General features: G+C 42.3%; 10 non-coding genes and 3 pseudogenes across 10 annotated transcripts; 7 read left to right on the plus strand and 6 right to left on the minus strand.

Moving 5' to 3' along the window:
* Positions 1–13,241: 13,241 nt before the first annotated feature.
* Positions 13,242–36,525, minus strand: LOC145362341 (Ig heavy chain Mem5-like; annotated as a pseudogene).
* A 5,911-nt stretch (positions 36,526–42,436) lies between these two features.
* On the minus strand, positions 42,437–86,638 carry LOC145362342 (Ig heavy chain Mem5-like; annotated as a pseudogene).
* Positions 86,639–88,305: 1,667 nt separating this feature from the next.
* LOC145362343 (Ig heavy chain V region pseudogene) lies at positions 88,306–88,865 on the minus strand (annotated as a pseudogene).
* A 19,240-nt stretch (positions 88,866–108,105) lies between these two features.
* trnaq-cug (transfer RNA glutamine (anticodon CUG)) lies at positions 108,106–108,177 on the minus strand. Its single transcript has one exon. It is a non-coding gene; the product is annotated as a tRNA-Gln (tRNA).
* A 1,062-nt stretch (positions 108,178–109,239) lies between these two features.
* Positions 109,240–109,310, plus strand: trnag-gcc (transfer RNA glycine (anticodon GCC)). Its single transcript has one exon. It is a non-coding gene; the product is annotated as a tRNA-Gly (tRNA).
* A 414-nt stretch (positions 109,311–109,724) lies between these two features.
* Positions 109,725–109,798, plus strand: trnan-guu (transfer RNA asparagine (anticodon GUU)). The gene has a single exon. It is a non-coding gene; the product is annotated as a tRNA-Asn (tRNA).
* Positions 109,799–111,592: 1,794 nt separating this feature from the next.
* trnan-guu (transfer RNA asparagine (anticodon GUU)) lies at positions 111,593–111,666 on the plus strand. Its single transcript has one exon. It is a non-coding gene; the product is annotated as a tRNA-Asn (tRNA).
* Positions 111,667–112,229: 563 nt separating this feature from the next.
* trnae-uuc (transfer RNA glutamic acid (anticodon UUC)) lies at positions 112,230–112,301 on the plus strand. The gene has a single exon. It is a non-coding gene; the product is annotated as a tRNA-Glu (tRNA).
* Positions 112,302–112,721: 420 nt separating this feature from the next.
* On the plus strand, positions 112,722–112,794 carry trnav-cac (transfer RNA valine (anticodon CAC)). The gene has a single exon. It is a non-coding gene; the product is annotated as a tRNA-Val (tRNA).
* A 4,151-nt stretch (positions 112,795–116,945) lies between these two features.
* trnaf-gaa (transfer RNA phenylalanine (anticodon GAA)) lies at positions 116,946–117,018 on the plus strand. The gene has a single exon. It is a non-coding gene; the product is annotated as a tRNA-Phe (tRNA).
* Positions 117,019–119,427: 2,409 nt separating this feature from the next.
* On the minus strand, positions 119,428–119,499 carry trnaq-cug (transfer RNA glutamine (anticodon CUG)). The gene has a single exon. It is a non-coding gene; the product is annotated as a tRNA-Gln (tRNA).
* Positions 119,500–121,593: 2,094 nt separating this feature from the next.
* Positions 121,594–121,664, plus strand: trnav-gac (transfer RNA valine (anticodon GAC)). Its single transcript has one exon. It is a non-coding gene; the product is annotated as a tRNA-Val (tRNA).
* Positions 121,665–130,727: 9,063 nt separating this feature from the next.
* On the minus strand, positions 130,728–130,799 carry trnac-gca (transfer RNA cysteine (anticodon GCA)). Its single transcript has one exon. It is a non-coding gene; the product is annotated as a tRNA-Cys (tRNA).
* Positions 130,800–136,618: the final 5,819 nt, after the last annotated feature.

Raw genomic sequence — 136,618 nt, forward strand, 5'->3', positions numbered from 1 at the left:
GAAACATTACTCGAGTGACAGAAATTCACACATTGAAATAGGCAGAAACACGGGCACAGGTTGAGAGTGGCATTAATAAATATACACAGACTTCACCCAATAATAGTCATATATCCACAATGTCTGAAGAATAAATTATACAAATTATCCACAATGTCTGAAGAATAAATTATACACACAGACGCACAACTACACAAATCACCAAACACAGGCAAATGAATCCCTCATACACACAGATTAACTCAGGACCAAAGATTAATGCAGCTCAGGAAGTGTTCACACACAGACACACACAGACACACAGACACACAGACACACACACACACACACACACACACGCACACACACACAATCTTAAATATAAACGGAAGGTAAATGATGAAAGTAAAATTTAAGTGTGAATTTGAATGGACATACACACCGATAACTATCCCAATTCTCAAAACACTGCCAAACACGTTGAGAAACTGAATTAAGCTCATGATTTACTAAACATTTCCACCGTAAATAAGCAAAGATTAGAAATTGCATCCCAGATCTTAAACAGCAGCATTCACAGTTTACAGATCAGTCACCATCTGTGGAAACAATCATTGACAGGGGAATGTTCCTCCATATCAGTCAGAACATTCATCAATAAGGGTTAGTGGCAAATAGTTCAAAATGAACTGATTCTGAAGAAAATATCTTCAGTGCTTTCTGACATGGACTCTCCAAGGAATACCAATAAGGATCAGGTGTGAAAATAGTTATGGAGATCTGTTACTGAGTGCCCTGAATTTAACAGGAGATATATATTGAAAATTAAACATGAGAATGAATGAACAGTTTATGAAGGAGAACAGGGAAAAGAAAACAGTGACATTCCCTGGATAAATAAAGTAATCTAATTCCATTTCCTGGTCTCTGTCCCTCAGACCCCACCGACCCCATCTGGATTGAAGGCAATGAGGATGATAACGGCAACATCTGGACAACCGCTTCCACATTCATCGTCCTGTTCTTCCTGAGCATTTTCTACAGCACTGCCGTCACTCTGATGAAGGTGAGATGATTCAATTCACTCACATTTCAAACTGGCAGAATGGATTTGAAAAATCTCTCAATGTTTCACTGATTAAAAACATTAACGTCCCGCATCAGAAACATCTGCTTCAAAATTGTCTCTTTATTTTACAGATCAAATGATGAATTTTGGACGCTGCAGATTTCCCTCAGCTGATTATAAAGATCTGTGTATGGCTCCAATACAATATCTGCTCTCGGTGAATCTATCAGTAAATTTCTCTCAGTTTATCATTCTGGATCTGTAACTGAGGCAACATTAGACATTATTTCAGTTTTCAGTGTGAAAAGTACGAGTTTTTTTTGTTATAATGTTATTGTGGTTAATAGTTTTCCCCCTAGTTTAAATTTCATGTATAAATAATTTCTCATTCCTTATTCACGTTTGTTAATTCCTCTTTCTATTAAGGATCTGTATTCTCTTTCTGGTGTATGTAACAGATGTACAAATATTGACGGATTCTCTGTACATGTCTCCTGTTCTCAATGTGAACCTCGATCGCTATGTTCACTTTCCTAACTTAAAAAAAACAATTTCGCTGTAAATTTTCTCTGAATTTTTAAATAAATTTTGAATAAAAATTTAACCATCCCTGTCTTGGCTTAATTCCGTTCTCTTGAACCCATCAACTCCGCTCCATTTTCCTATTACACGGTTTCCCCCCCTTTCCCAGACAGGCATGTCCCCCCCAGCCATGGGTTGGATGTGGTTAAACTCAGGACCCTTTAGAGACAGAGTCACTGTGCCACCCAGTGACCCACCCGTGTAAAGACACCTTCATCTCTGCCTTTTTCTGATCAAATCCAGAGACAGAATGAGTGAAGAATGAGGAGAACCTCAGTGAATTCACTCATAAACTGGTCTGTCATGGAGTTTAGAAGGATGAGGGGGGATGTTTAAGAGACGTATAAGATAATGAAAGGGATAGACAGGGTAGAGGGAGAGAGATTCTTCCCGCTTAGAAGGGACAGCAGTACGAGAGGGCACAACCTCCAGATAAGGGGCGGAGGTGTGCAGTTCACATCAGAGTTGAGGAGGAACTTCTTCACTCAAAGGCTGGTGAATCTCTGGAATTCTCTGCCCATTGAAGTGGCGGAAGCTGCCTCGCTAGATATATTTAAGTCACGGGTAGATAGGTTTCTGGTAGACAGGGGAATTAAGGGTTCTGGGGAGAAAGTGGGAAAGTGGAACTGATCCACTTCAGATCAGCCATAATCTTATTGAATGGCGGGGCAGGCTCGAAGGGCTAGACGGCCTACCCCTGCTCCTATTTCTCATGTTTCTTTCCTATGTCCTTATGGAGGACCAGCAGCATTTAAACTGCCCTTAACCTTGTTTGATTCCCCTTAGTCTGCCAGAAATGAGAAATGAATTTGCTCCGAATCTTCACTCCAGGGCATGAAGAAAGATTGTGTTTCATGTGTTCAAGCAGGCACTAACTGACCGAACGTAAGGCAGAATGTAAAATCAGTGGACTGGATGCAGGAGGAAAACACAAGAATAGTTCCAGAGATCAGAAACTTCAGTGACGGATATATTTTGGAGAGTTTGGGACTAATTTCCTTGACAGAAAGTTGCTGATGTGACTTTAATGGGGCATTCAAAATCCTGAGGGGTCTTGACAGAGTAGATAGAGAGAAACTTTCAATGGCAGAAGGATTTTGACACAGAGGGCACGGGTTGAAGTAAATTGGTGAAGGAAACATGGAGACATCACGAAAAAACATTTTCAGACAGTGAGACGCATTTTGGCATCATGAGTGTTCCACATACAGCATGACTTGTATCTATAAATTCTCATCTTGAACATTTCAATTGAAATTTCAAGGCGAGCAGAGCCTTTTGAGCAGAATGGTCCAGATTCCCATCCCCTTTAATGTGAACAAGTTATTTCTGATTTCCCTACAGAGGTTGTCTATTAAACAATGACTGAACACAGGGGGTGAATGTGAGAAGCTGAAGTTTCCAGTTGAAGAGGTTCGCAGTGTCTCTGAGCAGCTGAACTGGGGAAGCCTTTGGGCAGAGACTGCGCTGCTGCTATTTCCCTTCCTGACCACCGGGCGTCGCTGTAACATGCCCGGGCGCTGCTCCGCCCAGTGTCAGCCCTTGTCCACTCCTGCCCCGCCGCTGCTCGTTGGCGGAACATCCGGGGCCTGCAGAGAGGCGGAGCCAGCCGCCATATTGCCGTGACGTCACCATCAGCCCCTCCCCCCGTCGAGGAAAAAGCGACGGTTCAGAAATGTAGAAAGTGAGAGAAAATCCCACCCGGAAATCCCGCCCGGAGCGGAATTAAAATTAAATAAAATACATATTTTTATAAAGAGGCGGGTGGCGGAACCGCGCATGTGCTGTAGTATTTTCCCAGAGCGCACCGCGCGGGTGTGATTGACAAACAGACGGAATAAAAAAAATAAACGATTTTACCGAATGGAGAAGGAACCGAAAGTCTGACGGGTGAGGATGTGAATAATAATCATCAAGATTCAAAATATTTAAAGATTAAAATATAACAGCCTGGGCGAATGTGCAGGAGGGGAATTCCCCCAGAGTGCAGCGCGCGGGACGCCGTCTCCCCTGGCAACGCAACATGGCCGCTGGCCGTCTCCCTTGACAACGCAAGATGTACGCCGGCCGTCTCCCCTGGCAACGCAAGATGGCCGCCGGCGGTGAGTGATTGTGGCGCAGGCGCAGTGAGGTCTGCCTGCAGCCCATTGTCCAGATTGCCCCCCAGTGGATGTGGTGGGGATGGTGCAGCAGATGGAGCAACAATCCCAGTTTCAATGGGGGGAGAGAAGCTGCAATGCTGCTCCCTGTTGTTCACTCCTCTCCCCAGTCTCAGCATTGCAGAGTGTTTAAACAAGAGGGTGCATTGTCACAGCAGCAGGGTCTCCACGTCCTTCCGGTAGTAAGGTGACCAGAACTGGGCGCAGTGCTCCAAATGCAGTCTGAACAACGTTCTGTACAACTGCAGGATTAGACCCCAGCTCTTACACGATATACCCCTTCCTATAAAGGCTAGCATTACGTAAGCTTTCTTTGCAACCTTCTCCACCTGTGTTGCCACCTTCAGAGACTTGAGCACTTGCAGCCCCGGGTCCCTCTGCATTTCCATACTCTTAACTGGTCTACCCTTTATCATGTAACTCCCCTCTACATTATTCCTTCCAAAATGCATCACCTCGCATTTAACAGGATCAATATATATCTTGAGAAATTTGCCTACCTCGGAATTACTCTCGCAGAGATATTACCACGATGCCACTGTCACCCTTTCAACATTGATAGAGTCCTTACAGCAGAGAAGAAGGCCGTTTTGAAGCGTCATGTGTGCGTTGGCCCTCTAAAGAAGCAATTCATCCAATAACACTCTGTACCCCACAGTCTCGCATTTAGTTCATTTTCAGACAATTATCCAATCCCATTTTGAAACCATTAATTGGCTCTGCCTGCACCACACTCTCAAACAGCACATTCCAGGTCTGGATCACTCACTGTCTGAAAGTGTTTTTTTCGTGATGTCTCCATGTTTCTTCCACCAATTTACTTCAACCCGTGCCCTCTGTGTCAAAATCCTTCTGCCATTGAAAGTTTCTCTCTATCTACTCTGTCAAGACCCCTCAGGATTTTGAATGCCTCATTAAAGTCACATCAGCAACTTTCTGTCAAGGAAATTAGTCCCAAACTCTCCAAAATATATTCGCCACTGAAGTTTCTGATCTCTGGAACTATTCTTGTGTTTTCCTCCTGCATCCAGTCCACTGATTTTACATTCTGCCTTACGTTCGGTCAGTTAGTGCCTGCTTGAACACATGAAACACAATCTTTCTTCATGCCCTGGAGTGAAGATTCGGAGCAAATTCATTTCTCATTTCTGGCAGACTAAGGGGAATCAAACAAGGTTAAGGGCAGTTTAAATGCTGCTGGTCCTCCATAAGGACATAGGAAAGAAACATGAGAAATAGGAGCAGGAGTAGGCCATCTAGCCCTTCGAGCCTGCCCCGTCATTCAATAAGATCATGGCTGATCTGAAGTGGATCAGTTCCACTTTCCCGCTTTCTCCCCATAACCCTTAATTCCCTTGTCTGTCAAAATCTACCCGTGTCTTAAATATATTCAACGAGGTAGCCTCCACCACTTCAATGGGCAGAGAATTCCAGAGATTCACCACCCCTTTGAGTGAAGAAGTTCCTCCTCAACTCTGATCTAAAGTGCACCTCTCCCCCCCCACCCCCCCGCCTTATCTTGAGGCTGTGCTCTCTAGTCCTGCTATCCTTTCTCAGCGGGAAGAATCTCTCTCCCTCTACCCTATCCATCCCTTTCATTATCTTATACGTCTCTATAACATCCCCCCTCATCCTTCCAAACTCCATGACAGACCAGTTTATGAGTGAATTCACCGAGGTTCTCCTCATTCTTCTCTCATTCTGTCTCTGGATTTGATCAGAAAAAGGCAGAGATGAAGGTGTCTTTACACGGGTGGGTCACTGGGTGGCACAGTGACTCTGTCTCTAAAGGGTCCTGAGTTCAACCACATCCCACCCATGACTGGGGGGGACATGCCTGTCTGGGAAAGTGGGGGGAACCGTGTCTTAGGGAAATGGAGTGGAGTTGATGGGTTTGGGAGAACGGAATTCAGCCAAGACAGGGATGGTTAAATTTTTATTCAAAATTTATTTAAAAATTCAGAGAATATTTTACAGCGAAATTGTTTTTTTTAAAGTTAGGAAAGTGAACATAGCGATCGAGGTTCACATTGAGAACAGGAGACATGTACAGAGAATCCGTCAATATTTGTACATCTGTTACATACACCAGAAAGAGAAAACAGATCCTTAATAGAAAGAGGAATTAACAAACGTGAATAAGGAATGAGAAATTATTTATACATGAAATTTAAACTAGGGGGGAAACTATTAACCACAATAACATTATAACAAAAAAACTCGTACTTTTCACACTGAAAACTGAAATAATGTCTAATGTTGCCTCAGTTACAGATCCAGAATGATAAACGGAGAGAAATTTACTCATAGATTCACCGAGAGCAGATATTGTATTGGAGCCATACACAGATCTTTATAATCAGCTGAGGGAAATCTGCAGCGTCCAAAATTCAACCCATCATTTGATCTGTAAAATAAAGAGACAATATTGAAGCAGATGTTTCTGATGCGGGACATTAATGTTTCTAATCAGTGAAACATTGAGAGATTTTTCAAATCCATTCTGCCAGTTTGAAATGTGAGGGAATTGAATCATCTCACCTTCATCAGAGTGACGGCAGTGCTGTAGAAAATGCTCAGGAAGAACAGGACGATGAATGTGGAAGCGGTTGTCCAGATGTTGCTGTTATCATCCTCACTGTCTTCAATCCAGATGCGGTCGGTGGGGTCTGAGGGACAGAGACCAGGAAATGGAATTAGATTACTTTATTTATCCAGGGAATCTCATTGTTTTCTTTTCCCTGTTCTCCTTCATAAACTGTTCATTCATTCTCATGTCTAATTTTCAATGTATATCTCCTGTTAAATTCAGGACACTCAGTAACAGATCTCCATAACTATTTTCACACCTGATCCTTATTGGTATTCCTTGGAGAGTCCGTGTCAGAAAGCACTGAAGGTGTTTTCTTGAGAATCAGTTCATTTTGAACTATTTGCCACGAACTCTTGTTGAAGAATGTTCTGACTGATATAGAGGAACATTCCCCTGTCAATGATTGTTTCCACAGATGGTGACTGATCTGTAAACTGTGAATGCTGCTGTTTAAGGTCTGGGATGCAATTTCTAATCTTTGCTTCTTTACGGTGGAGATGTTTAGTAAATCATGAGCTTAATTCAGTTTCTCAACGTGTTTGGCGGTGTTTTGAGAATTGGGATAGTTATCGGTGTGTATGTCCATTCAAATTCACACTTCAATTTTACATTCACCATTTACCTGCCGTTTATATTTAAGATTGTGTGTGTGTGTGTGTGTGTGTGTGTGTGTGTGTGTGTGTGTGTGTGTGAACACTTCCTGAGCTGCATTAATCTTTGGTCCTGAGTTAATCTGTGTGTATGAGGGATTCATTTGCCTGTGTTTGTTGATTTGTGTAGTTGTGTGTCTGTGTGTATAATTTATTCTTCAGACATTGTGGATAATTTGTATAATGTATTCTTCAGACATTGTGGATATATGACTATTATTGTGTGTAGTCTCTGTATATTTATTAATGCCACTCTTAACCTGTGCCCGTGTTTCTGCCTATTTCAATGTGTGAATTTCTGTCACTCGAGTAATGTTTCCTTCCCTTTCTGTGTTTGTCTGTTTGTGTGTGTATCTGTTAACATGTTAGTGCATGTAAATCCGCGTTGATAGTTATTTATAACAATGTGTCAGCATATACCTGTGTTTCCATGTGTAGTACTGTGTCCCGTGGTGTTCTGTTCTGTGTGAGCATGTGAATGTTTGCATCCATATGTTTGTGTGAAAATATTTTGCTCTCTGTTTATCTATATGCAGTGTGTTAAAATTGTTACATGTATTTTCCTGTATAAGTGATAATGTGTATAACATTGTGGGTCTCTATATCTGCAATCATTTCAGCGTGAACATGTGAGAATATGCATTTGTTTGACTGTATGTATCTGTTTGTGTATGTTTTGGACCTGCATGCATGTTATCTGTCCGCATTGTGTGTACACATGTATGTGTTTGTGTTTGGGCCTGTGTACCTAGTCACGTATGTTTAGGTAAGTGTGTACTTGTGTGTTTGTATGTGGTTCTGCGTGCGTTTGTACATATTTGATAATTTGTGTGCATGTTTTGTTTTGTGCCTTCTTGTACAAGTACGTGTCTGTGTGTGCGGGTGTGGGTGTATGCCCCCTTGTGCATGCATGTGTGTGTGTGCGTGTGTGTGTGTGTGTGTTTGTGTGTGTGTGCATGGTGCGTGTGGGACAGAGAGAGCGAAAGAGAAAAGGAGAGAGAGTGTTTGTGAATGCATGTATTTTTGTTTGTATACGTGTGGTCCATTAGTGTATTTGTGGGAGCGTACTTGTTTGAGTTCGTTTGTGCGTATATTGTGTGTTCTTCTGATCCGTGAATGTACATTTTTATTTATGAATGTATCTGTGTTTTTGTTGTGTATGTATTTGTGTGTATTGTGTATTTGTGAGATTCTGTGTCTGTATTTGAATGTGCCTGTCTATATTTCTGTGTGTGGGAGTACGTGTATGCGTTTGTGTGTGTATATTAACATTCTGTATTCGTGTGCATATGTATGAGTATGTGTATTTGTGCAATTGTGTCCACGTGTCTGTGTGTGCGTGTGTGTGTGTGAGTGTGTAGTGTGTCTGTATGTGTGAGTGTGTAGTGTGTGTAAGTATGTGTGTGTGAGTGTGTGTGTGTGAGTGTGTGAGTGTGTGTGTGTAGTGTGTGTAGTGTGTGAATGTGTGAGTGTGTGTAGTGTGTGTGTGTGTGTGTGTGAGTGTGGGTGTGTACGCCTATGTATGTATGTATAATTGTGACAGTTGTGTGCAGTATTATCAGTGTGTGTATTTTTTTAACTGTTGCTCCAAGTTTCACCGACAATAGTGAACTGAATATGATCCAGACAACCCGAATAATGGAACATATTTTCAATGTTTTGCTGTAGAAATGTATTTTATGTGAGGGGCACGGTGATATCAGGAGAGAGAATGAAATAATTCATTGATGTATCTCAGAGACCTCAGGGACAGAACAGTTAAAACCCGGGGAGGAATCTATGACTTGTTTAAATTTGTATTCTGGGAAATCAATGCCAGCACATGGTTAACAGGAACAAGAGTGTTGAGACATTTTAAAATTATGTTGCATTAGTATATATATATTTCAATGATTAAGATAATGATACTTCAAAATCTGTCGCAAGTAAACCGGAAACTAATTTGTACTGTTAGCAACTGGGTCCTTATAGTAGAGGACTGTTCCCTTCCAAACACGGGGGAGGGAGGAGAGTGAGCTCAGAGTTTCCCTCTCTCTACCCAGTGATGCAATGTCCCTGATGGTTCTAACCACTGAGGAGGTGGAGGTGAGTGGATTAAATAATGACATTCCTTCTCTTTTCATTGAGGAAGTTTTGGCACATGGATTAGCTACTGCTCCTCCCCTCTCTCTGCTGGGTTAGTGGGAATCCAGGATGTTAACAATTTCACTCTCCCTCAATCCGATGGGGGGAATATTTCTCCATGTTTTTTTGTGTGAGCCTCATTTCAGATCCCAGTGGGTGCGGTGCAGCAGCTTAAAGAGGTGGTCAATGAGAGAAGCAGGGACACAGAGATCTGAATGTTGTGTTTGTGTGTCAGACATGTTAAAAATGTCGGATTTTTTTCCCCCTCAGCGGGAGGAAAGTCAGTGAAGATATTTTGCAGAATCCTGTAATGAATGTGCTCTATTCTATCCCTGACCCAGTGTCTATCTCCGCTGGGAGCACTGGTTCAACAATGTTGGGTCCGAGACATGAAAATATCTGACTCAAAATCAAAGATATGGAAGTAAAACTGAAAAACAACCAATTAAACAATTGGGCATTTCATTGATCGTTAGAGGAAAATGTTTTTATTCTTTTTATTGTAGTTTTTAATGGAAGTGAGTGACTCTCATTGACATGAATTAACCGTGTCCATCAGTGCAAGGGAAATGTTCACAAAACTGGGTTTACCGCTGGATTTGTCAACTGTTCTGTTGATGATCTTCAAGGGGATGGCTTCATGTCCCACCACACAGGAGTAAGAAGCGCCGCTGGACCATTCCTCTGCTGCAATGGATAACAGGCTGTACATGAAGAAGGAGCTATCGCCGTTCTCCGACACCACCTCGGTGTTCCTGTAGTTGCCGGGATTCACCGGCTTGTCGTTGATGGTCCACTTGACGAAGATCTCTCGGGGGGAGAAACCTCTCACTAAGCAGCTGAGGGAGACGAAACTCTGAGCGGAGACGTCTTCCGCCGAGGGCAGGAGGACAGAGACGACCGGTTCCCGTGGATTTGGATCTGCAGAAAATGTACAATAAATGTCAATAAACTGGAGAATTCTGGAGACAATGAAACCACTGGTTAGATATCAGGAAAATGTGCTTCGCTTCTGATTTTAACTGTTCCCAGTTTTGATTTGCAGCTTGGAGGAGAGGTGAACACAATTGTTTTCTCAAATAACTCAGGGGGGGCGGAGTGGAAAGATTCAGAAAGTTTACAGCACAGAATCAGGCTATTCGGCCCAACTGATCTACTTTTGCTTTTTGGTTTTCTGGTTTTTGATGCTCCACATCAGGCTCCTCCCTTCTTCTTCGATCTAAACCCAATAACATCGCCTTCAGTTCACTTTTCACTCATCAACACATCAAACTCCCCATAAACATATCAATCGGCCCAGAGTCGTTTAGTTCAGGGGAGAACAATAATGCACTGAATACTAAATATTGACGAGGACACTTTCACTGGAGATAGACACAGTGATGCATTTACATAGAAACATAGAACATTACAGCACAGTACAGGCCCTTCAGCCCTCAATGCTGTGCCGAGCTATGTCCGAACCCAAGATCAGTCTATCCCACTCCCTATCATTCTGGTGTGCTCCATGTGCCTATCCAATAACCGCTTGAAAGTTCCGAAAGTGTCCGACTCCACGATCACAGCAGGCAGTGCATTCCACACCCCAACCACTCTCTGAGTGAAGAATCTACCTCGGACATCCCTCCATATCTCCCACCATGAACCTTATAGTTATACCCCTTTGTAACAGCAACATCCACCCAAGGAAATAGTCCCTGAACATCCACTCTATCAATCCCCCTCACCATCTTATAAACCTCTATTTAGTCGTCTGTCATCCTCCTCTGCTCCAAAGAGAAAAGCCCCAGCTCCCTCAACCTTTCCTCATAAGACCTACCCTCCAAACCAGTCAGCATCCTGGTAAATCTCCTCTGCACTCCACTGTCGCAGCAGGCAGTGTGTCACTCTCTCCAATGCTTCCACATCCTTCTTATAGTGAGGTGACCAGAACTGAACACAATATTCCAAATGTGGTCTCACCAAGGCCCTGCACAGTTGCAGCATAACCCCACGGCTCTTAACCTCAAACCCCCTGTTAATAAACACTAACACTGTTTAAGCCTTCTTCACGGCTCTATCCACTTGAGTGGCAACCTTCAGAGATCTGTGGATATGAACCCCAAGATCTCCCTGTTCCTCCACATTGCTCAGAACCCTGTCGTTGACCCTACATTTATTGTTTCAATCTCTCAGCTCACCTGTTTCCTTGTGGATAGATGTTCTTAGAGGAGTCGGCAGATCCTGATGGCTCACCACGCACTCAAACACAGCCGCACTCAGCCAGGCTTGTGTGGAGATGCTTAATTTGCTGATCACGCTGTCACGATCCGCTCCGGGCTTTTTGGCAATCTCTGATTTCAAATACTTCCTGTCTCGGATCCAGGACACGTTAACGCCATCAGGAGGATTAGAAATGATGCAGGTTAAGGTCGCGGTCGCCTCCAGTAAGACCTGTTCTATTGGTGGTGGCTGGATCTTCACTGTGGTATCAAGGCACTGGGGAGGATCTGTGAATGAGGAATGGAAATGAACCCTAGTTCCCCTTCAGAAGCAGGACAGCAGTCTTCAGCCTGAAGGAGACAAAGTCGCCTTCAATATATCAATCTCTAACTATCGCCTTTCACCTTCCATGGCGAATGGGAAACCAGCTTGCTCTATGGAATTATTCCCCGTATTAAATATTGGAGCAGCGATAACATTTCCATGAATCAGGAATGGCGAATTCCCAAACAAACACACCATCCTGAACTCAGGGAAAAAGTACTGACCGTTGGTTTATAAATAGGGTGGATGCACTTCCTAATATTTTACCCCTGTGCTGTGACCTGTGAAACAGTCTCACACCTACTGTCTCTCCAAATTTTACCAGCTGTCTCAGGAACAAGCTGACATCAAGGCCACCCCACTCACTATATTACTTCAAACCGAAAGGGGGCACTCTTTTAAGGGGAGGCAGTGGCATATGGTGTTGTCAATGGACTTATAACCTCGGGCTAAGACTCTGGGGACACAGATTCGAATCCCACCATTGCAATTGTGAAATTTGAATTGTGTAAAAATCTATAATTAAAAGTTGAAATGGTTCTCATGAAGCTATTGCTGTAAAACCCCTCCTAGTTCACAAATGCTCCTTAGCAAAATCAACCTGCTGTCTTTATCTGGCCTGGCATGCATGTGACTCCAGATTCACAGCAACGTGAGTGACACTTAAGTGCCCTCAGGTTTGGGAAATAAATGCACATCTCAGGACGGGATAACAAAAAATTGTTTTTCTGATGAAATTCTGAATGAGATATTGTCCTAATGCAGCAAACTACATGACAATAACTTACAAGTTATTCTATGCTTTGTACCAACTTTAATAGATCCCTAATTCTGATTAACAGAATGATATATGTTGTCCTCTGTTTGAGTCTCTTACCCTGGGATGCGCTGATGTCCAGACGCTGAGTGTGCCCTTGGTGAGTGACCTGGCAGGTATAGACCGCTTTGCTGAACCATTCCCCAGCGGAGACTGTCAGCCGACTGCTGGCCGAGAAGTTCCCGTTCACTTCACAGGGGGTAGAGGTGACAATTCCTGAATGCGTGGGTTTCCCATTCTTCAGCCAACTCACTTCCATTGACCCTGGCTGGAAATCGATGATTGAACAGACGATGATTGCGAATTTCCTGTTTGAGATGTCTTTACTGGAACTCACGGTGATGATAACAGTTGGATGGATCACAATCGGAGGGCCTTCAGAATAAAAAAACAGATCAGTCATTTCCTGCAGAAGATGTGGATCAATTAAACTTTTGTCAACAGCGGGTTGTAAAGGCGTGGAATGCCCTGCCTGCAGCAGTTGTGGACGCGCCAACTTTCAGGGCGTTCAAATGGTCAGTGGATAGGCATATGGATAACATTGGAATAGTTTATGTTAGAGGGTCATTAGATTTGTTCCACTGGTCGGCGCAACATCGAGGGCCGAAGGGCCTGTACTGTGCTGGAATGTTCTATGTTCAATGTTCTAACTCATTTGCAGTTAATAGGCACTAACTGGACTAATCCAGAGGGCAGGATTATGCACACCTGTTTAAATGAGTTATAACCAAGGCCCCACATGTTAACCACAGTGTTTCTGTTTTACACAAGCTCCACAACACTTACATTGCATTTCAACGCTCTTGACTGTGTTGATGTGTCGAACCTCACAGTCAATTCTGGGACATTCTCCCGCTGAGTCGCTGATGGTTAACTGGCTGCTCAGGGTGTAGGTTCCCTTCGTGTTTCTCACTGATGGGTAAGTCTTAAACCCACTGGGGACCGTTTGCCCATTTTTCTTCCAGGTCAGTTTGGAAACATCTGGAGAGTAATCCATCGCCAAACATCCGAAGGTGATGGAGCCGTCGGAGTTCTGTTGCTGACAGGGGGAGACCAGGCCGTAGAGATTGGGCGCAGATGGTGTCGCTGGGAAAGAATAGCCAATTGAACAAGTTAGACTCTTGCGTTTATTAAGTCAACAAACATATTGTTACAAATAGGTTTCTATATTAGATATAGCTCTTGGTGTTAAATGGATGAAGGGATATGGGTAGTAGGTGTGATCAGGATAGTGATGAGCTCTGACCAAAGTGAATGGCGGAGTAGGCTCCAAGGGCCGATTGGCCAACTCCAGCTTCTATTTTCTATGTTTCTATCTCGAACATTGATTAGAATTATGAACTTATCCCTAATATTTCCCGATTAAATCTTTCATTCGCCTTTAAGATGATGTTACTTCTATCATTTGGGAATTGTCATCTCTGTAGAAACTCATATCCCTGTCTCCACTTCTATCAAATTAGGAAGAAAAAAAACACATTCTGTTAGTCTCACAATGACATGTCATTCATTGCATAAACAGAGAACAGGAAAAATTTTCTCCATTATTGCAGCAACTATTTATTTCTCAAACAACAGCAGTGTGTGACAAACCGCTGTTTATTTCTCAAACAACAACACTTTATGATGAAGAAGTTCTCCCTCCATTCAGACTATCCACTCACCTGATGAGGGAGCTCCAACAGCTTGTGATTGCAAATAAACCTGTTGGACTTTAACCTGGTGTTGTGAGAATCCTTACTGTGCCCACACCAACCTCACTCCGGCATCTCCACACTAGTTTTGGAAATTGCCTGGTTTCAAACTGATTGGTGCCCCTTCCTCTCTCCAACTCACTGCCTCTCACTCCACAAAACGGAGATTAGTGACTTTGTTTCAAAAATACCTCCGGAATGAATACTTACTGAATGACCAGGGAACTCTAAATGTGATTATAAATTCAAATAAATCCAACAGTGACCAATTGAAGGATCATACGTTAATAGCAGGAGTTTCCCATTCGGTTCCTGAAGTCTCCTCCATCATTCACTGAGATTACAGATGAGCTGATTGTGCTGCTAGCTCTATTCTGAACCCCCTCACTCCGCCCATCCATCACCCGCTCTCTGCCCATTTCCCCCAGCTCTTTGCCCTTTCCCCTGGCTCTCTGCCTTTCACGGTGGCTCTTTTCCCCTTTTATCCAGCTCTCTGTATTTCCACCTGGTTCTGTACACTTCCCTCCAGCTCTGTGCCCTCTCTCCCGGCTCTCTGTTCTTTCCCTCAGCTCCCTACGCTTTCCCTCAGCTGTCTGCCCTCTGTCCCTGCTCCCTCCCCTCTTTCTCCTTTCCCCCAGCTCTCTGACCTTTCCCCCTGACTCTCCTGCCCTTTCCCCTGGGCTCTCTGCTCTTTCCCTCGGCTCTCTGGCCTTTCTCCTGCCCCCTGCCCTTTTCCGTGCCTCCCTGCCCTTTTTCCTGGTTCTCTCCCTTTTCCCTGGTCTTTCTGCCCTTTCCCCCATCTCTCTGCCCTTTCTTTCAGCTCTCTCCCCTTTCACGGGTCTGTCTGCCCTTTCCCCTGCTCCCTGTCCTTTCCCCTCTCTCTCCGCCCTTTCCCGTGGCTTTCCACCCTGGTCCCCGGCTGTGTGTCCTGTTCCCCGCCTCTCTGCTGTTTCCCCCGGCTCTCTGCCCACCCCCCACCCCGGCTCTCTGCCTTTTCCCCCGCCTCCTGTTCTCCCCTGACTCTTTGTCATTGTCCCTCTCCCCGAGCCCCCAGCGATTCCCTCCAGCTCTCTGCACTCCCAGGGCAGCTCCCACCTTTGAACACCAAACTGCCACTTGAGATCTTTCTTCTCTCTCGTTGCAGACCCTCCCCACACAGATTCAGTGAGTGTGAGTGAGAGAATGTGAGTGTGTGAGGGTGAGTGATTAGATGAGTCAGAGTGGATGAGTGATGTGTGGGTAAGTGAGGGTGAGTGAGTGAAGTTCTTTGAGTGAGGATGAGTGATTGAGGGTGAGTAAGTGTGGGTGAGGGTGAGAGAGCGTGAATAAATGAGGGTAGGTGAGTTAAGGTGGCTGAATGTGAGTGAAGGTGGCTGGATGAGTGTAGGTAAGCAAGATTGAAAGAATAAGGGAGGGTGAGTGAGGATGTGTGAAGGTTAGCGGAGGTGGGTGAGTGAAAGTGAGTGAGATTGAGTGAATGAGGGTGAGGGAGTGAATGTAACTAAAAGGATAGTAGGAGGAGAGGTAATAAGCCGTGGATAACGAAGGAGGTGAAGGAAAGTCTTAAACTAAAAGCGGAGGAATTTAGAGTAGCTAAGAGTAGTGGGCGAGAACAGGATTGGGAGAGGTTTAAATGTCAACAAAGATTGACAAAGAAGTTGATAAAGGAGGGTAGGAGAAACTATGAAGCTGGGCTAGCGCTTAATATAAAAAAGGATAGCAAGAGTTTTTATAAAAATATAAAAAGGAAGAGGCTGGCTAGGGTGAACTTTGGTCCTTTAGAGGATGAGAAAGGGGACCTAGTGGTAGGGGATGGGGATATGGCTAAGGTATTGAATAACTTTTTTGTTTCTGTCTTCACGGAGGAGGACGTGAATAATTTGCCGGGTGTTAGCGATGGAAAGGTGGTAGGACTGGAGGGTCTCAATGACATTACTGTTACTAAAGAGGCGGTGCTCGACAGACTGGAGGGGGCTGATTGTGGACAAGTCCCCAGGACCGGATGGAATGCATCCGAGGGTTCTGAAAGAAATGGCGGAGGTGATAGTGGATGCCTTGGTGGTTATTTTCCAGACGTCGCTGGATTCTGGGGAAGTGTCGGATGATTGGAAAACGGCTAATGTTACGCCGTTGTTTAAGAAGGGTGCCAGGCAAAAGGCGGGGAATTAGAGGCCGTTTAGTTTAACGTCTGTGGTAGGTAAAATGTTAGAATCTGTCATTAAGGAGGAAATTGCGAGGCATCTTGAAGGGAATTGCTTGATAGAGCAGACGCAGCACGGTTTCATTAAAGGGAAGTCGTGTCTGACAAATTTACTGGAGTTCTATGAGGATGTGTCTAGGGCGGTGGATAGAGGAGAGCCGGTGGATGTGGTCTTTCTAGATTTTTAGAAGGCGTTTGACAAAGTACCTCACAAGAGGTTATTGCAGAAGGTCGAGGGACATGGAGTTGGGGGTAGGGTGTTAGCGTGGATAGAGGATTGGTTGTCAAATAGGAGGCAGAGAGTGGGGGTCAACGGGTGCTATTCGGATTGGCGGATGGTGACTAGTGGAGTGCCCCAGGGGTCGGTGCTGGGGCCTCAGCTTTTTACCATTTATATAGATGATCTGGAGGAGGGAACCGAGTGTAGGGTGTCGAAATTTGCTGCTGACACCAAGATTGGGGGAACGGCAAATTGTGCGGAGGGTGTGGAGAGTCTACAGAAGGATCTAGATAGGCTGGGCGAGTGGGCCAGGAAATGGCAAATGGAATTTAATGTTGGCAAGTGCGAGGTGGTCCACTTTGGTCGGAAGAATGGTAGGAAGGACTATTACTTACGGGGCGAAAAACTACAGCAGGCGACGGTGCAGAGGGACCTCGGGGTCCTTGTGCATGAGTCGCAAAAACCCAGCCTGCAGGTGCAGCAGGTGGTCAGGAAGGCGAATGGGATGCTGGCCTTCATAGCGAAGGGGATTGAATATAAAAGTAGGGGGGTCTTGCTGCAGCTGTATAGGGCATTGGTGAGGCCGCAGCTGGAGTACTGTGTGCAGTTTTGGGCGCCGCACCTGCGCAAAGATATTTTGGCCTTGGAGGGAGTGCAGAGGAGGTTTACTAGGCTGCTACCGGAGTTGAGGGGGTTGAGCTATGAGGAGAGGCTGAATAAACTGGGCTTGTACTCGTTAGAGTTTAGAAGAATGAGGGGAGATCTCATTGAGACGTATAAGATGATGAATGGGATGGATAGGATAGAGGTGGAAAGACTCTTCCCGCTCAAAAAAGACAGTAGGACTAGGGGGCACAGCCTCAAGATAAAAGGGGGGTGGTTTAGAACGGAGTTGAGGAGGAACTTCTTCACTCAAAGGGTGGTGAATCTCTGGAATTCTCTGCCCGTTGAAGTGGTGGAGGCTGCCTCGCTAAATATTTTTAAGACGCGGGTTGATGGGTTTTTGATAAGAGAGGGGATTAAGGGTTATGGGGAGAGGGCGGGAAAGTGGAACTGAGCAGCGACAGATCAGCCATGATCTTATTGAATGGCGGGGCATGCTCGAAGGGCTAGATGGCCTACTCCTGCTCCTACTTCTTATGTTCTTATGAGAGTGAGTGAGTCAAGGTGGTGTGTGAGAGTGTGTGAGGGAGAATGAATGTGGATGGGTGGGAGAGTGAGGGTGAGTGAGTGAAGGTGTTTGAGTGAGGATGAGTGATTGAGGATTTGTGAATTAGGGTAGTGAAGTTGAGTGATGATGAGTATGTGAGGGTGTGTGAGTGAATGTATGTGCGTGAGTTTGAGTGAGTTTGAATGGGTGACCGGGCGTAATTCAGAGCGAGACAGAGAGAGGGTCATTGAGCTTGAGTCTGTGGGGGTGGGTAGGTGAGTGAGTGTGAGTGAGAGTGAGTGAGTGTGGATGAGTGAGGGTTTGTAAGTGAAGTGAGTGAGTGAGTGATAGTGAATGGGGTGAGTGAGTGAGGGTGAGTGAGACTGAGTGAGTGAGGGTGGATTCGTGGGATGAGTGAGTGAGGGTGAGTGAGACTAGGTGAGTGAGTGTGGATTAGTGGGATGAGTGAATGAAGGTGTATGAATGTTGGTGACTGACTGAGGGTCTAAGTCAGTGAGTGAGGTTTAGTGAGTGAGGTTGAGTGAGTGATGGTGTATGAGTGTGGGTGGCTGAGTGACAGTCAGTTAATGAAGGCGCGTGAGGGTGAGTGCACGTGAGTGAGTGAATGTGGGTGCGTGACTGAGGGTGAGAAAGTCAGTGAATGTGAGTGAGTCAGTGAGGGTGTGAGAATGAGAGAGTTAGGATGTGTGATTGAGGGTGAACGAGTGAGGTTGAATGCGTGTTTGTGGGTGAGTGAGTGAGGATGGATGAGAGTGAGTGAGCGAATATGAGTGAGTGATTGTGAGTGAGTGTGTGTGTGTGAGGGTGACTGACTCAGGGTGAATCAGGATCAGTGAGTTTCTGAGGGCGAGTGCGTGAGGGCGAGTGCGTGAGGGCGAGTGCGTGAGGGTGAGTGCGTGTGAGGGTGAGGGTGTGTGAGACTGAGTGTGTGAGGGTGAATGTGTGTGAGGGTGAGTGTGTGTGAGGGTGAGTGTGTGTGAGGGTGAATGAGTGAGCAAGGGTGAGTGAGTGAGGACGAGTGAGTAAACGTGAATGAGAATGCGTGAGTGAGGGTGAGTGATTGTGGTTGAGTGAGTGAGGGTGAGTGAATGAGGGAGAGTGAGTATGAAAATGTGTCAGCGAGAGAAGGAAGGTAAGATAAGGTGAGTGAGTGAAGTTGTTTGAGTGAGGATGAGAGATTGAGGGTGAGTGAGTGAGGGTGAATGAGTGAGAGTGTGTCAGTGAGGGAAGGTGGGTAAGTGAGGGTGAGTGAGTGAAGTTCTTTGAGTGAGGATGAGAGATTGAGGGTGAGTGAGTGAGGGTGAGTGAGTGAGAGTGTGTCAGTGAGGGAAGGTGGGTAAGTGAGGGTGAGTGAGTGAAGTTGTTTGAGTGAGGATGAGAGATAGAGGGTGAGTGAGTGAGTGTGGGTGAGGGTGAGAGAGTCAGTGAGCCACCTCCTCCTCTCCCTCTCCATCGATCTTTTCCCGATTCTCTCCATTGATCAGCTTTCAGTAACAGGGCTGTGTAAAGTCAGGAATCAGTGTAGATCACCGGGCAGCTGCTTTAATGTCGGGGCCTTTCTTTCAGAAACACGGATCAGTGAACAAATAGACAGACTGAGGGAGCTGGAAGGGAAGCTTCCAGCAAAACTAGGGTCACACAGGAATCAAACACCAAGTTTACACCAGTATTGGGAAGCCAGGCGGACTTAGTCTCAGCCAGATCCCTTCTTATTGATTGTGTCTTTGTGTCCGGTGTGTCACTGGCCAGTGACCAGTGGTGTGCCGCAGGGCTCGGTACTGGGACCTCTCCTCTTTGTAGTCTACATAAATGACTTAGAAGAGGGCGTAGGTGGTGTGATCAGCAAGTTTGCTGATGACACCAAGATGGCAGGGTTGGCGGGTACGGAACTGGATTGTCAGGTGATACAACAGGATATAGATAGGTTGGTGCAGTGGGCAGATAGGTGGCAGATGGCATTTAATCCTGACAAATGCGAGGTGATGCATTTTGGACGGAATAATGCAGAGAGGAGCTATGTGATAAAAGGTAGGCCGATTAGGAGTATAGACGTACAGAGGGACCTGGGAGTGCAGGTTCACAAATCCATGAAGGTTGCGTCACAAGTGGAGAACGTTGTTAGGAAGGCTTATGGGATGTTAGCCTTTATAGGAAGGGGCTTAGAGTATAAAAGCTGCCGTCTAATGCTTCAGTTATACAGAACGTTGGTTCGACCGCATTTGGAGTACTGCGTCCAGTTCTGGTCGCCTTATTACCGGAAGGACGTGGAGTCTCTGGAAAGGGTGCAGAGGAGGTTTACCAGGATGTTGCCTGGCATGGGGGGACTGGGTTACGAGGAGAGATTGAAGAGACTGGGGCTATTCTCCTTGGAAAGACGGAGATTGAGAGGGGACATGATAGAGGTATATAAGATACTGAAGGGAATAGATAGAGTTAATAGTGAGAGACTGCTCCCTAGACTGGGTACGAACACGAGAGGTCATCACTTAAGGGTGAGGGGGGGGAGGTATAATTTGGAGGTAAGAGGAAAGTTCTTTACGCAGAGAGTTGTGGGGGTCTGGAATGCGCTACCGAGTAGGGTGGTGGAGGCAGGAACGTTGGACTCGTTTAAGATGCAGTTAGATAGGCACATGAGTGAAACGAGAATGGAGGGATATGGTAGGGGCTATTAAATAGGGTTAAACCTCGGGAGACACCGGAAGGGCAGGCTGTATGATTTATATTTTTTGTCTTTATTCCACAGGTGGAGGTCCACCTCGTGTCAAGCGAGGGGCATGCACACGGCGGGTCGTGCGTGGGCTGCTCTTGGAAGTCCAGGAGTGGCCTAGTACTTCATGTCGGTGTGTGTGCTTGATCCTGGACCGATAGACGGGCGCCACAACAGCTCAGTGACTAGCACTGCTAGCTGTGTAGATACATGGATTTGGGCCTGTGTCTGTGGGAGTTTGCGCATTCTCCCTGTGGTTGCGTGGGTTTCCTCCGGGCGCTCCGGTTTCCTCCCACACCCCAAAGATGTGCTCTTAGGCTAATCAGTTTCCACCAAATTGACACTATTTCTTCCCTGAATCTGACTGAGTAGGGTCCCATTCGTAGACATGCAGGGTAAAATAGGTGTAGGGTGATGCGGCGGCACGGGCTCGTTGGGCCGAAGGGCCTGTTTCCCGTGCTGGGTTGTTCTTTGTTCTTTGTTCTTTGTTCTAACACATGGAAATCCCTACTTCTGACCTCATGTTGGATGGAATGTGTCATTGATGAAGCAATAGAAGATTGTTGGTCCCAGAACAGTCCCCTGCCGAACTCCTGCAGTGATTTCTCAACTTAGATGTTTGACCTCCAACAATCATCACCATCTTGCTTTGTGCTAAATATGACTCCAAACAGAGAAGAATTTCCCTCTGTAACTGATTCACTTGTGTTTTACTCGGGCTCCTCGATCCCACCCTCATTCAAATGTTAGTGGGGGGGGAGGGGGAGGGGGCGGGGGAGGGGGTGGCAGAGGTGGCACAGTGATTAGCGCTGCTGCCTCACAGTTCAATTCCCGATATGGGTCATTGTGTATGGAGTTAGTAAGTTCACCCCGTGTCTGCTTGGGTTTCCTTCGGATGCTCCTGTTTCCTCCCACAGTCCAAAGAAGTCTGGGTTCAGGGGACTGGCCGTGCTAAATTGCCCCTTAGTTTCAGGAGGACTAGTTAGAGTAAACACATGTGGTTATGGGGATAGGGCTTTGGTGGGATTCCTGTTGATGCAGACTCGATGGGCTGAATGGCCTCCTTCTGTGCTGTAGGATCCCGTGATTCTATTCTGTGATGTAAATGACAGTCTCTCTGACGTATGTGAGATGGAAAGTGTGTGAGAGGGTGTTTGGTGTGTGTTTGATAGAGAGAGGGGTGAATGTGTGTGTGAAGGTACCTGTGTGTGATAGACTGTGTTTGCACATGTGTGAGACAGTGAGCTGCGTTTGCAAGAGGGGACAGTGTGCCTATTGGAAAGCAAAATAAACTGTTCACGAGTGTGTGGAAGTGTGCATGGGATTGTGTGTGAGTGAGAAAGATGTGTGCAATGTGTGTGGGTGATTGAAGCAAGTGTGTGTGTGTGTGTGTGTGTGTGTGTGTGTGTGTGTGTGTGTGTGTGTGTGTGTCAGAGAATGTTTGCGCGAGACTGTGCCTATATGAGAGACTGCGTCTGTGCATAAGTTAGAGTGTGTGCATCGGTCTATGTTTGTGAGAGAGTGTTTGTGAGAGAGCTAGCGTGAGAGAGCAAGAATGTACAGGTGTGAGATAGTGTGCGCAAAAGGTATAGAAATATATGTGTGTGTGTGAGAGAGAGAGACGGATGCGTGTGCAAGAGGAATTGTGAGAAAGTGTGTGTGAATAAATGTGAGACAGCTTGAGCGTGTGTGACAGAGTTTGGGAGAGTGCGTGTGCGAGTGCGTGAGGCTATGCATATGTGTGTATGTGTGTGTGTGTGTGTGTGTGTGTCTGCGTGTAAGACAGAATGTGTGTGGAGGTGTGTGTGTGTTTTTGTGTTTGAGATGTGAGAGACTGATTGAGAGAGTGAGAGTATGTCTGTATTTGTATTTGAGACAGAGTATGTAGACCGTGAGAGAAAGAGAATGTGTGTGAGGTATCGTATGAGAGAGAAAGTAAGTGTGTGTATGTATGTGTGACAGAATATGAGGGTCTGTATGTGTGTATTTATGTGTGTGAGAGTGTGTGATGTGTGTAAGTCTCTATCTGGCTGATTCAGTCTGGAAAAGCACCCTCACTCCACACATACTCACCCACTCACACAGTAAGTGGGAGTGACAAGCGAGCACAATACGGACCCTGGGGCAAGGGTTGGAAAAGCATTTAAATCTTTCACAAGTCAGTCACAATTAAATAATTTCCTCTTTCCTCAATGAGAGAAACTTGTAAAAACCTCACGGAATCTGACACAATCCAGGGCAAAGCCACCCACAAGATTACCCACCTCCTCATTCACCCTATTCACTCTCTCCATCACTAACAAGCAGTGCCAGCACTGTGTGTATTATATACAACATGCACTGCAGCAACTCACCAAGGCTGCATAGAACACACTGTCCAAACCCGCTGCCTTTACATCCTAACAGGACAAGGGCAGCAGCCACATCTGAAACACTATAACCTGTAAGCTTCCCTCCAAAACACACACCATCCTGACCTGAAACAATGTCTTAATTCATTCATAATCGCTGGGTCAAAACCCTGGAACTTCCTGTCTAACGGCAGGGCGGATGCCTGCAGCATATGGACTGCAGTTGCTCAAGGATGCTTCATATCAATACTTTATGAAGGAACAATTAGATTAAAAATTCTGGCCGAGCAAATGTCTCGAAAATGCCTTTAGAAGATTAAAAATAATATGCAAGTGAATTTGACCCTTCAACTGTCAAACTAAACAGTTCAGGGGCTCCTGTAGTACGGAGCACAATATAGTAAATCTCACTTTGTATTTGTTCATCGAACGTTCCCAAGGCCGGTACATCACTGCTTAAAAATCATCCAATTCTCCCTCTACAGTCTGATGTTTCTGCTTCTCTGATGGACACAATATGCTTTAGGGATTTAATTTATGAGCCGCCGAGTCAAACAGTCACATTTCTCACAGATACAAGTACATTGAAGAAATAAATCAAATTTCACTTCCTGCAGGACAGGAGAAGGAACCAGAAGATTTATAACCAGTCAGGGAGATTCCTGGTCCCAACACAGTGACCACACGCCCAGAAACAGAACAGACACAAACAGTTCAACAGCCGAGTTCCCAGCAGAAAGACCTGTTCAATCTGTCAATTTCAAACTGTTGGATTCTCATTGATCAATAGTCAACTTACAACAGAAAATCAATAACCTATTTTAAATTAAACTGATATTCATTTCAGAAATCCTCTCGACTTTCAGTTATTTCTCTTTGCCTGTCTCACTTCTCGAAAACTGTAAAAATGTAACTTCGCTGAAAATGAGCAAAAATAACAGATTCAGGACAGTTCAATGTCCCTAACAGAGACACAGTGACACAGTAACAGTTCAATGTCCCGAACAGAGATACAGTGACACAGTAACAGTTCAATGTCCCTAACAGAGATACAGTGACACAGTAACAGTTCAACGTCCCTAACAGAGATACAGTGACACAGTAACTGTTCAATGTCCCTAACAGAGATACAGTGACACAGTAACAGTTGAATTTCCCCCAACAGAGACGCAGTGACACAGTAACAGTTCAATTTCCCCCAACAGAGATACAGTGACACAGTAAGAATTAAACAAACCGGGAAACATTTACATTGAAAATCGTTACCTGATTCGATCTAATTTCTTAATTAAATATAATCAACAAAATAATCAAGGCAAAGCACTTTATCGAGCCGAGCACAGCTGAGTAAAGAAATGTTTTGTTTTTGAATTCATTTTGATTCAATTAAAAATTCTCTAAAACTGATAATATTTTGCACGCTAGTGCAATATTCAAGGTCTTTTGTTTTGAATTAATCAGCGTCAATATTACATTTTAAGTTATTGTTAATTGTCAGTTAGTTCTCCTGCCAGCTGATTTGAACTCTGTAATAAAATGAGTTTTCAATCATTCAAAACGTGCTTCTGCCCCCAACATTGTTAAATAATTAGGTTACAATTAAATCTCAATGTTAAACTATAATTTCAAATTACTGAATGGAAACATTCAAACATCTGTCATTCATTTACTTAAATCTAATCACATTGTAATATTTTACTTTTTCACTTTTACGACAAATGTCTCATTATAACCAACAATCGTGTTAAAAATGCAGATTTCTGAGTTTGTATGGACTGTAACGGCCTGGCCGTTTGAAACCAATAATACTACTTCCGAGATTTAATAATTTAGACCACCCATATAACAACTTCATTACTGAACACATTGTTTAATTAAAGAAGATCTGAATTAAACAGTGCAAACACAGAGACGACAATTGATTCAAATCCTCTGTAACGCTAAAAACACGATGCAGAATATAAGTCTCGACCTTTTCTTCATTATAATATTTAATAAGACTTAAACATAAGCTTCAGTTAGTATAAATTCTTCCATTCTGTCATTTATTCTTCCTATAATTCTATTCCGTGTTTAACATTAATGGGAGACATGATGTTATTAAGTGCAGAGCTAATATTATTTTTATAATATGTATAATATTATACTACTTTTATATAAAGTAATCTTTTGAATTTCAAGCATTTAATTGTCAATCTGTAGCCAGTTTCTGTTGACACTTTACTACAATTCAAAAACAATCAATTGAACAATTTTGTCTGAGTGTCAGCGAATTCCATCTGTCAGAAAACTGTGTTCAGTCTGTCAAATTTTTATAAACTGTTTGATTCTAATTGATCAAAGGTCAAATTACAACAGTGAAAAAAAATCAATAAACATTTTAAATTAACCTGATGTTCATTTTAAAACTCCCTTTGCCTTTTTACTATCTCTCCCTGGCTGTCTCAAATCCCAAAAACTGGGCAATTATTTTTTCTGAAAATGAGAACTTCGAATGTAACAGATTCAGGGCAGTGTAATGTCCCAAACAGAGATACAGTGAATTGTAATTCATGTTTTATATTATTATGTAACCATTAGTTAGCATGAATAAAATGCCCCAACATATATTTATTTTATTTTCCGAAACTTTTCTGCTTTATCCCTACAAGAATGTTCAACCGCAATTTTATTTTCATTTTGCCAGAACTGCTCAGTTTCACTGAGCTGAAACAATGTAAAAACAATTGAGGAACACCAAACAATTTCACAAATTTTGAGATGAGATAAGTGATTAATTATCTCGGTATCTAATTTTAAAAAAATACTTAGAACGAATATATGGTTCCAATTGCATAGAAAAAAGATAATAATCGGATACAAAAATTTCCAAAAAGGAAATTATTCTGCAAAACTCGGATTCCAGTAAATGCGAACTTAATCTGGGATATACCGATTAATGCAAAGTATCTTGTTCAACTGAGCGCTGCTGTGAAAACAGCAGGTTATCATTGAAATAGCTTCTGGAATTGCCACAAAATATTTCCAGTCTGGAAAATGTTCTGGTCATGTTATTTGTGTGATAAACACAGCAAAACTATTAAAAGGAATTATTGCTAAATTATTAATATAAAATAATCTGTGGTGAATATGGAGTTATATTACTGATTAATAATTCTTTGACTTATATTAATTTTACTATTAAACTTGTTCATGAGAAGTTTGTGATTGCAGCAAAGACTAAGTGTCCGAATGAGCGTTGTAAGTCATGACTTATTTGAATTTGTGAGCGTCAGTTAAAATTTATAAAAATGCTGTGCTATCTTTTAGTTTTTTTGCCCCAAACCTGCTTGTTTTCTCCCTACAAGGATTTTCAAACTCAAAGATTGTTTGCGTTCAACCAGAAAACATCTAAACTCTCAACGGCACCGTTAAAGCACTATTCAAACAACACAGAAATAATGACACAAAGCCAAATCACAGCGCAAATTTTAAACATTCACAGTGACTGCACCACAGAATCTCCTCAGCAGAAACACAACAAAACACATCAATGAGGGAATGAATCCGTTTCACAGAAAAACAGCTCAATTATCCATTCAACAGAATCAAATGTAACATTGCAAAAAAAAACTCAATATCGAATCCAGCAAACCAGCTCTTAACCAATAATTAAACTCAACAGAAATCTGGAATACTAGCAATCGCATTGCGAGGAGGTGGAATATGACCAACAAATTAGTGTTGAAACTTTATCACATCTTATTCATATTGGGTCATATTTCAAACATATTTAAACATTTGGATGGTAAAAGTTCCAGCCATCAAATGCCTCCGAGATTAAACATTGCAGGTACCCCAAATTCTGAATGCAGTGACAAACTATGTTCTGAACGACTGGCGTAAGCCGTTATCACTAAAGATTTTAAACATACAAACACAATAAAGCCTGCTTTATTTCTCCCTGCAGTTATGCGTCAAACAGTTGCGAACTCGCAGAATGTTCATATTCAATCACAAAACGTGTAACAGCTCAGTGTCACTGAGTTCAAACAACGCAGAGACACCAAATTAATTCACAAATTTTACGTATTTAGAGTCACCCAGATACATAATCTCCTCACCAGAAAAAAAAGCATCACTGAGAGACTGAACCCCGCTTCATGCGGAAGCAGCACAATTCTACAAACACTTTCAACAGAATCAAATATAACATTTACAGAAATGTTAATATAAATTCCAGCCAATTCGTCCATCACCAAACTAATTAATGTTTAGAATAAGCAGAAAATATTGCACAGCAGCACCAGCATTGTGAGTGAGTGAAACATTTTCACTGAATAAATATAGAAATCTTAGATTTTTTAAAATTTTTGATTTAAATTTCAAACACTTGTGGAGTAGATGGTACAACCCGCAGGCACTAGATGTCACCGAGATTAAACGCTGCAGAAACGCTGAATTGTATAACAGACATTCGGATTTTAAAGTAACCCAACCACACAATAACCTCAACAAATAAACACAAAATCCCAACAATTTGGGATTGAATCCCTCAGCAGCATCTATTGTCCAGAAAGAGCGGAATTCTAAAACCCCTTTGCAGCAGAATCACAGGAAACATTGTAACAATTCTCAATCGAGAATCCACCAAACTCACATTTATGTTACCAAATGGATTATTAGTACAGATAAAAACATAAAACAAAGACACATGTAAACCAGTTACTCAGTAAGTGGATGGTTCTTACCTGTCGTCACCGTCACCATGGTCCCTTGTCCCCAGTAAGCGAAGTAGTCACAGTGTCACATTCTGTAGGCTGTGTCATACAATAACTGTCCCTGCACAAAATAGAGACAAAATCAGCATTATTTTAAATATTCACAAACCCAAGGAAAAGCAAAATCAATTAATGTTCATTAGATTATAATTGTATTTCTGGATATCATTTGACATTCATAAACGACCCTAATGTTTTATATTTCACAGAGTTACACGTGAACATGTTGTTGAAAACACACATCGATAATTGAGTAATTATCAAGATTTTCCATGTTTATTCTTGTCATGTGGTCAGTGCTGGACATAAATAATACTGTACTGTGATTACAGTTGGGATTTAAAAGTGACACTGATCCAGTTTCAGTCAATCAGTGCTGAGGGGTTTTTGTATTGACAGTAACTGCCGTGCCATCCAGTAATCACAGTGAGACACAGCATGACAAATACTGAGGCGGACAGTTGGCTGTAAAATACAGACAGTAAATTTCACTGCTATTTCAAAAGCCTGTTTCCAGCTCGTTAAGGGTGACTCAGTGAGATATTTCAATTTTTACTGGTCATGATGTTGATAAAGGGGGTTAGAAACTTTTACACTCTCTATGCACATTCAGCGTGTAAATCAATAACAATAAAATTGAGGCATTTTACATCTTAGAAAAAAACAATGCTGTTCCTAAGCATTATTTTGTTGAACCCTCATTTACTTTGGCATTCGGCAATGGCATTGGTCACAAATTTAAGCAACGTCCTTTTGTGAGGTTTTTGTATGAGGATGGCGCTTTTCTCAGCACTGTGACCCACTGCTATAGTATCACAGTGACACACACCCATACAAAAACTGCACTCAGTCTGTTCGGTACTGCTGTTCAATATTCACTTCAAATGGACCATTAGTTTTGCTCTAATGTAAAATGTAGGCAACTGTTTATCTAACACAATCTATCAGAAATATTAAAAAGAGTAATATATCGTGTGTGGTACTTGCTGAAACTACAATGAAAATAAAGTCAGTGAAAAGCTCACCAGTTATATGGGTGAGTTTGGGAAGTTTTACTGTTAAATGCTTTCTGTGTTACTTTTATTTTAAACATGATTATAGTTTGGTTCTGACCACGGTCGATCATATTGCATTTAAAACAGATACTGACCTTCAGGTTATGATGGAAGTAGCGGAATCCTCTCTCGGGCTGTTCTTGCCCGGGTGCAGCCCTGGATCCTCTCGCTGTGGTCTGTTGCACAGTAATAGATGGCCGTGTCTTCAATCTTCAGGCTCGTCATGTCCAAAGACAAGATGTTGTTTGAAGTGTCTGCGGACACAGTAAATCGACCCTGAACTGATGGCGCGTAGTAACTGCCATAATAATCAGAGTAGCTAGCCAGCCACTCCAGGCCCTGTCCGGGAACCTGCCGGATCCAACCCATGCCGGAGCTGCTAAGATCGAACCCGCTGGCTTTACAGGTCAGTTTCAGGGAGCCTCCGGGACGCCCGGTCTCTGCCTCTGGCTGGGTCAACACAACATCCGACTGGACACCTGTAAAAATAGATCAAAAACACCAGGGATTAATCTTAGTGAAATGATTGCTGAGTCTGGAACATTCCAGAGAGAGACTAACACTGAGACAGTAACAGTGAGAGACTTGAACAATAATAAAAAAAATACTCACCAGATAAGAAAGTCAGCAACAAACTGAGAGAAATGGCCGACCTCATCTTTCTGGTGATTTGGGGGAAATGGTTGTGTCAGGAACTCAGTGAACAAACCAGCTCCCGGACTGTTGGATTCCGGTCCCAGTGAGCGGTATTTAAATACCCGGCAGAAGGGGGCGGCTTTCCAGGCGCCGCCTGTTGATTCCCTGCTGGAGGCGGCGCCTGGATCCACGTCCCACCTTCCACACCTCCAACAGAATGGACTCGGAGATTTACAATAGATTAATATTAAAATGGACATTTTATCTGCATCGGGATATTTGTTTGGCTAAAATGTTTATTGTATTGTCCGCATTATTTCTGATGACGATATTACAGTTCATCATCTCTTTACTTTTAAAATAACTCATTCCATTGTAAATATGGTGATTTTATTACCACACCCCCAACAAGAAAAGAAATCTAAAAATGATGAACTAACATTTTGGAACATTAGACAATTTTGCAACAATTCCGTGTCTCTGCCACATTACAATAATAAAGCACAATTTATCAGAAGAAATACCATCGATTTCTGTAACTAAACGTGTAGAATATACAAAGTGACTCTGTTAACAGTGTGGATGGCTATCACTGAACAATTTGGGTTTGGAGATGAGAAGAAACTCTCACACAATACAATGTTTCTCCTTATATTTTCAAACTGTCTCAATCTCGAAGACAGGCCTTTGAAAATAATGAAAATCCCAACCTCCTGATAATTAAATAGTGAGTTGACAGAGAAACATAAAATTAAATTGATTTTTGACGGAGAAGTCAATGAATCGGAACGGACACTGAGATCATTAAAGTTCTCCTTCAGCATCCGGATCATTACAGCTCACTCTATTGGCCACCGGCTGACTAACATTCACTGGTATTGGAAATACAGGATATCAGGACTTTACCGCACATTGCACAGTATCACAAGAATAAATGTTTTATCTTCCATTGAATCAGGTTATGAACTGATCATTTCTCCACTCATTGGCAGCTATGAGAGGAACTCTTCAATAAGAGAAATCAGATTATACTGTACAATAGTACACGGGGCAAATCAGGTACAAGAGACGCTGCTGTTTCAATGTGATACAGAACTTTCAGAATATTCCAGGAATCCCCGGTGTTCATGTCAGTTTTATGATGTTGTTTGAATATTATTTCATGCCATTGCACCGATTTCACTTCACTGGGGAACTGGGCCCATCAACATCTCTCTCTCTCATTTCATGAAGTGATTCATAAACAGACTTTAATTATTGGAATGAAATTTACTCGGAAACTATACAAATGAAAAAAAGCATCCGGTCACTTTATTGTTTTGCGACACTATTTACTCAGATAATGAACAGGACACTGAATGAAAATATTTGATGAGAATGATTACGATTTAAAATGTGTCTTTCTTGTGGGGATGAAACATTTACTGTTTAAATGTCTGAATCCCATGCTGTCCATTCAGCTTCACGTTAATCTGTCCCACACAGTATTTGGCAGCAATCCAGGCTGCTGTCAAATGCTCAAAGTTATTGACAGGAAACATCTGGGGCTGTTTGTGCAGTAGATCAAAGATCAGTTTCATCAGCACTGACCGCTTGGCTACAAGCCAACTTAAAACCCTGCATGTTGTCAGTAAGGTCTATTTATAAAAAAAAATCTACCCAGCAACAGTACTGGAGGCACTTGAATTTTTAGAAGTTATAAATCCAGATGATGTTTTCCCATCTCTAAAGGAAGGATTATTTTCCACCTTCTCTGGCACTCTATTAACAACAATGATGATTTTTCCAACACATCAGAATATTGTGAAGGACGGACAGAAATAATCACAGGCTGACTGAAAAATGGCTCAGAGAGACGATACATGCTGTTGTATTTGAGCAGGCACATTTATATTTTATTTCCTTTTATCTTTCCATGGGATGTTTGTTTGGGAAGACCAACACTCTTTGCCTGTCCCAAATTCCCTTAAATTGACTGGTTTTCTAGGACACTTCTGTAGATATTAAAGAGTCAGCTATTTTGCTTTCAGTCTGCAGTTATATCCTTGTGAGACAATGTAGCCGATGGCAGATTTCCTCCATTGGGGAATCAGAGCGGTTCCAATGATCGCAATTAGTATCCACTCCAGATTTACCAATAGAATTCAAAATCTACCTGCGGGAACGGCCCGACTTAAATCCCTGTCCTCACATCATTGCCCTGGGCCTCTGGATCGCTGGATCAAATAAAATAATTGATGTCACCATCTACACAAACAATAAATGTATGACTGTGTTGACACAGGAATGAATGACATTTGAATAACTGATGGATGAATGACTGTTGGATGCCTGAATATTTTGATTGAGGAATTAGTGAATGGATTGGTGGATTCATTGATAAATGGTCCTGAATGATGCTGTTCTACATTTCCATATTTGTGTTTGACTACTTCATAAATTGAAACAACTCCTTTATTCAATGTGTGTCCATCTAATACCTTCAATCCTTCCAGAGTGTCTGGGTGAAATACATTCCGAGTTTCTCGGGAGTTAGCAAGCTGATCCTCTTGAAGAGTAGGGGGAGATTTTCCTGCAGTTCGGACGGTTCATTTCTCTGCTGATGCTGAATCTTCATATCCAGGACAGAAAGAGAGAGCATGATTTGATTGAGGAGCAATGATTGTACTATATAAAACACTGGCTCTTTCATATACAACAAATCAATCAACAAACCCTCACCCAAATTAGTGAAGGCAACAGGGTGAAAAGTAAATAAGGTAGCAACAGAAATATTTGTGAAACTCGCTGGAAAACTACAAGTGTCACATTATTTCCCAAAACAGCTTAATAATGAATCGGAATTTAAAGATTCAGTAACTTCACATGAAGTACAGGTTGTTCCATTTATATCATCACTTTGAAAACCATCACACACTCCAGCTATGTACCAGGACTTTCTGTGTGATGATGAGGTGATGACTTTTCAATGAAGCGCAGAGGCTGCTGGGTAGCTGTTCATTCTCCTCGGTCTGAATTAATTCCATTCCCCACTGAATTGTGGGACAGATTTCATTCTTTGGTGTCAAAAAGCCAATCTGTTGTCAATAAAGTTTAATATCAATAAATTATACGAAGCAAAGTACAGTTATATATTGAATAGAATGAAATGCCGGAAATAAACAGAAAATACTGGAGAATCTCAGTAACATCTGTGGAGACAGAATAGAGCCTTTGTTTCACATCTGGATGACCCTTCGGCAGAGTATTCCTGCTGCTTTGGAGAGATCATCATTGTTTCCAAAACGTGTCAGGAAAGCTACATAAATTTCCTGTGAGCTGGGAAAAACAGAAATAATAGATACTATTTCGAGCCCCACACAAGCTGTACCAATTCACAGAGTGATCCCAAATATCATAACAAACTTCTTCATCCTAAACTAATCAACATCCCAATCACAAACTATGTCCTAAAAAAAATCCTAATCCCTATCCACCCACATCATTTCTCAATGTCATCACTCTCTTCAATTTCCTTCAAATAAAAAAAACTCATACTGACTCGAAACTTTGGCTCTATTCTCTCTCCACACATGCTATCAGACCCGTTGAGATTTTCCAGCATTCATTATTTTTGTTTCAGTTTCCAGAATCTGCAGTATTTTGCTTTTGTCAAACTGATGAACATAATTGGTGAACTAATTGTTTATCTATATGAATTGATGATAACTGGGAAATTGGAACAACCCCGCCTGGAAATTCCTCTCCAAGACACTCACAAACCTGACTTGGACCAGTCCTTTACTTACGCTGCGTCGGAGTCCAGGAGCACCCTCCCTAAGAGCACTGTTGGTGTACCTACACTGCAGGTTCTGCAGCAATTGAATAAGGCGGCTCACCACCAGCTTACCGAATGCAATTAGCAATGGGGAATAAATGGGGGCCTAGACAACGTCGCCTTCCTATCATAGAGTAATTTTAAATACACTCCTCATTATATATGAATGAGATCTGGTGAATGAAATAATCAAATTGCAAATGGATGGTAATTCGTGAAAATAATTATTATCTTTCTGGACATTTATTTTATATTCTCCTTATTCGGTCCAGTATCATTAATCACTCGGCACTGTCTCAGTTCATGTCTAAGATGTTCCTATATCAGTTAGACTGTGCGAGCCACTGCCTCAGTTTTATTTTCCTTGACAATGTTAGTTTTAAAAATGTTTCTTTCACGGGATATGGGTGTCATTGGAATTTGGCATTTGACCATCCCCACATGGCACTCGGCCCTAACTCATTACTATTTTCTTGAACCTGGCCCCTGTTTATATTAAAATACAGCCTGGCTCTGTTAATACTCTGCTAGACCAGAGCTCAGTTTACATTGCACACGGCATTCTCTCTGGTTATGTGATATTTGATACTCACCCTTTATATATTTCACTGTGCCAATTTTGTTCCTGCACTTAACTATGCCTCTCTTTGAATTATGTTTGTTTTACTCCACGGTTTTGTGAGAAGAAGAGATAATATGTTGGGATAAAAAAGATTGCTATCAGGCAAGACCCAGATACGGGCAGTATTGGATCACCAGTATTTTATTGTGCTGTAATTGTCTTTGTCTTTTTGTTCTTCATTGACAGTGAATGCTACACAGGACTTGATATCCACTTTCACTGCAGCCAGCAGAAGTAGATTTCAGATTTCTTTTCCACTGTCCAAAACCTCACACGGTTTGCCCTTGCAGAAGGATGCAGAGAATTGTGTTCTCCCAGCCACTTTAATCATTACTGGCATTGACCAGTGCAGTAAAAACTGAGGCCATGTCTAATACAATATAAACGTGGATATGGACAATTGCAGAAATAAGATTGCATCTACTTTGATACAAACAGAGTGAGATCTAAATTAATATAAACAGAGACAATGTGGAGTTTCATACAAACAGAAACATGGTGACATATAATATAAGCAGGGACAGCGTCGAATTTAGTACAGACAGATAATATACCCAATTTACTATGTGTAGAGACAGACAACATAACATTCTATGTGCAAGATAAAAAGAGTTAGGGTCTAGTGGAAAATAAACAAAGGCATGGCTCACAATACAAGCTGACACAGGGTAAATTTACTGTAACATAAAGAGACTGGTTCGATCACCATGAAATTTGTAAAGACGGCCGACTGTCCCATCAAAATCTTACAGGATCGGAGTAACATGGGGTTCGCTGCAGAATGCAAAGCCCCCTCTGTACCGGCAAATTATTAACTCCCAAAGTAGGAATAGCATGAGTGAGATGCAAAGTGAATCTCCCTCCAAACTATCCAATTCAAACATTCTCACAACAGTATACTGTCTATAAACAGAGTGAAACTCCGTCTACAAATCTGTTCAAACAAAATTAAGGCAGAAAGAACATGGACACTCTTCTATGTAAAAACTCTCCTGCACTCTTCCTTCAGAGATCCAGGAGGCAGGTTTAAATCAGTGTTAGGTATAGGGGAAAGAGCCGTCTACACAGTTCCACAAAACACACCCAGGCCAGGTACAGCAGAGATTAGATCCGGATTAAATCTTCCCTGATAAAGATATATCAACCATTCATAAGCCAGGAACAATGAGTTAAAACCAGAGTAAATGTTCCTCTACACTGTCCAGTCAAATACTCCAAGGACAGGGACAACACCGGCTAAATATAGGGAAAGATTTCACATTGAATCCTTATCACCAGGTGTAGCCGAGGTTAGACACAGAAGAAAATGTATCAAGCATTTCAAGATCATTGATTTCTCAAGAGATCTTTTAGAGTAAATCTCAGAAATGGATGTCAATTTATTGAATTATATTCTCTTAGAAACCTGTAACTGTGGCTGAGAGAACACATTGGGCAGATATTGACTTTATGCTGTGGAGTGAAGACGATGAACCATCGTGGAGAGAAAAGACACAGAACCAGATAGGAGAAAGACAGAGAAAGAGATGAAACACAGGAGATGTTCTGTGTTTTCTGTGTCAGTTTATTTCGGGATCAGAGGGATTATTTCCTAATTCTGAACATAGATATCATCATGATATTTTTCCTCACATAACTGATGAATAAATAATGTTGAAAAACAACCATTACTGGAATCCGTTGATTGATTTGCATGGTTGTCTCTATTTCTGTGCTGTGTTGGTGGGGAAATATTTGTTGTGTTTTTGTCAGTCAACAATCTAATTTGGAATTACTATTTTTGTATTTATTTACATAAATACCTCACTGTTTACAATGAAATGTTCATGACAGAAAAAAACAGATAAACCGTCACCTATTGATCAGTTTCAACTCAAAATAGTGATTTATTTTAAGAATTTTAACATTTGGTTCAAAATGAATAGAAACTTTTTGAACATACATTATACCAGTTGCATTTAATTAAAATAAAATGATACATTTCATTTCAGAATTAGTTGTGAAAGTTCTGATGTCACAATTAATAAAGTATCTGTGAACAGGCAGATATTCCACGGAATGTTAATTTGATTGAGGATTTAATCTGTTTCAACTAGACAAGTTAACTTAAAAAAAAAACAGATCTGATGTCTGAAATATTCCTTCACAAATAGTGATCACACTCACACGAGGGAAGAGTAAAAAATGTGGTTATCACTAAGAGATACAATTATTTTTGCTCCCTCACAGGCGACAGGGAAGCGGGTCCGATTCTAACATTGGGTGACTGTGTGTGGTTTTCACACTCTATCCATATCCATGTGAGTTTCCTCCGAGTGCTCCAGTTTCCTTCCACAATCCCAGGATGTGCTGGATAGATGGATTGGCTTTGATAAATTGCCCCTTAGCGCCCAATGATGCGCAAATTAGAATCATAGAATCCCTACAGTGCAGAAGGAGACCATTCGGTTCATCAAGTGTGCTATCCGGCAGAGCATCCTTCTCAGGCCCAATGTAAATTGTCTATGCTAACTTTCCTGTTAGTGTCCAAAAATGTGTAGGTTCGGGGGATTAGCCTGTGAATATGTGTGGTTGCAGGGATCGGATGAAAGCTTGCCTAGGTAGGATGCTCTGCTGGAGAACCCGCTGCAGAGTTATTGGACTGAATGACCATGTTGAACTGTAGGGATTCTATGATTTTATGCTGCTATCATCAGGCAGAGCAGTGATTATATTCACATTAATCTCAGCGATTCCAAAGTATTACAAATTATGGGGGAACTTGAATGTATAGAACATTTTACCCGACCTCATGTCGCCCCAAACTTCTTAAAACTCACTGAGGTACCTTTGCTAAATTTAGTCACTGTTCCCATGTTGCAACTAACCAGGTAAGTTGCGTACCACAAACTCCCACAAACCGGGATGTAATAAATGGCCAACAAATTTGCGATTTTATTTGACAAATGAGGATTTGGGTAGGATATTGATCAGAACAGACTTGCTGTTCATAATTATACCAAGAGATTTTATATCCTGGCATTGATGTTAGATACGAATCTGGTTCTCTCTCTCTGATGATGTCCATTGAGATGCTGAGTAGCACTGTTGCTGTTTTAGTTTTAGATTTCCGGAATCTGCAGCAATTTGCACTGATTTTATTGAATCTCTGGATGCGAGCGTCACTGACAAAACTAACATTAATTGGTGATCGTGAACCACCTTGCTGAAACCTGCCCTCAGGATGGGTGACTTTCCACTGCAGCTTTAATACAACTGGGTGGCTTTCTCGGATATTTCAGTGGTGGTGAAGGGTTATTTTCATCTCATGGAACTGGAGTCTGTGTAGGACAGACAGGGGAAAGATAGGAATATTCGGTTTATAGTTATTTGCAAAGAGAAGATGTTGTTTGAAGTATAAAAACAATTCTGTGGATTCTGGAATTCAAACCCAAAGAGAAAATGCTGGAAAATCTCAGCAGGCCTGGCAATATTTGTAAGGAGAGGGAACAGCTGACGTTTCGAGTCCAGATGTCCTGAGACTGTCCAGCATTTTCTCTTTACGTTGTTTTAAGTGTCTTTGGGTGGAATAAATTGATTCTGAATCTCTGGGGAGGAGGAATTGTGGGTTAATCCAAGACTATCACACTGAAGGAGAGACTATAAACACTATCAGGGACGGGTCGGACCCAGACCATCCAGTTGCTGCCCATATTGAACACTTTGTCTTTACAGCTCAGTCTCAGGGAGCCTCAGGGATGCCCGGTTTCTGCCTCTGGCTGAGTCAACACAACCTCCGATTCGACACTTAAAAAAAAACTATGAAAAGAAAACACACCTCACCCCGGACATACTCTCTCACATTTTTCCATCGGGGACTAGATAAAAACAAAGTCTGAGGAGACTACAAACCGACTCAGAAACAATTTCTTTACAGCTGCAATCAGATTTTTGAATGGATCTACCTCGCATTAAATTGATATTTAACTAATGTTAACTAATGTTAACTAACAAACTTAACTAATGTTCTCAGGACCCGACTTCGAATCCCACCACCACAGATCGTGGGGTTTAAATTCAGTAAAAAAAGCATCTGGAAATAAGATTCCACTAATGGTCATGATATCATTGTCGATCGTGTAAACACTTACCTGCTTCACTAATGTATTTTAGAGAAGAGAATCTGCCGTCCTTACCTGGTCTGGCCTATGTGTGATCCAAGAGCCACAGCAATGTGATTGGCTCTCACTGCCCTCGGACAAGAAGTAAGCAATCAATTCTGAACAGCCAAAGGTGCCCATGTCCATAGAATCATTACAGAGCAGAAGAAGGCCTTTTGGCCTATCAGGCCCAAACCCACAACATTCCCACCTCAGTCTATCCCCATCACCCCACGTATATTCCCTGCTAATTCTCCTGACACGATTGGACAATTCATCATCGTGGATCAACCTAAGCGGCATATCCTTGAACAATGTGAGTAAATGAGCAGGCAATTGGAGAATATGCAGACTCCACACAGACAGACCCAAACCGGGAGTTGAACCCGGGTCCCTGGCGCTTTGAGGCAGAAACCCTAACATATATCTCACCGTGACATCCAGAAATTAATTCAAAAAGGACAATCCTCATATAATGCAATATTACACGTTAGATTTCCCCAACGGCTCCTTTACCCTGTGAAAATTAACACTGAAAGAAAACTGGTTGACTTATAATTAATTGAGTTGACAGCGAAACATGACATCGACATCAACATTTGACAGAGAATTTATAGAATCCGAACGGACACGGTGATCAGGAAAGCTCTTTGTCAACATCCAAATCATTGCTGCTCATTTTATTGGCCATCGGCTGTCGGACATTCACTGGTAGTGGGAACTCAGGATATTAGGACTTTGTGGCATATTGCACAATATCACAAAAAAATTAATGTTTTGTCTTTCACTAAACCAGGCCGTTTCTTCACTCATTGGCAGCTATGAGACCGACTGTTAAATAATCGAAATCAGATTGTGCTGGACAGCAGAACATGGTGCTGATCAGGTATAAGAGAGGTTGTCTTTTTAAAGAGGTGCAGAACACTTAGAATATTCCAGGTATCCGCGCTTTTCAAGACAATTGTATGATTTTATTTTACTTTTAATTATTTTCATTTTGGGGTCATTGCACTGATCTCATTGGACAGAGGGGGTGGGGAGGTCAAAATCTCTTCCTTGCAGGTCATGAAGTTACTCACAAAGTCGCTTTAATTTTTGGAAGGACATTTATTTGGAAGTTATACAAATGAAATAGCATCTGGCCAATTTACTCGTTTCCAATACTGTTTAATCACAGTGCAGCCCTTTAAAATATTTGCTTGGAAGGAATACCATTTAAAAACGTTTCTTTATTATGGGAATCAAGCATTTATTGTACAACTGGATAAGTCCCATTTTATCCTTACATATTCGCGTTAATCTGTCCCACGCAGTATTTGGCAGCAGTCCAACCTGCTGCCAACTGCCCGAAGATATTTACAGGAAGCATCTGACGGTGTTTGTTCAGTAAATCAAAGATCTGTTTCCTCAGTACTGAACAGTTGGCTGCAAGCCAACTTCAAACTCTTAGCATTGTCAATAGAGCCTATTTATAAACAAATCTGCCCAGCAACAACTGGAGGCAATCTTAATTATTATTTTTTAAAGCTGTAAACCTATATGAATGCTTTCCATTTCATTGGAAAAGAAAGGTACCCAGATTCTCTGGCACCTTGTTAGTAACAATGATGATCTCTCCAACCCAACAAAACACTGTGATGGATGGATAGAAATAAATACAGGCAGATTGTGAGAGTTGATTCAGAGAGGTGATATATCTTATACTGCATAAATATGTAGGCTGGTGTTTTATTTCACTTTATTCTTCCATGGGACGTGGGGGTCCCTGGAAAGAACAACATTTATTTCCTGTGCTTAATTCCTTTTCAGCTGAATGGTGTGTTAGGGCATCTCAGAAGGCATTGCCCAGTTATATATATGGCGGTCCATCTTGAGTTACACCCTGCTGAGACCAAGTAGGGATGGCAGATGTCCTTCATTGGGGAATCAGAGGGTTCTCTCGTCGCTATCAGTATGAATCAAGATTTATTGATTGAATTCAAATTCCACCTGCTGCCATGGTCGGATTTAATCTCAATTTAATTTAATTTAATTTAATTCCAGAGATTCAGCACCCTTTGAGTGAAGAAGTTCCTCCTCAACTCCATTCTAAACTGCCCCCCCCCCCCGCCTTATCTTGAGGCTGTGCCCTCTAGTCCTGCTGTCCTCTCTGAGCGGGAAGAATCTCTCTACCTCTCCCCTATCCATCCCATTCATTATCTTATACGTCTCTATAAGATCCCCCTTCATCCTTCTAAACTCCAACGAGTACAGACCCAGTCTATTTAGCCTCTCTTCACAGTTCAACCCCCTCATCTCCGGTATCAGCCTAGTGAACCTCCTCTGCACTCCCTCCAAGGCCAAAATATCCTTCCGCAAGTGCAGCGACCAAAACTGCACGCAGTACTCCAGCTGCGGCCTCACCAGTGCCCTGTACAGTTGCAGCAAGACCTCCCTGCTTTTATATTCTATCCCCCTCGCTACGAAGGCCAGCATCCCATTTGCCTTGTTGATCACCTGCTGCACCTGCAGACTGGGTTTTTGCGATTCATGGACAAGGACCCCCAGGTCCCTCTGCACCGTAGCATGCTGCAGCTTTTCGCCCTTTAAATAGTAATCCCTCCTACTATTATTTACTTTTGTGAATTTATTTATTTTTATTTATTTTTGTGAATTTTTACTATTTATTTTTGTGAATGGAGAATTACTGGTGTTATTGGCGCCAGGCGATGACCATCTCCAAAAAGGGAGAATCTGACAGTTGCCCCTTGTCACTCAATGATATTACAACACTGAATCAACAACTATCAACATCTTCGAGGTTACCATTGGCTAATCGCTATGTTAGCTGGGCATATACATGCTCCAGCTGGAATATCAGCTCAGCCTGCTGTGAGTAACCCACCTCCTAACTCCCCAAACCTGTGCACCACCTGCACGACACATATTAGGAGACAAAAATCGCTCTCTCCACTTACTTGAATAAGTACAGCTCAAACAACATTCAAAAATCCTCATCCCATTCAGGCCAAAGCAGCCGGCTTGACAGGAATAACATTTGCAAATGCTCACTCCCTCCACCACACAGAGCATCATTATGTACCATCTACAAGTTTCACTTCCGAACCTCACCAAGGCTCCTTAGGCAGCCATACGGTGGGTTGCCATCTGCAAGGACAGGGGTAACAGTTACGAGGGAATATCACCTATAAATTCCCCTCCAAGTCAGTCATATACCTGATGTGGAAATATATCATCCTTCCATCACTGTCGCGGGACCGAGATCCTAGAACTCCCTCTGTAACAGGACTGTATGGGTATCTACACCACAGGGTCTGCAGCAATTCAAGAAGGTAGCTTACCACCAGTTTACTAAAGGCAATTAGGAATAGGCAACAAATACTGACTTGGCTAGCAACGCCCATATCCCTTAAATTAAAACATCAACATATCAATGTTTATGAATGGATGATAACTAATGAACACAATTGGGCATCTTTGTAAATGGATGGCAATTGATGGAAATAAATATCAACTTTCTGAACATTTATGACCTTCTCTTTCTCTGTCAGAAGATAGGTTCCGTTCCACAGGAGATTCATGATTCAGAAACATCACACTATCCGAAGACAAGGCGGACAGAAGAGACGGCAACATCTGTAGGTGTATCTCAATCATAACATTACGGGACAGGCCTTTGATAGGATGACAATTTTGTTATTCATCTGCTTGAAGACCGGGATTAAGCTGAAGTGCAGTGTTTTGTTTGTGTTGGGATGATGGGTCTCATCTTGGATGGGTATGGGAATGTATGGGTATGGTATGTATCGAGATATGTATATCTATATAGAGAGATGTGTATAGAGATATGATATATATGGAGATATACATATTATACCCATACATTGGTGTATCTCAGTAAGACATTCGATACTAACATCAGGTCAGAGACTACAACATTTGGGGGAACTAAGCTCTCCATCAAAAAATTCTCGGTCTCATTTATGACACAGAAAAGGACAATTTACAACACAACTGATAGCTTTATGGACAACACTTAGGGTTGAATCAACCTCTCAAAAATTGTCCTCCTCAGTCATCAACAAATGTGAACTATGAAAAAAGACACCAAACTAAAATGAATAGAACAAAGAACAAAGAACAACACAGCACGGGAAACAGGCCCTTCGGCCCAACGAGAATGCGCCACCATCTTAACAATGTGTTTTTCCTCCTCCACCCTTGACCCGTGTCTATGCTTATGGTACCCCCAATGGAAACCAGATTAAGGGGAGAATAGTTTAGGGACAATTTGTTACACCAATCAGCCTAAGAGCACATCTTTGGGGTGTGGGAGGAAACCAGAGCACCCGGAGGAAACCCACACAGCCACAGGGAGAATGCACAAACTCCCACAGACACTGGCCCAAATCCATGTATCTGCACAGTTAACAGTGATAGTCACTGAGCTGTTGTGGTGCCCATCTGCTGGTGCAGTTTTAACATACACAAATGACACGAAGTACTAGGCCACTCTCGAAACATCCAAGAGCAGCCCACGCACGACCCACAGTGTACGCCCCTCATTAGACAACAAGGTGGGCCGACACACCTATGGAGTGAAAGAGAAAAACATCAACACATGTAGCATTAGATTTCCAGGAACGTCCCGAGGCTCTGACCCTTATTTAAATCAGTCTCCTGTGACTCTCCATCCCTATTTTGCTCATGTATCTATCAAAGTAAACCTTAAACAAGTCCAGCGTGCCTGCCTCCACCACCTTACCTGGCAGTGCATTCCATACCCCCACGACCCTCTGTGTGAAAAACCTCCCTCTAGCATCCAAATCCCTCACCTTAAGCCCATGGCCCCTCGTGATATTTGTCTCCAATCTAGGAAAAAGCCTGCCACTGTTTACTCTATCTATACCCTTCATGGTTTTATACACCTCTATTAGATCCCCCCCTCAATCTCCGTCTTTCTAGGGAAAACAGCCCCAGTTTACCAAATCTTTCCTCATAACCCAGTCCTTCCATACCAGGCAGCATCCTGGTAAACCTCCTCCGCACTCTCTCCAGGGTTTCCACGTCCTTCCTGTAGTCAGGTGACCAGAACTGGACGCAGTACTCCAAATGCGGTCTAGCCAACGTTCTGGAACAAAGAAGAACAAGGAACAACCCAGCACGAGAAATAGGCCCTTCGGCCCAACGAGCCTGCGCCGCCATTTCAACAAAGCATTTTCCTACACCTACCCTGCCCCGTGTGTATGTGAATGGTACCCTTAATGTAGCCAGATTCAGGGGAGAATAGTGTAGGGTCAATTTGGTACACCAATCAGCCTAAGAGCATATCTTTGGGGTGTGGGAGGAAACCGGAGCACCCGGAGGAAACCCACGCAACCTCAGGGAGAATGCGCAAACTCCCACAGACACAGGCCCAAATCCATGTATCTGCACAGCTAGCAGTGATAGTCACTGAGCTGTTGTGCTGTCCGTCTGCTGGCCCAGGATTAACCACACACAGCGACACGAAGTACTAGGCCACTCTCGAAACCTCCAAGAGCAGCCCACGCACGACCCACTGTGTGCATGCCCCTCGTTTGACAACAAGGTGGACCGACACCTGTGGATTAAAAGAGACAAAACATTAACATGTAATACTACATTTCCAGTGTCGTCCCGAGGCTCTGACCCTTTTTAATACCGTCTAATATAACCCTCCATCCCTGTTTCGCTCATGTGTTTATCTAAGTAAACCTTAAACGAGTCCAACGTGCCTGCCTCCACCACCAGTTCTGTACAAGTGTAGCATTAGACGCCAGCTCTTATACTCTATACCCCTTCCTATGAAGGCTAGCATACCATAAGCTTTCTTCGCAACCTTCTCCACCTGTGTTGCCACCGTCAAAGACTTGTGAACTGGCACTCCCAGGTCCCTCTGCATTCCTATACACTTAATAGGTCTACCCTTTATCATGAAACTCCCCTCTACATTATTCCTTCCAAAATGCATCACCTCGCATTTATCAGGATTAAATTCCATCTATTTATCTGCCCAATATACCAGCCTATCTATATCCTGCTGTATTGCCAGACACTGCTCCTCACTGCCCGCCAATCCTTCCATCTTTGTGCCATCTGCAAACTTGCTGATCACACCATGTACGCCCTGTTCCAAGTCATTTATATATATTACGAATAGAAGAGGTCCCAGTACTGAGCCCTGCGGCACAACATTGGTGACAGACCTCCAGCTAGAAAAGGGCCCTTCCACCACTACTCTCTGTCTCCTGTTAACTAGCCAGTTTTCAATCCATCTAGATACTTGTCCCTGTATCCCATGAGCCTTAACCTTTTCAACCAACCTACCATGAGGGACTTTGTCAAACGCCTTACTGAAATCCATATAGACGACATCAACGGCTTGTCCTTCATCAACCGTTTTTGTCACCTCCTCAAAAAATTCTACCAGATTCGTAAGGCAAGACCTCCCCTTAACAAAGCCATGCTGCGTATCACTAATCAGATCGCAACGCTCCAAATGCTGATACATCCTATCCCTAAGATTTTTCTCCAACAACTTTCCTACCACTGCGTATAATTACCAGGGTTATCCCGACTGCCCTTTTTAAACAACGGTACCACATTAGCTACCCTCCAGTCCTCTGGGACCTCACCTGTGTCCAAAGAAGAGACAAAGATTTGCGTCAGAGGCCCAGCAATTTCATCTCTCACCTCCCTAAGCAGCCTGGGATAAATGCCATCAGGCCCCGGAGCTTTATCAGTTTTTATGCTGCCTAAAAGCCCTAACACTTCTTCCCTCGGAATGGATATTTCCTTCAACTGGTCTACAACTCCCTCCAAGACATTACAAGACACCAAGCCCCTCTCCTTCGTGAATACCGACACAAAGTATTCATTCAGGATCTCCCCCATTCCCTCAGACTCTAAGCACAGTTCCCCTCCTTTATCCTAAAGAGGACCGATTTTACCTCTAACCACACTTTGGTTCCTAATGTAAGAGTAAAATGCCTTTGGATTTTCCTTAATCCTATCCAGCAAAGCCACTTCATGTCCCCTTTTCGCCCTTCTATCTCCCCGTTTGAGCTCCCTCCTACACTCTTTATATTCCTCCAGTGCTCTCTCCGTTCCCAGTTGCTTAGACCTAACATATGCCTCTCTCTTCTTCCTGACCAAGTCCTCAATATCCCCTGTAATCCACAGCTCTCTAATCATACCTTTTCCATTCTTCCTCTTAACCGGCACATGTCTTTCCTGCAACCTTTTCAGTTTTCCCTTGAAAGCCTCCCACTTGCCGACCGTGGACATGTGTTTACTGTGATTCTAACTTTTCTATTAGAAATGGAAGGATGCCGGTTTTAATTGTGATGTTGATTTGTAAACTATATGACATTTATGAGACAACACACAAAGACACACACACATATATTCTGTCGTTCTCATTCTTTCCCACAAATTGTTTCCCTTTCACACACACACACACACACACAAACACACACACACACATTTTCTTTCAACTTAAAACTACATCTTGGCTTCCTGGGAGTCTTCAGAGACCCAACTACATTTCAAATGGAATGACGAACATTTTCCCCAACGCCATGTTTGCTGAGCTGGACATTAAAGGTCCCGTGGTCTCCAACAGCTCCCTGGGCAACATCCCTCCTTTTAACCAAAATCAACAAAAACACATTCCCATGGATTGAGCCATTTTTATCTGATGCTGCCCTGGCAGCATCGGAACATAGCTGCAGGAGTAGGCTATTCAGCTCCTGGAACTCACCCCACAATTTAAAAATATCATGGCTGATCTGTGGCCGAATCCATTTTGGCTTCGCTAAGTCTATATCTCCTGATACACCTGTTCAATTAAACAAAAAAACGACCTGAGACTTATATCTAACAATTGTGCCAGCACCCACCGGCAATTGCCGAAGAGAGTTCCAATCATTCACCTCTCTGGACATGTACTAATGTTTTCTATCAACTCTCCTGAAAGGCCTTTCCCTATTTTTTTAAACTATGGTCTTTTAATCTCGAACCTTCAACGAATGGAAACAGTCCTTCCCTGTAGGTATTTCATAGGTTTCTATCAGAACAGCCTTCAGCCTTCTGAATTCGAGAGAAAAATGTCTTAATTCGTCTGATCTCTCTTTGCAACTTGCGTTGAACTCCGTCCAGAGTCAACATTTTTCCAAAGATATGTTGCCCATACTTGCTCACAGTACTCTAATTGGGGTGGAACAAGGATTGTGCACAATTGGAGCACAACATCTGTCTTCGTATCCCCCAGTCCTTTGGATATGAAGGGAGCCATTCCATTGTCTTAATGATTATTTTCTGCGGCAGATCGTGACATCTTAAGAAACTATGTGCCGAACCCCAAATCCTGTTTGGCATCCACTAAATTTAGCGTTGTCCCTTCTAAAAATTATATCTTGATCTACCATTTGGATATTTGACTTTTTGTCCCATTATCTAAGCCCTTAATGAATATTGTAAATAATTGAGGCCCCAGACAGATTCCTGCCGTCCACCACTTCATCTGCATAATTCAGCAACGGACATGTACAATTCATTGCACCATAAATTTTGGCACCTTGCAGAAGGGGATGTGATATTACATTAATGCTGTGAATTCTTGTTCCATTGATACCATAGATCATACCTGACAATGGTATTTTCGCACTAACTGTAATTACAAAGTTTTGCCAGCAGATGGAAATAAATCTTGGTGGGTTACATAACATGAAGCGTGTACTGCCGCAATACACTGGACACTGTATCTGTTCATCTTGAATTGGCCTTCATATGTATATATGTTAGAATGGACCCTGTCCATGATTATAATATATTATAACATATAGCATGCTGGTTAAACTAGTATTGCACCAGTACATATCAATGTATACATCACACAACCACCTTGATCCGAATTTTTCCAGGTAGGATCTAACTTTGCAGTTCTGCCACATACAGTTCTGAATGGTGATGGACATTAAAGCAATTAACAGCAGCAGGAACCTCGAATAAAACCTCAATTCTTAATGATGTGGGAACTCAGCAAATGGAGAAGAACAAAACTGAAACAATTGCTACAATCTTCCGCCAGAAGTGCCGAGAGGATTTTCCATCTCGGCCTCCCCCTGAGGTCCCCAGAATCGCAGATGCCAGTTTCCAAGCAGTTCAATACCTTTCACAGGATAAGATTGGAACAGGAGTAGGCCATTCGAGCCCGGGAGCCCGCTCCACCATGCAATATGATCATGATTGATCTGTGGCCTAACCCTGTGCTGAAGAGGATGGACACTGCAAGGGTTATTGGTCCTGACAATATTTCAGCAATAATAATGATGATTTGTGCTCTGGAGCGAGCTGCGCCCCAGCCAATCTATTAAAGTATAGCTACTTCACTATCACATACCCAACAGTGTGGAAAATTAGCAGGCATGCTCTATCGCAAAAGGAAGGGCAAATACATCCCGGCCAATTATCTCCCAATGCGATCTCACTCGATCAAAATAATAGAAAGTATCGAGGATCAACAGATCAGTAATAATTATAATAATAATAATAATAACAATCTACTCAATGAAGCTCAGTCTGGGTTCCACTAGGAGCATTCGGTTCCAGAAATCATTTAAATTTAGTCCAAATATAGTGGAAATAGCTGTTTTAATGAGGTGAGAGTGCCCACCCTCCACATCAACACAGCACTTCACCGATGATGGCATCAAGAACCCTGAGCCAATCTGCAGTCAATGGGGATCCGGGGCCTTCAGTCACACCGAGTACAGAGTAAGATGGTTGGGGTTGTTGAAAGCCAATCAGCTCAGTCACAGGGTATTGCTGCAGGAACTTCTCAGGATAGTGTGGCCTAATCTTCACCCTTCATTAGAAGGTCAGAAGTGGGATGTTCACTAATGATTGCACACTGTTCAGCACATTAGCGACTCCTCAGATACTGGAGCAGTCCGTGTCCATATGCAGCAAGACTGAGAACACATTCAGGCTTTGGTTGAGGAGTGGAGAGTAACATTCACGCCACACAGTGTCAGACAATGAACTTCTTCAAGTAAGAGAGATTCCAAACATCTCCCTTTGACACTAAATGGCATGACCACCGCTGAAACCCCCACTATCATCATTCTGGGAATTACCGATGATTAAAAACTGAACTGGGACAGACATGTCAACAATACTGCTACAAGAACAGGCCAGAATCGTGGAATTTTGAGCTGAGTAACTCACCTCCTGACTTCCCAAACCCTCTCCATCATTACAGGGCAAAAGTCAGGAGTGTGATTGAATATTCTCCACTTGTCTAACCTGTGACCCTGAAACAACACACAAATATTTCAGCCATGATTGAATGGTGAAGCAGATTCGATGGGTCCAGTAGCTAATTGTGTTACTATGTCTTATGGGACCGTCTTAATACTGCATCAATCCATGTGTGTGTTTATTTGATCCTGACTCTGCCTATATTTCATGCGACCAGGTCAATGTTTTAATGCACTGGATTATATCTCTGTTTGAATTATGGCCGCACTATTTCACTGTTCTGTGAGGAGGAGAGACAATGCAATACACAAACCTGCTGTGCTAAAAACATCTGTATTCAGCAAGATCCTGAAACAGAAACTATTGAATCGACAGTACATCCAGCGCAGGGTTTGATATCCACTTGCAATGCAGTCAGCAGAATTGGATTTCAGATATCACACCTTCCAGTGTCCAAGACCTGTCTCCATCCGAGAGAGTTGTGTCTGTAGGAGAACACAGAGAAATGTGTTCCCCCAGCCACTTTTCACATTATTGCGTCTTGTTTAGTGCAGTAATAATTGAATTCGTGCCTAATATAAAATAAACATGGACATAGTCAAGTGCGGAACTAAAACCGCATCCAGTTTAGTACAGAAACAGATCTACATTAATAAAAACAGAGTCTCTGTCGAGCTTAATAGGAACAGATAAATGGTGATGCGTAATATAAACAGAGACAGCATCTAGTTTAGTATGATCAGAGAATACATCTAGTGTAATATGAACAGAGACAAAACTTTCTTTAATATAAACTGACACACAGATGAGTGAATTTAACATCAGCAGAGCAGGGTCACAGATGAGCACAATACAGAGACAGGGCCGAGTGTCCCATCAAACATTCCAAGGACAGGTGCAGCATGTGTTTAGGTACCGAATGTTCATCTCCTTCCACATTGCAACATTAAACCCTCCCAAGGCAGGTGTAACACGGGATAGATACGAAGTGAATCTCCATCTACACTGTCCCAATCAAACATTCCGAGAAAATGTAGGTTGTTTAGAAACTGTAAATCTCTCTCTACTCTGTCCATTCAAACAGTTGGGTGGCCGGGACTCTCTTGATATATTCCAATTAATTGAATTAGATCCGTTTAGTTAGAAGCCTATTAATACGTCTGAGAGAATACATTAACTGGAGTTTGACTTGATGTTGATAATGACCTAACATGGCGAGACAAGACACAGAATCAGACAGGAGAAACACACAGAGAGATAAAGCGCAGGTATTTTCTGCAAATATATTTGCTGTGACATTATATTTCGAGATTACAGGGAATCTTGTCGCCTTTTTAACTCAGAAATGATCATAGCCCTTTTTGCGCAAATAACCGATGAAGAAAAATGTCCAAAAAAAAAATTCCCGACTGGAATCCGTTGATTTATTTACAGATTTGTCTATTTCTGTGTTGTGTCGATGGGGAAATTTTTGAAGTGTTTTTTTTCTCAATCAATAAATGTATTCTGGGATTGCTATTTCTCTGGTTATTTACACAAACACCTCACTGGTTAGGATGAAGTGTCACGGCAGCAAAACCAGGCAAACGGTCACTTATTGATTCGTTTCAACTCAAAATAACAGTTTAATTTAAGCACATTGGTTCAAAATGAATAGAATCTTCGTGAATACCCATTAGAACAGATACTATTTCGTTCAAATAAAGAGATATATTCTAAACTAACATTGGTTCAGAGTATTCTGATGCCACAATAAATAAAACATATTTGAACAGTTTGGTTTTCCACTGAATGTCAATTTGATTAATGATTTAATCTACTTAAACTGGACAAGATATCAGGCAGCGGAATGAATCACATTAATCTCAGAGCTTTCAACATATCAAATCCTGTATTTTGTAATTTTAACACTTGCAAAGAACTGGCATTTAGTTTATAGAAACATAGAAGCCCCACAGTGCAGAAGGAGGTCATTCAGCTCGCCAAGTCTGCACCGAACACAATCCCACCCAGGCTCTCTCCCCTGAACCCAACACATTTACCCTGTCAATCTCACTAACCTCCGTATCCTAAGCCATTAAGGACAATTCAGCATGGCCAATCAACCTGAACCGTACATCGTTGCACTGTGGAAGGAAACTGGAGCATCTGGAGGAAACCCAAGCAGACATGGGGAGAATGTGCGCACCTTAAACAAACAGGGACCCACGGCAAGAATCGAACCCAGGGCTCTGGAGCTCTAAGATAACAGTGCTAACAACTGTGTCACTGTGCCATCTCACTGTGCCACCTCACTATGCCACTGTGTCACCCGTGTTTATATAACACTTTCCCCGGCCTCAGGTCGCGCCAAATCATTTAAAACTCTGTGAATTTTCGCTGAATTTATTCATTGCTGTAACATTGGGAAAGCAGCAAGTGTTTGTGGTACAACAGCCTCCCAGATTTGAGAAATGAACAGCAATTTTGTGATTTTAGTTGAAGAATGAATGGCCCAGGGAGAGTTTAGCAAGGCCAATGCACCTAACCAGCACATCTTTCGGACTGTTGGAGGAAACTGGAGCACCCGAAGGAAACCCACACAGACACGGGGATAATGTGCAGACTCTAGACAGACAGTGACCCAAGCTGGGAATCGAGGCAGCAGTGCCAGCCACTGTGCCACCGCCCCGCCCTCATGTTATATGTTTTATATGGTTCAATCACAATTTTATGGGTTTCAATCAGATTTCCTCTCATCCTTCTAAACTCAAGCGAATACATGAGGTGGAGATGCAGGTGATGGGCTGGTGTGGGCACAGGAAGAAATCTCACAACACCAGGTTGAAGTGTAACATGATTATTTGGAATCACAAGCTTTCGGAGCACTACTCCTTCATCAGGTGAGTCAAGCGAATAAAGGCCCAGTCAAATCAATCTCGCCTCATAGGACAGTCCCAACCATCTTAGTATCAACTGTACTCTCCCCAGACCCTTTCTTATTGAGTGAGATCAGAACTCCATGTACTACACCACGGGTGGTCTGATGAAGACCCAGCAAAACTACATTAATACCACCCCCGCCCCCCATTTTCTAAACTCAAATCCTCTTCTAACGAATGTGTTCCTAATTGCTTGCTGTATATGCCTCTCCAATTTCATTAACTGATGTACAAGGACACGCAGATCCATTTGTACATTACACTTCCTCATATATACTGCTTTCTGCTTTACACACCAGTATATAACTGCACATTTAGCGACATTGTACTCCAAATTTGGTTACTATTCCCGTTATGTACACTGAGCCATCTCTCTATTTATGCTCCATTAGCTCCTCTCTATTAGTACTCCAGTAGATCACGGATCTGATCGTATTACTTCTGATCCCATCTCTGTTGGGGTCATGGGTAGACAGGTGGACTGGTGGTGTTGAGATGGCGGCGCGGGCTGTTGGGCCGAAGGGTCTGTTTCCCGGGCTGATTTTGCTCTTTGTTCTTTGTTTATATTACACAGGATTTGTATATTTACATCCATCTCTGTTAATTCAACATATGACCATGTATATGTTGCCTGGCATTTAACTGTCAGAAGCAAGTCTTCTCCTGGCCTTGAATCTTATTCTGACAGAATGACAATGATTCATGGGAATCCATGTAAAAGTTCCATCAATTCATGAAATGACAAGGGGGAACAGGTGAGGTAGAGAAGGTCATATCGGGCTTGACGTTAATCATGTATAAACTGCACTATCAGAACAGCTGAACACTTGGTTTGGTTCCCTTAGAACTGAGCAGTTTATGGGAGATTTAGTACGAACGCTCAAAGTGATGAATGGGAATGTTTTACTCATTAGAAAGAGACTGTTACCCACTGGCAAGAGGGCCAGTATACAGAAGATTGATTACAATGCACTAGGATATGCTTCTTTATATACTGAATGTGACTCAAATGATTCATTATTTCAATAGATCTTACATTTGTTTACATTGCATAAAATGCCACTTTATTTATGACTTCTATTTGTGTTGTATCAGAGCCAGTCTTTAATTACATGACAGTAGGTCTTGTCTCTTTTTACACTAAATTCGGTTATTTCTCTCGTTATGCCAGCCTCGGCCATCTCCCTATTTATGCTGCATTAGATCCTCTCAATTAATACGACAGTAGACCACGGATCTGTTCACATTTCATCAGATCTCGTCTCTTTTTTATATTACACGGGATTTGTCTCTTTGAATGACATCAGAATTTGTCTCTGTTAATCTGACATACGACCATGAATATGTTGCCTGCCGAGATATTATCAATCCCGATATAATATGGGTGTGCCTGTCTGACACTAATCATTCTTGTTTGGAGCAGTAAGTTTAATTTTTACTAATTTCGATAAGTAGCTGCGAGAAATATCTAATTGCTCTGTTATTGTGTGAGTAGTTTTCAGTTTGAACAATTTCTCAGTGATTCACTGGTGTTCGGGGACAGGTCAATGAATAATCGTACAGTGCTCATTACAATATCTTCAAGCAACCACCGTTGTGATACATTTTATTAGTTGAATATTGCGCTGCACTGTGTCAATTTGACACAGATTTTAGAGATAAAGATTGACCTGTCTTATTTATAGCATTCAACAGATACACTGACAGTGTGAGATAGAATTCTGTAGTCGCAATATCGCCAGATGGGCTCCCAGAGGCTAAATATCTATCCACTTATTAATTTCTTATCTGTTTCGGAGAGAAATAAAACGAAATCGCCGCAGAACGAGTGTTGACAGTTAGGTTATGTTTGAACAGAATTATATATATTTATGTGTATTCTGTAATTTGCATTGTTACCTTCGAAATTATTTTTCACTTTCGGATGTCTTCATCTGCCTATGCCTAAGCTTTGTAATTCCCTCCCTAAATCTCCTTATTTCACTTTCCTCGTCTAAGTCAATCCATAAAACTGTCCCTGTATTGGCCATCCTCTCAGTCACCTGTTCAAATATCTCGTTGGTCAAAAGCAAGATGCTGTGGGTGCCTGAGATCCGAACAGAAAATGCTAGAAACACTCAGTGGATCATTCATCATCAGTGGAATGGTTTTCGGCTCTCTCTCTCTCTCTCTCTCCCTCGCCTCTCTCCCTGCCTCCCTCTCTCTCTCTCCCTCTCTCTCGCACACACATTTGTTGTAGACATGTACAGCAAGACACTGGGCCTTGTATCTTTATTTACTGCATGCGACTCATTTGAATCATTATTGCAATCGATCTTATATTTGTTTATATTACACAACAAACCATTCCATTTATTATTATATGATGACATGCCGTGAGAAATGCTACAAATCATCATTTCTGAGTTCTTGTGCAGCCAAGAGGCCAATTCTGTGACATTAGGCTCCATCTCAGATATGATTGTGTTAGGCTCTGTGTCATGCACTGCTGAACTTTGTATGATATTGGACACTAATAATAAAGCCAACACTGTCTCAGTAACAGGCTTTCTGTAAAATGCGTTTGCCAGATAGAAAAAAAAAGACAGAACGAGATGAAAAGATGGAAATTAGCTTTAAAAATGTAATGGGGTTCGAATAATGTGTTTCGTCTTGTTAATAACTACTAGGTATTGTGCACCATATCTAATTGCTCTCGCATAGCCTGGAATATTTTATTGAAAGTTTGGGATGAAACTTGTAACATCCTCTTGTTCAAAAGAGATGGAGGAACAGAATCAATGTATGTCACGTTGCACTGCAAATGGACACTAAAGGACAATTCAACATGGCCACTCCAACTAATCTGTACATCTTTGGACTGTAGGAAGAAAGCAGTAAACCTGGAGGAAACCCACGCACATACGGGGTGAATGTGTTAACACCACACAGTTATACAAAGCTTAAATGGAACCTGTGTCCCTAACAGTGTGAGGTACCAGTGCTAATCACTGTGTAAATAATTGCTATTAATTTTAAGCATGATATTGTAATTTATTCAGTATTTATTGCACATTCTATGTCTCAGTCAACAAATAAAGTTAATGAATGGTCCTGGACGCTCTTGAGTGTGATGTACAGCTGGTCATTCCGCTGCCAAGACAATGCATCTTTCAAATGATTCACTGAACTTCTCTCTTTCTCTGTCTCAGACTGAACCTAAATCAGATAACTTCTCTTCTCTCTCTCAGTCTCCATTAACTCACACAGGTTCCCAGGAGACGGATCTGACTCCGAGATTATTTCTACTTTTTCTTTAAGGCACCTTGTGACTGACAAGATAAAGCACAAAAATCTCAGCAGAGGAAAATTCATTGTAGGAACTTAACCATTTCACTCAATTAACCTCTCTCCTCTATTTCTCGCACACAACACCCAGCACACTTAAACTTTCTATTTTGGAATACCTCTGCGGAAAAAAAAGTTGCTTTAATTTTCCCTCTTTTCCCTCAATGGCAACCCTCAGTCCATCTTCCCTTCAATTAATCTGTTTAAACCCCAAATATGACCATTTTCTTGAATCATTAATATGGGAATGGGGGTGAATGTAATGCTGAGAACGGCAGCAATCTGTGTGACTGTTCTTGATGCTTTCAGAGTGAGTTCACCCTCACAGGCAGGAAGACTGTTCACGGTGATAACATCAAACTCGCCCCGGTTGTTTCATTCTCAGGTAACACAACTTCCCGTTTCTCTGCTGCCGGTTCCAAACCGCACATCTCACTTCCGAGCAGAAAATAAATCCAGAGACCACAATCTGGTGAGAACATCTGTCAGTGCGGCTTATATCTGCCCACAGAGTCAGGGCAGAGTCAGACAGGTCACATTGCGGTGACATTTACAAATGAGCCTGGTGTGATCTGGTTAAAGTTTCCATTCCCAGACGTAACTGGATGGTCAGTGGATTAGTCACTGAACTCCCCCGGGATCTGCGAAGGGAGGGAATGATAGCTGTTATCTTTCATTGTTTGATCATTTTCTCTCCATCTGCTATTTATTTTTGTTCCTCAGCTTTTATCTGTCAGCCCCCCCGGTTTGCTTTCTCCTAACTCTCCCGCTGTCTCTATCTCCTTGCCAGTCTTTTCAACACATTTATTAGTGATCATAATCATGAAGTTGTGATTGGGTTAATTAAAGAGAGAATCTTTCAACTGGGGGACGGTCAGCAGCCAATGGGCACAAATTTATTTGAGTGAGCAGCGAGACAGAAAGATAAGTTTTTGCTTTTACACAAGAATTATGATGGACTGGAATGAACAGCTTGGAAGGGTGATGGAATTAGATTTCACAGAAACTTTGGAAAATAAATTCGATATATCCTTCATGGGATGAAGTTTTGAATGATTCTCGAGAATGGGAGCATTTTAAGGTTCATCTGTATCAGTGTCCCAGCATCCTTTTTGTGTCTCTCCCTGTCCTTCATTAAAACGGAATAAAATGGAATATTTATACAACTGTCGTCTTGTGCTAATCTTATTTTTTGACAGAACCTGTGTGTTGTGTGAGTGTGTTGTGTGTGTGTGTGTGTGTGTTTGTGTGGTGTGTGTGTGTTTGTGTGTGTGTGTTGTGTGTGTTTGTGAGTGTGTGTGTGTGTTTGTGTGTGTGTGTGTGTTGTGTGTGTTTGTGCGTGTGTGTGTGTTTGTATATGCGTGTGTTGTGTTTGTGTTTGTGTGTGTCTGTGGGTGTTTGTGCGTGTGTCTGTGTGTGTTTTTGTGTGTGTGTGTGTAATTGCCAGGAACCAATCCGAAAGTCCATTCTATTTACAAAACATCACTTTGAACAGATTAGCATCGAATCGAATTTTTATTTAGAAAAAACACAATAATCCTTAACATTTATTGCACTGTTTTTCTCCCTCCGATGAGGGTTTCATACTTAGTTGTTTCAGTCCTCACGTGTGCTCATTCTGTCTGTAAATGTGAAACTGCTTGTAAAAATGAGAAGGAAGAGATTATTTTCTGTTCCTCCGACAGATTCGCCATCGGTACCTCAGATAACAGAAATGTATGGAGTCCGCCATGACTGTCCCACCTTGTGAATACAAGCCTCAGTCAGGTGGAGTCAGTCACTCCTGCGGTTGTGGTAGGGTTTCCAATCCGTGTTTGCCACACAAATCCCTGCCTCACTCCTCATGACAAAGAAACCTGCTCTCAGGCCCGAGGAATGATTCCTTCCTTATATCAGGTTCCAGTCTGACTCCGGGCCCAGCTGTCTCTGTCAGTGATACACTGGGGCCAGTCATTCACATTGTAATGTTCTAATTCTCAGGTTCCAGTCTGACTCCGGGCCCAGCTGTCTCTGTCAGTGATACACTGGGGCCAGTCATTCACATTGTAATGTTCTAATTCTCAGGTTCCAGTCTGACTCCGGGCCCAGCTGTCTCTGTCAGTGATACACTGGGGCCAGTCATTCACATTGTAATGTTCTAATTCTCAGGTCCCAGTCTGACTCCGGGCCCAGCTGTCTCTGTCAGTGATACACTGGAGCCAATTCACATTATAATGTTCTAATTCTCAATGATTATTTTTTGTAGCCATTACCCAAACAATTGTGAATTAGAACCTGTCTCTTACTTTGTCTTATTTGTCACCTGGCTGTTATTATTGGACACCTTACGTGATTCGATCCGCCGTGTTGTCTAACAAGGGGCATACACATGGTGGGTCGTGCGAGGGCTGCTCTTGGGTGTTGCTGTGAGAGCTGCCTAGTACTTCACGTCGTTAGTGTGTGCTTAAACTGGACCAGCTGACGGGCAACACGACAGCTCAGTGACTATCACTGTTTGCTGTGCAGACACATGGATTTGGGCCGGTGTCTGTGGGAGTTTGCACATTCTCCCCATGCTTGCGTGGGTTTTCTCCGGGTGCTCCGGTTTCCTCCCACATCCCAAAGATGTGCTCTTCGGCTGATTGGTGTAACAAATTGTCCCTAAGTTAGTCTCCCCTCAATCTTCCCCAATAGGTGTAGACAAAGGTCATGGGTGGAGGAAGGAACTCACAATGTTAAAATGGCGGCGTGGGCTCGTTGGGCCGAAGGGCCTGTTTCCCGGGCTGTGTTGTTCTTTGTTCTAATTACTTTTTTCTAGAATTATCACACGCACAAAAACTGTTTACTTCTATCATGCTCTGTCTCTCTTACTCTAGAGATCCATACATTGGTTTACATGACTCTCCCAGTCAGTTTATGTCATCATTGTGCTCTAGCATATCTGTCTATATTAGATTAGATTCTGCCTCTGTTGTCACTACAGAATTTTTAATCATTGAGAGGATGTGGGCAGCACTGACATCTGTTGCCCTTCTCTAATTGCCCCTGATAAAGTGGTGATGAGCTGCCATCCTGAATCGCTGCAGTCCATGTTCACCAGGTAATATCACTGTTTATATCACACAAGGTCTGGCCACTCTTATGATTGATGTTGCTCCCTTCACAGATGCTGTGAGGCGGTTTTTTCATTAAATGAAGAATTGAACAAAAATTTCTTCACTCCGTGACTGGGAATCGAAACGGCGTCACGGCGCCCATCCTGATCACTAGATCAGAAGAACATAAGAAATAGGAGCAGGAGTAGGCCATCTAGCCCTTCGAGCCTGCCCCGCCATTCAATAAGATCATGGCTGATCTGAAGTGGATCAGTTCCACTTTCCCGCTTTCTCCCCATAACCCTTAATTCCCTGTCTATCAGAAACCTATCTACCCGTGACTTAAATATATTAAGCGAGGCAGCCTCCGCAACTTCAATGGGCAGAGAATTCCAGAGATTCACCACCCTTTGAGTGAAGAAGTTCCTCCTCAACTCCGATCTAAACTGCACCCCCACTTTATCTTGAGGCTGTGCCCTCGAGTCCTGCTGTCCCTTCTAAGCAGGAAGAATCTCTCTACCTCTACCTTATCCATCCCCTTCATTATCTTATACGTCTCTATAAGATCCCCCCTCCTCGTCCTAAACTCCAACGAGTACAGACCCAGTCTATTTAGTCTCTCTTCATAGTCTAACCCCCTCATCTCCGGTATCAGCCTAGTGAACTTCCTCTGCACTCCCTCCAAGGCCAATATATCCTTCCTCAAGTGCGGCGACCAAAACTGCACACAGTACTCCAGCTGTGGCCTCACCTGTACCCTGTACAGTTGCAGCAAGACCTCCCTGCTTTTATATTCAATCCCCCTCGCTATAAAGGCCAGCATCGCATTCGCCTTCCTGATCACCTGCTGCACCTGCAGGCTGGGTTTTTGCGACTCAGATTTGCCTGAACTGTGGAACAAACAGAAATCTTCCCCGGTCAGAAAGAGAATGAGGTGCAGTGACGGAGCGGCATCATTTAAACCGCCCTTAACCTCGTCTTCTTCCCGACAGGAATGACAAGGAAACTTCCTGTGGAATTTGCTCAGTATCTTCACTTCAGTAAAGGGCAGGACACGAGGCGAGAGTAAGATTTCTGTGTTCTGGAGGGAAACGGCTGATATTTCTTTCACAGTTTGGACATGAGAGATGAAGCTGTATTTCCAGATCTATAATGAAACCAGCAGTGGAAGTTTCACCCTCTCTCCACCAGGCAGCAGAGTACACCAGCTTTTATATTTTATTTTACCCATGCTCCTTCTCTCATTTTTAATTTCACTCCAAATCCACAGAAAACTATTTCCTGAAAAACATACACCTGGAATTGGGTTTGGATTCCTGAGTTGCTGGACACACACAGACATTTCTGGCGTCTCAATTCAGAGCGAATCTGAGGAATGTTTTGAGATTTATATTTACTGGAATTGTGAAATTGATTAAACAGAGTTTCCACCATCACGGTGTGTTTATCTTGTTTTCTGGACAAAACTCCAAGCCAGTCGATCACTCTCAGTGAGAACGGCTTTGTATTATTACACAGAACATAGAACACTACAGCACAAACAGGCCCTTCGGCCCACAAGTTGTGTCGATCATATCCATACCTACCAGGCCTATCTATAACTCCCAATCCCATTAAATCCCATATACTCATCCAGAAGTCTCTTAAAAGACCCCAGTGAGTTCGCCTCTACCACCACTGACGGCAGCCGATTCCACTCACTCACCACCCTCTGAGTGAAAAACTTACCCCTGACATCTCCTCTGTACCTGCTCCCCAGCACCTTAAACCCATGTCCTCTCGTAGCGACCATTTCAACCCGGGGAAATAGCCTCCGAGAATCCACCCTATCTATTCCTCTCAACATTTTATAAACCTCTATCAGGTCACCTCTCAACCTTCGTCTCTCCAGGGAGAAGAAACCTATTCATCCGGATAAACCCATGAACAGGAAGAGCATCAATAGAGAAAGCTGGGATTCAGCCTGGGCTGGACACAGAGAGCGTTCCAGAATAGAGTGTCTCCAGGTCAAAGTGGGAGATTGGTGACCCCAGCGGTTCTGCAACCTCACTACACCCCCGCCCACTCAACCCCCCTCCTCCCCACCCTCCATCTCATTGATGAATGTCCTCTATTCAATCTATTGATGGTGAATCGAAGAAGTGGAATCGAGCTGAGTGACTGGTGTTAGTCTGGGGACAGGGAAGGGGGGGAGTGGTCGGGGAGAGGTGGGAAGGGGGGACGGAGGCGTTGGGGGGTGTGGAGGGATGAAGCGGGGAGAGCATGGGAAATTGTGATGGATACTGGGATGAAAATGTCCATGAAATACCCGCCCTAAACTCCCATTGAGTTACTTTCAGAGTCAGATTGCAGCTGGGAACAGAAAATTGGAGAGTCTGTGACTCCACTTAATAAAATCCATTGTCAGCACTGGACAGTGAGATTGGTCTCATCACTCAAATCAGTGCACAGAAAGTCACTTTGAGGCGTTCATGCAATTTGCAGTGTGTGTGTTTTATAGATCAGAGTGAGTTAGGGATGGAAATGTGCTGTAGTCAAAAATTAGAACAAGGAACTACATTTAAATCTACACAGAACAGAACATAGAGACTGGGTTCAGCTGGAATTCTGAAGGGGCTAAGGAAAAAGGTGCGAGTAAAAAAAATGGAAAATTCAGCGAAAACGAGATATGTGTCTAATTATAATGAACAATTATTTAATAATATCTGGATGAGAAATTAGACAAATCTTTCAATCAATAAAAGATAAGGTTATAAAATAATTAGCTGGTAATCCACATATTTACTCGCGGGAGGTATTAAATTCACTATCCTCCGGCCAGATTTCCCTGTGAATATTACTGACAGAGAGATTAATGCAGTTGCTTTACTAATTGTTCCCTTTCTGGAGAAACAGGGAAATAAATTTTCCCCAAATATCTCCTCAAACCTGCTGCACTTTCTTGTGATTAGAGTGATACAGCACCACCATCTGCTGGCGGCCCACTGTAACTGCAGGCGCTGGTGTTTGTGAGTCTGGGAACCGCTGAAATGTGAATATTGAACGATATTATCCGTGATTGGAGTTTCCAGAAGGAGTTCCCCCTTTTTTATAACCTGACACCGCACATAAACCGTGTTCTTCATTCCCCACAGGGGGAATATTGTCCGGAGATTGAAGTTGGGATGATTTCAGACTTCAAATTGTACATTTGATGCAGTTATCAGATGCCATAAAATGATAGTGTTTTCAATCGTGAAAGTATCATTGTGTGAAATTTAGATAATTATAATGGAAACATTAAAGTTTATTTATTAGTGTCACAAGTAGGATTACATTAACACTGCAATGTAGTTACTGTGACAATCCTTTCGCAAGGATCTGTGTGTATGTTCGCACCCTTGTAAGTCTGTGTGTGTGTGGGTGTGTGTGTGTGTGCCCATGTCAGTCTGTGTATGTATGTGTGTGTGTGGCTGTATGTGTGTGTGTGTGTCCCTTGTAAATGTCTCTGCCCTTGTGCCCTTGTGAGACAAAACCTTGAAAATGTCTGACAAACGGAGTACAGAGGACAGAAAAGTTTACCGACTAAGATTCTGAATGTGATTAACATCTCATAACTGCTTCGGATGGACAATTTGCAGTCTGAAATAATCCCAACTTCAATCTCCAGACAATATCCCCCTGTGGGGAATGAAGAACACGGTTTATGTGCGGTGTCAGGTTATAAAAAGGGGGAACTCCTTCTGGAAGCTCCAATCACGGATAATATCGTTCAATATTCACATTTCAGCAGTTCCCAGGCTCACAAACACCAGCGCCTGCAGTTACAGCGGGCCGCCAGCAGATGGTGGTGCTGTATCACTCTAATCACAAGAAAGTGCAGCGGGTTTGAGGAGAGATTTGGGGAAAATTTATTTCCCTGTTTCTCCAGAAAGGGAACAATTAGTAAAGCAACTACATTAATCTCTCTGTCAGTAATATTCATTTTAACGGCCTTTATTAACATTGTGTCGGTCCTGGATAGATAAAATATTCCCATTTTGAAGCTTTTGGTCTACATTATACAAGTTACCCTGATGCAGGAAAAGATCACCAGCGTTGGAATGAAAATGTTGAACCCTCATTCCTGTCCCGATTTTCCCTGCCAGTTATAAACCTCAACAGCTTTCACATTTATTTAGCAGGAAAGGTTTTGGTGTTGGTTCTTGCGCAACAGGCGGTCCCTAAAACACAATAAACAAAGAGGTTAAATGTTGCTTCAATTGTTTCTGTTGGTTATTCCCTTTCTCTTATGAACGGGCATCTCTGGCATCTCCTCCACTCACACAACCCTGTGAGATGTCTGTACTGATCTTATTGTGGCATCATGACCGTTCCACATACAACATGACTTGTATCTATAAATTCTCATCTTGAACATTTCAATTGAAATTCCAAGACAAGCAGAGCTTTTTGAGCAGAATGGTTCAGATTCCCATCCCCTTTAATGTGAACAAGTTGTTTCTGATTTCCCTACAGAGGTTGTCTATTAAACAATGACTGAACACAGGGGGTGAATGTGAGAGGCTGAAGTTTCCAGTTGAAGAGGTTCCCAGTGTCTCTGAGCAGCTGAACTGGGGAAGCCTTTGGGCAGAGACTGCGCTGCTGCTATTTCCCTTCCTGACCACCGGGGGTCGCTGTAACACGCCCGGGCGCTGCTCCGCCCAGTGTCACCTCTTGCCCGCTCCGGTCCGGCCGCTGTTCGTTGGCGGAACATCCGGGGACTGTGGAGAGGCGGGCCCAGCCGCCATATTGCAGTGACGTCACCATCAGACCCTCCCCCCGTCGAGGAAAAAGCGACGGTTCAGAAATGTAGAAAGTGAGAGAAATTCCCACCCGGAAATCCCGCCAGGAGCAGAATTAAAATTAAACAAAATACATATTTTTATAAAGAGGCAGGTGGCGGAACCGCGCATGTGCTGTAGTATTTTCCCAGAGCGCACCGCGCGGGTGTGATTGAAAAACAGACGGAATAAAAAACAGAAACGATTTTCCCGAATGGAGAAGGAACCGAAAGTCTGACGGGTGAGGATGTGAATAATAATCATCAAGATTCAAAATATTAAAAGATTCAAATGTAACTGTCTGGGCGCATGTGCAGGAGGGGAATTCCCCCAGAGTACAGCGCGCGGGACGCCGTCTCCCCTGGCAACGCAAGATGGCCGCCGGCCGTCTCCCCTGGCAACGCAAGATGGCCGCCGGCCGTCGATCCTGGCAACGCAAGATGGCCGCCGGCGGTGGGTGTGATTATGGCGCAGGCGCAGTGAGGTCTGCCTGCAGCCCATTGTCCAGATTGCCCCCCAGTGGATGTGGTGGGGATGGTGCAGCAGATGGAGCAACAATCCCAGTTTCAATGGGGGGAGAGAAGCTGCAATGCTGCTCCCTGTTGTTCACTCCTCTCCCCAGTCTCAGCATTGCAGAGTGTTTAAACAGGAGGGTGCATTGTCACAGCAGCAGCGTCTCCACGTCCTTCCGGTAGTAAGGTGACCAGAACTGGACGTAGTTCTCCAAATGCAGTCTAACCAACGTTCTGTACAACTGCAGCATTAGACGCCAGCTCTTATACTATATACCCCTTCCTATAAAAGCTAGCATTCTGTAAGCTTTCTTGGCAACCTTCTCCACCTGTGTTGCCACCTTCAGAGACTTGAGCACTTGCACTCCCGGGTCCCTCTGCATTTCTATACTCTTAACTGGTCTACCCTTTATCATGCAACTTCTCTCTACATTATTCCTTCCAAAATGCATCACCTCACATTTATCAGGATCAATATATATCTTGAGAAATTTGCCTACCTCGGAATTACTCTCGCAGAGGTATTACCACGATACCACTGTCACCCTTTCAATATTGATAGAGTATTTACAGCAGAGAAGAAGGCCGTTTTGAAGCGTCATGTGTGCGTTGGCCCTCTAAAGATCCAGTTCATCCAATAACACTCTGTACCCCACAGTCTCTTATTTAGTTCATTTTCAGACAATTATCCAATCCCATTTTGAACCCATTAATTGGCTCTGCCTGCACCACACTCTCAAACAGCACATTCCAGGTCTGGGTCACTCACTGTCTGAAAATGTTTTTTCCTGATGTCTCCACGATTCCTTCACCAATTTACTTCAACCCATGCCCTCTGTGTCAAAATCCTTCTGCCATTGAAAGTTTCTCTCTATCTACTCTGTCAAAATCCCTCAGGATTTTGAATGCCTCATTAAAGTCACATCAGCAACTTTCTGTCAAGAAAATTAGTCCCAAACTCTCCAAAATATATTCACCACTGAAGTTTCTGATCTCTGGAACTATTCTCGTGTTTTTCTCCTGCATCCAGTCCACTGATTTTACATTCTGCCTTACGTTCGGTCAGTTAGTGCCTGCTCGAACACATGAAACACAATCTTTCTTCATGCCCTGGAGTGAAGATTCGGAGCAAATTCATTTCTCATTTCTGGCGGACTAAGGGGAATCAGACAAGGTTAAGGGCAGTTTAAAAGCTGCTGGTCCTCCATAAGGACATAAGAAAGGAACATGAGAAATAGGAGCAGGAATAGGCCATCTAGCCCTTCGAGCCTGCCCCGCCATTCAATAAGATCATGGCTGACCTGAAGTGGATCAGTTCCACTTTCCCGCTTTCTCCCCATAACCCTTAATTCCCCTGTCTATCAGAAACCTATCTACCCGTGACTTAAATATATTTAGCGAGGCAGCTTCCGCCACTTCAATGGGCAGAGAATTCCAGAGATTCATCACCCTTTGAGTGAAGAAGTTCCTCCTCAATTCTGATCTAAACTGCACGCCCCCCCCCCCCCCACTTTATCTTGAGGCTGTGCCCTCTCGTACTGCTGTCCTTTCTAAGCGGGAAGAATCTCTCTACCTCTACTCTATCCATCCCTTTCATTATCTTATACGTCTCTATAACATCCCCCCTCATCATTCCAAACTCCAAGACAGACCAGTTTATGAGTGAATTCACCGAGGTTCTCCTCATTCTTCCCTCATTCTGTCTCTGGATTTGATCAGAAAAAGGCAGAGATGAAGGTGTCTTTACACGGGTGGGTCACTGGGTGCCGCAGTGACTCTGTCTCTAAAGGGTCCTGAGTTCAACCACATCCCACCCATGACTGGGGGGGACATGCCTGTCTGGGAAAGTGGGGGGAAACCGTGTAATAGGGAAATGGAGCGGAGTCGATGGGTTTAGGAGAACGGAATTAAGCCAAGATAGGGATGGTTAAATTTTTATTCAAAATTTATTTAAAAATTCAGAGAATATTTTACAGCGAAATTGTTTTTTTTTAAGTTAGGAAAGTGAACATAGCGATCGAGGTTGACATTGAGAACAGGAGACATGTACAGAGAACCCGTCAATATTTGTACATCTGTTACATACACCAGAGAGAGAATACAGATCCTTAATAGAAAGAGGAATTAACAAACGGGAATAAGGAATGAGAAATTATTTATACATGAAATTTAAACTAGGGGGGAATCTATTAACCACAATAACATTATAACAAAAAAAACTCGTACTTTTCACACTGAAAACTGAAATAATGTCTGATGTTGCCTCAGTTACAGATCCAGAATGATAAACTGAGAGAAATTTACTGATAGATTCACCGAGAGCAGATATTGTATTGGAACCATACACAGATCTTTATAATCAGCTGAGGGAAATCTGCAGCGTCCAAAATTCAACCCATCATTTGATCTGTAAAATAAAGAGACAATATTGAAGCAGATGTTTATGATGCGGGACATTAATGTTTTTAATCAGTGAAACAATGAGAGATTTTTCAAATCCATTCTGCCAGTTTGAAATGTGAGTGAATTGAATCATCTCACCTTCATCAGAGTGACGGCAGTGCTGTAGAAAATGCTCAGGAAGAACAGGACGATGAATGTGGAAGCGGTTGTCCAGATGTTGCTGTTATCATCCTCACTGTCTTCAATCCAGATGCGGTCGGTGGGGTCTAGGGGACAGAGACCAGGAAATGGAATTAGATTACTTTTTTTATCCAGGGAATCTCATTGTTTTCTTTTCCCTGTTCTCCTTCATAAACTGTTCATTCATTCTCATCTCTAATTTTCAATGTATATCTCCTGTTAAATTCAGGACACTCAGTAACAGATCTCCAGAACTATTTTCACACCTGATCCTTATTGGTATTCCTTGGAGAGTCCATGTCAGAAAGCACTGAAGGTGTTTTCTTGAGAATCTGTTCATTTTGAACTATTTGCCACGAACCCTTATTGAAGAATGTTCTGACTGATATAGAGGAACATTCCCCTGTCAATGATTGTTTCCACAGATGGTGACTGATCTGTAAACTGTGAATGCTGCTGTTTAAGATCTGGGATGCAAATTCTAATCTTGGCTTATTTACGGTGGAAATGTTTAGTAAATCATGAGCTTAATTCAGTTTCTCAATGTGTTTGGCGGTGTTTTGAGAATTGGGATAGTTATCGGTGTGTATGTCCATTCAAATTCACACTTCAATTTTACTTTCACCATTTACCTGCCGTTTATATTTAAGATTGTGTGTGTGAGTGTGTGTGTGTGTGTGTGTGTGTGTATGTGTGTGTGTGTGTGTGTGTGTGTGTGTGTGTGTGTGTGTGAACACTTCCTGAGCTGCATTAATCTTTGGTCCTGAGTTAATCTGTGTGTATGAGGGATTCATTTGCCTGTGTTTGTTGATTTGTGTAGTTGTGTGTCTGTGTGTATAATTTATTCTTCAGACATTGTGGATAACTTGTATAATGTATTCTTCAGACATTGTGGATATATGACTATTATTGTGTGAAGTCTCTGTATATTTATTAATGCCACTCTTAACCTGTGCCCGTGTTTCTGCCTATTTCAATGTGTGAATTTCTGTCACTCGAGTAATGTTTCCTTCCCTTTCCGTGTGTGCCTGTTCCTCCGTGTGTTTGTGTGTGTATCTGTTAACATGTTAGTGCATGTAAATCCGTGTTGATAGTTATTTATACCAATGTGTCAGCATATACCTGTGTTTCCATGTGTAGTACTGTGTCCCGTGGTGTTCTGTTCTGTATGAGCATGTGAATGTTTGCATCCACATGTTTGTGTGAAAATATTTTGCTCTCTGTTTATCTATATGCAGTGTGTTAATATTGTTACATGTATTTCCCTGTATAAGTGATAATGTGTATAACATTGTGGGTCTCTATATCAGTATTCATTTCAGCGAGAAAGTGTGAGAATATGCATTTGTTTGAGTGTGTGTATCTGTTTGTGTATGTTTTGGACCTGCATGCGTGTTATCTGTCCGTATTGTGTGTATGCATGTATGTGTTTGCGTTTGGGTCTGTGTACCTAGTCACGTATGTTTAGGTAATGCGTACTTGTGGGTTTGCATGTGTTTCTGCGTGCGTTTGTATATATTTGATAATTTGTGTGCATGTTTTGTTTTGTGCCTTTTTATACAAGTACGTGTCTGTGTGTGCAGGTGTGGGTGCATGCCCCCTTGTGCATCCATGTGTGCGTGTATATGTGTGTGTGTGTGTTTGTGTGTGTGTGCATGGTGCGTGTGGGACAGAGAGAGCGAAAGAGAAAGGGAGAGAAAGTATTTGTGTATGCATGTATTTTTGTTTTTATACGTGTGGTCCATTAGTGTATTTGTGGGAGCGTGCTTGTTTGAGTTTGTTTGTGCGTATATTGTGTATTCTTCTGATCCGTGAATGTGCATTTTTATTTATGAATGTATCTGTGTTTTTGTTGTGGATGCATTTGTGTGTATTGTGTATTTGTGAGATTCTGTGTCTGTATTTGAATGTGCCTGTCTACATTTCTGTGTGTGGGAGTACGTGTATGCGTTTGTGTGTGTATATTAACATTCTGTATTCGTGTGCATATGTATGAGTATGTGTATTTGTGCAATTGTGTCCACGTGTCTGTGTGTGCGTGTGTGTGTGTGTGTGTGTGAGTGTGTGTATGTGTGTGAGTGTGTAGTGTGTCTGTATGTGTGAGTGTGTGTGTGTGTGAGTGTGTGTATGTGTGTGTGAGTGTGTAGTGTGTGTATGTATGTGTGTATGAGTTAGTGTGTAGTGTGTGTAGTGTGTGTAGTGTGTGAGTGTGTGTAGTGTGTGTAGTGTGTGAGTGTGTGTATGTGTGTGTGTGTGAGTGTGTGTATGTGTGTATGTGTGTGTGAGTGTGTGAGTGCGTAAATGTGTGAGTGTGTGAGTGTGGGTGTGTACGCCTATGTATGTATGTATAATTGTGACAGTTGTGTGCAGTATTATCAGTGTGTGTATTTTTTTAACTGTTGCTCCAAGTTTCACCGACAATAGTGAACTGAATATGATCCAGACAACCCAAATAATGGAACATATTTTCAATGTTTTGCTGTAGAAATGTATTTTATGTGAGGGGCACGGTGATATCAGGAGAGAGAATGAAATAATTCATTGATGTATCTCAGAGACCTCAAGGACAGAACAGTTAAAACCCGGGGAGGAATCTATGACATGTTTAAATTTGTATTCTGGGAAATCAATGCCAGCACATGGTTAACTGGAACAAGAGTGTTGAGACATTTTAAAATTATGTTGCATTAGTATAGATATATTTCAATGATTAAGATAATGAGACTTCGAAATCTGCAGCAAGTAAACCGGAAACTAACTTGTACTGTTGGCAACTGGGTCCTTATAGTAGAGAACTGTTCCCTTCCAAACACGGGAGAGGGAGGAGAGTGAGCCCAGAGTTTCCCTCTCTCTACCCGGTGATACAATGTCCCTGATGGTTCTAACCACTGAGGAGGTGGAGGTGAGTGGATTAAATAATGACATTCCTCCTCTTTTCATTGAGGAAGTTTTGGGACATGGATTAGCTCCTGCTCCTCCCCTCTCTTTGCTGGGTTAGTGGGAATCCAGGATGTTAACAATTTCACACTCCCTCAATCCGATGGGGGGAATATTTCTCCATGTTTTTTGTGTGTGACCCTCACTTCAGTTCCCAGTGGGTGCGGTGCAGCAGCTTAAAGAGGTGGTCAATGAGAGAAGCAGGGACACAGAGATCTAAATGTTGTGTTTGTGTGTCAGACATGTTAAAAATGTCGGATTTTTTTCCCCTCAGCGGGAGGAAAGTCAGTGAAGATATTTTGCAGAATCCTGTAATGAATGTGCTCTATTCTATCCCTGGCCCAGTGTCTATCTCCGCTGGGAGCACTGGTTCAACAATGTTGGGTCCGAGACATGAAAATATCTGACTCAAAATCAAAGATATGGAAGTAAAACTGAAAAACAACCAATTAAACAATTGGGTATTTCATTGATCGTTAGAGGAAAATGTTTTTATTCTTTTTATTGTAGTTTTTAATGGAAGTGAGTGACTCTCATTGACATGAATTAACCGTGTCCATCAGTGCAAGCGAAATGTTCACAAAACTGGGTTTACCGCTGGATTTGTCAACTGTTCTGTTGATGATCTTCAAGGGGATGGCTTCATGTCCGACCACACAGGAGTAAGAAGCGCCGCTGGACCATTCCTCTGCTGCAATGGATAACAGGCTGTACATGAAGAAGGAGCTATCGCCGTTCTCCGGCACCACCTCGGTGTTCCTGTAGTTGCCGGGATTCACCGGCTTGTCGTTGATGGTCCACTTGACGAAGATCTCTCGGGGGGAGAAACCTCTCACTAAGCAGCTGAGGGAGACGAAACTCTGAGCGGAGACGTCTTCTGCCGAGGGCAGGAGGACAGAGACGACCGGTTCCCGCGGATTTGGATCTGCAGAAAATGTACAATAAATGTCAATAAACTGGAGAATTCTGGAGACAATGAAACCAGTGGTTAGATCTCAGGAAAATGTGCTTCGTTTCTGATTTTAACTCTTCCCATTTTTGATTTGCAGCTTGGAGGAGAGGTGAACACAATTGTTTTCTCAAATAACTCAGGGGAGGTGGAGTGGAAAGATTCAGAAAGTTTACAGCACAGAATCAGGCCATTCGGCCCAACTGATCTACTGTTTCTTTTTGTTTTTTCCTTTTTATGCTCCACATCTCGCTCCTCCCTTCTTCTTCGATCTAAACCCAATAACATCGCCTTCAGTTCACTTTTCACTCATCAACACATCAAACTCCCCAGAAAAATATCACTCGGCCCAGAGTTGTTTAGTTCAGGGGAGAACACTCATGCACTGAATACTAAACATTGAGTAGTACACTTTCACTGGAGATAGACACAGTGATACATTTACATAGAAACATAGAACAGCACAGGACAGTTCAGGCCCTTCGGCCCAAAATGTTGTGCCGAGCTATGTCCGAACCCAAGATCAAGCTATCCCACTCCCTATCATTCTGGAGTGCTCCATGTGCCTATCCAATAACCGCTTGAAAGTTCCTATAGTGTCCGACTCCACTATCACAGCAGGCAGTGTATTCCACACCCCAAACACTCTCTGAGTGAAGAATCTACCTCGGACATCCCTCCTATATCTCCCACCATGAACCTTATAGTTATAACCCTTAGTAACAGCAACATCCACCCAAGGAAATAGTCTCTGAACATCCACTCTATCAATTCCCTCTCATCATCTTATAAACCTCTATTTAGTCGTCTCTCATCCTCCTCTGCTCCAAAGAGAAAAGTCCCAGCTCCCTCAACCTTTCCTCATAAGACCTACCCTCCAAACCAGGCAGCATCCTGGTAAATCTCCTCTGCACTCCACTATCACAGCAGGCAGTGTGTCACTCTCTCCAATGCTTCCACATCCTTCTTAGAGTGAGGTGACCAGAACTGAACACAATATTCCAAATGTGGTCTCACCAAGGCCCTGTACAGTTGCAGCATAACCCCACGGCTCTTAAACTCAAACCCCCTGTTAATATACACTAACACACTTTAAGCCTTCTTCACAGCTCTATCCACTTGAGTGGCAACCTTCAGAGATCTGTGGACATGAACCCCAAGATCTCCCTGTTCCTCCACATTGCTCAGAACCCTGACATTGACCCTACATTTATTGTTTCAATCTCTCAGCTCACCTGTTTCCTTGTGGATAGATGTTCTTAGAGGAGTCGGCAGATCCTGATGGCTCACCACGCACTCAAACACAGCCGCACTCAGCCAGGCTTGTGTGGAGATGCTTAATTTGCTGATCACGCTGTCACGATCCGCTCCGGGCTTTTTGGCAATCTCTGATTTCAAATACTTCCTGTCTCGGATCCAGGACACGTTAACGCCATCAGGAGGATGAGAAATGATGCAGGTTAAGGTCGCGGTCGCCTCCAGTAAGACCTGTTCTATTGGTGGTGGCTGTATCTTCACTGTGGTATCAAGGCACTGGGGAGGATCTGTGAATGAGAAATGGAAATGAACCCTAGTTCCCCTTCAGAAGCAGGACAGCAGTCTTCAGCCTGAAGGAGACAAAGTCGCCTTCAATATATCAATTTCTAACTATCGCCTTTCACCTTCCATGGCGAATGGGAAACCAGCTTGCTCTATGGAATTATTCCCTGTATTAAATATTGGAGCAGCGGTAACATTTCCATGAATCAGGATTGGCGAATTCCCAAACAAACACACCATCCTGAACTCAGGGAAAAAGCACTGACCGTTGGTTTATAAATAGGGTGGATGCACTTTCTAATATTTTACCCCTGTGCTGTGACCTGTGAAACAGTCTCACACCTACTGTCTCTCCAAATTTTACCAGCTGTCTCAGGAACAAGCTGACATCAAGGACACCTCACTCACTATATTGCTTCAAACCGAAAGGGGGCACTCTTTCAAGGGGAGGCAGTGGCATATGGTGTTGTCAATGGGCTTATAACCTCGGGCTAAGACTCTGGGGACACAGATTCGAATCCCATCATTGCAAATGTGAAATTTGAATTTTGTAAAAATCTATAATTAAAAGTTGAAATGATTCTCATGAAGCTATTGCTGTAAAACCCCTCCTAGTTCACAAATGCTCCTTAGCAAAATCAACCTGCAGTCTTTATCTGGCCTGGCATGCATGTGACTCCAGATTCACCGCAACGTGAGTGACACTTCAGTGCCCTCAGGTTTGGGAAATAAATGCACATCTCAGGAAGGGATAACAAAAAATTGTTTTTCTGATGAAATTCTGAATGAGATATTGTCCTAATGCAGCAAACTACATGACAATAACTTACAAGTTGTTCTATGCTTTGTACCAACTTTAATAGATCCCTAATTCTGATTTACAGAATGATATATATTGTCCTCTGTTTGAGTCTCTTACCCTGAGATGCGCTGATGTCCAGACTCTGAGTGTGTCCTTGGTGAGTGACCTGGCAGGTATAGACCGCTTTGCTGAACCATTCCCCAGCGGAGACTGTCAGCCGACTGCTGGCCGAGAAGTTGCCGTTCACTTCACAGGGGGAAGAGGTGACAATTCCTGAATGTGTGGGTTTCCCATTCTTCAGCCAACTCACTTCCATTGACCCTGGCTGGAAATCGATGATTAAACAGACGATGATTGCGAATTTCCTGTTTGAGATTTCTTTACTGGAACTCACGGTGATGATAACAGTTGGATGGATCACAAGCGGAGGGCCTTCAGAATAAAAAAACAGATCAGTCATTTCCTGCAGAAGATGTGGATCAATTAAACTTTTGTCAACAGCGGGTTGTGAAGGCGTGGAATGCCCTGCCTGCAACAGTTGTGGACTTGCCAATTTTAAATGGTCAGTGGATAGGCATATGGATAACATTGGAATAGTTTAGGTTAGACGGTCATTAGATTGGTTCCACTGGTTGGCGCAACATCGAGGGCCGAAGGGCCTGTACTGCGCTGTAATGTTCTATGTTCTAACTCATTTGAAGTCAATAGACACTAACTGGACCAATCCAGAGGGCAGGATTATGCACATCTATTTAAATGAGTTATAACCAAGGCCCTACATGTTAACCACAGTGTTTCTGTTTCACACAAACTCCACAACACTTACATTGCATTTCAACGCTCTTGACTGTGTTGATGTGTCGAACCTCACAGTCAATTGTGGGACATTGTCCCGCTGAGTCGCTGATGGTTAACTGGCTGCTCAGGGTGTAGGTTCCATCCGTATTTCTCACTGACGGGAACGTCTTAGACCCAATGGTAAACGGCTGCCCTTTTCTCTTCCAGGTTAGTTTGGCAACATCTGGAGAGTAATTCATCGCCAAACATCCGAAGGTGATGGAGCCGTCGGAGTTCTGTTGCTGACAGGAGGAGACCAGGCCGTAGAGAGTGGGCGCAGATGGTGTCGCTGGGAAAGAATAGCCAATTGAACAAGTTAGTCTCGTGCGTTTATTAAGTCAACAAACATATTGTTACAAATAGGTTTCTATATTAGATATAGCTCTTGGTGTTAAAGGGATGAAGGGATATGGGTAGTAGGTGTGATCAGGATAGTGATGAGCTCTGACCAAAGTGAATGGCGGAGTAGGCTCCAAGGGCCGAATGGCCAACTCCAGCTTCTATTTTCTATGTTTCTATCTCGAGCATTGATTAGAATTATGAACTTATCCCTAATATTTCCCGATTAAATCTTTCATCCGCCTTTGAGATGATGTTACTTCTATCATTTGGGAATTGTCATCTCTGTAGAAACTCATATCCCTGTCTCCACTTCTATCAAATTAGGAAGAAAAAAAAACACATTCTGTTAGTCTCACAATGACATGTCATTCATTGGATAAACAGAGAACAGGAAAAATTTTCTCCATTATTGCAGCAACTATTTATTTCTCAACAACAGCAGTGTGTGACAAACCGCTGTTTATTTCTCAAACAACAACACTTTGTGATGAAGAAGTTCTCCCTCCATTCAGACTATCCACTCACCTGATGAGGGAGCTCCAACAGCTTGTGATTGCAAATAAACCAGTTGGACTTTAACCTGGTGTTGTGAGAATCCTTACTGTGCCCACACCAACCTCACTCCGGCATCTCCACACTAGTTTTGGAAATTGCCTGTGTTCAAACTGATTGGTGCCCCTTCCTCTCTCCAACTCACTGCCTCTCACTCCACAAAACGGAGATTAGTGACTTTGCTTCAAAAATCCCTCCGGAATGAGTACTTACTGAATGATCAGGAAACTCTAAATGTGATTATAAATTCAAATAAATCCAACATTGACTCACTCAAGGATCATACATTAATAGCAAGAGTTTCCCATTCGGACCCTGAAGTGTCCTCCATCATTCACTGAGATTACAGATGAGCTGATTGTGGTGCTAGCTCTATTCTGAACCTCCTCACTCCGTCCATCCATCACCCGCTCTCTACCCATTTTCCCCAGCTCTTTGCCCTTTCCCCTGGCTCTCTGTCTTTCTCGGTGGCTCTTTTCCCCTTTTATCCGGCTCTCTGTATTTCCAACTGGTTCTCTACACTTCCCTCCAGCTCTGTGCCCTCTCCCCCGGCTCTCTACTCTTTCCCTCAACTCCCTACGCTTTCCCTCAGCTCTCTGCCCTCTGCCCCTGCTCCCTACCCTCTTTCTCCTTTCCCCCAGCTCTCTGACCTTTCCCCTTGACTCTCTCGCCCTTTCCCCTGGGCTCTCTGCTCCTTCCCTCGGCTCTCTGGCCTTTCTCCTGCCTCCTTGCCCTTTTTGTGCCTCCCTGACTTTCTCCTGGTTCTCTCCCCTTTCCCTGGTCTTTCTGCCCTTTCCCCCAAATCTCTGCACTTTCTTTCAGCTCTCTGCCCTTTCACGGGTCTCTCTGCCCTTTCCCCCTGCTCCCTGTCCTTTCCCCTCTCTCTCTACCCTTTCCCCTGGCTTTCCGCCCTGTTCCCCGGCTGTGTGCCCTTTCCCCGCCTCTCTGCCCTTCCCCCAGCTCTCTGCTGTTTCCCCTGGCTCTCTGCCCACCCCCACCCCGGCTCTCTGCCCTTTCCCCCGCCTCCTGTTCTCCCCTGACTCTTTGCCATTGTCCCTGGCCCCGAGCCCCCAGCGATTCCCTCCAGCTCTCTGCACTCCCAGGGCAGCTCCCACCTTTGAACACCAAACTGCCACTTGAGATCTTTCTTCTCTCTCGTTGCAGACCCTCCCCACACAGATTCAGTGAGTGTGAGTGGGAGAATGTGAGTGTGTGAGGGTGAGTGATGAAATGAGTGAGAGCGGATGAGTGATGGTGTATGTGTGAAGGAAGCGGGGTAAGTGAGGGTGAGTGAGTGAAGTTCTTTGAGTGAGGATGAGTGATTGAGGGTGAGTGAGTGTGGGTGAGGGTGAGAGAGCGTGAGTAAATGAGGGTGTGTGAGAGAGGGTAGGTGAGTGAAGGTGGCTGAATGTGAGTGAAGGTGGCTGGATGAGTGTAGGTAATCAAGATTGAAAGAATGAGGGAGAGTGAGTGAGGATGTGTGAAGGTTAGTGGAGGTGGGTGAGTGAAAGTGAGTGAGATTGAGTGAATGAGGGTGAGGGAGTGAATGTAACTGTGTAAGTGAGGGGTGAGAGTGAATGAGTCAGGGTGTGTTATTGAGGGTGGTGTGTGAGGGAGAATGAATGTGGAAGGGTGGGACAGTGAGGGTGAGTGAGTGAAGGTGTTTGAGTGAGGATGAGTGATTGAGGATTTGTGAGTTAGGGTGCGTGATGTTGAGTGATGATGAGTATGTGAGGGTGTGTGAGTGAATGTAAATGCGTGAATCTGAGTGAGTTTGAATGGGTGAGGTGGCGCAAGTGAGAGAGAGAGACAGAGAGAGGGACATTGAGCTTGAGTCTGTGGGGGTGAGTCTGGGTAATTGAGGGTGGGTAGGTGAGTGATTGAGTGTGAGTGAGGGTGAGTGAGACTGGATAAGTGAGGGTGGGTAAGTGGGGTGACTGAGTGAGTGTGAGAGAATGGGGTGAGTGACAGTGAGTGAGACTGGGCGAGTGAGGGTGGATTAGTGGGATGAGTGAGTGAGGGTGAGTGAGACTGGGTGAGTGAGGGTGGATTCGTGGGATGAGTGAATGAAGGTGAGTATGAATGTTCGTGACTGACTGAGGGTCTAAGTCAGTGAGTGAGGGTTAGTTAGTGAGGTTGAGTGAATGATGGTGTATGATTGTGGGTGGCTGAGTGACAGTGAGTTAATGAGGGCGCGTGAGGGTGAGTGCGTGTGAGTGAGTGAATATGGGTGCGTGACTGAGGGTGTGAGAGTGAGTGAATGTGAGTGAGTCAGTAGGGGTGTGAGAATGAGTGAGGCAGGGTGAGTGATTGAGGTTGAACGAGTGAGGTTGAATGAGTGTTTGTGGGTGAGTGAGAATGGACGAGAGTGAGTGAGCGAATATGAGTGAGTGATTGTGAGTGAGTGAGTGTGAAGGTGTGAGGATGAGTGAGAATGGACGAGAGTGAGTGAGCGAATATGAGTGAGTGATTGTGAGTGAATGAGTGTGTGAGGGTGAGTGACTCAGCGTGAATCAGGATCCGTGACTTTCTGAGGGCGAGTGCGTGAGGGCGAGTGCGTGAGGGCGAGTGCGTGAGGAGGGATGAGTGAGGTGGGATGAGTGAGGGGGGATGAGTGAGGGGAGATGAGTGAGTGGGGATGAGTGAGTGGGGGTGAGTGAGTGGGGGTGAGTGAGTGGGGGTGAGGGACTGGGGGTGAGGGAGTGGGGGTGAGGGAGTGGGGGTGAGGGAGTGTGTATGAGGGAGTGTGTGTGAGGGAGTGTGTGTGAGGGTGGATGAGTGAGCAAGGCTGAATGGGTGAGCATGAGTGAGTAAGCGTGAATGAGGGTGAGTGATTGGGGATGAGTGATTGTGGTTGAGTGTCTGAGGGTGAGTGAATGAGAGTGTGTCAGTGAGGGAAGGCGGGTGAGTGAGGGTGAGTGAGTGAAGTTATTTGAGTGAGGATGAGAGATTGAGGGTGAGTGAGTGAGGGTGAGTGAGTGAGGGTGTGTCAGTGAGGGAAGGTGGGTAAGTGAGGGTGAGTGAGTGAAGTTATTTGAGTGAGGATGAGAGATTGAGGGTGAGTGAGTGAGTGTGGGTGAGGGTGAGAGAGTCAGTGAGCCACCTCCTCCTCTCCCTCTCCATCGATCTTTTCCCGATTCTCTCCATTGATCAGCTTTCAGTAACAGGGCTGTGTAAAGTCAGGAATCAGTGTAGATCACCGGGCAGCTGCTTTAATGTCGGGGCCTTTCTTTCAGAAACACGGATCAGTGAACAAATAGACAGACTGAGGGAGCTGGAAGGGAAGCTTCCAGCAAAACTAGGGTCACACAGGAATCAAACACCAAGTTTACACCAGTATTGGGGAGCCAGGCGGACTTAGTCTCAGCCAGATCCCTTCTTATTGATTGTGTCTTTGTGTCCGGTGTAACGCATGGAAATCCCTACTTCTGACCTCATGTTGGATGAAATGTGTCATTGATGAAGCAATAGAAGATTGTTGGTCCCAGAACAGTCCCCTGCCGAACTCCTGCAGTGATTTCTCAACTTAGATGTTTGACCTCCAACAACCATCACCATCTTGCTTTGTGCTAAATATGACTCCAAACAGAGAAGAATTTCCCGCTGAAACTTATTCACATGAGTTTTACTCGGGCTCCTCGATCCCACCCTCTTTCAAATGTTAGTGGGGGGGGGGGGGGGAGGGGGTGGCCGAGGTGGCACAGTGATTAGCGCTGCTGCCTCACAGTTCAATTCCCGATATGGGTCATTGTGTATGGAGTTAGTAAGTTCACCCCGTGTCTGCTTGGGTTTCCTTCGGATGCTCCTGTTTCCTCCCACAGTCCAAAGAAGTTTGGGTTCAGGGGACTGGCCGTGCTAAATTGTCCCTTAGTTTCAGGAGGACTAGTTAGAGTAAACACATGTGGTTATGGGGATAGGGCTTTGGTGGGATTCCTGTTGATGCAGACTCGATGGGCTGAATGGCCTCCATCTGTACTGTAGGATCTCGTGATTCTATTCTATGATGTAAACGACAGTCTCTCTGACGTATGTGAGGTGGAAAGTGTGTGAGAGGGTGTTTGGGTGTGTGTTTGATAGAGAGACAGGGTGAATGTGTGTGTGAAGGTGCCTGTGTGTGATAGACTGTGTTTGCACATGTGTGAGACAGTGGGCTGCGTTTGCAAGAGGGGGCAGTGTGCCTATTGGAAAGCAAAATAAACTGTTCATGAGTGTGTGGAAATGTGCATGGGATTGTGTCTGAGTGAGAAAGATGTGTGCAATGTGTGTGGGTGACAGAAGCAAGTGTGTGTGTGTGTGTGTGTGTGTGTGTGTGTGTGTGTGTGTGTGTGTGTGTGTGTGTGTGTGTGTGTGTGTGTGTGTGTGTGAGAGAGAGAGAGAGAATGTCTGCGCGAGACTGTGCTTATATGAGAGACTGTGTCTGTGTATAAGTTAGAGTGTGTGCATAGGTCTATGTTTGTGAGAGAGTGTTTGTGAGAAAGCTAGTGTGAGAGAGCAAGAATGTACAGCTGCGAGATAGTGTGTGCAAGAGAGATAGAAATATATGCGTGTGTGTGTGAGAGAGCGAGGCGCGTGCAAGAGGAATTGTGAAAGAGTGTGTGTGAATAAATGTGAGACAACTCGAGCGTGCGTGACAGAGTGTGGGAGAGAGAGTGCGTGTGCGAGAGCGTGAGACTATGCTTTTGTGTGTGTATGTGTTTGCGTGTAAGAAAGAATGTGTGTGGACGTGTATGCGTGTGAGTGTTTTTGTGTTTGAGAGATCAGAGACTGATTGAGAGAGCGAGAGTATGTCTGTATTTGTATTTGAGACAGAGTATCCAGACCGTGAGAGAAAGAGAATGTGTTTGAGATATCGTATGAGAGAGAAAGTAAGTGTGTGTATGTATGTGTGAGAGAATATGAGCGTCTGTATGTGTGTATTTATGTGTGTGAGAGTGTGTGATGTGTGTAAGTCTCTATCTGGCTGATTCAGTCTGGAAAAGCACCCTCACTCCACACATACTCACCCACTCACACAGTAAGTGGGAGTGACAAGTCAGTACAATACGGACCCTGAGGCAAGGGTTGGAAAAACATTTAAATCTTTCACAAGTCATTCACAATTAAATAATTTCCTCTTTCCTCAATGAGAGAAACTTGTAAAACCTCACGCAATCTCATACAATCCAGGGCAAAGCCACCCACAAGTTTACCCACCTCCTCATTCACCCTATTCACTCTCTCCATCACTAACAAGCAGTGCCAGCAGTGTGTGTATTATATACAACATGCACTGCAGCAACTCACCAAGGCTCCATAGAATACACTGTCCAAACCCGCTGCCTTTACATCCTAACAGGACAAGGGCAGCATCCACATCTGAAACACTATAACCTGTAAGCTTCCCTCCAAAACACACACCATCCTGACCTGAAACAATATCTCAATTCATTCATAATCGCTGGGTCAAAATCCTGGAACTCCCTGCCTAACAGCAGGGCGGATGCCTGCAGCATATGGACTGCAGTTGTTCAAGGATGCTTCATATCAACACTTTGTGAAGGAACAATTAGATTAAAAATTCTGGCCGAACAAATGTCTTTAAAATGCCTTTAGAAGATTAAAAATAATATGCAAGTGAATTTGACCCTTCAGCTGTCAAACTAAACAGTTCAGGGGCTGCTGTAGTACGGAGCACAATATAGTAAATCTCACTTTGTATTTGTTCATCGAACATTCCCAAGGCCGGTACATCACTGCTTAAAAATCACCGAATTCTCCCTCTACAGTCTGATGTTTCTGCTTCTCCGATGGACACAATATGCTTTAGGGATTTAATTTCTGAGACGCCGAGTCAAACGGTCACATTTCTCACAGCTACAAGCGCATTGAAGAAATAAATCAAATTTCACTTCCTGCAGTACAGGAGAAGGAACCAGAAGATTTATAACCAGTCAGGGAGATTCCTGGTCGCAACACAGTGACCACCCGCCCAGAAACAGAACAGACACAAACAGTTCAGCAGTCGAGTTCCCAGCAGAAAAATCTGTTCAATCTGTCAATTTCAAACTGTTGGATTCTCATTGATCAATAGTCAAGTTACAACAGAAAGATCAATAACCTATTTTAAATTAAACTGATATTCATTTCAGAACTCCTCTCGACTTTTAATTATTTCGCTCTGCCTGTCTCACTTCTCGAAAACTGTGTAAAAATGTAATTTCGCTGAAAATGAGCAAAAATAACAGATTCAGGACATTTTAATGTCCCGAATAGAGATACAGAGACACAGTAACAGTTCAATATCCCTAACAGAGGTGCAGTGACACAGTAACAGTTCAATGTTCCTGACAAAGATGCAGTGACACAGTGACAGTTCAATGTCCCTAACAGAGATACAGTGACACAGTAACAGTTCAATGTCCCTAACAGAGATACAGTGACACAGTAACTGTTCAATGTCCCGAACAGAGATACAGTGACACAGTAACAGTTCAATGTCCCTAACAGAGATGCAGTGACACAGTAACAGTTCAATTTCCCCCAACAGAGATGCAGTGACACAGTAAGAATTAAAGAAACCGGGAAACATTTACATTGAAAATCGTTACCTGATTCGATCTAATTTCTTAATTAAATGTAATCAACAAAATAATCAAGGCAAAACACCTTATCGAGCCGAGCACAGCTGAGTAAAGAAATGTTTTATTTTTGAATTCATTTTGATACAATTAAATATTCTGTAAAACTGATGATATTTTGCACGCTAGTGCAATTTTCAAGGTCATTTGTTTTGAATTAATCAGCGTCAATATTACATTTTAAGTTATTGTTAATTGTCAGTTAGTTCTCCTGCCAGCTGATTTGTTCTCTGTAATAAAATGAGTTTTCAATCATTCAAAACGTGCTTCTGCCCCCAACATTGTTAAATAATTAGGTTACAATTAAATCTCAATGTTAAACTATAATTTCAAATTACTGAATGGAAACATTCAAACATCTGTCATTCATTTACTTAAATCTAATCACATTGTAATATTTTACTTTTTCACTTTTACTACAAATGCCTTATTATAACCAACAAACGTGTTAAAAATGCATACTTCTGAGTTTGTACAGACTGTAACGGCCTGGCCGTTTGAAATCAATAATACTGCTTCCGAGATTTAATAATTTAGACTACCCATATAACAACTTCATTACTGAACACATTGTTTTATTAAAGAAGATCTGAATTAAACAGTGCCAACACAGAGACGACAATTGATTGAAATCCTCTGTAACGCTAAAATCACGATGCAGGATATAAGTCTCGACCTTTTCTTCATTATAATATTTAAGAAAAATTAAACATAAGCTTCAGTTAGCATGAATTCTTCCATTCTGTCATTTATTCTTCCGAGAATTCTATTCTGTGTTTAACATTAATGGGAGACATGATGTTATTAAGTGCAGAGTTAATATTATTTTTATAATATTTATAATATCATACTATTTTGATATAAAGTAATCTTTTTGAGTTTCAAGCATTTAATTGTCAATCTGTAGCCAGTTTCTGTTGACACTTTACTACAATTCAAACACAATCAGCTGAACAATTTTGCTTGAGTGTCAGCGAATTCCATCTGTCAGAAAACTTTCTTCACTCTGTCAAATTTTTATAAACTGTTTGATTCTAATTGATCAAAAGGTCAAATTACAACAGTGAAAAAAAGTCAATAAACATTTTAAGTTAACCTGATGATCATTTTAAAACTCCCTTTGCCTTTTAACTATCTCTCCCTGTCTCAAATCCCAAAAACTGGGCAATTATTTTTTCTGAAAATGAGAACTTCGAATATAACAGATTCAGGGCAGTGTAATGTCCCTAACAGAGACACAGTGAATTGTAATTCATGTTTTATTTTAATATGTAACCATTAGTTAACATGAATAAAATGCCCTAACATATATTTATTTTATTTTCCGAAACTTTTCTGCTTTATCCCGACAAGAATATTCAAAAGCAATTTTATTTTCATTTAGCCAGAACTGCTCAGTAGCACTGAGCGGAAACAATGTAAAAACAATTGAGGAACACCAAACAATTTCACAAATTGAGATAATTAATTATCTCGGGATCTAATTTTTTTAAAAATACTTAGAACGAATAATCTGGTTGCAATTGCATGGAAAAAAAACATAATCGGATACAAAAATTTCCAGAAAGGAAATTATTCTGCAAAACTCGTATTCCAGTAAATGCGAACTTATTCTGGGATATACCGATTAATGCAAAATATCTTGTTCAACTGAGCGCTGCTGTGAAAACAGCAGGTTATCATTGAAATAGCTTCTGGAATTGTCACACAATATTTCCCGTCTGGAAAATGTTCTGGTCATGTTATTTGTGTGAAAAACACAGCAAAACTATTAAAGGGGATTATTGCTAAATTATTAAACTAAAATAATCTGTGGTGAATATGGAGCTCTATTACTGATTAATAATTCTTTGATTTATATTAATTTTACTATTAAACTTGCTCATGAGAAGTTTGTGGTTGCAGCAAAGACGAAGTGTCCGAATGAGCGTTGTAAGCCATGATTTACTTGAATTTGCGAGCGTTAGTTAAAATTTATAAAAATTCTGTGATATCTTTTAGATTTTGTTTCAAACCTTTTTTGTTTTCTCCCTACAAGGATTTTCAAACTCAAAGATTGTTTGTGTTCAACCAGAAAACATCTCAACTTCTCTGGGAGGCTAGAGAGGTGATTGCAGAGCCTCTGGCTCAGATCTTCAGGTCGTCATTGGTCTCTGGTGTAGTCCCGGAGGATTGGAGGATAGCGAATGTTGTCCCATTGTTTAAGAAGGGGAACAGAGACTTTGCCGGGAATTATAGACCGGTGAGTCTTACTTCTGTTGTGGGCAAGGTTTTAGAAAAAATTATTAGGGATAGGATTTATAGTTATTTGGAGTGTAATGAATTGATTAGAAATAGTCAGCATGGTTTTGTAGCGGGTAGGTCGTGCCTTACTAACCTTATTGAGTTTTTTGAGAAGGTGACCAAAGAGGTGGATGGGGGTAAGGCAGTTGACGTGGTATACATGGATTTTAGTAAGGCGTTCGATAAGGTTCACCATGGTAGGCTTCTGCAGAAAATGCAGATGTATGGGATTGTGGGTAGTCTAGGAAGTTGGATCAGGAATTGGCTATCAGATAGGAGACAGAGGGTGGTGGTGGATGGTAAATATTCATCATGGAGTGCAGTTACGAGTGGTGTGCCTCAGGGATCTGTTTTGGGGCCACTGTTGTTTGTAATTTTTATTAATGATCTGGATGAGGGTATAGTTGGGTGGATTAGTAAATTTGCTGATGACACCAAAGTTGGAGGTGTGGTAGATTGTGAGGAAGGGTGTCATAGTCTGCAGGGAGACTTAGATAGGTTGCAGAGCTGGGCCGAGAGGTGGCGGATGGAATTTAATGCGGAGAAGTGTGAGGTAATTCACTTTGGTAGGAGCAACAGATGTGTCGAGTATAGGGCTAACGGGAGGACTTTGAATAGTGTGGATGAACAGAGGGATCTAGGTGTGTGTGTACATAGATCCCTGAAAGTTGGGAATCAAGTAGATAAGGTTGTCAAGAAGGCGTACGGTGTCTTGGCGTTTATTGGTAGGGGGATTGAATTTAGGAGTCGCAGTGTAATGTTGCAACTGTACACTACTCTAGTGCGGCCGCACTTGGAGTACTGTGTGCAGTTCTGGTCCCCGCATTACAAGAAGGATGTGGAGGCGTTGGAGAGGGTGCAGAGGAGGTTTACTAGGATGTTGCCTGGTATGGTGGGGAGGTCCTATGAGGAGAGACTGAGGGATCTAGGGTTGTTTTCGTTGGAAAGAAGGCGGCTAAGAGGGGATCTTATTGAAACATATAAGATGATTAGAGGTTTAGATAGGGTGGATAGTGATAGCCTTTTTCCTCGGATGGAGAAAGCTAGCACGAGGGGGCATGGCTTTAAATTAAGGGGGGGTAGCTACAGGACGGATGTCAGGGGTAGGTTCTTTCCCCAGCGGGTGGTGAGGGATTGGAATGCCCTGCCTGCTGCAGTTGTAAATGCGTCTAGTTTGGGGGCGTTTAAGAGATCTCTGGATAGGTTTATGGACGAAAAGGGATTGGTATAGGCTAGTGGGTCATTGTTTTTGTAACTGGTCGGCGCAACATCGTGGGCCGAAGGGCCTGTTCTGCGCTGTAATGTTCTATGTTCTATGTTCTATGTTAACTCTCAACGGCACCGTTCAAACACTATTTAAGCTACACAGAAATAATGCCACAAAGCCAAACCATTTCACAAATTTTAAACATTCACAGTGACTGCACCACAGAATCTCCTCAACAGAAACACAACACAACACATCAGTGAGGGAATGAATCCGTTTCACAGAAAAGCAGCTCAATTAGCCAATCAACAGAATCAAATGTAACATTGCAAGAAGAAATCTCAATATCGAATCTTGCAAACCAGCTCTTAACCAATTCTTAAAGTAAACAGAAATCTGGGATAATAGCAATAGCATTGCGAGGAGGTGGGATATGTCCAACAAATTAGGAGTGAAACTTTATCACGTCTTATTCATATTGGGTCATATTTCAAACATATTTAAACATTTGGATGGTAAAAGTTCCAGCCATCAAATGCCACCAAGATTAAACATTGCAGGTACCCCAAAATCGGAATGCAGTGTCAAACTATGTTCTGAACGAGCTGCGTAAGCCGTTATCACTAAAGATTTTAAACACACAAACACAATAAAGCCTGCTTTATTTCTCCCTGCAGTCATGCATCAAGCAGTTGTAAACCCGCAGAATGTTCATATTCCATCACAAAACGTGTGACAGCTCAGTGTCACTGAGTTCAAACAACGCAGAAACACCAAATTAATTCACAAATTTTACGTGCTTAGAGTCACCCAGATTAATAATCTCCTCACCAGAGAAAAAAAACGCATCACTGAGAGACTGAACCCCTCTTCAGGCAGAAGCAGCACAAATCTACAAACACTTTCAACAGAATCAAGTATAACATTTACAGAAATGTTTAATATAAATTCCAGCCAATTCGCCCGACACCAAACTAATTAATGTTTAGAATAAGCAGAAAATATTGCACAGCAGCACCAGCATTGAGAGTGAGTGGAACATTTTCACTGGATAAATATGGAAATGTTAGACTTTTTTTAAATTTTGGTTTAAATTTCAAACACTTGTGCAGTAGAAGGTACAAGCCGCAGCCACTAGATGTCGCCGAGATTAAACGCTGCAGAAACGCTGAATTGTTTAACAGACATTCGGCTTTCAAAGTAACCCAACCACACAGTAACCTCAACAGATAAACACAAAATCCCAACAATTTGGGATTGAATCCCTCAGCAGCACCTACTGTCCAGAAAGAGCGGAATTCTAAAACCCCTTTGCAGCAGAATCACAGGAAACATTGTAACAATTCTCAACCGACAATCCACCAAACTCACATTTATGTTACCACATGGATTATTAGTACAAATAAAAATATAAAACAAAGACACATGTAAACCAGTTACTCAATAAGTGGATGGTTCTTACCTGTAGTCACCGTCACCATGGTCCCTTGTCCCCAGTAATCGAAGTAGTCACAGTGTCACATTCCGTAGGCTGTGTCATACAATAACCGTCCCTGCACAGAATAGACACAAAATCACCATTATTTTAAATATTCACAAAGCCAAGGAAAAGCAAAATCAATTAATGTTCATTAAATTATAATTGGATTTCTGGATATCATTTGACATTCATAAATGACCCTAATGTTTTATATTTCACAGAGTTACACGTGAACATGTTGTTGAAAACACACATCGATAATTGAGTAATTATCAAGATTTTCCATGTTTATTCTTGCCATGTCGTCAGTGTTGGACATAAATAATACTGTACTGTGATTACAGTTGGGATTTAAAAGTGACACTGATCCAGTTTCAGTCAATCGGTGCTGAAGGGTTTTTGTATTGACAGTAACTGCTGTGTAGCTCCAGCTATCACAGTGAGACACAGCATGACAAATACTGAGGCGGACTGAAAACTGTGAAATACAGACAGGAAATTTCACTGCTATTTCAAAAGCCTGTTTCCAGTTCGTTAAGGGTGAGTCAGTGAGATATTTCAATTTTTACTGGTCATGATATTGATAAAGGGGGTTAGAAACTTTTACACTCTCTGTGCACACTTGGCGTGTAAATCAATAACAATAAAATTGAAGCATTTTACATCTTAAAAAAATGTTGTTTCTAAGTTTTATTTTGTTGAACCCTCATTTACTTTGGCATTCGGCAATGACATCGGCCACAAATTTAAGCAACGTCCTTTTCTGAGGTTTTTGTATGAGGATGGCGGTTTTCTCAGCACTGTGTCCCACTGCTGCCGTATCACAGTGACACACACCCATACAAAAACTGCACTCACTCTGTTCAGTACTGCTGTTCAATATTCACTTTAAATGGACCATTAGTTTTGCTGTAATGTAAAATGTAGGCAACTGTTTATATAACACAATCTATGAGAAATATTAAAAAAGTGATATGTCGTGTGTCCTACTTGCTGAAACTACAACGAATATAAAGACAGTGAAAAGCGCACCAGTTATATCGGCGAGATTGGGAAGTTTTACTGTTAAATGCTTTCTGTGTTACTTTTTAAAATCACGATTATAGTTTGGTTCTGACCCCTGTCGATCATATTGCATTTAAAACAGATACTGACCTTCAGGTTATGATGGAAGTTGCGGAATCCCCTTTCGAGCTGTTCTTGTCCGGGTGCAGCTCGGGATCCTCTCGCTGTGGTCTGCTGCGCAATAATAGATGGCCGTGTCTTCAATCTTCAGTGTCGTCATTTCCGAAGAGAAGATATTGTTTGAAGCGCCTGCGGACGCAGGAGATCGATCCTTAATTGATGGCGCGTAGTTGTTGCCGGATGAGCTATAGTAGCTAGCCAGCCACTCCAGGTCCTGTCCGGGAACCTGCCGGATCCAACCAATGGTGTAGCTGCTAAGATCGAAGCCGCTGGTTTTACAGGTCAGTTTCAGGGAGCCTCCGGGACGCCCGGTCTCTGCCTCTGGCTGGGTCAACACAACATCCGACTGGACACCTGTAAAAATAGATCAAAAAGCCCGAGGATTAATCTTAGTGAATTTATTGCTGACTCTGGAGCATTCCAGAGAGAGACTAACACTGAGACAATAACAGTGAGAGACTTAAACAATAATAATAATAAATACTCACCAGATAAGAAAGTCAGCAACAAACTGAGAGAAATGGCTGACCTCATCTTTCTGGTGATTTGGGGGAAATGGTTGTGTCAGGAACTCAGTGAACAAACCAGCTCCCGGACTGTTGGATTCCGGGCCCAGTGAGCGGTATTTAAATACCCGGCAGAAGGGGGCGGCTTTCCAGGCGCCGCCTGTTGATTCCCTGCTGGAGGCGGCGCCTGGATCCACGTCCCACCTTCCACACCCCCAACAGAATGGACTCGGAGATTTACAATAGATTAATATTAAAATGGACATTTTATCAGTGTCGGGGTATTTGTTTGGCTAAAATGTTCATTGTATTGTCCCCATTATTTCTAATGATGATATTACAGTTCATCATCTCTTTACTTTTAAAATAACTCATTCCATTGTAAATATGGTGATTTTATTACCACACCCCCAACAACAAAATAAATCGAAAAATGATGAAATAACATTTTGGAACATTAGACAATTTTGCAACAACTCCGTGTCTCTGCCACATTATAATAATAAAGCACAATTTATCAGAAGAAATACCATCGATTTCTGTAACTAAATGTGTAGAATATACAAAGTGATTCTATTTACAGTGTGGGTGGCTATCACTGAACAATTTGGATTTGGAGACAAAATCACCATTATTTTAAATGTTCACAAACCCAAAGAAAAGCAAAGACAATTAATGTTCATTAAATTATAATTGGATTTCTGGATATCATTTGACATTCATAAATGACCCTAATGTTTTATATTTCACAGAGTTACACGTGAACATGTTGTTGAAAACACACATCGATAATTGAGTAATTATCAAGATTTTCCATGTTTATTCTTGCCATGTCGTCAGAGCTGGACATAAATAATACTGTACTGTGATTACAGTTGGGATTTAAAAGTGACACTGATCCAGTTTCAGTCAATCAGTGCTGAGGGGTCTTTGTATTGACAGTATCTGCTGTGCCATCCAGCTATCACAGTGAGACACAGCATGACAAATACTGAGGCGGACTGTTAACTGTAAAATACAGACAGTTAATTTCACTGCTATTTCAAAAGCCTGTTTCCAGCTCATTAAGGGCGAGTCAGTGAGATATTTCAATTTTTACTGGTCATGATATTGATAAAGGGGGTTAGAAACTTTTACACTCTCTGTGTAAGTTCAGCGTGTAAATCAATAACAATAAAATTGAAGCATTTTACATCTAAAAAAAAATGCTATTTCTAAGTATTATTTTGTTGAACCCTCATTTACTTTGGCATTCGGCAATGGCATTGGTCACAAATTTAAGCAACGTCCTTTTCTGAGGTTTTTGTATGAGGATGGCGCTTTTCTCAGCACTGTGACCCATTGCTGTAGGATCACAGTGACACACACCCATACAAAAACTGCACTCACTCTGTTCAGTACTGCTGTTCAATATTCACTTTAAATGGACCATTAGTTCTGCTGTAATGTAAAATGTAGGCAACTGTTTATATAACACAATCTATCAGAAATATTAAAAAAGTGATATATCGTGTGTCCTACTTGCTGAAACTACAACGAATGTAAAGTCAGTGAAAAGCTCACCAGTTATATCGGTGAGTTTGGGAAGTTTTACTATTAAATGCTTTCTGTGTCACTCTTTTTTTAAACACGATTATAGTTTGGTTCTGACCACTGTCGATCATATTGCATTTAAAACAGATACTGACCTTCAGGTTATGATGGAAGTTGCAGAACCCCCTCTCGGGCTGTTCTTGTCCGGGTGCAGCCCTGGATCCTCTCGCTGTGGTCTCTTGCACAGTAATAGATGGCCGTGTCTTCAATCTTTAGGGTCGTCATGTCCAAAGAGAAGATGTTGTTTGAAGTGTCTGCGGACACAGTAAATCGACCCTGAATTGATGGCGCGTAGTAGCTGTTGCCGTAATAAGTAGAATAGCTAGCCAGCCACTCCAGGCCCTGTCCCGGAACCTGCCGGATCCAACCCATGCTGTAGCTGCTAAGATCGAAACCGCTAGTTTTACAGGTCAGTTTCAGGGAACCTCCGGGACGCCCGGTCTCTGCCTCTGGCTGAGTCAACACAACATCCGACTGGACACCTGTAAAAAATAGATCAAAAACACCAGGGATTAATCTTAGTGAAATGATTGCTGACTCTGGAACATTCCAGAGAGAGACTAACACTGAGACAGTAACAGTGAGAGACTTGAACAATAATAAAAAATCTACTCACCGGATAAGAAAGTCAGCAACAAACTGAGAGAAATGGCCGACTTCATCTTTCTGGTGATTTGGGGGAAATGGTTGTGTCAGGAACTCAATGAACAAACCAGCTCCCGGACTGTTGGATTCCGGTCCCAGTGAGCGGTATTTAAATACCCGACAGAAGGGGACGGCTTTCCAGGCGCCGCCTGTTGATTCCCTGCTGGAGGCGGCGCCTGGATCCACGTCCCACCTTCCACACCCCCAACAGAATGGACTCGGAGATTTACAATATGTGATTATTAAAATGGACATTTTATCTGTATCGGGATATTTGTTTGGCTGAAATGTTCATTGCATTGCCCCCATTATTTCTGATGGTGATGTTACATTTCATCATTTATTTATTTAAATAACTAATTCCATTGTAAATATGGTGATTTCATTACCACACCCCCAACAAGAAAATAAATCTAAAAATGATGAACTAACATTTTGGAACATTAGACAATTTTGCAACAATTCCGTGTCTCTGCCACATTATAATAATAAAGCACAATTTATCAGAAGAAATACCATCGATTTCTGTAACTAAATGTGTAGAATATACAAAGTGATTTTATTTACAGTGTGGATGGCTATCAGTGTACAATTTGGGTTTGGAGATGAGAAGAAACTCTCAAACAGTACAATGCTTCTCCTCATATTTTCAAACTGTCCCAATCTCGAAGACAGGCCTTTGAAAATAATGAGAATCCCAACCTCCTGATAATTAAATGGTGAGTTGACAGAGAAACATAAAATTAAATTGATTTTTGACGGAGAAGTTAATGAATCGGAACGGACACTGAAATCATTAAAGTTCTCCTTCAGTATCCAGATCATTACAGCTCACTCTATTGGCCACCGGCTGTCTAACATACACTGGTATTGGGAATACAGGATATCAGAGCTTTGCGGCACATTGCACAATATCACAAGAATAAATGTTTTATCTTCCATTGAATCAGGTTATGATGTGATCATTTCTCCACTCATTGGCAGCTATGAGAGGAACTCTTCAATAACAGAAATCAGATTATACTGTACAATAGAACACGGTGTTAATCAGGTACAAGAGACGCTGCTGTTTCAATAGGGTGTAGAACTTTCAGAATATTCCAGGAATCCCCGGTGTTCATGTCAGTTTTATGATGTTGTTTTAATATTATTTCATGTCATTGCACCGATTTTACTTCGCTGGGGAACTGGGCCCATCAACATCTCTCTCTCTCTCTCTCTCTCTCATTTCATGAAGTGATTAATAAACAGACTTTAATTATTGGAATGAAATTTACTCGGAAACTATACAAATGAAAAAAATCATCCGGTCACTTTATTGTTTTGCCATACTATTTACTCACATAATGAACAGGACACTGAATGAAAATATTTGATTAGAATGATTACGATTTAAAATGTGTCTTTCTTGTGGGAATGAAACATTTACTGTTTAAATGTCTGAATCCCTTGTTGTCCATTCAGCTTCACGCTAATCTGTCCCACACAGTATTTGGCAGCAATCCAGGCTGCTGTCAAATGCTCAAAGTTATTGACAGGAAACATCTGGGGGTGTTTGTGCAGTAGATCAAAGATCAGTTTCATCAGCACTGACCGCTTGGCTACAAGCCAACTTAAAACCCTGCATGTTGTTAATAGGGTCTATTTATAAACAAATCTACCCAGCAACAGTACTGGAGGCACTTGAAGTTTTGGAAGTTGTAAATCTGGATGATGTTTTCCCATCTCTAAAGAAAGGATTATTTTCCACCTTCTCTGGTACCCTATTAACAACAATGATGATTTTTCCAACACATCAGGATATTGTGATGGACGGACAGAAATAATCACAGGCTGACTGAAAAATAGCTCAGAGAGATGATACATGCTGTTATATTTGAGCATGCACATTTATATTTTATTTCCTTTTATCTTTCCATGGGATGTTTGTTTGGAAAGACCGACACTCTTTGCCTCTCCCAAATTCCCTTAAATTCACTGGTTTTCTAGGGCATTTCTGCAGATATTAAAGAGTCAGCTATTTTGCTTTCAGTCTGCAGTTATATCTTTGTGAAACAATGTAGCGATGGCAGATTTCCTCCATTGGCGTATCAGAGAGTTCCAACGATCGCAATTAGTGTCCATTCCAGATTTATCAATAGAATTCAAAATCTACCTGCGGGAAGGTTCCGACTTAAATCCCTGTCCTCACATCATTGCCCTGGGCCTCTGGATCACTGGATCAATTAAAATAATTGATGTCACCATCTACACAAACAATAAATGTCTAACTGTGTTGACACAGGAATGAATGACATTTGAATGACTGATGGATGAATGACTGTTGGATGCCTGAATATTTTGATTGAGGAATTAGTGAATGGATTGGTGGATTCATTGATAAATGGTACTGAATGATGCAGTTTTACATTTCCATATTTGTGTTTGACTACTTCATAAATTGAAACAACTCCTTTATTCAATGTGTGTCCATTTAATACCTTCAATCCTTCCAGAGTGTCTGGCTGAAATACATTCCGAGTTTCTTGGGAGTTAGCAAGCTGATCCTCTTGAAGAGTAAGGGGAGATTTTCCTGCAGTTCGGATGGTTCATTTCTATGTTGATGCTGAATCTTCATATCCAGGACAGAAATAGAGAGCGTGATATGGTTGAAGAGGAATGATTGTACTATATAAAACACTGGCTCTTTCATATCCAACAAATCAATCAACATGCTCTCACTCAAATTAGTGAAGGCAACAGGGTGAAAAGTAAATAAGATAGCTACAGGAATATTTGTGAAACTCATTGGAAAACTACAAATGTCACATTATTTCCCAAAACAGTGTAATAATGAATCGGAATTTAAAAATTCAGTAACTTCACATGAAGTACAGGTTGTTTCATTTATATCATCACTTTGACAATCATCACACACTCCAGCTATGTATCAGGACTTTCTGTGTGATAATGAAGTGATGACTTGTCAATGAAGCGCAGAGGCTGCTGGGTAGCTGTTCATTAACCTCGGCCTGAATTAATTCCATTCCCCACTGAATTCTGGGACAGATTTTATTCCTTGATGTCAAAAAAGTCAATGTATTGTCAATAAATTTTAAAATCAATAAATTATATGAAGCAAAGTACAATTATATGTTAAATAGAATAAAATGCTGAAAATAAACAGAAAATACTGCAGAATCTCAGTAACATCTGTGGAGACAGAATAGAGCCTTTGTTTCAAATCTGATGCTTTGGAGAGATCATCATTGTTTCCTACAACGTATCAGAAAAGCTACATATATTTCCTGTGAGATGGGAATAACAGAAATAATAGATACTATTTCGAGCCACACACAAGTTGCATCAATTCACAGAGTGATCCCAAATATCATAACAAACTCCTTCATCCTAAACTAATCAACATCTCAATCACAAACTATATCCTAAAAAAAATCCCAATCTTTATCCACCCACAGTCATCACCCTCTTCAGTTTCCTCCAAAAAAAATCACACTGACTCGAAACGTTGGCTCTATTCTCTCTCCACACATGCTATCAGACCCGTTGAGATTTTCCACCATTCATAATTTTTGTTTCAGTTTCCAGAATCTGCAGTGTTTTGCTTTTATCAAACTGATGAACATAATTGGTGAACTAATTGTTTATCTGTATGAATTGATGATAACTGGGGAATTGGAACAACCCCGCCTGGAAATTCCTCTCTAAAGCACTCACAAACCTCACTTGGACCACTCCTTTACTGATGCTGAGTCGGACCCCAGGAGCACCCTCCCTAAGAGCACTGTCGGTGTACCTACACTGCAGGTTCTGCAGCAATTGAATAAGGCGGTTCACCACCAGCTTACCAAATGCAATTAGCAATGGGAAATAAATGGGGGCCTAGACAACGTCGCCTTCCTACCATAGAGTAATTTTAAATACACTCCTCATTATGCATGAATGAGATCTGGTGAATGGAATTATTAAATTGCAAATGGATAGTAATTGGTGAAAATAGCTACTACCTTTCTGAACTTTTTCTTACATTCCCCTTATTTGGTCCAGTATCATTAATTAATCAGCACTGTCTCAGTTCATGTCTAAGAAGTTCCTATATCAGTAAAACTGTGCGAGATACGGCTTCAGTTTTATTTTCCTTGACCATGTTATTTTTTAAAATGTTTCTTTCACGGTATATGGATCTCATTGGAATTAGGCATTTGACCATCCCCACGTGGCACTCGGCACTAACTCATTACTATAAACTGTTACATGTGTTGATGTTTTTTGCTATATTACTCCGCAGGTGTGTCGGTTCATCTTGTTGTCTAACGAGGGGCATGCACACGGTGGGTCGTGCGTGGGCTGCTCTTGGATGTTTGGAGAGTAGCCCAGTACTTCGCGTCGTTTGTGTATGCTTAAAACTGGACAAGCAGACGGGCACCACGACAGCTCAGTGACTATCACTGTTTGCTGTGCAGATACATGGATTTGGGCCAGTGTCTGTGGGAGTTTGCACATTCTGCCTGTGGCTGCGTGAGTTTCCTCCGGGTGCTCTGGTTTCCTCCCACACCCCAAAGATGTGCTCTTAGTCTGATCGGTGTAACATATTGTCCCGAAATTATGCTCCCCTTAATCTGGTTTCCGATGGGGGTACCAGAAGCATAGACATGGGTCAAGGGTGGAGGAGGAAAAACACGTAGTTAAGATGGCGGCACGGGGTCGTTGGGCCGAAGGGTCTGTTTCCCGTGCTGTGTTGTTCTTTGTTCTTTATTTTCTTGAATCAGGCCCCTGTTTATATTAAAATACAGCCTGGTTCTGTTAATACTCTGCTAGACCAGAGCTCAGTTGACATTGCACACGACATTCTCTCTGGTTATGTAATATTTGATACTCACCATGTATATATTTCACTGTGTCAACTTTGTTCCTGCACTTAACTATGCCTCTCTTTGAATTATGTTTGTTTTACTCCACGGTTTTGTGAGAAGAAGAGATAATATGTTGGGATAAGAAAGATTGCTATCAGCAAGGTCCAGAAACGGGCAGTATTGGATCACCAGTATTTTATTGCGCTGTAATTTTGTTTGATTTTTTGTTCTTCATTGACAGTACATGCTACACAGGACTTGATATCCACTTTCACTGCAGCCAGCAGAAGTAGATTTCAGATATCGCTCCTTCTTTTCCAGTGTCCAAAACCTCAGAGTTTGCACTTGCAGAAAGATGCAGAGAATTGTCTTCTCCCAAACACTTTAATCATGACTGGCATTGACCAGTGCAGCAAAAACTGAGACAATTTCCAGTGCAATATAAACGTGGACACGGTCAATTGCAGAAATACGACTGAATCTAGTTTGATACAGAGACAGGTCTAAATTAATATAAACCAAGACAACGTCTAGTTTAATATAAACAGAAACATGGTGACATACAATATAAGCAGGGACAGCGTCTAATTTAGTACAGACAGACAACATAAAATTCTACGTGCAAGATATAAAGAGTTAGGGTCTAGTGGAAAGTAAACAAAGGCTTGGCTCCTCATATAAGCTGACACAGGGTAAATTTACTGTAATATAAAGAGACGAGTTGAATCCCCATGAAATTTGTACAGACGGCCGACTGTCCCATCGAAATCTTACAGGATAGGAGTAACACGGGGTTAACTGAAGAATGCAAAGTCCCCTCTGCATTGACAAATTAATAACTCCCAAAGCAGGAATAGCATGAGTCTGATGCAAAGTGAATCTCCCTCTAAACTATCCAATTCGAACATTCTCAGAACAGTATACTGCCTATAAACAGAGTGAAACTCCGTCTACAAATCTGTTCAAACAAAATTAAGGCAGAAAGAGCATGGACACTCTTTTATGTAAAAACTCTCCTGCACTCTTCCTTCAGAGATCCAGGAGGCAGGTTTAAATTAGCGTTAGGTATCGGGGAAAGAGCCGTCTACACAGTTCCACAAAACACACCCAGGCCAGGTGCAGCAGAGATTAGATACGGATTAAATCTTCCCTGACAAAGATATATCAAACATTCATAAGCCAGGTGCAATGAGTTTAGACGCAGAGTAAATATTACTCTACTCTGTCCAGTCACATACGCCAAGGACAGGGACAGCACTGGCTAAATATCGGGAAAGAGTTCACATTGAATCCTTATCACCAGGTGTAGCCGAGAAGAAAATGTTTCAAGCATTCCAAATTATAGATTTGTCAAGAGATCTTTTAGAATAATTCTCACTCATGGATTCCAATTTATTGAATTACATTATTTTAGAAACCTGTAACTGTGGCTGAGAGAACACATTGGGCAGACATTGACTTTATGCTGTGGAGTGAAGACGATGAACTATCGTGGAGAGACAAGACACAGAACCAGACAGGATATAGACAGAGAAAGGGATGAAGCACAGGAAATTTCCATGAACACATTTGCCGTGTCATTACATTTCGGGTTCACAGGGATTATTTCCTAATTCTGAACATAGATATCATCATGATGTTTTTCCTCACATAACTGATGAATAAATAATGTTGAAAAACAACCATAACTGGAATCCGTTGATTGATTTGCATGGTTGTCTCTATTTCTGTGCTGTGTTGGTGGGGAAATATTTGTTGTGTTTTTGTCAGTCAACAATCTAATTTGGAGTTTCTATTTTTGTATTTATTTACATAAATACCTCACTGTTTGCAATGAAATGTTCATGACAGCAAAACCAGATAAACCGTCACTTGTTGATCAGTTTCAACCAAATTATTTTCAGAATATTAACAGTTGGTTCAAAATGAATAGAAACTATTTGAACATTCATAACACCAGTTGTATTTAATTAAAAAGAAAATGATACATTCCATTTCAGAATTAGTTCTCAAAGTTCTGAAGTTACAATTAAGAAAACATCTGTGAACAGGCTGATATTCCACTGAATGTTAATTTGATTGAGGATTTAATCTGTTTAAACTAGACAAATCCAATTTTTTGAAAAAGCTGTTGTCTCAATATTACTGTCACAAATAGTGATCACACTCACACGACAGAAGTATAAAATAAAATCAAATACGGTTATCACTAAGAGATACAATTATTTTTGCTGTCTCACAGGCGACAGGGAAACGGGTTCGATTCCAACCCTGGATGAATGTGAATGGTTTTCACATTCTACCCATATTCATGTGAATTCCCTCCGAGTGCTCCAGTTTCCTTCCACAGTCCCAACATGTGCAGATTAGGTGGATTGGCTACGATAAGTTGCCCCTTAGCGTCTAATGATGTGCAACGTAGGATCACGGAATCCTGACAGTGCAGAAGGTGACCATTCTGTTCATCAAGTCTGCACCAGCTATCTATCAGAGCATGTCTCACAAGGTGGATTGTCTGTGTTAAGTTTTCTGTTAGTGTCCAGCGATGTGTAGGTTCGGGGGATTAGCCTGTGAATATGTGACGTTGTCGGGATAGGGTGAAGGCTGGGCCCAGGTAGGATTCTTCGCTCGAGAGCCGCTGCAGACTTTTTGGACAGAATGGCCTCCATTTGAACTGTAGGGATTCTATGAGTTCATGTTGCTATGATCAGGCAGAAGAATGAATATATCCGCAATAATCTCAGCATTTCCAGAAAATTACAACTTTCATTTTGGTGGAACTTGCATTTATAGAACATTTTACCCGAACACATGTCGTCCCAACGTTCTTACAGCTCACTAATGTTCCTTTGCTGAATTTATTCACTGCTATAATGTTGGAAATACAGCAGGTAATGTACGTGTAACTTGCTCTAACAAACCAAGATATGATAAATGACCATCACAGTTCGATTTTATTTGAAAAATGAGGATTTGTGTCGGATATTGGGCATAACAGCCTTGCTGTTTGTAGTTATATCAAGAGATTTTGCATCCTGGCATCGACCTTAAATGTGAATCTGCTTCACTCTCTGCTGATGCCCATTGAGCTGCTGAGTAGCGTTTTTATTGTTTAGATTTCTGGAACCTGCAGCACTTTGTGCTGTTTTCATCGATCCTCTGGATGTGAGCATCACCGACAAAGCCAACATTAATTATCCCTGCTGAAAACGCGGTTGTGAACCACCTTGCTGAAACTTGCCCTCTCGATGATTTTATTGTTTGACTCTCGATAAAAGCTTTGATACAACTGGGTGGCTTGCTCGGCAATTTCAGTGGTGGTGAAGGGTCATTTTCCTCACAGTGGAACTGGAGTCTATCTGGGACAGACAGAGTAAAGATAGGAATCTTTGGTTCTCGTGTTATTTCCAAAGAATGGTGTTGTTTGAAGTATAAAAGTAAATTACTGTGTATTTCTGGAATTGAAATCAAAAGAAAAAAAAATGCTGGAAAATCTCAGCAGGCCTGGTAATATCTGTAAGGAGAGAAAAGAGCTGACGTTTCCAGTCCAGATGACCTTTTGACAAAGCGTTGATGAAGGGTCATTGGACTCGAAATGTCAGCTCTTCTCTCTCCTTCCAGATGCTGCCAGACTTGCTGAGATTTTCCAGCGTTTTCTCTTGACTTTTTTTACGTGTCTTTGGACGGAGTAAATTGATTCTGAATCCCTGGGGCGAAGGAATTGTAGGTTGATCCAAAACTGTTGTACGGAAGAAGACACTATAACCATTGTCCAGGGACCTGTGGGACCCAGGCCAAGCTTTTCTTGAAAGTTTGGGATGAAACTTGTAGCGTTCTCTTGTTCAAAAGAGATTGAAGAACATAATAAATGTATATCACGTTGCACTGTAAATGGACACTAAAGGGTAACTGAGCATGGCCATTCCAACCACTGTAAGGAAATTTGTACTCAATATGTAAGCATGTTAGTACTTAGAGAATTTGTACTGAATAATTGTGCCTAAACTGGATATGAAATACGGAAGCAAGGATAGTATTAGAATGTCTTCCTTGAAGTAGAATTAGGATGGGTAGGATGGGTAATCAAGTATAGCTGATTTGTAACCTAATATAATCAAGTGTAGCAAATGTGATCAAAGCAGGAGGCCCAGAGCAGCAGTATAGCAGTTACTTACTAGCAAATGCAACCAATAGTCCCTTAGGGGACAATGGACACAACCCATCTGTCCAGCTTGAGATTGACCGTAATAAAAAGAAAGTAATAAAGTGAGCATGTTTTCTTCACATTCGGCCTAAGTCAGCTAAACCACTATTAGTGTACAAGCAGAGTCGTAAAGATAAAAGCAAGGGATATAACCACCATGGTTTCAAGAAGAAAAGAGAGGAAACAGGGGGTGATCAATCTCAAGCAAGACAGATAAAGGGTCAGTGGGTCGTAAAAGCGAGATAAGGATCTTGAGGTATGGAGCTGAAATGTGCTTAAAAAGACTGTAAGCCGATGGCTCGTTGGAGTGTTCCGGACATCCCGGCTTTATTTCTGTTGTACTGGAAATAAAGTCCATTGCTTGGAGGATTACAACTCAGACTCTCTGTTTCAATCGGGTTAAATAAGTTGTCGTCTTGGGGAACCACGACACCACCCGGTACATTTTTGGAATGTAGAGGGAAAGCGGTAAACCTGGAGGAAACCCACGCACACACGGGGTGATTTTTCAAACACCACACAATTACACAAGGCCGAAATGGAACCTGTGTCCGTAACAGTGTGAGGTTCCAGTGCTAACCACTGTGTAAATAATTCTTACTAACTTTAAAAACGACATGAGTAACATATTAAGTATTTACTTGCACTTCCTATGTCTCAGTCACTACCTAAATGGAATGAATTGCCCGGGGCTCCCTTGAATGTGATGTACAGCTGACCATTCCGCTGCCAGTGCAATGCATCTTTCAAATGACGCACTGAACTTCTCTCCTGTCTTTCTCTGCCTCAGACTGCACCAAAATCAGATAAATTTTATTCTCTCCCTCAGTCTCCATTAACTCACTTACACGGGTACCCCGGAAACGGATCTGGCTACTCGTTGGAAAAAAAAAGTTTATTTTTTTGGTTACGACGTCTTTTGACTAAAAAGATGAAGCACAAAAATCTCAACAGTGGAAAATTCAGTGTCGGAAACAAACCAGTTCATTCGCTTAAACCCCTCTCCTCGATTTCTCTCACACAGCACCGAACAGAATTAAACTTTCTATTTTAAAACACCTCGGCGGGAAAGAAATGTTGCTTTAATTTTACCTCTTTTCTCTCAGTGATAATCTTTAGTCCATTTTCCCTTCAATTAATCTATTTAAACCCCCTAATATGATCATTTCCTTGATTCATTAAAATGGGAATGGGGGTGACTGTAATGCTGAGACCGGCAGCAATCTGTGTGACTGTTCTTGATGCTTTCAGAGTGAGTTCACCCTCACAGGCAGGAAGACTGTTCACGGTGATAACATCAAACTGGCCCCGGTTGTTTCATTCTCTGGTAACACAACTTCCTGTTTCTCTGTTGCCGGTTCCAAACCGCACATCTCACTTCCGAGCAGAAAATAAATCCAGAGACCACAATCTGGTGAGAACATCTGTCAGTGCGGCCTATATCTGCCCACAGAGTCAGAGCAGAGTCAGACAGGTCACATTGTGGTGACGTTTACAAATAAGACTGATGTGATCTGTTCAGAGTTTCCATTCCCGGACATTATCGGAATGGTCAGTGGATCAGTCACTGAGCTCCCCTGGATTCCGTGAAGGAAGGGAATGATAGCTGTCATCTTTCCTTGTTTGATCATTTTCTGTCCATCTGTTATTTATTTTTGTTCCTCAGCTTTTATCTGTCAGCACTCTGTTCTTCTTTCTCCCAAATCTCCTGTTGTCTCTCTCCATTTCCTTGTCAATCTTTTGAACACTTTAATTCGAGTTCAAAATCGTGAAGTTGTGAGTGGGGTAATTAAAGAGAGAATATTTCTACTCGAAGGACGGTCGGTAACCAATGGGCAAAGATTTATTTTATTGAACAGGGCGTCAGAATTTTAATTGTTCACCTTGACACAGCAGTTGTTATGAACTTGAATAAAGAGCTTGAAAGGCTGATGGAATCAGATTTCACAGTAACTTTGGAAAATTAATGAGATATATCCTTCATAGAGTTAAAATTTGAAGGATTTTTCGAGAATAGGTCCATTTTAATGGCCTTTAAGTATCATTGACCAAGCATCGATTCTGTACCCCTCCCCCCCACCCCCCACCCCCCCAACCCCGCCCGCACCCCCGGCCTTCATTGAGCCTGAATAAAATGCAACATTCATACAGCTTTCATCTTGTGCTACTCTTACCTTGTGACAGCACTTGTGTTTGTGTGTGCGTGGGGATGGAGTGCTGGGGGGTGGGGAGGGTGGGGGCGGGGAGGTGGACTGTTCCGAAATTCAATTATTCAATTCTACATACAAGCCGTCACTTTGAACAAATTAGCATTGGATCGAACTTGTTTAGGAAAAGCACATCAATCCTTAACATTTATTGCACTGTTTTTTTTGCCTCCGATGATGCTTTTATATTTAGTTTTTTCAGTCTTCACGTGTCCTAATTTTGACTGTAACTGCAGGACTATTTGTAAGAATGAGAGGGGCCAGATTATTCACAATTATTCACCATTATTGCCTCAGATAACAGGAAAATATGGAGTCTCCCATGACTGACTGCCCCCCACCCCACCTTGAGAATAACAGCTCTTAGTCATGTGGAGTCAGTCACTCCTGCGGTTGCCATAGGGTTTCCAATCCGTGTTTGCCACACAAATCCCTGCGTCACTCGTCATGACAACGACACCCGCGCTAAGGCCCAAGAAATAATTGCTTTTTTATATCAGGTCCCTGTCTGGCTCCGCGCCCAGCTGTCTCTGTTAATGATACACTGAAGCTAGTCATTCAAATTATAATGTTCTAATTCCCTATGATTATTTTTGGAAAGCGTTACCCAATCAGTTGTGAATTAGAACCTGAATCTGATTTCCTTCATTGGACACCTGTCGATTATTATTGAACAAATTACTTTTTTCCAGAATTATCAATCGCACAAGAAATGTTTATTTAAATATGATATCATGCTCTGTCTCTCTTACTCTAGAGATCCCATACATTGCTTTGCATGACTCTCTTGGTCAGTTTATGTCATAATTGTGCAAGAATATCTGTCTATATTAGATTCGATTCTGTCTCTGTTGTTACTGCAGAATTTTTAATCATTTATAGGATGTGGGGAGCACTGACACATGTTGCCCTTCTCTAATTGCCCCTGACAAAGTTGTGATGAACTGCTATCTTGAATCGCTGCAGTCCATGTTCACCCGGCAACATCACCGTCTATATCACATAAGGTCTGGCCACCCTCATGATACACCTGATCTTGATTCATCGTATTACCGAGATTGTATAACCCATACACAGTAGAAAATATTTGGGATAGTTACCATGGAATTGATGAAGATAACGGTTAAATAAAAATATTGAACCTTCTCAGGAGAGCAGCAGATGTTTCAATCCTTAGCATTAATAGGAATAAGAAGTCTGAGAATTAGAGGTATAATTATGTCCTGTCGGCTATATATCCAGGGTCATTTTCACCATCATTTTCACAAATCAGCACGCAATTGAGTCCTATATCAGGAACTTCCGTGAGGCATTGAGAAGATCAATTTTCATAATCTCCTCGTCATTCAAGATGCGATTTATTCATTTTCCAACAGATCCTTAAAGACAGATAAGTCAACGCCGGGAACAAAATAGTGAGGATGAAATCATTTTGTACGCAAGAGCACACAACCGAATGGTTGTCAATAAATACTTACAACTTAAATGACCTTCAGTTGAAGCACATGAACTGTTTGGTGTTTTCATGCACTCATGGAAGGCAGTGATGGGCTGAAGGTTCTCACTGGGAAAACTGAAGGGGAATTGCTAAAAGAGATCATTTCTCCAAAGGGGGTTATTAGAAAATACAATATATAAAATACACAAGCACACAAATGTCTATGATATTTCTTAGGCATAGAACCGTAGAATTCCTACAGTTCAGAAGAAAGGCCATCTGGCCCACCGAGTCTGCGTCCTACCCCAGGTCCTCCCCTCTGCCCAGCTGCGTTAGCCCCACACATTTACCATGGCTATTCCACATACTCTTAAGGGAAAATAACGGGCAATTTTGCGTGGCCAATCCAACTAATGCTATCTGTTGTAATATAAACGAGGGATGGGTTTTGTGCAGTAATACAGAGATAGAGCCGAATGCACCAGGTATCGATACAGCAACTGTACTAGTAAGAATACAGACTGGGCCCAGTTCAGTCATTACTGAGAGAGTGTATACAGTATATTACTAACCAGCGTGGTGTTTTTTCATCTAAATAGAGACATGACATGTTCAGTTTTGACAAAGACAAGGTCTATTCTAATATAAGCAGGGTCAATGTGCGCTGTAATTTAAACTGAGACTGGTTCCAGCGTATCAGCGCTAACAGAAAATAGAGACATGATCTAGTGTGATATAAACAGAGATGTGACCCAGTGGAATAAAAAGTGAGGCAATGCAGAATAAAGCAATGGTTGAAAAAGGTTAATGTGTAAAATGAGCAGAGGGATGGTTTGGCTCACTGATAAAGGAGAGAGCAGCTGGCGCAATAGAACTGTCTCCCAGTGTAATTTTGTCTGATTCTGGACATTGTATAATATAAACTGAGACAAAGCCGATGCAGTAATTTCAAACCAAACCTTTAGATTGATATAAACTTTGACAGGGGCAATTGCAGAAATAAACAAATCATGAAACAGAATAATAATTAGAGACAGAATATTATTCGGGATAAACAGGGAGGTGGACTAGTGCAGCAGTGATTGAGATATTGTCAATGTTTCTTTATATGTGGCAGGTTTCAGCAATGTAATAAGTGAGACGGAGCCTCGTGGAATGCAAACAGTAACATATCCTGGTGCATTATCAGGAGAGAGAGGATCCAGTGAAGTAACAACGGAGATATAGAGTTTCATGACATTAGACGAGGATTAATTCCGTGCTGTCATAACTGCCAGAATGAACGGTGTAATGTCAAATAAGGCTTGGTGCAGTATAGCAACAACTGGGATTTTGTTGAGTACAAAATCAGCTGAGAACTATTATTATATAATCAGAAAAATGATTTCGTGTCAGAGAAACTGGTTCACGTTTAGGATGGACAAAGACTGAGTTTATTACAGAAATAACTGAGATGATCATCTGTATCGTGTCGTGCCAAAAAGCACAGTTTCACTGCCATCTCCTGGACTATCTTTGCTATTGCAGGTGTTGTGAAATGCTGATTTCAGTTGCTGTTTCTTATTCTTTGATGGGCTGTATACCCTGCTGGTAAGGCCAGCATATATTGGCAATCGCTAATACACTGAATTTACTGGTTTTCTCGACCATCAAAGAAGGTACATAATCGCCAAACACGTGTGCGCCTGGAGTCAACTCTGGGCCAAACTGGTGAATGATGGAAGGTTTCCTTTTCTGCAGGGCATTAGATAATCTGATATATTTCTTGTCATGGCCGCAATTACAGAAACGAATTTCAAATTCAAAATTGTAATTGCATTTTAAAGCCTTTTGTAAGTGGATTTGAATATATATATATAGAGAAATTTGCCTACCCTCGGAATTACTCTCTCAGAAATATTACCACTATGACACTGTCTCCCTTTCAACATTGACAAAGTACTTACAGCAGCGAAGAAGGCATTTTGAAGCTTCATGTGTGTGTTGGCCCTTTAAAGGGGCAATTCATCCAATAACACTCTGTACCCCACAGTCTAGCATTTTGTTCATTTTCAGACCATATGCAATTCCATTTTGAAACCATTAATTGGCTCTGCCTGCACCACACTCTCAAACAGCACATTCCAGATCTGGATCACTCACTGTCTGACAATGTTTCTCGTGATGTCTCCATGTTTCTTCCACCAATTTACTTCAACCCGCGCCCTCTGTGTCAAGATCCTTCTGCCACTGAACAAGACTGTGGTGCAGCACAGTATCACATGACTTTTGAACGTCCATTTAGAGAAATATCCTCACAAACAATCTCTGTCACACAGCATAAAACTCAAACAAGTTATTTAAACTGGATTTGACCTGAACAAATACACTCGGGCTGAATGGGTCAAGAAACATTTAATTGGGATGATTCCTGCAGTGATGAAGAGACTGAAGATATAAATGTTAAATGTGCTGACACACAAAGATAGATCGGAAATTTTGGCATTAGCGAGGGCATTGGACATATCTCGAATATTGTGCACACTGCTTGCCTCCTTTTCTTAAGAAAGATGTTGATGCGTTAGGAAAAGTTCAGAGGAGTTTCATTGAACTATTGCCAGATATGAGCGGGTTATCTTACGAGGAAAGGGTGGTGATGTCAGGTTTGTGCCCACGAGAATTCAGAAGAGTAAGAGGCAAATTGACTGAAACCTTCAAAACTCTAAGAGGTGCTAACAGTGTGGATGTTGAGAGGAAGTTTCCTCTTGTCCAGTCTTGTGCCTGTATTGGATGTGTCTCTGAGTGCAGATATCTCGGGTCTTGGTTTTGCGTCTGTTTCCACTGTTGCACTGTCCACGGGAGGGCGCTCTCTGATCACTAACCGAACATCATGGCCTCCTTTTGCACAAAGTGACAATTTGCCGATATGAAAATGGGCGGAGAATAAAAATCCCATCGAATGACATTGCACCTTCCCGGTTCTTTGATTCAACCTTTAACTTCAATACATTTATTTGACACGAAATGCCCTCATTCTGGACTGAATATCATTGAAATAGACAGCATTGAATTGCAAGCATGACTAACCAACAAAAGAAAGCGAATCACTGGGAAATACACATCCCATGGTACTTATTTTGAAATTGACCACAGTCAGCTTTCAAACAAAAGCAAATAACTTTCAAGGGATATTGATCATCACTGAATTGAAAACACAACTGACCAACAGAACGAATCAGATCTCCGGGTAATACAGATCACAATTTTCAGATTGGCTGTCGTCAGCTTTTACACAAAGTCAACTATATTTAAATGGAGGGGAATCAAGAACTCTCTGTTGTTCACACTTGAGCTTTTTTCACTATGGGTGTGAAACATTCAGGCGCATAAAATCCGGCCCTTTACAGGAAAGTCCAGTAGATCCGAACTGAGCATCGATTCCCTCATCTGTCTGAGTGGCTTTTCCTGTTTCTTAATGACGAAAAGCCATTAAAAAGATTCTTCTGTGAAATGTCCGCCATTTCCACTAGTTCACTTACAGTATCACTTGTATCTGTCTTTTTGAGCACACAGTACTATCAGATATTTCAGATGGTGATTAACCATATGAGTCTGCACCTAGAAACCCACTAAATTCTGTTGCAGCCTGAACAGGATGGGAATAAGTGTTCGGTGTCAAAATCGAACTTTCCTGTCAGTGCGTCAAAAAGGAGTTTATTATTTTCCAGCAGACATTTGAGAGTGATATCAGAGCAATGAAAACATGCCTTTAACATCGAGGTTCGGATAATGTTGAACAACAAACTCAAATCAAGGAATGCTCCATAGCAGACGTCAGAAAGCTAAAATTTGACGAAATGTTTCTACCCGGGGACCTTTCGCGTGTTAAGCGAATGTGATAACCACTACACTACAGAAACAACTAGAAGCTCAGCATAGCGAATCTGCCTGTCTGCAATGTTCAACTGCGCTGTGTTGCTGCAGGTTCCGATGGTTCGACTGAGAGCCCATGTCACTGAATTCAGGAAGATAACCGTTACTTTCAATCTGACTGTACAACTTATCCCGAACAGCAAAATTTAAAAGTGTCAGTCTCGAAAATATCTAAGGGAGCAATGATTTCTGCCCATTTATTAATGCGTCATTTTCATCTTCTTTCAAATAATCTCAATCAATTGTACTCAGTGATAAACGCAAATTACTCGGTTCCTGGAATCGGAAACGAAAAGGGAAAATTCTGGCAAGTCTCACAAGGACTGGCAGCAACTATAAGGAGTGAAAGGGGCTGACATTTCGAGTCCAGATGACATCTTGTCAACGCTCATTGTACAATTGTACTCTGTATATGTTTCAATATTTAGTTTCAGGGCACTCTGGGGAAATTCCCTTCCTGCACATGCGCCCAGGCAGTTATCTTTTACTCTTTTAATATGTTGAATCTTGATGATTATCATTCACATCCTCACCCGTCAGACTTTCGGTTCCTTCTCCTTTCGGGAATATTCTTTTTATTGCGTCTATTTTTCAATCACTCCAGCGCGGTGCGCTCTGGGAAAATACTACAGCACACACGCGGTTCCGCCACCTGCCTCTTTATAAAAATATGTATTTTATTTAATTTTAATTCCGCTCTAGGCGGGATTTCCGGGTGGGAATTTCTCTCACTTTCTACATTTCTGAACCGCCGCTTTTTCCTCGACGGGGGGAGGGGCTGAAGGTGACGTCACGGCAACATGGCGGCTGGTCCCGCCTCACTACAGGACCCGGATGTTCCGCCAACGAGCAGCGGCCGGGCAGGAGTGGGCAAGAGGTGATACTGGGAGGAGCAGCGTCCCGTCGAGTTACAACGACCCCCGGTGGTCAGGAAGGGAAATAGCAGCAGCGCAGTCCCTGCCCAAAGGCTTTCCCAGTTCAGCTGCTCAGAGACACTGGGAACCTCTTCAATTGGAAACTTCAGCTTCTCACATTCATCCCCTGTGTTCAGTCATTGTTTAATAGACAATCTCTGTAGTGAAATCAGAAACAACTTGTTCACATTAAAAGGGGATGGGAATCTGGACCATTCCACTCAAAAGGCTTTGCTTGTCTTGAAATTTCAATTGCAATGTTCAAGGTGAGAATTTATAGATGTCAGTCATGTTGCATGTGGAACGCTCATGATGCCACAATAAGATCAGTACAGACATCGCACAGGATTGTGTGACTGGAGAAGAAGTTAGAAGTGGAGTGGTTAAATATAGAGCTACAGGGCCTGAAGGTCAGTTTTGGGTAAAAAAAAAATGGCAGTACAAAGAACAGAGAAAATTACAGCACAAGAACATGCCCTTCGGCCCTTCAAACCTTCACTGACCATGCTGTCCGACTTAACTAAAACCCCCTATCCTTTCGGGACCATATCCCTCTATTCCCATCCTATTCATGGAGTTGTCAACTGACTTAAAAGTCACAACTGCATCCGCTCCTACTATCTCTCCCCGGCCGCGAGTTCCAGGAACCCACTATTTTCTGTGCAAACAATCTGCCACGTCCATCTCCTTTAAACCTTGCCCCTCGCATCTTAAAGCATGCCTTCATCAGCCGGGGCATTTTGTTGCTGAACAGTATCTGAATCTCGATGTGAAACCAATCGTATCTTCGCTGTGGCCTCGGCCTCAAATGCTTTGTGTCAAATCAGAAATGATAAATTGTTTGATGCAATACCAGGAAAGAAACTTCCCTGTTTTGACACCTGCACATATCAGCAAGTCATCCAGTCTACAAGACAATTTAATAGGTTTAGGTGCAGACTAACATAGTTAATCAACATCTGAAACATGCTAGGGTGAGGGAAGTCTGTATGATTTCAGTTTCGTACTGAATATTGTCAGAATCTCGCTGTTACAGTCATATTATGTTTGCACTGACCTCAGCTTGAAATGCTTTCTCCAAAATCAGAAATGCTGAATATTATGAAAAATTTCACAAAATTGTGTAAATTCTCTAAGACGTTGAATTTTGCCCAAAATGTATTTGAGGTTAGCATTTATTTAATATCCTAATCTTATTAAATGATTTTTTTCGAAATAATAACTTAAAATAGTCGGTTACTGTTCATTAGCAAATTCCTAACATTACTTTCTCCAAACAAGCTGAAAATATGCTTGCCAGCATTTGTCTGAATAAGAATAAAGCTATTAAATACCTTTTTCATCGAAAGTAACAAGGAATTTAAGACCACCTTTTAAATGTTTGTACTGAGCCAACCAAGAGTCGAACCTAGAAACTTCTGATCTGTAGTCAGACGCGTTATCCATTGCGCCACTGGCCCACATGGGAAAGTGGGATAGTTGTTACATATTAGCTCGACGTTTCGAAAGTTTCAGGCCGAAACATTGTCAAAAAGTTTGCGTTAACTTGTGAGGAAAAGGTCCATTGTTCAGATTGTCTTTATTCATTTCCTATCATCCCGCATTGCCCTTGAACTGAGTAACAGCAGTTGATCGGGCTGGCAAATTCTCCTCTCGATTCGGACTTGGTGATAAACTTAAACCAAATGCTCGACAGTCAATCCATCATCTGTATTTGCAAATTAAAACAAGGTTCTACCGAGATTTGAACTCGGATCGCTGGATTCAGATTCCAGAGTGCTCACCATTACACCACAGAACCCAACACATGGGCACAACCTGAAAATCGTGAATCAATACTTGTGCCAATTTGAACAACAGAGAGAAATATCAGTCCCGTTGCACAATTATTCGTATATATATTTCCCTTGCTGGTTCCTCCTGTAAAAGCGAGTAGGCTACTTTCCACTGCATTAAATTCCACTGTAACTGACCACATTCAAACACCAATGTTTGCATCGAACTGACATAAACTTTACTGCAGTAAATCCACTGAACAACATCAGTTTATCAGAGCTCTGCTTTCATCACACTGGAAGCCAATGTGAAAAATATAAACAATTTCAAACCTTAACAGACAGGAAGGAGTGTGTGAGTGCGGACAATTGGCGCTGTGCACATTCCTGTAATCAGTACCTGGGAGAATCAGGCAGATGGGATCCTGGTGGTCTCGTGGTTAGGATTCATTGCTTTCAGATGTCGCAGACTGGCCTCGATATATGAAGATTTAATGCATTTTTTAACGTAAGAGTAAAAAGCTTTGCGGTTTTCCTTTATCCGACTTGCCAAGGACTTCTCATGCCCCCTACTAGCTCTCCTAAGCCCTATTTTTTTAACTCATTCCGAGCTAACTTGTAACCCTATATAGGTGCCATCAAGTCTTGAAAGTGAAAGTTTGGCCTGGTGTCGCACTGGGTACCAGCTTTGAAGAAATGAAGCAACTTAAAGCATTTGCAGAATGGCATGATGTGTATTGTCGTGATATGAGTTGAGTGTAAGAGGCAGTGTGCAAATGATTTGAATACGTTTTGAGCGTGTTTGGACTGATGTGGAGAAAGCAGAGGCATATTTGGGAGAATGAGGCTGTGTGAGAGGGGGACTGTTGCAGAGTGTTTGTGTTTTGGAGGAAGGTTGAAAGTTTGAGATGCGGTTGTGAATGAAAGGAAGGTGTTGAACAGCATGAGAGGCTTGTACGATGTTGCGTGTGAGATTTGAATGAGAGCATTTGTGGGCATTTGGGAAATGAGAGGACAAAGTAAGAAAACTACAATGCTGCTGAGTGTGAAGGAAGAGAGAGCATGTGGGTGTAGTAGTAGCAAGCGCAGCATTGGTGGTTCAGTGGTAGAATTCTCGCCTGCCACGCGGGAGGCCCGGGTTCGATTCCCGGCCAATGCAAAGCTTCTTTTTCTCCGTTCACTCTGTATATTGAAGCGAATCTCCTGTCAAAATTGGGGGAAAACAAGGGAAATATTAATTCTTGGAAGTAAATCCTGAGGGAAATGGATCACAATATTCGGAAGGTGGTGCAGTTGTGAATGGTGTTAATGATGATTGAGTGGAAAGTATTGGAACTTTGGGCTACTGGTGGTTAGTTCCCTTCCTGCCTGTGATAAGAGACATGGATGTATTTTACCTGCCCGTTCACAGGAGAAACACTCGACAGCAGTGCTGCAGGATCAAGAGAACTAAAGAGACTTGTATAGAATTGTAAACAGTGCGATCATGCTGCAGTTCTGGAACAGGTTTTCAGAAATAGAATTGTGGTCATTGACACACTAGTTTAGAATATATTTTACTGCTGTTGTCTCAGTCTCTGTGGCGCAATTGGTCAGCGCGTTCGGCTGTTAACCGAAACGTTGGTGGTTCGAAACCACCCAGGGACGGAATTTTGCTATTTTTCTCACTATCAGCATTCACGGGTAAACAGTTGCCTGCTTCAACTCATTGAAAAGTCTGGAACTACGAGAGAGAATTTGGCAGTGTACAAGCGGAGACATTGTATATACCTCTGATTCTGTGTGTGCCCTTGTATCTTTCGAGTTACGAGGATCTCAAAATGTCTGCGCCTGAATCTTGGTGTATCTGAATCTAGTGTGCCCCTGCATCTATATGTGTCCCTGAATCTGTGTATGCCCCCTTGTATCTCTGTGGGCTCCAATACCTGTGTGTGTGTGTGTGTGTGTGTGTGTGTGTGTGTGTGTGTGAGTGTGTGTGTGTGTGTGTGTGTGCGTGTGCCCCTGTAAATGTCTGATTCTTTGTGCCTTTTTTAAGACTAAACCGTGAAAATGTCTGATAAACGAATTGCAGAGGGCAGCAATGTTTACCCACTAAGATTCTGAATTTGATTAACGTCTGATAACTGCATCGAATGTACAATTTGAAGTTTCAAATCATCCCAACTTCAATCTCCAGACATTATCTCCCAATGGGAAATGAAGAACACGATTTATCTGCGGTGCCTGGTTATAAAAAGGGCGAATACGTCAGCCGAGATCCTTCTATAAGCTCCAATCTCGGACAATATCGTTCAATATTTATATTTCAGTTACCGGTTCGCAGACTCACAAGCACAGCGCCTGCAGTCTCTGTGGTCCGCCAGCAGATGACGGTGATGTATCATTTTTATCACAAGGTTAGTGCAGCAGGTTTGAGGAGATATTTGAGGACAATTTATTTCCCTGTTTCCATGGAAAGGCAACAATCAGTAAAGCAATGGCATTAATATCTCTGTCAGTAAGATTCACAGGAAAATCTGGCCGAAGGATAGTGAATTTAATACTTGCCTTCATATTTACCTTCCGGCTAGTGAACATGTCGATTACCAGCTAATTATTGCATAACCTTACATTTTAGTGATTTAAAGATTTGTCCATTTTATCATCCAGACATTATCAAATAATATTTCCTCATAATTGGACACATGTCTCTTTTTCGCTGGATTTTCCATTCCTCGGCCCTCATTTTTTTCCTCAGTCCGTTCAGAAATCCAGCCCGAACCCTGCCTCTATAATATGTTCTGTGTATATGTAAATATAGTTCCTTGTTATAATTTTTGACTTCAGCACAATTCGAGCCCTAACTCACTCTGATCTATCACACAATTTCATCCACACAATTATATTGCACTTTTTAGTTAATATCCATCTATTCTTCTCACTCGCTCTTTGTTCGATTCCATCTATTAGACACATTTGATAGAAAAATAATTAGTGAGAAAGTGTCTGCTTTATTAGTGATACACGGGTGTGTTCAGTAGTGCATGACATAGAGCCTAGCACAATAATATCTGAGATGGAGCCTAATGTAACGTAAGTGAACTCTTGACTAAGTAATAATAGTCCAGAGACGATGACTTGTAGCATTTATCATGGCATGTCTATATGTATTAATAAATGAAGCGGCATGTAATGTAGTGTACACAGTTGCAAAGTCTATTGCAATAATGATTCAAATGTGTCAAACGCAGTATATAAAGAGATATGGCCTAGTGCATTACTGTACAAGACTGCACCAAATGTGTGATTGTAGTGAACACTGCCATGAACAGTCATAAATGAGACAAGGTTAATTGTAGCCCTGATAGAAGCAAAGCCCAGTGCATGAATAAAAAAATTAAACTTCAGATTGCGTGATCATTGGTCCCAAACTGGTTTAGAATATATTTAGCGGCTGTCTCAGTCTCTGTGGCGCAATTGGTCAGCGCGTTCGGCTGTTAACCGAAAGGTTGGTGGTTCGAGACCACCCAGGGACGGAATTTTACTATTTCCTCACCATCAGCATTCACGGGTAAACAGTTGCCGGTTGGCAATGGGTCCGTGGGTGCCAATAAAAAATAGCTGTGAATTGTTTCCGGCTGTACTGTTATCTGGTATTACCAACATTATTTAATGACGATTGACTTCAAACATATTACATATAACATTATATATACATATACACATATATATATCTGTACACCATTACATATATATATCATTATATATATAAATGCTTCCATTATACCTTTAAACATATAAAAAAATTGAAAAATGAGCTTGTGGCTGAGCATTTGTTCCAATTCCATATTCCTGCTTCCATTCATTCCTGGATAGATCATAAATCTGTCAAACCCAAACTGAAATGTATTCAATGATGGAACATCAGAACCCTCTGGAGTAGAGAATTCCCAAGATTCACCAGCCTTTGAGTGAAGCAATTTCTCCACATCTCAGTCCGAAATCATCAGCTCCTTATCCTGAGATTGTGTCCCCGTGTAGAAATAAAACAAAAGGCAGGTGGCGCATGGATAAATTAATATGTTAAAATTAGTCAGCTTCCCTGGTGGTCCAGTGGTTAGGATTCGGCGTTTTCACCGCCACGGCCCGGGTTCGATTCCCGGTCAGGGAATGTAGATTTTTTGCTGTACAACAATCCTGCGTTACTTCCCGGTCTGTACCAGTTCTGTCGGAATCAGCATCAGAGAGATTTCCTCTTTAGTATCTGAATTGGAAATGTCAGATTTAAAGAACAAAGAAAAAAGGGAGCGACAGGCTACAAAGAGCTGATGATACAAATGCTGAGATTATTCGAAGAAAGATGAAAATGATGCATTAATGAATGGGTAAAAATCATTGATCCCTTAGATATTTGCGAGACGAACGCTTTTAAATGTTGATGTTGGGGATAAGTTGTACAATCAGATTGAAAGTAACGGTTATCTTCCTGAATTCAGTGACATGGGCTCTCAGTCTGACCATCGGAACCTGCAGCAACACAGCGCAGTTGAACATTGCAGACAGGCAGATTTGCTCCATTAGTTTTACGGTTGTTCCTGTAGTGTAGTGGTTATCACGTTCGTCTCACACGCGAAAAGTCCCCGGTTCGAAACCGGGCAGAAACAATCATTAAGCTTGCTTATGTTGGGGAAGGGAAATTATTTGGTTTCAGTTTGTTGCTGCACATTATCCGAACCTCGATGTTAAAGACATGTTATCATTTCTCTGATTTCACCCTCAAATACTTTCTGTGAAATAAGGTGCACTGACGGGGAAGTTCGATTTTGACACCGAGCATTTATTCGCATCTCGTTCAGTCTCCAACAGAATTTAATGGGTTTATAGGTGCAGACGAATATGGTTATTCACCATCAGAAATTTCTGATAGTAGTGTCTGCTCAAACAGACAGATACAAGTAATACTGTAAGTGAACTAGAGGAAAAGGCGCACATTTCACAGGAGAATCACATGACGAAAACGACACTGCACACGCTCCTGCATTCAATCATACAACAGCAGTAAGTATCAAAATTTAAATCCACTTCGCTCGCGTTGGGATTCGAACCCACACCTCCACCGAGGTTGGAGCCTTAGACCACTCGGCCACACAACCACATTGACATACGTCACAATCATATTATTTAATGGAAATGTTACTGAAATTCGTTTAAAGAAATGGAGTTGGGAAAGGCCATCGGGAGGATTGAGCCTGATCCTTCTCTGAATCAGGTCAGCCTGAACTGTGTAACAAACAGAAATCATCTCACTTTAGAAACACAATGAGCTGCACTGAAGGGACACCATCATTTAAACTGTCCTTAAGCTCGTCGTTTCTTAATTTCCTGTTGCTCTGTTTTTTGAAGGGAAGTAGTGGGGGTGTGGAGATGGCCTTCGCGTGATATTCGTCTCCATCGAGTATACACTGAAGGCTACGAAGAAGATGTCACAGCTTCTGAACTCTGGGAACTTACTGGGGGTGGGAAAACACTCTGACTGCCGGGTCCCGGAGTAACAAGGTAACACTGAGCTGGTGATGGCGGAACCCGGGTGTTCCAATGGTGCAACGCCATCGTTTTCACCACCATGGGCTCGATGACAGGTGTCAAGTGTGGAAATAAGCAGAGTATGTTTTTATAATGAGAAACCTGCCTATTGTGTGACGGAAGAGAACGAAGAGAAAGGCTAAAATGACGATGATCCGCTGATTGGGAAAGTCACTGTCAGCTTCCCTGTTGGATCAGTGGTTTGGATTCTGCACTGTGGCCACAAGTTTATATCACTTGTCTGTGATATAAACATGACAATGTGAAGGAGAAACTTGTATTTGGTGAATAAAAAGACAGAAACAAAACGAAAGGCAAGTGGTTCATGGATAAATTAATATTTTATAAAGCGTTTTATCAGCTTTCCTGGTGGTAGCGTGGTTTGGATTCGGCGCTTTCACCGCCGTGGCCCGGGTTCGATTTCCGGTCAGGGAATGTAGATTTATTGCGGTACAGCAATCCTGTGTTACTTCCCGGTCTGCACCAGTTCTGGCGGAATCAGCATCAGGGAGATTTCCTCTTTTGTATCTGATTTGGAAATATCTGATTTTAAGAACAAAGAAAAAAGGGGAGCGACAGGATACAAATGCGGATGATTATTGGAAGGAAGATGAATATGATGCATTAATGCATGGGCAGAAATCATTGCTCCCTTAGGTATTTGCGAGACGAACGCTTTTAAATGTTGATGTTGGGGATAAGTTGTACAATCAGATTGAAAGTAACGGTTATCTTCCTGAATTCAGTGACATGGGCTCTCAGTCTGACCATCAGAACCTGCAGCGACACAGCGCAGTTGAACACTGCAGACAGACAGATTTGCTCCACTGCGTTTCACGCTGTTTCTGTAGTGTAGTGGTTATCACATTCACCTCACATGCGGAAAGTCCTCGGTTCAAATCCAGGCAGAGATATTAATTCAGCTTTCTCAAGTCGGGTAAGGGGAAATTATTTGACTTCAGTTTGTTGCTCAACATGATCCGAACCTCGATGTTAAAGACATGTTATCATTGCTCTGATTTTACCCTCAAATACTTTCTGTGAAATAAGGTGCACCGACGGGAAAGTACAATTTTGACACCGAACATTCATTCACATCTCGTTCAGTCTCCAGCAGAATTTAATGGGTTTATAGGGGCAGACTAACATGGTTAATCACCATCTGAAATATCTGATCGTATTGTGTGCTCAAACAGACAGTTACAAGTGACACTGTAAGCGCTTGCAGTCTCGATGTTGTGCTGGTTGTTATAATTCACACTCAGTTACTGGTTTGAAAAGAGTCATATTGAACTCGGAAACTGAACTCTGTGTCTTGCTCCACATTTGTTGCAAACCCTGCTGAGAAATTCCAGTCCTTTCTGTTTTTATTCTAACAGGAATCATAGGAGGAGGAGCAGACCACTCGGTCCATCGAGATTTCCACCATTCAGTGTCATCATGGCTGATCTTGGGATACAACTTAGTTTTTCCATCAGCTCCCCATATCCCTGAATTCTCCAAGAGATCAGAAACCTGTTTATCCCGACCTTGAACGTGGTCGATGATGGGGCGTACATAACTGTCAGGTACAGAAAATACCAAAGATTCTTGCCCTTTGAGTGAATAATTTCTCCTTATCTTAGCCCTAAATAACCAGCCGGTGATCTGTGCCGCAGGGGATTAGATTCCCGACCAGCAGAGAAAAAGAAAATCTCTCAGCCTCCATCCTATCAAACCGAATCAGAACTGTGTAAGTTTAAATAGATCACCGCTTATTCTTCTAAACTCCAGAGAATTTCACCACAGGACAACTCACTGACCCCAGGGAACAATCTGATGAACCTTCTCTTTACCGTATCTAATGCAAAGCATATCCCTTTTTAAATGTGACTGTCACATCTGCGCGGAATATTCAACCTGGTTTCCACAAAATCCTGTGTAGCAGCAGAAACACCTCGTTATTTTAAAACTCCAGTCTGCCGGCAATGAGAACAAAATGTAATTCCCCTTCCAAATATCTGCTGCACCTACATGCTAACTTTAAGCATTGCTTGTACAACCGCATCTATTCCATTCTTAATATCAACATTTATATTTATCAGCTTGTCAAATATGTTCTGCTCTTTCGATTTCTTTTCACGAAGAAGAAAATCGTTTTGCTTTCCAAATTAGCACCTAATCTGCCCCTCTACTCATAAGAGGACTTCGTTTCGCCTCACACTCTATTTGCCTTTTTCCAACAGTTTGTACTAGCTAAACTTTGGACGGAGGCTCTAGCCAGAATTGAACTCGCGACTCCTGGTTTTACAAGACCAGCGGTCTAACCACTGAGCTATGGAGCCAAATGCTGCCAGCACCTTCCCGTACTAGTAAGATTATCAGTGGATTGAGGAGGAGGATGGGGTTTGTGGTGGGGGATTTTTGATGAATGTGGAAATGTCTGAGGTGGAGAGCAGGAAGTTAAAAGACACACCTTGAAAGTGACATGATTTGACATGTGTGCTGTGTGTGTATCTGACATGTATGTTGTGCCTGTCATGTGATTCTGCTTCAGAGTTTATCGTTAGTGTTGCACCTCTGACTTCTCCAGCTCCGATGCCAGTTCATCCAGCTGGAAGATTTAGATGTTGTTCCCTTCACAGACGCTGTGAGGCGTGTTTTCATTAAATAAAGAATTAAACAAAAAATGATTCACTCCGTGACTGGGAATCGAAACCGCGTCACGGCGCCGATCCTGATCACTGGACCTTCAGTGTTGCTGATGTGAGAGATTTGTAATGAATTGACCATCTCTGCACCCATTGCTTTATTTCCAATAATTTTCAACAAAAATAAGTCACGATGAGAAATGACGGGAAGCGAAAATGACAGGATTTGAACCTCAGTTAGAAAGTCCCAACCCATCCTCTGGGCAGGGATTGCAGTCTCAATGTTGGCAATTATGTCTCTTACACCGACAAATGGCCATTCAGCCTGTGTTCCTGTCTGTCTTCTCGATCGGAGTAACTCCGTTTGATGAAGTGTCATCTGGATTCGAAACATCCGCCCTTTTCACTCCTTACAGGTGCTGTCAGACATTGGGAGATTTTGGAACATTTCCTCTTTTCCCATCCGCAGTAATTTGTTTTTATCACTGAGGACATTTGGTTGAGATTATTTGAAGAAAGATGAAAATGATGCATTAATGAATGGGCAGAAATCATTGCTCTCTTAGATATCTGGCAGACGAAAGCTTCTGACTTACATGCCAGCCGAAACAGCTCAGTTGGGAGAGCGTTAGACTGAAGATCTAAAGGTCCCTGGTTCAATCTCGGGTTTCGGCAGGATCACCTTGCTGGTTTTCTGTGCTAATTGGAAGTACATTTTGCCTCACACTGTCTTCAAACATCAGTTCACACAAGATGCAACAAACCAAATACCAAATGCCTTTCTGCTGACTGGCTCCGTAAAAAGGCAGAGTTTAAGAGCACGGATAAGAGCCCACTCGGACACCCACATGACAGGCGCCCACACCCATCCTGGACGGGACAAGTTAGTTCTGATTCCCGCTCCACAGATAGTGCCAAACGTACTGACGTCATCCAGTATTTTCTGTTTTTATTTCAGATTTCGAAAGTCCGCAGTCGACTACTTTATGTTTATGTTTGGAGCTGACAAGTGGCAAGTAGCATTGGCGCCACACAGAATGCTGAGAGGCTTGGTGATGCTGTTGTCTGTGTGGTGTTGGAGGGGTGCGGGGGTGCTGCCGGGTGGAAGTGGTCTTGTGTTTGGAAGGTGCTGTCTAAGGTGCCTTTGGTGGATTCCTGCATCATGCAGACAAGTGGGGAACATTCTATCGCACTCCCGACTTGTGCCACGTCGATGGTGGACTGTTTCACTGATTCAGGGATTATTTCCTCGGGTGGATGTAGCTGTCACTCGGGGGCATAGCTATAAGGTTCATATAGGAGGATGTCCGAGGTAGGTTCTTTACTCAGAAAGTGGTTGGTGTGTGGAATGGACTCACTGCTGTGATAGTGGAGTCGGACACTTTAGGAACTTTCAAGCGGTTATTGGGTCGGCACATGGAGCACTCCAGAATGATAGGGAGTGGGATAGCTTGATCTTGATCTTGATCATGGGTTCGGACAAAGCTCAGCACAACATCGTGGGACGAATGACCTGTACTGTGATGTACTGTTCTATGTTCGATGCTTTTTGGGAGTCAGGAGGTAAGTTACTCCTGCAGGATTCCCAGCCTCTGACCTGCTCTTTTAGCCACTGAACGAACTGATAAAATGTGTGCTGAGTCAGAATAGGTCTATCTTCTGTCCTGCTCTGTGTTGTCATGAATTTTCAGCACTTTTGTCATTTCCTGAATGTATTTTGAGGCTGAAGTAAGAGCCAATGTCATATGATTGTAAGATCTGTGTTCAGGTAATATTCAATAGTGGATTCACTGGCGGGAGGGGTGCGGTTTCCAGCCATGTTGTTGACGCTGGATTGATAACGCAGAGAAGCAAATGACGCTTTGAGAACCAGGGTTCGATTTCCAACACAGCAGGTTAACTCAATTCAAGGCAAAGTAGAATGACTGCGAGTGAGAATAGCAAATCTCAATTATGTAACATTTCCTCACTAAATCGAATATGTTTTGACCATGTTTCCGCCAATTTTGAAGCTTCGGACGGATATGTAAATAGTGCTGCAGCTGGTTTTGCTGTGGGCCAGTGGCGCAATGGATAACGCGTCTGACTACGGTTCCGAAGATTCTAAGTTCGACTCCTGGCTGGCTCGTTATGTTACTTTACTTCAAAAACTCCATGTTCGTGTTGATGAAAAATATTTTTTCATTAATTTTAGACGAATTCTGGGAAATGTTGACCAAATGCAATCAGCTTCTGTGAAGATATTTATCTTAGCTACTTATTTTTCAAAAAAAATGTTGACAAAAGAAAAAGAAAAAACTTTTCTTTTGAAAGAAAAATGTTTCTTTTTTAAATGAAAAATTCTCGTTAAAGTATTTGGGAAAAATATGTCAGCAAGCTTCAGCTACCTTTTAAAAGTTGAAAATTTCTCGAAAAAAAACATGGAAATATTACATTTTTCAGAATGGTGAAAATATTTTCTAAAAAAAAGTTGATGAAATCTGTTGAAGAATTCCTTTTAAGCATGTTTAATTTTAAGAAGCAAAATACAGAGTCTTTTTAAAAGTTGACAAATTTCAGTTAAAACAGATGGAGGAATTTCTTCGGAGTAAGTTTTATTCTGAAAAGTTCAAATTAGCCAGAAGTTTCTGGTTTGTGATGCTGGGATTGTTGTCCATTGGAGAGGAGATTGAGGAGTGATTTAATCGAGGTGAACTAGATTAGGGCAAGTTTATAGGGGGAGCGGCAATTTATAAAATTTGGGGCAAGTCGGGGACATCACACATGCACACACACCTACACACTCTCTATCTCTCTCTCTCACGCTCACACACACACACACACACTTGCTCAATAATTGCCAGACTCGAGTCGAATTGCTATTATGTGACACAAACCGCTTCTTTTTATTTTCCAACAGAGGAATTAAAGAGCAGCAAAAAAACGAAAAGCACTGACGTTGCAGACACCTGGCACCAGAGGATTATCATACTGTGCATTGTCAAACCAATTGAACTGGCTGACAAATTGTCCTCTCGATTGGTGCTTTGTGATACATTTAAACAAAACACTCTTCAGCAAATCAACCATCTGCATGTGAAAACAAGGTCCCGCCGAGATTTGAACTCGGATCGTTGGATTCAGAGTCCAGAGTGCTCACCATTAGACCACGGAACCACACACGCGCACCGGAAATCCTCATTCAATATTTCTGCCACCTTGAATAGCAGAGAGAAATGTAAATCCCGTTGAGCAATCCCCTCAATGGCCAACACCCATTCATACTCGCATTGCCCTTACTGGTTCCTCCTATAAAAATGCTGGAAAATCTCAACATCTTTAACGAGAAACAATAAATAGTACTACAAAACTGAAACATTAGTTCTCCTGATCCGGGAATCTGAAACACGGGGACACAATCTCAGGATAAGGCGCTGATGATTTAGGACAGCAAAGAGGAGAAATTGCTTCACTCAAAGACTCGTGAATCTTCGGAATTCTCTACTCCAGAAGGTTCCGATGTTCCATCATTGAACACATTTCAGTTTGGGTTAGACAGATTTATGATCTATCCAGGAATGAATGGAAGCAGGAACATGGAATTGGAACAAATGCTCAGCCACAAGTTCATGTTTCAATTGTATTTCTTTAATAGTATAATGGAAGCATATATATAATGTTATATGTAATATGTTTGAAGTCAGTTGTCATTAAATAATGTTGGCAACACCAGATAACAGTACAGCCGGGAACAATTGAGAGCTATTTAATATTGGTACCCACGGACACTTTGCAAATAGGCAAGTGTTTGCCGATGAATGCTGATGGTGAGAAAGTAATGAAATTCCGTTCCTGGGTGGTTTATGAACCACCAACCTTTCGGTTAACAGGCGAACGCGCTGACCAATTGCGCCACAAATACTAAGAAAATCACCGTTAAATACATTCTAAACTAGTGTGTCAACGACCACAATTCTGTTCCTGAAAATCTGTTCCAGAACTGCAGCATGACCGCACTGTTTACAATTCTATACAAGTCTCTTTAGTTCCGTTGATCCTGCAGCACTGCTGTAGTGTGTTGGTTATTCCCTTTCTCCTATGAACGGGCAGGTAAAATAAATCCATTTCTCTTATCACAGGGAGCAATTTAACGGGAGGGAAGGGAACCGACCACCAGTAGCCCATCATCCAATGGTTTCCACTCAATCATCAATAATACCATTCACAACTGCACCTCCTTCCGAATATTGTGATCCATTTCCCTCAGGATTTCTTCCAAGATTTAATATTTCCCTTGTTTTCTTCTAATTTTGATATAAGATTCGCTTCAATATACAACACAAATGGAATTACAAACCTGAGGTTAAACCTGGGAAACAAGTCACTGGATAACACAAATCCCATGGTGCTCATTTCCAGATTCACAACATTCAGCTTTTCAACCAAATGGAGGAATTTATCACTGAAAAGTTTTGGAAAGTTGGTGTGAATTTTGTTTGTGAATCACTCGAGTGTTGTGCAAATGCTACTCGAAGGTTCAGTGAGCGGGATATAATCTATCTGCGTTTTGCTGAGCTTGTGTTCGGTGTATGGGGAGGTTTGAACGGGTTTGGATCTTGTGTCCCGGGGATGGGCAGTAACCCGCTGATTGAAGCTGCAGTCGCCGCTTTCTGCTGGCGATTGGAGACTGCGGGATATAATCCTGCTGCTTCTCCCTGTCTCACTCACTGTGGAGCCGGGGAAAAGAGAATCATTGATGGGTTTGTTTCCCGGTCTGAAATGTGGCCTCGAATAACGGTTATTAACGGAGGTAACGCTGCGGGAGCCTTTATTAATCTCACAAAAGTCAGTAAAGTGTAGTGCTCCAGTGGCGCAATCGGTTAGCGCGCGGTACTTATACAGCAGTACAGCCAGCGGGCTATGCTGAGGTTGAAAGTTCGACCCTCACCTGGAGCGCTTGCGTTTTGGTGAGAAGATCGTCCAGTGGTCCCTTAATCCCTTAACCAGCTCACAATCTGGGGATCACCAGAACGGGGGTGGAATTGAAAAACAACAAAAACAATCCATTGATGATTGATGAAGAAAATATATTTCTGCCCACTTCCCAACAGGGAATTTTTCGTTAGGTGAATGTGGTAATCACTGCACTGCAGAAACGATGAGTTCTCTCCACCTTGGAAGCCTTGGATAAAACTATTTCTGAGGTCATCACTGCAGATGTCGGAGCAGCTTTCTCGAAGTTCAACCCATTGAATGCGATTAGCTAGAGTAGCATTGGCGATTCAGTGGTAGAATTCTCACCTGACACGCGGGAGACCCGGGTTCGATTCCCGGCCAATACAAAGTCCGTTTTCTCTCCATTCAATCAACACTCTTTCTTTGCAATTCTGTACTGCCCACCTACGTCAATCTCTTTACCATTTGCCTCATGCTACTTTTCAACATCAGCATCACTTTCCCTTTTTCTCCCTCAGTCTCTCTTTGATCTTAACCAGAAACGAAAGAACATTCAGGAAACCGAAACAAGTGTTTGAAATGTGCCCTCAACAATGATGTGCTCAGATTTATTCATATGTTCTGTAATCCATGTGAGTGACGATAAACATTGGATTCTTAAACTCTTTCACAAGACCAATAAATAGACTCTCACTTTCTGCGTCAAAGCCCTGGATTATTTTTTCCCTTCTTGTCTCCTCTAAACTAATATTTCGTCTTCAATTTCTTTCGCTTCTCCATTATACAGTTTGCATGTTTCTTAAAACAAACAGCGGTTTTTTGATTGTACTTCAAACAAAGCAGAATATCAATGGAGTCCTCCACCAGTCCCGTAGCATCAGAGGAAACTACACTGACAAGACACGCTGTAAATTTGAAGCTTTTTATGTTTTATATCAGACCAACCATTAGTTCAACGAAGATAAATATAAAATACTGTGGATGTTGGAATGTGAAACAGAAACTGAAAATGCTGGAAAATCTCAGCAGGTCTGATAACATCTGTGGAAAGAGGATAGAGCTAAAATTTCGAGTCTGGGAGACCCTTCCTCGGAGCTTAGCTCAGACTCGGAAATGTTGGTTCAATTAGTTCAATGAAGTTGTCCAGTCCATTATGGCAGTACCTTCGTTGAGCTGGACTTTTCTCCAGCGAAAAAAAAAATCGTTTTCAAATAGACATCGACACCTGAAAATATAGATGCGTTTGCCAGAATTAAGTGACTTATGATGTCCGTAGTGAATATAACCATACTGAATTTGACCTGACAACACTCAGTTGAGCCTTGTGAAGTAGATCTCTCGGGCACCTGAGAATTTGCTGGGATGAATCTGGTCGACATTGAACAGACGCAAGCCAGTTTGGGCATGTGCACGCCGATTGTAACCAGGTTGGACTGGAACCGTTTATTCTACATTACAGATGCTGAGCAGAGTACCCCAACATCCAATGTAGCTGTGCAGAGCCGGGGACGTTCGGCCTGAAAGTAACTGGGATGTACTGGAAATTAAACTTGGTCAAATTGATGTAATTGAAATGTTTTGGCAAAAATTAACATATTCGTAAAGAAAGGCGACTCCTAAGGTAGCCATAGTTAAGTGCCCTTACCATGGTCACGAATAGATGGCTAGAAGTGGGTTGACTCAATGAGAGATCTTTAGAACTAAATTGCGTCCTATCATTTCGTCGGGATTTTGAACATTTCTTTTCTGTTTTCCATGGACTATTTGCATTTCTTAATGCAGTCATATAAGATGATCAGAGGTATAGATAGGGTGGACAGTGATAGCCTTTTTCCTCGGATGGAGAAAGCTAGCACAAGGGGGCATAGCTTTAAATTAAGGGGTGGTAGTTATAGGACGGATGGCAGAGGTAGGTTCTTTACCCAGAGGATGGTGAGGGATTGGAATGCCCTGCCTGCTGCAGTTGTAAATGCGCCTAATTTGGGGTCGTTTAAGAGATCCGTGGATAGGTTTATGGATGGAAAGGGATTGGTTTAGGTTAGAAGGTCATTGCTTTTTAATTGGTCGGCGCAACATCGTGGGCCGAAGGGCCTGTTCTGCGCTGTAATGTTCTATGTTCTATGTTCAGTCAGAAGCCAGCAGCTATGTTCTGTACTGACACGAATATCCAGGGAAATTAGATTATGCCTTAGTCTCTGGGTATTTCACTCAAGGAGGTTTGAGAATTCATTGAAAAAAAATTATACTCGATCAAAACATAAACAGCAGCTGGGTAGCATCTGCACGAAATTGTTTTTCACACTAAATGTGAATAACATAAAAAGAATCATTTCCCTGGAGCCTCACGTTATGTATAAATGTTACAACGTTTATTGTCATACCATGCATGCACAAAGCCTCCGATAAAAATGCATGTACCTCCAAAAGGGCTGGTGTTTGCCATTTACTATCCAGTCATTGCAGCTATTGGAGTTCCAGGTACAGTTTTGTTTTTATCATGCACTGTCTTTGTTCAGCTTGTAACTTTTTTTTTCAGTTTTATCACTAGCACATCCCCAACACATGGCATTCACTTCTATCATTTAGAGTGATGAATTTTCCCCTAAAATATATCGATTCTTCGGGTCAACTGATATTTTGTTCTCTTTCACAGGATAATTTTATAAATTTTAAGAGCTTTATTCTGGCACAATTTTCTGAATGAATTGTGAACGTTGTCGTTTTAGGCAGTGCCATTTCACTCAAGTAACAGAAAAAGGTATTGACATGATAATGTCTCTCATTCAACTGTGTTCTGCCTGTCTATGACCTGTGCCGCACTTTGGATCCCCCACCCCCCTCCCATCAAACTTGCCTTTTATCACTGCAAAATCAATTTCGAAATGCAGTTATATTTTCGTAGCAATGCAATTGTAGACGGATCCTTGAAAGTTATTATGTTGTACATGTAGTTCAGTTACGGCATTGACACACTAACTGTTGCGAATTTTCACTCGGAAACCACAGCATCACTCTATTTCTGCAGAATTACTGGCGCTGCTATTGGAAGTTACAGCCATTCCATTGCAAACGTGTAACTTTTTATTATTAGTATCATTGATGTTCCAGAATTATCGCATTGTCACCCCCCTGTACATGTAAATATATTATTGTCTTCTCCCTGTTCCTGTATTGTTATCTAGAGATTCTAGATTTCTTTCATGTTGTTGATATTGAGAGAAATTGAATGATTCGTACGAACAATTGCTATCTGAATATCATGAAAGATTTTATTGACACGCCTTCGGTATCAACGGGTTTTTGACAATATAGGAGGATTGCAATAGCGGCGCTTTGGTGAATGATTGGTACACACCAATAACAAGCAAAGCACACTGTTTTGTCTCCAGTCTCGACCCTCGACACTCATTGCACAAGTCATCATTTCTCTCGATTCCTTTCTGATTATTTTGACCATGTTGACGGAGGCAGGGTAACTGTTGGTATATTTTGGATGGAATATAAGTGATTCTGGAAATGCTTTCACGTCTGTTTCAGAAATTTCAGAAGAGAGGTTCAAAGGACCCAGTACTGCTTGCGAGTTCTTAATCTTCAAATATCTACTTCACTCAGATTTGTATATTTTAACCCCTGCAATTAGAGCAATACTCTTTCCAAGTGTGTCCTTTGCATCTGTCAGTTACAGAGATTCATTATACATCAGCAATTACACTTCATTTTCAGGTTTGGAGCCCCTTTCAATATTTCCTCTGTAAATTCAGAGAAAAGCCAATTAGTTCCCCCTTCGTTGATTGAAGATTTAGAGTTTGGTTTAATGCAGGCATTTCCAACAGTGAATATTTTAAGAATAATTCGCCAGGCGGGGCATCTATTGAAACTGAGCGAGATGGAAACTTTCCAGTTGAATATTGAAATGAATGCTTTTTATAATTCCATATTCAATATGTTCTGTTGGAAACTGCTGACTATTCCTGAAGGTGCATTTATGAGTTTTCAATATCTTCTTATCTTTCATTATATCGTATTGCATCATGATGCAATTCTATGTCAAAGACCCACCTTATTTATAATTCTTGTGATCATGTGAATGGAAACCTGAACAAGGGATAGTTTGCAATGTAGAATCAAGTCATAAGATTTTCAGATTCATGCACAATCTTGTATCATTTTGATGTGAGTTGATAAAGTAACATTTTGTCTCTCATGTCGCTGTGCATATATTCTCCTGCCTTCTCTATTTTACAGCTAACTTGGCAGTCGCTGTAATCCTATGCCGAAGAAACTGTGGTCTCTCCAGATGTATAATTTACTATGTGGCGTCCATGGCGGTGACAGATCTCTTGGTCATTATTACCAGCGTGATATTAAACCGGATTGCTGGGATTTATTTCCCTGGCAGTTTTCTGTCAGTCACCCCAATCTGCAGTCTTCATGTTGTGCTAACCTATGCAAGCATTGATAGTTCTGCCTGGTTAACGGTTGCTTTCACCTTTGATCGATTCGTGGCCATTTGCTGCCAGAAGCTGAAAATCAAATACTGCAGGGAGAAAACAGCGGCGTGGGTCATAGTGACCATCTGCACACTGAGCACTCTGAAAACATCCTTCCTGTATTTTATTTTTGAACCGTTATATATAATTAACAACATACCTTGGTTCTGTGTTATAAAACAAATATTTTACACATCCCTCGCATGGAACGCCTACGATTTGTTTCGAACAATTCCAATGCCCTGTATCCCATTCATTCTGATTTTACTGTTCAATGCTCTGACTATCAGACACATTCTCGCAGCCAATCGGACCCGCACCAGGCTCCGGGCACAGAGTAATGGAGAAAAACAGAGAGACCCAGAGATGGAGAAACGGAGAAAGTCCATTATTTTACTCTTTGCCATCTCGGGCAGTTTCATTCTCTCATATGCGTTATTTTTTGTGACGATTCTCTATGTCCAAATTGCAAAGGTCCCTTATTTCTCAGATCCTGATACTAGTGAATGGTCATTTATCTTGGAGGAAAGCGGTTATGTGCTTCAGTTTCTGAGTTCTTGCGTCAACCCGTTTATTTATGCAGGGACTCAGAGGAATTTCAGGACTGAGTTAAAGAATGGAGTGAATTATCTGCTGAGATTATTTGTTAATGTGTTTAAGATTTGAAAATATGAGATAGAAAACGAAAGTTTCATTTAACTCCAACAATTCCTGCATTTCTCAATGCCACACAAGGTCATCCTTCAAATATGTTCCTGTTTATGTACACCTAAACTAATGTGTGAATAAAGAAATGTATAAGGAAAACAGAACCAACGTAAAAAAAAAATCGGTGTTGAAATCTTGAGAATCCATGGGTTTCCCATGTCCCCAACTCAGTGGTGGACCAGTGATGAAGGTTCGACCCGCTTACCTCCACGGTTCCTGTTTGATTCACAGTCAGTTAACATGGATCAATTCATTGTTCACCACACAGAGAACAGGTGAATAGTTTTGCCCCAGTGTGAGGTGGCATAACATAAAGGTTCATGGTGGGAGATATAGGTGTAATGTCCGAGGTAGATTCTTCACTCAGAGAGTGGTTGGGGTGTGGAATACACTGTCTGCTGCGATAGTGGAGTCGGACACTTTATGAACTTTCAAGCGGTTATTTGATAGGCACATGGAGCACTCAGGAATGATAGGGAGTGGGATAGCATGATTTTGGGTTTGGACAATACTCGACACAACATTGAGGGCGAAAGGGCCTGTACTGTTCTGTAATGTTCTGTTTTCCTATGTGAGCTCGCTGGTGTTTCAGTATATAGGATGAATCAGTGAATCCCTACAGTGATCACAGAAGGGTATGGATGACACTTCGTCAGAGCTGAAGACAAAGACATTTGGACGAGATTTATACTGTAACGGTGAGGGATACATGTGTGTGGTGGGTGACAAAGATGTCACATATAAATACAAAAATAGGCGGAATTTAAATGGTAGTGAGCATGGCTAAGAAAGGTGTTGTTGGTTGTCCATTAAGAGATCAGAATGTGTAAATGGCAGGATAAATGAAGTGTAAGAGAAGGCCCGAGTGGGGTGGAGGGAGAGGGGGGAAACAAGATAGAAAGTGAGATTATAAATAAACAAGGTAAAATGGAAATTATGAAGATATATAATAGTAAAAAAAAGAATAAATATGATATATGAAATGAAACAAAATAACAGGAAATGGGGTGAAGATGGAGGAGAAGAGATGTTCTGAAGTTGTTGAGCTCATTGTTCAGCCCGGAATGCAGTAAGTACCAAATCAGGAGATCAGGTGATGTTCCTCCAGTTTGCATTGGAGTACCTCCTGATAAAGAACAAAGAACATCCCAGCACGGGAAACAGGCCCTTCGGCCCAACGAGCCCGCGCCGCCACATCACCCTACACCTACCCTGCCCTGTGTGTATGTGAGTGGAACCCCTAATGTAGCCAGATTCAGGGGAGAGTAGTGTCAATTTGGTACACCAAATCAGCCTAAGAGCACATCTTTGGGGTGTGGGAGGAAACCGGAGCACCCGGAGGAAACCTACACAACCACAGGGAGAATGCGCAATCTCCCACAGACACAGGCCCAAATCCATGCATCTGCACAGCAAGCAGTGCTAGTCACTGAGCTGTTGTGGTGTCCGTCTGCTGGTCCAGGATTAAGCACACACAGCGACACGAAGTACTAGGCCACTCCCGGATCCTCCAAGAGCAGCCCACGCACGACCCACCGTGTGCATGCCCCTCGTTTGACAACGAGGTGGACCTCCACCTGCGGAATAAAAAGGCAAAAACGTTAACATGTAATTCTACATTTCCGGTGTCGTCCCGAGGCTTTGACCCTATTTAATACCCTCTACTATAACCCTCCATCCTTGTTTCGCTCATGTGTCTATCTAAGTAAACCTTAAACAAGTGCAACGTGCCTGCCTCCACCACCCTACTCGGTAGCGCGTTCCATACCCCCACGACCCTCTGCGTGAAGAATCTTCCTCTCATATCCAAATTATACTTCTCCCCCCTCACCCTTAGATCGTGACCTCTCGTAATTGTCCCCAATCTAGGGAACAGCCTACCACTATTGACTCTATCTATTCCCTTCAGTGTTTTATATACCTCTATCATGTCCCCCCTTAATCTCCGTCTTTCCAAGGAGAAGAGCCCCAGTTTCTCCAACCTTTCCTCGTAACTCAGTCCTTCCATGCCACGCAACATCCTGGTAAACCTCCTCTGCACTCTCTCCAGAGTCTCCACGTCCTTCCGGTAGTAAGGTGACCAGAACTGGACGCAGTACTCCAAATGCGGTCTAACCAACGCTCTGTACAACTGAAGCATTAGACGGCAGCTCCTATACTCTATACCCCTTCCTATAAAGGCTACCATTCCATAAGCTTTCCTCACAACCTTCTCTACTTGTGTCGCCACCTTCAGAGACTTGTGAACCTGCACTCCCAGGTCCCTCTGTATTTCTATACTCCTAATCGGTCTACCTTTTATCACGTAGCTCCTCTCCGCATTATTCCTTCCAAAATGCATCACCTCACATTTGTCAGGATTAAATACCATCTGCCACCTATCTGCCCAATATACCAACCTATCTATATGCTGCTGTGTCACCTGACATTCCTCCTCGGTATCCGCCAATCCTACCATCTTGGTGTCATCCGCAGACTTGCTGATCACACCACGTACGCTCTCTTCCAAGTTGTTTATATATACTACAAAGAGGAGAGGTCCCAGTACTGAGCCCTGCGGCACACCACTGGTGACTGGCCTCCAGCCCGAAATGGTCCCCTCGACAACTACTCTCTGCCTCCTATTGCCCAGCCAGTTTTCAATCCACCAAGCTACCTGTCCTTGTATCCCATGTGCCCTAACCTTTTCTACCAGCCTACCATGAGGGACTTTGTCAAATGCCTTACTGAAATCCATATAGATGACATCAACGGCTCGCCCATCGCCAACCGTTTTTGTCACCTACTCAAAGAATTCTACCAGATTCGTAAGGCAAGACCTCCCCCTAATAAAGCCATGTTGCATATCCCTAATCAGATTGCAACGCTCCAAATGCTCATACATCCTACCCCTAAATTTTTTTTCCAATAATTTTCCTACCGCCGATGTCAAACTCACTGGTCTATAATTACCCGGGTTATGCCTACTACCCTTTTTAAACAGCGGTACCACATTAACTACCCTCCAGTCTTCTGGGACCTCACCAGTGTCCAAAGAAGAGACAAAAATTTGCGTCAGAGGCCCAGCAATTTCATCTTTCACCTCCCTAAGCAGCCTGGGATAAATACCATCAGGCCCCGGAGCTTTATCCGTTTTTATGCTACCTAAAAACCTTAGTACTTCCTCCCTCGTAATGGATATTTCCTTCCACTGATCTACAGCTCCCTCCAAGACACTACACAACACGGAACCCCTCTCCTTCGTGAATACCGATGCAAAGTATTCATTCAGGATCTCCCCCATTCCCTCAGACTCGATACATAGCTCCCCTCCTTTGTCCCTAAGAGGACCAATTTTCCCTCTAACCAGACTCTTGCTCCTTTCTTACTGTCTGTGGAGCTGAGGAAGAGAACATAATAGATGGGCTTTTTTAGGCATTGCATTATTTCATAGATGCCTAATTGGTTAAATCATTAGATACTAGTTATGTGTCATAGTCGAAACCCACCCATGGCAGACACATCCATGTCACTGGGAACAAGCTCTTCTACAACAGGTGCTATCCCCCTTCGAGCCTTTTGCTATTTTTATTTGTTAACAAGAATTCTGACTGTCCCGAAGCTGCTTTAAGTTTTGAATTCCTGATGTTCAATAATGCAAATCCTTTCAATGCCTCTGATCTGTTATTGTGATTGTCAATAGCAGGGGCAATGTCCCAGAGTGTTAAAAAAGGGAAAGTGTCTTGACTGTTACTGCTCAGTCGGAAAGTTCACCCTTCAATCTCCTCTGATTCCCATCCCCAAAGAGTTTCTCATGATTCACAAAGCTAGAGACTGGGTTTATCTGGTTTGGTTCCTTCTCCATTTTCCCCACCTGCAACTGGCAAAGTTTTCCAAAAGCTCCTCTCAATCCCCTGCCTTGCATCGTGTCCTGAGATTTGGAAATTCAATTACGTTGGGAGATTATAGTTTTAGGAATTGTTCTCCTTGGAGCAAAGAAGTTTAAACTGAGATTTCAAGGAGTTGAATAATTTTCTGTCTGGAGGCAAGTAGTTTGATGGAGCAGATAACGACATTTTTTTTTCCACTGACGAGAGACAGTAAGGAGAGGACTGGGTTAAGGTAGTCAAGGAAATACATACTTGCATTGGTGCAGGGCCATTTCCCAACAGCCGAACATGTGTTACCAAACCATTTTAGGCGAATCATGTTCTTCTGCAATGCAGCATTCTTAAAAAGGAAGAAAATGAAAACAAACAAATGACCTTGCAAAGAGGGCACTCGGGTTTGAACCGAGGACCTCTTGATCTGCAGTCAAATGCTCTACCACTGAGCTACACCCCCTTGCACACGAAGTCTGACTAATTTATTTCTCAGCATTATACCCATGGTCATAGAATCACTCCAGTCTTCCTTCCAATTACAAGACATTAAGTCACCTTCGATATTTTCCCCGACTGTGTACTTGTGAGTAAACAATGAAGTGTCTAAACACTTCTGAAGGATTCACTTTATTTCCCTTTGCATATAAGCTTTTTGAACGCTGTTTCTCGAACATTTTCGGTTTTGAGGTGAAATTTGCCGCATCTGTAGTGCCTTGTTTTTGGGTCACAATGGATTAATTTTCTCCTTGCAACGTCAACTGCCTTAAAAGTTAAAGGACCGAGGTGTAAAACAACAAAAAACACAACGAATGTCACTTTGTTCCACAACAAATAGAACAAAATGTGAATTAGTTTTTTTTCATTCATTTCTGGGTCGTGGGCGTCGCTGGCCGGGTGAACATTTGCAGCTTATCTCTAATTGCCATTCGATTCACTGGCTTGTTCAGCCCATTCAGAAGAGAGTTAATAATCAACTACATTCCTATGGATTTGGAGTCACGTGTGGGCCAGACCAGTTAAGAATGGTGGATTCCACTCTGCAGCTTTTCCAGTGCGATCACATCCCTCCGAAATGTAAGTTTCGGAACTGCATACAATGCACCAGCTACTGCCTATCCGACGGTTGATAGAGTTACAGCATTAGCTCCCTCCTCTCGGAAGCTCTATGCTTCGGGTAAAAACGGCAAGTATACCACTTGCCTTGTCAACCGCTTTATCCACCTGTCCTGTTGCATATCGATAACAAGGTCCTTCGGAGCTTCACACGATCCTTTCCGTCATGGTTTATTCTCTTGTCTTACTTGTCCCGTCCGAATGCATCACTTCACATTCATCCGGATCGAATTCCATTTCCCACTGATCAACCCATCTCACCAGCTCGTCTATATTGATTGGAGTTGCTATAGTTCTAGCTCGCTAGAGGGGTCAGTGTTTGTACAAAGCGTGCAGGAAGGTTTTTTGTCTCAGTATGTAGACAGGCCAACTAGAGGTGAGGCTATATTGGATTTGGTGCTGGGAAATGAGCCAGACCAGGTGCTAGACTTGGAAGTTGGTGTGCATTTTGGTGATAGTGACCACAATTCGGTTACGTTCACCTTAGTGATGGGAAGAGATAGGCATGAACTTCTGTTGTGGGCAAGGTTTTAGAAAAAATTATTAGGGATAGGATTTATAGTTATTTGGAGTGTAAAGAGTTGACACCAAAGTTGGAGGTGTGGTAGATTGTGAGGAAGGGTGTCATAGTCTGCAGGGAGACTTAGATAGGTTGCAGAGCTGGGCCGAGAGGTGGCGGATGGAATTTAATGCGGAGAAGTGTGAGGTAATTCACTTTGGTAGGAGCAACAGATGTGTCGAGTATAGGGCTAACGGGAGGACTTTGAATAGTGTGGATGAACAGAGGGATCTAGGTGTGTGTGTACATAGATCCCTGAAAGTTGGGAATCAAGTAGATAAGGTTGTTAAGAAGGCGTACGGTGTCTTGGCGTTTATTGGTAGGGGGATTGAATTTAGGAGTCGCAGTGTAATGTTGCAACTGTACACTACTCTAGTGCGGCCGCACTTGGAGTACTGTGTGCAGTTCTGGTCCCCGCATTCCAAGAAGGATGTGGAGGCGTTGGAGAGGGTGCAGAGGAGGTTTACTAGGATGTTGCCTGGTATGGTGGGGAGGTCCTATGAGGAGAGACTGAGGGATTTAGGGTTGTTTTCGTTGGAAAGAAGGCGGCTAAGAGGGGATCTTATTGAAACATATAAGATGTTTAGATAGGGTGGATAGTGATAGCCTTTTTCCTCGGATGGAGAAAGCTAGCACGAGGGGGCATGGCTTTAAATTAAGGGGGGGGTAGCTACAGGACGGATGTCAGGGGTAGGTTCTTTACCCAGCGGGTGGTGAGGGATTGGAATGCCCTGCCTGCTGCAGTTGTAAATGCGTCTAGTTTGGGGGCGTTTAAGAGATCTCTGGATAGGTTTATGGACGAAAAGGGATTGGTATAGGCTAGTGGGTCATTGTTTTTGTAACTGGTCGGCGCAACATCGTGGGCCGAAGGGCCTGTTCTGCGCTGTAATGTTCTATGTTCTATGTTCTATGTTCTATATTGTCCTGTGACTGGACATTATATACCTGCCTATTTACCGCCTCACAAATGTTTGTATCCTCGGTAACTCACCGATCAAGTTCCCACTTTCAAGTCCAAATCATTCATATAAATCACAGATGCAAGGGCCCCAAAACTAATCCTCATCGGACCCCACTGTACACACGCTTCCATTCTGAAAAAAAAACGTATTAACCGCTTTATGCTCATGTTCTGCCACATTAATGTACTGCTGTACATGCACTCCCACGTTTCCTCGGAGATTCCAAAGGTTCTGTGTTTATCATGTATTCCCTTTGCCTTGGTTGTTCTGCCCGAGCGCATCACCTCAAGCTGGCCAGCCCGTCGAAGTCCTCCAGTGAACCAAAGCTATCCTCCTCTCTATTTACTAGTTGAAACAGGGAACGTGTTAACGAACATTGTAATACTGAGAGATTTGTAAAAACAAAAACACTGTAAAACTTGTTGTCGTGTATCCAAGAACAGGTCAGAGGACAGAAATACACGCTTATGATTTTCCCAGCTAATTGTACTGAGGAATGTGGATAACCCAGGCAGTATCCATTTTAAGGTTCTGAGTTAGGAGGCATTTGAGGTTCACGTTGTTTTAATTTAACAAGTTCCCAGGTCGGGAATAAATTGTATCCCAGGCTGCGGTTGGGTGGCAGGAAAGAAATTATAGTATTTTTTACCCAAATTTGTAATTCCCTCTGGAGACAGGGAGGGTAGCAAATGTTTGGAGGACAGTTATATGGTTCCACATTCCTTAAAGTGTAGTAGTTATCCACCAGGGCATTGAAGTCCAGTGAAACTTAAGTGATTCATAAGGAAACTAATGGACAACATTCCAAAGAAGAGATAAGTTTTGATCAGGGATATATAGATGCTTTTGTCCGAGGTCATGCCTAAAGAAGATTTTTTTTTCGGTACGATCTAGATGAGAAGGTGACGGATGGTAATTAAGTCTAAGGGCGATTAAAAAAAAACGCCAGCGTCGATAGTAGCGAAAAAAAAAATCTGGGTTGCAGGAAGATAGAGATGAGAGATTCTGATTGAGGTATATCAAATTTTAAAAGAAATCGTCGAGGTAGAGTTTTCTCTTATGGGGCAATCTAGAAAAAAGAGTTCACATGTATATGTTGAGAGGCTATGGATTAAATACTGAGGTGAGGAGGAACGAATTCTCGCAAAAGTTGATGGGTTTGTGGAACTCGCTATCACACTGCTCGATGGAGCCTGAATGGTTTCGACAAGGAGACAGATACATTTCCGGTAACACGAGAGAAAGAGGTATTTGGGGAGCAGGTGGGGTGGTGGATTTGAGACAAGACAAGATTAGCCTTGATCTGATTGAATGGCGGAGCATGATTGAAGGGCTGATGTTGCAGGCTTTTGCACATAATTCCATTGTTCCTATGTTTCTTTGAGCAGCCAGGTGCGGTTGATCAGGGGCATAAACCCATATTGTGCGAAATTGTACACTTTGGAAGGGGAAATATAACAAGGGAGAACGTAATGGATGGAAGAACACAAGGCAGCTCAGAGGAGCAAAATGATCTTAGGATGTTTCTCCAGTGATCGCTGAAAGGGCAGGACAGAGTAATATGATAGTTAAGAAGAACTTCTCTAACGCTCGTGGAAAAGATTACATGAGCAGGTCGGATATGTTGGAACTGTATGAAACTTTGGATAGGCAAAAGCTGGAAGTACTGTGTGCAGACCTGGTGGACCCATTTTAGGAGCACGTGATTTAATTGGCGAGGCTGAAGCCAAAATTCATCGGAATGGCGCCTGAGATACACAGTTTTAGATATGAAGAGAGGGTGAAAAGGATCGTGTTGTTTCGAGTAGAGGAGGCAGAAAGGGAATCTAATTGGATTGGATAAGGCCAAGAAGTTTATGGACAAGATAAGGAGGAAATTGCTGCTCCCCATTGTTGAAGGGTCAATAGAAAAGGGACATAATTTGCAGGTGAGATGCAGGAGGCTTCGAGGGTATTCAAGGAAACATTTTTTTTCACAGAGAGAGTTGAAAGTCCGGAATGCACTGACTAGGAGGATTGGAGAGGCACGAATACATGCAAACTTTGAAAAGTACATTGATGAGCACATGACATTTCATAACATTAAAGAAGATGGGCCAACTGGGATTAATTTAGATTTAACACATTTTTGTTGGTGCGAAATTGATGTGCCAAAGGGTCTCTTCTGTACTGCATGCTTCTATGACTCTACGTTCTGGAGCCTGCGATCATAATTATAGAAGAATCGCCCAGTTTTGACGTTTCTTTGATTTTCATGGTCATTTGTACAAGTTTCTTGTCGATAGGCCATCTTTATTTTCAAACCGTTATTCAATTCCAGGCCTTTCATACAGATGAAATTGATGCTGGCCTAATTAGAATATCAGTTAGCAATAAACAACTTCATTGTCGGATTGAAGGTGCATTTAAGTGTGAAAATCAGCAGGTCACTTCTGTTAAAATACGTGCATTTCATTTAAAATCACATATTTGTAATTGTGTTCCAGCTATGACATCAACACTGAAGCAAAACAAAACATATCAAAGTGCTTCTTCAATCAATACAATGCACCATGATTCATTGTTTAATTAATGGTGTTTGTTCAGTGAGTGTAAGTAACATTATTGGTATAGTTAGCTAATTGTGCCTAAGGGGGATAAAACCAGGTATAATAGAGTATTATTTGAAAGTCGAACAGACACAAGTGATTCTCAGTTAGACATTACTGCGTCTCACAGAAGATGCACGCTCCACCTACTGGACTACCATACGCCATTTACTACACTACGCTTGCTGTCATCGCGGTCCCAGGTAAGGCATCAAAATAAATTCTTTGTTGTCTACTGAATGTATCTCAAAGATACTGTGCACAAAAGGATGTAAGATATCCGACATTCTATTCAACTCTGGTTGGGCCGACTCGGAGCAATATATTCTTTTCCTGCCACGTCACCGTATGAAGGATAGACTTGGCGTTTCAAAAATGGTGGAATGTAGATTCGCCATAACGATACCAAGACTTCGATAGCAAATTCTCAGGAACGGTTACTTAAATCGCATTTGTTGTACATTCCATTGATAAGATTAAAGGACTCTTAAAGGGCTTTGATGAAAATTAGTAAAGGGTTCCAAAGATCTGTGGGGAAGAAACAGTTTATTCTGGTGGAGTTGCCAAGAGCAAGGGGCAGAAGGGGTGAAATAACTCAGAACATGTTTTTCTAAAGGGTGAGTCATCCTGGACGAACCTCATTTGACTTAATGAAGCAGTGTATAAAGTGCTGGAGACGGAGATATTTATCGGTAAAGACATCGCTTTGATAAAGGAATAGCCTTGACAAAGGGTCATTGGACTCGAAACGTCAGCTATTTCTCGTCATCCAGATGCTGCCAGACCTGCTGCGATTTTCCAGGTCCAGCATCCGCAATAATGTGCTTTTAATGTCGATAGGAGTTATTTGTTATGGAGTTCACAAAAAAAAACTTGATTAGAGTCCACACAGTGCATGACACTTCAAGGTGAATGTTCTGGAATTGAAGTAAAGACATATAAATGTTTGGGACTAAATTTCAATGTAATAAGGGTTCTCGACTTACTGGATGTGGAGAAGTTGTTTCCACTAGCAGAAACATCGCACAATAAAGCGAACAGTATTCGTGAAAACAGC

Source organism: Carcharhinus amblyrhynchos, unplaced genomic scaffold, assembly GCF_965287045.1.
Source record: "Carcharhinus amblyrhynchos unplaced genomic scaffold, sCarAmb.v2.hapA scaffold_38, whole genome shotgun sequence".
NCBI lineage: Eukaryota > Metazoa > Chordata > Chondrichthyes > Carcharhiniformes > Carcharhinidae > Carcharhinus > Carcharhinus amblyrhynchos.